The 144179-nt window shown below is 35.3% G+C and overlaps 2 protein-coding genes across 2 annotated transcripts; one reads left to right on the top strand and one right to left on the bottom strand.

The window, feature by feature from the left end:
- Window positions 1-75795: 75795 nt before the first annotated feature.
- Window positions 75796-108259, top strand: LOC124367216 (CBP80/20-dependent translation initiation factor-like). Its single transcript, XM_046823872.1, is given in 9 exon segments — window positions 75796-75910; window positions 90193-90292; window positions 94032-94227; window positions 94515-94713; window positions 95950-96068; window positions 99369-99506; window positions 99508-99516; window positions 101100-101225; window positions 106719-108259. Coding segments are annotated over 9 exon segments (1197 nt in total). The 5' UTR covers window positions 75796-75822; the 3' UTR covers window positions 106941-108259.
- A 7131-nt stretch (window positions 108260-115390) lies between these two features.
- On the bottom strand, window positions 115391-129105 carry LOC124367188 (RUS family member 1-like). The gene is made up of 9 exons (XM_046823839.1): window positions 129101-129105; window positions 128381-128591; window positions 126534-126694; window positions 125448-125643; window positions 122704-122819; window positions 121160-121359; window positions 119302-119561; window positions 117155-117330; window positions 115391-115533 (listed from the first exon to the last, which is right to left on the bottom strand). The coding sequence occupies exons 1-9, from the start codon at window positions 129103-129105 to the stop codon at window positions 115497-115499; spliced, it is 1362 nt and encodes a 453-aa protein (XP_046679795.1). The 3' UTR covers window positions 115391-115496.
- Between the last annotated feature and the right edge of the window lie 15074 nt (window positions 129106-144179).

Raw genomic sequence — 144179 nt, 5'->3', positions numbered from 1 at the left:
AAAAATATCACGTAAAACTTAAAAAAATCAATACTTAAAACGCGTTATGCGGCCAAACCGTTGAGGATAGGGCAAAATGTTACTGGACCTTTTTTTGTAGATCACGCAATTTCCTAAATCCTAATGAACGTTTGTTTCGAGCTACGACCAACCGTTTAGCCGCTATCGAGCCCGAAAGGTACATTTTTATGCGAAAATTTCAAAATAATTTCACTTGATCGCATTTTACGGCCAAACCAATGAAGATAGAGTAAAAGGGTACCCAACCTTTTTTGTAGATAATCTTATTTCCTAAATCAAACATTAGTCTATTTTTGAGCTACGACCAACAGTTTAGCCGCTATCGAGCCCGAAAACAAAAGTTTCACGTAAAAATTTCAAAAAAATTGCACATAATCACGTTTTTCGGCCGAACCACTGGAAGTAGAGCAAAAAGTCACTGGAACTTTTCTGTAGATCGCGCAATTTGCTAATTTGATGGGTCAATCAGATTTGAGCTACGACCTACCGTTCGGCCACTATCAGGCTCGAAACTTTATTTTAAGCAAAAAAATCTCTGGAATGTCAAACATTCCCGCGTTTTGTCGCTTAACCACACGAGATAGGACAAAAAGTCACTGGACCTTTTTTGTAGTTCACTTCATTCCTGACTAACGATTTTTCGTCAGATCGAAGCTAGCTCTAACGGTTCACCCGCTATCAGGCTTACAAGAAATGCCTGCAGGGGTAAAGAATGCGCGATTTTTGAGGAATTTTTTGAGGGGTTTAAAAGTAAAAAAAGTCCTGTTTTCAGACTTTTCCTCCGGGTCATATTGTGAAAGGTACCTGCGTGCCAAATTTCAAGTTTCCAGCACTTCTAGAACTATGTTAGAATTTGTATCTATATATCAGTGAGCGAGTGAGTCAGTCAGTCAGTTTCACATGCGGCTGTATAAGTATTTAGATAACCGTTAGAGATACGAGAAAAAGTGACTGGATCTTTCTTGTCGAAAATTTAATTTTCTCTTTCGATTATGCCATCAGATTTAAGCTACGACCTATAATTTAGGCAGTACAGAGGTTAGGACAAAATACTGCACTGGGCACTTTAAAAATATCACGTAAAACTTAAAAAATCAATACTTAAAACGCGTTATGCGGCCAAACCGTTGAGGATAGGGCAAAATGTTACTGGACCTTTTTTGTAGATCACGCAATTTCCTAAATCCTAATGAACGTTTGTTTCGAGCTACGACCAACCGTTTAGCCGCTATCGAGCCCGAAAGGTACATTTTTATGCGAAAATTTCAAAATAATTTCACTTGATCGCATTTTACGGCCAAACCAATGAAGATAGAGTAAAAGGGTACCCAAACCTTTTTTGTAGATAATCTTATTTCCTAAATCAAACATTCGTCTATTTTTGAGCTACGACCAACAGTTTAGCCGCTATCGAGCCCGAAAACAAAAGTTTCACGTAAAAATTTCAAAAAAATTGCACATAATCACGTTTTTCGGCCGAACCACTGGAAGTAGAAGCAAAAAGTCACTGGAACTTTTCTGTAGATCGCGCAATTTGCTAATTTGATGGGTCAATCAGATTTGAGCTACGACCTACCGTTCGGCCACTATCAGGCTCGAAACTTTATTTTAAGCAAAAAAATCTCTGGAATGTCAAACATTCCCGCGTTTTGTCGCTTAACCACACGAGATAGGACAAAAAGTCACTGGACCTTTTTTGTAGTTCACTTCATTCCTGACTAAACGATTTTTCGTCAGATCGAAGCTAGCTCTAACGGTTCACCCGCTATCAGGCTTACAAGAAATGCCTGCAGGGGTAAAGAATGCGCGATTTTTGAGGAATTTTTTTGAGGGGTTTAAAAGTAAAAAAGTCCTGTTTTCAGACTTTTCCTCCGGGTCATATTGTGAAAGGTACCTGCGTGCCAAATTTCAAGTTTCCAGCACTTCTAGAACTATGTTAGAATTTGTATCTATATATCAGTGAGTGAGTCAGTCAGTCAGTTTCACATGCGGCTGTATAAGTATTTAGATAACCGTTAGAGATACGAGAAAAAGTGACTGGATCTTTCTTGTCGAAAATTTAATTTTTCTCTTTCGATTATGCCATCAGATTTAAGCTACGACCTATAATTTAGGCAGTACAGAGGTTAGGACAAAATACTGCACTGGGCACTTTAAAAAATATCACGTAAAACTTAAAAAATCAATACTTAAAACGCGTTATGCGGCCAAACCGTTGAGGATAGGGCAAAATGTTACTGGACCTTTTTTGTAGATCACGCAATTTCCTAAATCCTAATGAACGTTTGTTTCGAGCTACGACCAACCGTTTAGCCGCTATCGAGCCCGAAAGGTACATTTTTATGCGAAAATTTCAAAATAATTTCACTTGATCGCATTTTACGGCCAAACCAATGAAGATAGAGTAAAAGGGTACCCAACCTTTTTTGTAGATAATCTTATTTCCTAAATCAAACATTAGTCTATTTTTGAGCTACGACCAAACAGTTTAGCCGCTATCGAGCCCGAAAACAAAAGTTTCACGTAAAAATTTCAAAAAAAATTGCACATAATCACGTTTTTCGGCCGAACCACTGGAAGTAGAGCAAAAAGTCACTGGAACTTTTCTGTAGATCGCGCAATTTGCTAATTTGATGGGTCAATCAGATTTGAGCTACGACCTACCGTTCGGCCACTATCAGGCTCGAAACTTTATTTTAAGCAAAAAAATCTCTGGAATGTCAAACATTCCCGCGTTTTGTCGCTTAACCACACGAGATAGGACAAAAAGTCACTGGACCTTTTTTTGTAGTTCACTTCATTCCTGACTAACGATTTTTCGTCAGATCGAAGCTAGCTCTAACGGTTCACCCGCTATCAGGCTTACAAGAAATGCCTGCAGGGGTAAAGAATGCGCGATTTTTGAGGAATTTTTTTGAGGGGTTTAAAAGTAAAAAAGTCCTGTTTTCAGACTTTTCCTCCGGGTCATATTGTGAAAGGTACCTGCGTGCCAAATTTCAAGTTTCCAGCACTTCTAGAACTATGTTAGAATTTGTATCTATATATCAGTGAGTGAGTCAGTCAGTCAGTTTCACATGCGGCTGTATAAGTATTTAGACTCGCCTTAGGCTCGCTGGGGGGCTACGCCCCCAGGCCCCCATTTGGGTATTTGCCAAATTCGGGGGATAAGAATTATTTAGTGATAAGGTAACTGCCAAAGCCAAGCTTGAAAGCTTACAAAGGCTTGGCACAATCTTTTGTAACCGGAGCATTCAGGAGCAGTCCCTCAGCGACCCTCGAGGTGGCTTTAGGACTTCTACCTCTTGATGTTCATATAAAAGCTGAAGCGCGTAAGTCAGCTTATCGGCTGATGGTTGCTGGCTTGTGGAGGAATGGCGCGTCTAAACGCGAGCCATGGCGCCATCACTGAAGCTGTAAACCCAAGCGCTATTCTCGAAATGGTCTCCGACACAATGAGAACGGAGTTCGTATTCAATAAAGCCATTCTCTGTTGACTTCTACTCCAGAGATGAGTGGAAATCACAAGATAAACATCCCAACAATAAGAAAGAGCTTTGTCTGGTACAACGGATGGCTCGCTTATTAAGGGTATAGAACTGGATATGGAGTGTTTAGTCAATCCCCTAGAACTGCCCTTAGGCGGCAGTTTGGGTCGGAACTGCTCCATATTTCAAGCCGAAATCTATGGTATCCTAGCCTGTGCCAACCTAGGCCTCACCAGAAAGGTACCAGGAAATGAACATCTGTATAATGTCAGACAGTCAGGCAGCTCTTAAAGCTCTTGACTCCAACTAGCATTTCATCCAAGCTTGTGTGGGAGTGCTTTAACACTCTCCTGCAAGCTTGGATCACGCAACTGTGTGCGTCTTGGTTGGGTACCGGGCCACACAGGCAAAGGTTGGCAACGAAATGCGCCGACAGGCTTGCCAAAAGCGGAGCAAGCATGCCATACACCGGTCCAGAACCGAGTTGTTGTGGTATAGCAAGTCAGAGCCGCTTATCAAAGTATAAACAAATGGTCCCAGGAAGACACACCGCTTGCGGTGGCAGAGTCACCAAGGACAAGCACTCGGCAAAAGACTGCTTGCCGATTCTAGCTCCGGATTCACCAGATGGCTGATGGGGCTGGGGAGGGATCGGGTTAAGCAAGTGATTGCCTTGATCACTGGACACGGCCACTTCAGGAAACACCTAAAACACTCTAGGTTTACGAAATGAGGACTCGGAGTGTAGACTCTGCAATAAGTCTGAAGAGACTGCCAAAACACACATAATACTGGACTGTGGAGAGACTGGGAGCAAGGAGAAGGGCTCTTTTCGGTGAATAAACAACCAGGCGACGAACCAGATGCTAGTATCGGGGAAAAGCTTCTTAGCCTAATTAAGGGCACGAAGATAGGCTTACCCCTCTAACATCAAAGGGGCACACAATAAGCTCAGGTTTTGACGTGTGAGGATCTAGGAATCCACCCCAAATATCCCAAAGGAAAAAAAAAAAAAAAAAAAAAAATTTAGTGATATGTAAAATTCGGACATTTATGTCATGCCAGGAAATTCCCCAAGGGGGGGTTTTAACGTAACCGGAGGTTAAGACATCAGGGGTTTTATCTGGTCATCCCAGGAACTTTCCAAGGGGGGTTAAGAGATTTGGTGATTGTTAAAATTCGGACATGATGTCATGCCAGGAAATTCCCAGGGGGAGGTTTAAGAGATTTGGTGATTGGTTAAAATTAGGACATGAGGTCATGCCAGGAAATTCCCTAGGGGGGGTTAACGTTACCGGGGGATAAGACACCAGGGGGTTGTCTGGTCATACCAGGGAACTTCCCAGGGGGGGGGGTTAAGAGATTTGGTTATTGGTAAATTTCGGACATGAAGTCATGCCAGGAAATTCCCGGGGGGGTTAACACAGGGGGTTTAATGTACTCAGGAGGTTATCTGGTCATACTAGGAAATCCCGGGGGGGGGTTAATGTTAGCGGGGGTTAATGACACACCCCAGGCCCCCTTTTGGGGTGTTGGTCAAATTCGGGGATAAGCGGAATTCAAAATAGTATTAGACCTATTTTTTTGAATTTTCCAGTTTTAATCAAAGTTTTGACTTTAATGGCATTTTACGGGTTAACCGTTAGAGATGCGACAAAAAGTGACTGGACCTTTCTTGTCGGAAATTTAATTTTATCTTTCGATTCTGGTGTCCGATTTTAGCTACGACGTCTGGTTTAGCCAGTACAGAGCTGTGGAGAAAGGACTGCACTGGTGGGCTATTGTGAATTGTTTTAGTGTAAAATATAACAAAAAACCCAACCCTGAGTCATTATTTTTAAGTTGTTTAGGGGTTTAATTTTGCTCAGAGGTTTATCTTGTCATGCCAGGAAATTCCCGGGGGGGAGATTAATGTTAAAGGGGGTTAAGACATCAGGGGGTTTAATTTAGTCAGGATATTTTCTGGTCATATGAATAAATTCCCGGGGGGGGGGTTAATGTTACAAGGGGTTAATGACACACGTGGGCCTATTTTAGAGGGTGTTGTGTCTGTGAACATAAAAAAACACTCTGTCCCTATCTACTATTTGAAGCTTCACTAACGCTCAGCCAACTCCCGACGTGGAGGGGGGGGGTTTTAGTCACTCGTTAACGTAGTAATACAAGGTCAAGCTGGAACCAGCATGAAGCGCACTAATTATAGTTGAAAAATTTAAAACACCTAAAAGTTATGACGAAGAATTTGTCATTTAGAGCATTTATCAGGCTTACGGAAAGATAAACGATGGAAAGCTGCTGAACCTTTTGTTTAGATCCTATGAATAGCTAGTTACAAAAAAATTTTACATTTAAGCTAGGGCTAACGGTTCGGCCAATATCGAGCCCAGAAGGTCAGTTTTTGAGTGAAATTTTCAACATAATCACGTTTTACGGCTAAACCATGGAAGATAGAGTAAAATGTTATTGGAACTTTTTTGTAGAACACATTGTTTCCTATTAAAATAATATTTTTAATTTGGCCTAAACGTACGGTTTTTTTTCTGCAATGGAGGTCCAGAAAACAATAACTCACGTAAAATATGAAAAAATCGATACCTTAAAACGCGTAATGCGGCCAAACCGTTGAGGATAGGGCAAAATGTTACTAAACCTTTTTTGTAGATCACGCAATTTTACTAAATCCCATTGAAAATTTGTTTTGAGCTACGACCAACCGTTTGGCCGCTATCGAGCCCGAAAGGTAAATTTTTAGGCGAAAATTTCAAAATATTTTTAATGTAATCGCGTTTTTGCGGCCAAACCGATGGAGATATAGCAAAAAGTCACTGGACCTTTTTTGTAGTTCACGTCATTCCTGATTATGAAATTTTTCGTCAGATCGAAGCTAGCTCCAACGGTTTCGCCCCGCTATCGGGCTTCAAAGAAAAGCCTGCAAGGGCAAAAAGGGGTCACTTCGCGAAATTTTTTTGGGGGGGTTTCAAAACTAAAAAATTCCGGTTTTCAGACTTTTCCTGGTGGTTTGAAGATTTCAGCTACGTGTGTGCAAAATTTGGTGTTTCCAGCACTTCTAGAAGTGGGTTTAGAATTTGTTATCGCCTATCAGTGAGTGAGTCAGTCAGTTTACACATGCGGCTGTATATATATAGGACTCGCCTTCGGCTCGCTGGGGGCTACGCCCCCAGGCCCCCATGATGTACGTTTGCAGATTCGGGGATAAGAGACATTTGGTAATTAGTAAAATTCGGATACGAGGTCATGCCAAGAAATTTCCTGGGGGGATTTTAATGTTACACGGGGTTAAGACATCAGTGGGTTATCTGGTTCATACCAGGAACTTCCCAAGGGGGGTGGAGTTAAGAGATTTGGTGATTGGTAAACATTCAGACATGAGGTCATGCCAGGAAAAATTCCTAGGGGGGGTTTAATGTTACCAGGGGGGCGGGTTAACACATCAGGGCGTTTAATTTTACTCAGGAGGTTATCTGGTCATACCAGGAAATCCCCAGGGGGGGGGTAATGTTATCGGGGGTTAATGAAACACACCAGGGCCCCCATTCGGGTGTTGGCCAGATTCGGGGATAAGCGGGAATTCGGAATTATCTTGGACCTATGATATTTAATTTTTCAGTTTGTAATCAAACTTTTGACTTTAATGGCGTTTTACGGGTTAATACCGTTAGAGATACGAGAAAAAGTAACTGGACCTTTCCTGTCGGAAATTTAATTTTAATCTTTCGATTCCGTCGTCAGATTTTAGCTGCGAACTTTGGTTTAGCCAGGAATGAGCTCGGAAGAAAAGTTTTGCACAGGTCAGCTATCGTGAATTGATTTTATTATTAAATCGTAATAAAAATCAGACCTTAAAAGGCAGTATTTTAAGTTGAACAGTTGGTTTAATTTCATCAGGAGATTATCTAGTCAAGCCAGGAAATTCCATGGGGGGGGGTTAATGTTACCGGGGGGTTAAACACAATCAGGGGGTTTAATTTACTCAGGAGGTTATCTGGTCATACCAGGAAATCCTCGGAGGGGGGTTAATGTTACCGGGGGCTAATGACACACCTGTCCCTATTTTAGACGGTGTTGTGTCTGTGAACAAAATAAAAATTTATTCTGTCCCTTTCTACTATTGACGCATAGCTAACGCTCAGCCAACTTATTATGTGGGGTTGTATTCACTCGTTAACCTAGCAAAGCCTGAATCCTGATTGAATTACACAAATATTAGTCACATATAGGCCTAATATATATTTAAAACTCCAAAAATTTCCAATTCACGACAAATATTTTGCTATTTATCGCGTTTTTCAGGCTTATTAAAGTACATACAGCAAAAGGTTACTGAACGTTTTTTGTAGAACACGTGGTTTACTAAAACTTATTAAGTCGCATTTTTTTGAGCTACGACCAACCGTTTAGCCGCTATCAAGCCCGGAATGTAAATTTGTAGGCGAAAATTTCAAATATTTTCACTTAATCGCGTTTTGCGGTCAAACTAATGGAGATATAGTAAAAAGTCACTCAACCCTTTTTGTAGATTCATATTATTTCCTAAATCTAACCTTTGTTTTATTTTGACTTCCGACCAATGGTTTTGCCGCTATCGACCCCAAAAAAAAAAGTTTTCACGTGAAAATTACAAAAAAATTTCACATAAATCACGTTTTTCGGCCAAACCAATGGAGATAAGGGCAAAAAGTCAATTGACCTTTTCTGTAGATCACGTAATTTGCTAATTTGATGGGTCAATCACATTTGAGCTTACGACCTACCGTTCGGCCGCTATCGGGCTCGAAACTTTATTTTAAGCGGAAAAATCTCTTGGAATGTCAAATGTTCGAGCGTTTTGTCGCTTATAAACCATGGAAGATAGAGCAAAATGTCACTGGAACCTTTTTTGTAGTTCATTTCATTCCTGAATATGAATTTTTCGTCAGATCCGAGCTAGCTCTAACGGTTCGCCCGCTATCGGGCTTACAAAAAAGGCCTGCAGGGGTGAAAAAATGCATTAATTTTCTCGAATTTTTTTTGAGGGGTTTAAAGTAAAAAAGCCCGGTTTTCAGACTTTTCCTGTTGGTTACACGACAAAAGGTACCCGCGTGCCAAATTTCAAGTTTCCAGCACTTCTAGAACTATGTTAGAATTTGTATACATCCATCAGTGAGTGAGTGAGTGAGTGGTTTCACATGCGGCTGTATATAATATAGGACTCGCCTTCGGCTCGCTGGGGGCTACGCCCCCAGGCCCCCATGATGTACGTTTGCAGATTCGGGGATAAGAGACATTTGGTAATTAGTAAAATTCGGATACGAGGTCATGCCAAGAAATTTCCTGGGGGGATTTTAATTTTACCACGGGGTTAAGACATCAGTGGGTTATCTGGTCATACCAGGAACTTCCAAGGGGGGTGGAAGTTAAGAAGATTTGGTGATTGGATTGGTAAAATTCTGACATGAGGTCATGCCAGGAAAATTCCTAGGGGGGGTTTAATGTTACCAGGGGGGTTAACACATCAGGGCGTTTAATTTACTCAGGAGGTTATCTGGTCATACCAGGAAATCCCAGGGGGGGGGGTAATGTTATCGGGGGTTAATGAAACACACCAGGCCCCCATTCGGGTGTTGGCCAGATTCGGGGATAAGCGGAATTTCGGAATTATCTTGGACCTATGATATTTAATTTTTCAGTTGTAATCAAACTTTTGACTTTAATGGCGTTTTAACGGGTTAACCGTTAGAGATACGAGAAAAAGTAACTGGACCTTTCCTGTCGGAAATTTAATTTTATCTTTCGATTCCGTCGTCAGATTTTAGCTGCGAACTTTGGTTTAGCCAGGAATGAGCTCGGAAGAAAAGTTTGCACAGGTCAGCTATCGTGAATTGTTTATTATAAACGTAATAAAAACAGACCTTAAAAGGCAAGTATTTTAAGTTGAACAGTTGGTTTTTAATTTCATCAGGAGATTATCTAGTCAAGCCAGGAAATTCCATGGGGGGGGGTTAATGTTACCGGGGGGTTAAACACATCAGGGGGTTTAATTTACTCAGGAGGTTATCTGGTCATACCAGGAAATCCTCGGAGGGGGGTTAATGTTACGGGGGCTAATGACACACCTGTCCCTATTTTAGACGGTGTTGTGTCTGTGAACAAAATAAAAATTTATTCTGTCCCTATCTACTATTGACGCATAGCTAACGCTCAGCCAACTTATTATGTGGGGTTGTATTCACTCGTTAACCTAGCAAAGCCTGAATCCTGATTGAATTACACAAATATTAGTCACATATAGGCCTAATATATATTTAAAACTCCAAAAATTTCCAATTCACGACAAAATATTTTTGCTATTTATCGCGTTTTTCAGGCTTATTAAAGTACATACAGCAAAAGGTTACTGAACGTTTTTTGTAGAACACAGTGGTTTACTAAAACTTAATTAAGTCGCATTTTTTGAGCTACGACCAACCGTTTAGCCGCTATCAAGCCCGGAATGTAAATTTGTAGGCGAAAAATTTCAAAATATATTTCACTTAATCGCGTTTTGCGGTCAAACTAATGGAGATATAGTAAAAAGTCACTCAACCCTTTTTGTAGATCAATATTATTTCCTAAATCTAACCTTTGTTTTATTTTGACTTCCGACCAATGGTTTTTGCCGCTATCGACCCCAAAAAAAAAGTTTTCACGTGAAAATTACAAAAAAATTTCACATAATCACGTTTTTTTCGGCCAAACCAATGGAGATAGGGCAAAAAGTCAATTGACTTTTCTGTAGATCACGTAATTTGCTAATTTGAATGGGTCTATCACATTTGAGCTACGACCTACCGTTCGGCCGCTATCGGGCTCGAAACTTTATTTTAAGCGGAAAAATCTCTGGAATGTCAAATGTTCGAGCGTTTTGTCGCTTAACCATGGAAGATAGAGCAAAATGTCACTGGACCTTTTTTGTAGTTCATTTCATTCCTGATTATGAATTTTTCGTCAGATCCGAGCTAGCTCTAACGGTTCGCCCGCTATCGTGCTTACAAAAAAGGCCTGCAGGGGTGAAAAAATGCATTAATTTTCTCTCGAATTTTTTTGAGGGGTTTAAAAGTAAAAAAAAGCCCGGTTTTCAGACTTTTTCCTGTTGGTTACACGACAAAAGGTACCCGCGTGCCAAATTTCAAGTTTCCAGCACTTCTAGAACTATGTTAGAATTTGTATACATCCATCAGTGAGTGAGTGAGTGAGTGGTTTCACATGCGGCTGTATATAATATAGGACTCGCCTTCGGCTCGCTGGGGGCTACGCCCCCAGGCCCCCATGATGTACGTTTGCAGATTCGGGGATAAAAGACATTTGGTAATTAGTAAAATTCGGATACGAGGTCATGCCAAGAAATTTCCTGGGGGGATTTTAATTTTACACGGGGTTAAGACATCAGTGGGTTATCTGGTCATACCAGGAACTTCCCAAGGGGGGTGGAGTTAAGAGATTTGGTGATTGGTAAAATTCTGACAATGAGGTCATGCAGGAAAATTCCTAGGGGGGGGTTTAATGTTACCAGGGGGGTTAACACATCAGGGCGTTTTAATTTACTCAGGAGGTTATCTGGTCATACCAGGAAATCCCAGGGGGGGGGGTAATGTTATCGGGGGTTAATGAAACACACCAGGCCCCCATTCGGGTGTTGGCCAGATTCGGGGATAAGCGGAATTCGGAATTATCTTGGACCTATGATATTTAATTTTTCAGTGTTGTAATCAAACTTTTTGACTTTAATGGCGTTTTACGGGTTAACCGTTAGAGATACGAGAAAAAGTAACTGGACCTTTCCTGTCGGAAATTTAATTTTATCTTTCGATTCCGTCGTCAGATTTTAGCTGCGAACTTTGGTTTAGCCAGGAATGAGCTCGGAAAAAAGTTTGCACAGGTCAGCTATCGTGAATTGTTTATTATAAACGTAATAAAAACAGACCTTAAAAGGCAGTATTTTAAGTTGAACAGTTGGTTTAATTTCATCAGGAGATTATCTAGTCAAGCCAGGAAATTCCATTGGGGGGGGGGTTTAATGTTACCGGGGGGTTAACACATCAGGGGGTGTTTAATTTACTCAGGAGGTTATCTGGTCATACCAGGAAATCCTCGGAGGGGGTTAATTGGGGGGGGGGGGGTGGGGGGGGGGGGGGGTGGGGGGGGGGGGGGGTGGGGGGGGGGGGGGGTGGGGGGGGGGGGGGGTGGGGGGGGGGGGGGGTGGGGGATATCTATTTTGATATACAGTACCATAACAGCAATAAAAATTGTAAATCCTCTCATAAAGTTACTGTTAGTACTGGTAATTCAAAATAAACTAAACAATCTAATCACAGATATTTTACATCACAACAAGTAAAATATATTTATGAAATATTGAAAATTCCTTTAAATCACCTGATACAATACAATATCAGAAGCTAAAACATAATTAAATATTGAGAAAGTAAACTTAAAATAGTAAAATTAAATTGTTATTTTAAGGATTTCCATCACGTGAAGGGTTAACCACTGCCAATCCCAAATTACGGTACTTATAAAATTCTTCTAAATAATCCAACAGAGCGACAGGTTGTAACTTGCCATTACCTGTATACTAGATCGGAACTGGAACACAACAATTTAGTCATTCCACTTAACAGAGCCAGAACTTCTTGGCACGTTTAGTAAACCGTTTGATGACTGAACATGGAGTTCCAAAGAAGTTAAATATTCCAGATCCGATCTGGTTCCAAAACGTTCTGATGGACCTAGTTCCAGTTTTTTGGCACATCTCTAATTTTAACAGCTATTTTTTGTACTAACAATATTTTGAAGGCATGTGGGGACTTCTTCTCCCATACTTGATCACTTCTTGTGTACAATAATCACTTTTAAGGAAACTCTGTATTTTAAATTTATTTGAACCTGCCGATGGTTAAGCTTATGTCCTTGAGGCATTTGCAATTACGCCCTCTATATCTGAGCAGAACTGACTGTGTAAGCCATGATAAACATTAAAAACAGGATACTGTGATATTAGAAACTCCCTCTTATTTGTTTTAAGTCTCCTCTCTAAACAACAGAAAACATAAATGTTGCGTTGAATGAATGTCAATTGTGTATGGAGTCCCCCAGGAAATCACTCTGGAAACTCTTTTGTTCCTTATATTAATCGTAACTATTTTCCTTTTCAATTCAAGCCTGAACAATACAGTGCACTGATGTGAAGGAAAACAGTATATTTTTGGACATTTGTCATCGTTCAGTGATTTAAAAAATCAGTAACACTACATTTCGAGATCTGCAATTCTGATCTCTTCTTCAGGTAAATAACTAACCTAACACATAATTATAAACTCAGGTTAAAATAAACAAATCATACCAGAGCGTTGTGACAGGCCTAAGTCAGGAATCACATCCACCATGTTGTGTGTCAACTTCACTAACTCTAAAAATTGCACTTAATAAAAAAACTAAACATAATACTAATTATTAAAACTGAACTGCAGAATACAGATTACAATACTTCTGCATTTGTTGACCAAACACCTACGACGAAGAAGAGATCAGATCTCGAAACGTAGTGTTACTGATTTCTTGTATCACTGAACGATGGCAAATGTCCGGAAATATTCCTGTTACCTTCAGGACTGGATTCCACAGTAGTAGGTGAAAATGTCATGAATATTTGAATTTTGTTTTTAATACAACATAAAACGGCAATACTCTTCTTAGTAACAATATAAAAAATTATATAAATCTAAAAAAATCTTTAAGTCAAATTGAGACTACCTCCAAATATTTCTTATAGCTATAATTGCTTGCAGATTTAAATACAAAGGTGAGAAATTTTATTTCATTCTTCTAGTTTTTTAAGAATAGTTTATACTACTTACTGCTCGATGATATTTGTAGAATTCCTTCTCGACCTGAAAAGACGATCACGCAATTAGTTTTTTGAAATTTTTTTTCACTAACACGTCATTAAAATGAGAAATCCGGCCTTTTTGTTGGCCAAATTAACGCATACAGGGTTTTTTTTAGTTACTTCTTGAAAGAAATCTTAAATCTAAAATAGCATTGTTCGTCTGCCGTTTGAAAAATGTACTTTTTGGTTTCCCATATGGACCTATACTTGAATTTTGCTTTTGATAATGTGAATAATTTTAGTTACCATATTGATATATGCAAAATCTCACAACAATGTTAACAACACTCATACTCAGTTAGAATTAACTTTTTGTGTCTCACAGTTGGCAATATCACTAGTGACACTGAAATAATTGGCTGAGTGTTAGCAAAGCCTATTACTTGAGGGGCTGGAAAATCTTCATTTTCTGTCTGCTTATTTGTCTATTTATGTCTGCTCGATATCTCAAAAATAAACTTCTGTACAATTAAGAGCCGGCTGCAGTAAAACAACCAGAGTTATTCCTAATAAAGAACAATATTGTTTAAATGTAGCGTTACAGATTACTTCTTATTTTAAAGACGTTACTAATACACATCAAACTACTTTTTAGTTTTTTGAATGTAGCCTATACTTTTATTAATATTTCTTTAATCACGTAAAAATTTTGAATTTATTACTGAATAATCTATAGAATTATTGAAAAAATCTAAAAATGTGTTTAGATGTGCATTAATTATATCTTTGAAATAAGACAAATCACATAATTCTACAACTGAAAATAAAACCATAAAAAAATGTACGAGGTTTTAACATTGTTCTTATGGAGCTACAATCAACATGGCCCAGTGTACAACCAGCTAACTAACAATATTGACTTTGGATAATCTCGACATAAACTGCAATCTATAAAAACGTTTTTTAGGTGGTGAAACATCACATGAGCCAAGCCACATAAGTACTGCAGTGATACGGTTTCTATGGTGAAATAATGATTCTATGATTGCATTAAAAAGTATTTATTTAATTCCTGAGTTGATATCCACTCCTACACTCACACGTTTTTGTTTCAAGTTTAGTAAGCATATGTTTGAAAGTAAATAATCAGTACATAAAAATTAACAAAGTGTAACACACATTATGAAAAGCTTTTCAGAAAAAGCGACAGAATAAGAAAGAAACATTCCATGTTGAAAAGTTTACTAACTGTTTTTCACTTTTTTCACATTTTACTGAATTCACTCAATTACGATCCAAAATATAAAAAATAAGACAAATTTATCACAAATAAAAAATGTACACAACTTGCACATATTAATTATTAAGAAAAAAAAACCCTACAAATTTCCTATACAAAAAAATTAAGTGAACTTGAAAAAATATATATATTGAAATGAATTCAAAACTTAAAATACAAAAGAAAAAACTTTATATATATATATATATATATAATATATATATATATATATATATATAAAATAATAAATACAAGAAAAACTAAAAATGAAGAGCAAGAAGCAAAGAAACATTCAATCACTCTAACACACCGATTGACCCGATTGACCACATGACCCGCAACAAGCAGCACCACCCCCGTCACCCCCACAGGCCCCCAGCAGCAAGCCCCTGCTATAATAATATTTATTAGAAAAATTCAACTAAGGAATTTACCCTTTGGATTTGGCAGACAGCTCATCTGCCCATCCTCCGGTTTTCCGAGATCTGGGAGGAATCATTGGATCGGATTTCATTCCCTATAAATAAACGAAAAGTAATTAGTTATTCCAACGTACAAGAATAAAATTTTAAATAACGATTATTGCAATTCAGCGGCTAAAAACATGAATCTTGAAACAAACTCAGATAACGAAACAGGAAAAGATTTGAGGAAAGGTTTGTTCAACAACCTAAATTTCCTCAACATGGAATTGTTGGCGGCGAGGACTAAAGCTGGACACTGAGCATTGAGTTTGGGCCAGTAATAAACGTACATTCAAATCCTTTTGGTAATATGCTTATCTGTTATTAGTGTAATAAAGCTACATACTAGAGTCACACGCTCAATGATAAAGTAGTTTACATACTTACAGATAATGTAGAAACTTAAAATTTGGCATGCCTATAGATTTCAAAGTTTCATTGGGGAAAAGTTTTCAATCTTCTCAATTTCAAAATTTATGGGTGGTTTTGGGGAGTCCAAAAATAACTCTCCTTGTAATGGTTAGGAGGTAAATTTTGACCACAAAAAGGTTAGGCATTTGCAAATAGGTTTTCAAAAACATAAAATATTGACAACTTGTAGATCTTACTGAGTCAGCAATGAAAAATATTATAGGCGGGGAGGTTTTGGAGTTATAGTACCATTAAATTACCTGTAAGAAATAGGATAGTAAAATTTCCAAATGCTATCAAAAACTTATAAAATACTCAGCAGAACAGCAAAATCTGCAATGCCGATGTTTTTATTTTTCAAACTCAAAGCTCCAAAAACCTACTATTGAAATTTTAGGAGGGAGGATTTTATTTTTCAACAATTTCTTCGCTCACGAAACTGCTATAAAAACTGAATAAGCACATAGACCCCGAAATACACAACATTTGGCAGACACAATTCCTTATTAGTGTAATTTAAAAAATTTTGAACAGGTGCCAAGAGTCAATCTGTTAGGAGATTGTCCCCCTTTCATTACTAATCATTACATTGAAATTCCACATCACAAGTTTTCCATACACTGGACTTCCCCAGATTCGATTCCATGGATGCCAGTGTGTTGGTAGGTAAGACAGACTTTTTTTGTATGATTATTTCAGTTGATAGTGAATGTATATATTACTTTTTTTTGTAACTGAATAAGATTATTTATAATAACCATTTTTCAAATTTTGATACGTTTAAAAACGATTTAATACACTTGGTTGTACTTTCCTATTCATTACTTATCCATATTACATTGTTATTTACAGCATATTTCATTGATTATGCTACATGGGTTTGTCATAATGATGGATGCTTGCTGGAAGAATAATATTCAAATAATAATTACACTTAGGCTCTAAATTCTAGCTAGTGTTGATAACAGCACACACGGTTTGGTATGATTTGTTTATTTTAGCCTAGATTCTAGTTATGTGTTAGGTTAGTTATCGACATAAGGAACAAGATCACATCGCACAACACAGTATTAATTAATCCAACTTCACCAAGTATTAAATTATATTTTTTCTATGCCAAGGGCAAAGAATAATTTTTTCTCGAGTATCTAAATACCTCTGAAGTTTCGTCTCATAAACATTTTCTTCAAAAATATATTTTGTTTTATTTTTTAGTGTTGTCACTTAATACCATGTACAGTAAGTAATTAATTGTGTTATGGTAGATGACATGTCAAATTGTTAAAAATACCTGACCTAAGTTCAAATGTCAATAATAAATTAATATATATTATATAGATAACACATATTGAATAAAATTTAAACATAAAGCATTAATATAAATTAAATGTAACTCGCATAAATAACATATAGAGATATGATTTAAACATAAAATATTAAAAACTAAGCATTAAATATAAAAACAGGCAGCAAACAGAAAAAATCCCCAACACAATGTAAACAAAGATACACAACTTAAATAATTATTCCAAACTTATTACTTTTCAGTCAAGAATTTATTTACAATTTAGAAACACTTTTCCAGTAAAATAGCCCTTAACTTTTCTTTTAAAAACCTTCAAAAAATTATTTAATTTAACATCATTGGGCAAATTATTACACAAACTAATTCCTCTCTACTCAGACAATTTTCCAAAGGCTCGTGTTTTGTGTAAAGGGTAAATAAGAGTAATATTGTGTCTGGTGGATAATTATGTATATTTGAAAATTAATTTAAATTTGCTGATTTTCTTGATCATAATGAAATGTCTGGTATATATAAATTGATGAAAGAGTAAGCAGTTTTTAAGTGTCTAAAACTATACAGTTTATTTTATGGATTATCTTATTTTGAATTAAGAAACGCTTGTTTACTTCAACTGAATCACCCCAGAATTCAATGCCATACGTTAGGTAGGAATATACTATGCGTAGTAAATTGTTAACTGTGATTTTTTTATCTACTTTTGAACACAGAAAAGAAATCAGATAATATGCCTTACTAAGCTTATTTGATAACAAAAGAACATGCTGTCTCCAAGTAAGACTTCCCATCAATGTGAACTCCCTCAGTAAAGTTGTAGTTTTTTGTTGCGTTAAACGTTACATCAAGGAAGGAGATGTCAGATTTAGAACGATTGCTATAATTAGGGTGAAAAATTACTGTCTGAGTTGCATTCATAATGTCATATATATCTAAGGATTACAAATGACATAGGCCTATATGACATAGGCCAAATTTAGCTTATTATTTCTGCTTAAATTGGATCCCTAGCAAACGTACCTACTGAATTTCAAGTCAACCTAACCCTCGAGTTTGTATAGGACTCTAATTTAACTAAAACCGGATGAGAATCTTAAAAATGGCGCCGAGCAGCAAATTTTCAAAGTGCGGTTCATGTAATAAAAACGTTTCTAAAAATAGTAAAGCACTTTTATGTGCCGGGAATTGCAAGTTTTGGTTCCATATTAGTTGCATTGATATAACTGAAGATGAATATCAGTTATTTGTAGCCCTTAAAGGGAAAGCTGTTTATATCTGTGATAACTGTCGGCTACCGGCATTTTCTAACCTCACGAGATCGAGTCCGACAGAAGTTATCAATCCAAGTGACGATGTACTTACAAGTTCAGAACATTTAAAACTGTTAACGGATCAAATCTTTGAAATCACCGAAAACTATAAAAACCTAAGTGAGCAGTTAGTCAACATCCGAGATGAAAAATGTTCAGTTAAAATCTTCACTTAACTGTCAGGCTGAGGTTATCAGTGATCTAGTTCTAAACAAGTCTGAAAAGATCTCAAATCTTATGCAGATGCTTTAAAAGTGAAACCATTTGGAATCCAGATGGTAGAAACGGTACATGCTGAAAGAAGAAAATGCTTTTATACCACTGAAGAATATTTTAACTGTTGATTTTAATGATCTAAAGAATTTTAATGTTGTTGTAATTTTTAATATACAATTTATGGTTGTAACATTATGACTTAGCTGTATTAACTTGACGAAGCTTATTGTAAATTTATGTTACTTAATAGCCAATAAAGAATCTGAATTTGAATCTGAATAACAGGGACCTACTAGTAAAATTGAATGTGTCATAATGAAAATATGTAACTTTTACGGCATTTTAAAAATAAAATGAGAGGTCCATCTCTTTTTAAATCTTTCTGTCCGTCCTTATGAGCCAATGGTATGGCAGGAACCTCATCAAACAGAATAAAGGTGAGACTCGATACCCTCAGTACATCAGTGGAACTGACTGATAAACGTGCTACGATGACAGACAGGGTTTCTCTAACTAGATCCACAGTTCAACGTCTTACACCACTCGCCTATCAGCGTTTATATTGATATTTTTTTCAAAATCTAGAAAATACAGGCTATACTAAAATATCCTTCACAATCAACTCATTAGACAAAGTACCTTTCTTTGCAGCGTTAACGTTTTCTGAGGTATTTGTTAAGATGATATAATGTTCCTTTTTTTATGGAATGTCGTTTACAATAAGGTTAGTAAACCCTCATAAGAGTGATACAAATTTAATTGAAACTTAAATGTTTTTTTTTATTAAATTTTTTGTAACTAAACAAATTGAGGTACTTACAGAAAATTTCACTGGACTGAAGTTCGCGGAGGGGTTTGAACTCGGAGGGCTGTCCAGAAGGTCATCAGGAGAGCCGATGTCGTCCTCTGCGGTAGGCTGCGGAGCAGCTCTACGTCCTTGCTTTGCCGGCACTTTTCTGCGCAGGAGAAATAATGTCTAGTCCTCTTTTATGGGAGACAAGAAGTGTTACTTTATAGAAATGTTGATGGTGTGAGTAAGAGAACTATTAAAATTATATTAATTCTCCAAAGCATATTTTCAGACTCTTAATAAATGTTAAAAGCAGCCACATAATACGAACAAAAGGGAACAAAATGACAACATGGTTAAAAAAATTCTTACCTTACTGTAAGGCGAAGATAAGAGCTCCTTTTTGTCCATTGTATGTTAACATAGGTTGAGAATTATCTTAAGAGTAGGTTATCTGAAAAATAATAATTTCAAAAATAAACATGGAACACAGATCTGTTCAATGAGTTGTTATAAGGTTCATAGTATCCTGGTGAATGTAACCAGGTAAATTAAAATCTCTCTTTAACGCTCAACATTTCAATATTACAGATTATTGCTAAAAATAAAATAAACTTAATAATGAGTATTGCAAAAAAGGACTCGGAAATCAGTAAATATACTACCGAAGGAAAGAAAGTAGTTGAGTACACTTGGAAGACGTAAGTTTTATAACGATTTGTGAAATATGGTAATAACCAACAAAATAAACATTAAAAGGAATATACTTCTGATTGGATAAATAAGAAGCTGATTAAACCGGCTGACTAATAACATGTACGTGAGGGAATTAAAACAAAATACGACCATTACACTTAGAAGCATGTAATGGAACATTTAAGTGGATCAGAGTTGTAAATTTATTTATATAAATCGAACATGTTTTCAATTAATTTATTAAAACCACTAGTATAAGATAATATTTTAATGAGTAATAATAAAAAATTTGACATGTTAAAAAATATGATATTGACTAGTCTACTGTCAGATAGTGGTGGGAATAACTGGACTAAAATACCTGGTTAGTTCTGTTATTTTAATTCTACCGATAATTCGGTTATTTTACCAGAAACCAGTTAAAGTCAGTCTTAAGACTAAATTTTTCTACAGACTAATAATTTTAATTGATTGAACAGACTTAGCCTCTACTTGAAATTAATCATATTGTATATTCTGATGTTATTTTAAATTAGTATACTGACTAATGATTTTATAACATTAGTTATAATACTAGCCTTTTATATACTACTATTATAGTCGGCTACCTTGATTCTATGGAAAAACCTATCACTGCTTGTATAAAACAGTGAAATGTAACAATGAACTATTCTGACTGAATGGTTAATTTTTAAAATACAATTGGAACCTTTTAAAACAGTTTAAGGCCTGTATGGCAATATTGCCTCAGCAGGAATATGCATTGTTGCTATTCCCTCACTCTATTCCTCCACCCACGGTGCCAAATTTTCTGATCATTTGATATCCTGCTGTGATCACTATTTTCTTAATGCCCATATAATTAATAGCCTAGTGAATTTAACTGCCATAATGGAACTTAATAACTATTAGTAATTTTGTGTTTAAAAACTTCTATTTTTTGATTACTTCTGCTTTTAAATGAATTAGTCAGATATTCATTTGATAAAAACAACTGACTAACAAAAGAAATAACTGATTGGTTAGTCGGTTATAAAAACCACTCAGGTTTCTCATTTACTACTGCCATAAAAAATGCAAAAACGCTCATTATCAAACATTTACTAGTTCCAGGGTTTACCCTACACCAGTTAGCCTATTTAAGTTAAAAAAAAAAAAACACAAGCTTCTCTTACATAAACTGGCATTTTACTAATCAGGGTTGCTACAGGAGTCCAATAATGAAATTCCCTGACTTTTCCCTGATTTCCAGACCAAATTTTTCATTTTTCCCTGACTTTTTTCGACGCAATCCCCAGGGTTTTTGGCAATTAATGGGTGGAAAAAAAGCGGTGTTGAGGCTAACAAGGTGGCAAATATAAAAAAGCAAAAAATAAAGTGAACACAGTTTAATACGTACAAAAAGATTGACTTAAATGGTCTTTTACAACACAGAAGTAAAATATGCGCTGCGTCGTCTGCAGGCTTGGACTCGGCGCGGCGGCAGTAAGTTTATTTGTGTAAAGGGATTTTATATTTTTCCCTGACCAATGTCGAAATTCCCTGACTTTTCCCTGACTTGAGACCGGATTCCCTGACTTTTCCCTGACTTGAGACCGGATTCCTTGACTTTTCCCTGATTTCCAGTCCTGTTTTTTTTTCCCTGACTTCCCTGACCTGTAGCATCCCTGCTAATGGGGTGTGAAGCATGAAAAGTAATATTCAAAATATCACCAACACCAAAGTAATTTTCATTATTCAGTAGCCAAGTTCGGGTAGGGTACGACAAGCGGACTCGGTTTTTTATATCGAAATTGGCAAACGATATTTACTTAATCATAGCCATTGATATAATGAATCGATACTGATTAATTATTTTTAACGATTAATTAAATAATCTATATCAATAGCTGTAAACACTTTCAAAATAATACTCTTAATGTAATATTTCAATTTTATATAAGTAACATTATTTGATTATTAAAAATGACAGTCAATTTTAGAAAACTACACAACATTACTTTGGAACATGTTTTTCATGACTTCAACATATTGGACTAGTGCAGAAAAACCCATTATGTGAAATTTGTGGGAAAGAAACAACTGTAACTGTGAGAGGAGCAAATATGGTCGTCTTCCAGTTTTCCTAATTTTGTTTATAATAATTTGTTTGATCACTGTAAAAATATTAGATTCATATTTTAATTTAAAACATATCATTGTTATTGAGAACTATAGATATTTTTATTTCGATTGATAGTCTAGGATTTGAGATGCGAATATTAGGTATCGATGATTACATTCTTTGATATAAAAAAACCGGGTCCGCTTATCGTACCCTACCCCCAGTTCCAAAATGTTTAAATGGTTATACTTATAGTTAACATGAAGTGAAAAAGGTTAAATCAGATTACAGTGTTCTTTTAAAATACTGCGGTAGGTTAACAGTACTGATACTGGTCATTTTTAAAGCATTTTTAAATTTGCCAATTATGACAAAATACTTTAAAACCTTACCTCAATCTAAATCTAGTAGATATAAAATATTAAACACAACCAAAAACGAGTGTTTAAATTTAGCCTATTCTAGAGTAACGATGAATTAGCTAGTAAAATCATTTAATGAAAATTTCACTTACAAACGTACGATTTTACCAATGTTTTCAACTCGACAATTTACTTTCAGCCAATTTCACTTATTCAATCTTCGCTCTTCAAAAGACCCCTTCAACCTTAAACTTAAATAGTATTTCACGGTGTGATTTGCATTGTTTATTTACGTTCTTGTAATGTTTTGATTCGTCTGTTGCTAAGCAATTTGACAGAAACAGTGACCAACCAGGAGGTGTATACACAGCGCTATACATAGAGATAAACTGGTAAAAGAAGGAACGGCTGTCTATGAATAATAACTACAGAACATCAATTAGTTGCTATGGAATAAGTTCTGGTGAATGTTTACAGTAAAAACAAGATTACCACTTACTCCTCGAGATAATTCTATTATCGAGGAGGCTGTTTTTTTTTATATATTTCATTTTTAACAGGAACCCCATTTTACACAAATATTTAGTAAATAGCACAAGCCTAAGCGCGTTCATTTCTTCTATTCTCGTTATTTTATAGGAATTCTACATTAAGCAAATCAAATCAAATCTTTTTTATTGCGAAGACAATATTTACATTGTATGGCAAACGTCATGGGGTTTTTTTAAAATTTCTAACATTCATACAACAATACACACTCACACATACAATTTTGCAGTTACGCCTCTTTCATCCATCGCCAATGCTACCCACTTAGTACAGCGGAGTCAGTCTTCTAATTGGGCGGTCTCCCAGTCGAATGCCAAAAACTCACCTGCATTATAGAATGCTTGTGACACCAATAGGCGTTTTAGGCGAGTCTTTAACGCCTTAGGCGTTGGGGCATCTTTAATTGAATTGGGCAGTCTGTTGAGGAAATGAACACCCGCCTGCGAGGGCAGGCGTTCATAAACCACCGTTCTGTGTCTCCCAGTTCGGTAGTTAGCACTCCCACGTGTCTCATACATGTGTATGTCTCGGCCTCTGGTTAAGGCACATTTACTCATACAAAAAAAAGTTGTTTCCAAAATGTAGAGGCACAGCAGAGTCAACAGCTGCAATTTCTTGAAAGCTTCCCTGCACGACTCTCTAAATTTGATTTTGGCGATTATTCGAATTGCTTTTTTTTAAGTCTGAATACTCTTTGAAACTGTGTGTTTGCGCAAGCTCCCCAAAGGACCACACCGTAAGCCAGATGGGGGTAAATCAGTCCATAATACGCCGTAATCAGTACCTGACTCGGGCAGTATTTGGCTAAAGATCTCAGAACAAAAAATTCCAGAGCAGACTTTGGCGCAAACATAGTCAATATGCTCATTCCAAGTCAGCCCTCGATCAAGGTGCATTCCTAGGAATTTTGAAGAGCTGACTTCTTCCAGTGTGGAGTCATCTAACAAAATGGCAGGCCCACACTGGTTGCCTGCGGTGCGCAAGGCAAAATTCAAAACGTTGGTTTTTGAAGAGTTTGTTGTAAGATTGAGGGCTGTGAAAGTATTGGACACAGTTGTTGATATCAACATAAACCTGTTGTTCCAACACTTCACTTGATGTTGCATTGAAAAAGAGAGTCGTATCATCGGCAAACTGCACTAATTTTCCATGCAGAAGCGATGATTTAAGATCATTGACGTAAAGCAGGAAAAGCACAGGACTGAGGATGGATCCCTGTGGGACTCCGTAATTCAGTTCTATTTGTTTGGACGACTTGCTAGATATCTGAACAACTTGGGATCTGTGAGTTAAAAACGAACAAAGCCATTTAAGAGGCACGCCTCGAATACCGTGGGACTCAAGTTTGTCAAGCAGTGTACCGTGGTCAACGCAGTCGAATGCTTTGGACAGGTCTAAGAACACACTCATTGAGTGGTTATGACATTCAATCCCCTCTACAATCATATCGACAAGACTCACGACTGCGTCCTGTTGTCGATTTGCCCTTCCTGAATCCAAATTGTTCACTTGAGAGCTGATTGCATTTGTCCAAAAACCGAAGCATTCTTATAAGAAAGAGCTTTTTCAAAAATTTTGCTCAGCACTGGCAAAATTGAGACAGGCCGGTAGTTAGTGATTACTAGTGAATAGTTTACCAATTGAGTTAAAGGTCTCACTAAATGCTTGCAGCATTTTTTTATGAGCCACGGGGACATTAGATTGAGGTCATTTGATTTTTTGGCTGGGAGCTGCTGAATAATTCGGTGAAGCTCATCCTCAACGACAGGAGCCAACGCCATTGACGAAGTGGGGCTCTGTCTTCACGAGGGGCGTACTTGGGGTTCAGATGGCCGAGGACCCTGCCCACCAGCAACGGATGCGAAAAATCCATTGAACTGATTGGCAATCTCTGTTTCGTCCTCCACAAGCCTATCCCCAATTTTAATTTTAATTTCTTTGTGAGCTTTTTGTTTTATTGTTAATGATGCCCCAAATTGTTTTTGAAACGTTTTTGGAAGAGAGAATGGATTTTGAGACATCATATGCTTTTGCGGCTTGGATCACTTTCCTGTATATTTTTTTTATAATTTTTGAAAAAAATTTTGAATTGTTCGCTTGAAGTATTTTTATAAACTTCGGAGAAGAATTTTAGTTTCTCTCTAGAAACTAAAATACCCGTTGTGATCCAGTTGTTTTTTTTAATTTGTGTGCAAACATTGATCGTTTTTGTAGGGCAGCAGATGTTAATGTGGAAATTTAGAGTGTCGTTAAAACAATTTAAATTGCTGCTCTACAGGTTGAAATGAATTTAGAAAATCCCATCTTTCGTTAGAAAGGGAAAATGTTGAGGTGAGCAATGTTTTCTGGCCTTATGTCTCTTACTGTTTTGTTTAATTTTGGGCTCCCTTTTGAATTGTACCCCACTAATGATGGCTTCTTGGCCATAGTGGTCTGAAATAGCTGTATTCACCACAGACACTGCGACACTTGGGTGGTTGGTTATGATGTTGTCGATAGCCGACTTTGTTGTAGCCGTCACTCTCGTCGGAGTTTTGACTAGCAACTCCAGGTCAAATGACCTAAGTAAATCGACTAATCGAATTGTGGAATGGTGAGTGTTATCCAAGGCGTCTATGTTGAGATCCCCCATCACGACAAATTCTTGACGTTGTTTAGTCAGGCATGTCAATAATTTTTCGAATTTAGAAAAAAAGATGTCTTCATTACCACTGGGAGACCTATAAATTCCGATCACGAGTAATTTTGATTGTGTCGTTTGAAGTTTGATCCCGACTGCTTCAAAATCTTTTTCGGTTGATTGTTGGATCGGAAAAGGTGTAGATAACAAATTTTGTTTAAGAAAAAATAGCAACTCCTCCTCCTTTGGAGTGGTTTCGACAAAACCACTCCAAAGCCAATTTGTAATTTGGGATTTTGCACAGTGCGATGTTCTCCATGTTGAAACCACTTTCGGTTACTACAAGCAGATCAGTTTTCAGATACTCGCACATAAGTTGAATTTGGTCCAGTTTGTTGGTTGCAAATTGAGAATTTTGATGAAGCAGTCTGAATTCAGTTTGTTTTTGAGTGTTTGTTTGTTTTAATTGAGTTTTGTTAGTCAATTTTGTCCGCTGTTTCCAAGTGGGGTCCCTAAAAAAACAGCGTTTGATTGAATCCTTTCATCAGATGCATGACGTACATTTGGAGATGAAGATCTTACTGCATCTGCGTAGCTGTCGTGGGGTAGTGTCCAAGGTGTAGTCGGACTGGGTGGCACACAGGGAACCGCAAAGTCAGTAGTCAACCCCGGCGACAGTGTCGGCGGAGACTGCGGCTCCGCGGTGGCGATGCTCGGAGACCCAGCCGGGGCAGCAGATGACGGCAGAGGCAAAGACGGTGGCGGCTGTGTCCGGCCCACAGAGACGGAGCTTGCCCTCCTCAACCCATCCACCACAAGTCGAGCCAGTAGCCGCTTCCCTCCCATTGTCAGATGCTGCCCATGGCGAGTGAAGTGCCGCCTCCCGATGGTGTTTGAAGTCCAGCAATACGGATCCTTTCACATCTGGCACACAACTCCCTGATGTAGTGGTTGACCAGGTTAGTCTGCTTGTTTATGGGGTGGTCGGTGGAGAGGTCGTGGCGATATGGCACCGTCGACACCACGACCTTCGCTGTGGAGGTGCGCACGATGATCTGCTGCTCCAGGTGCTGAAAGATTGGAGATGATTCGCCGGCTCCGACGTCATTCGCTCCGGCAATGAGGACACAGCAGCTTCCGGAAGAGGGGACTGCCCGCCCTCAACCACACCTAACAGGCCGGCCCCAGGCTGCACACCCCGAACACACTCGTCTTCGCGGTGACGAGGGACTGGAAAAGTCCAGCCAAAGAGCGAACATGGCTATCCCCCTCGACAGCCACTGTTGAGAAGACCACTGGCGTAACAGATGTCTCGGTGTTGCGTGTTTTCTGCTTGGGTTGCTTTTTTTTGTCGTTTTTGTTTATTTTTTATTTTGTTCATGCTTTTTCATGTTAGATTTTTTAAAGTAGTTATTTGAGGAGTGATGGTTTCAATTACTTCCGCGGTTTTGCTCAATATGTCATATTTGTTTTGTAATTTTATTGTTTGATTCTTTTTATTCCTGCAAACAGTCCATTGAGTGGAATTTTCCTCTTTCGCCTCTTTACATGTGCAACTGCTTTCTCCCGATTTCAGTACTTCGATCTCCGCTTCCAACACTTCGATGGTGGTTTTGAGGCTATTTACAAGGTCGCGAACCTCAGTGCACTGTTTGTTTTTGCATTCGGATGACCTGCTGCAAGCCTTTCAGTCATTACTTTATATTGTTCTAGATAAAATTTTTAAATTCATGCATTTACAAGTTTTACTTTTTGGTGATTAAAAAATAAAGTTGTGCGTATACGGACGGGTCCCATCGTGACTGACACTGGATCCAGTTTTGATTTATGTATCTTACAACTTTTAAAGGTTTGTATTTCTTTTCAACTCTGTGTTTTATGAACAAAAACCTCAAACATGTAGTCAAACTCAATAAAAATAACCAAATGTGTATTTTTTTCACTAAAATTAACATTTTTCATTTATATGTGTTATTTAGTATGATAGCTAAAACCGTTCCTGTTACGAGAAAGGTAAAGGTACACATTGCACTAAGCAAAAATTAAAAGTTTTTTTTTTGCAATTTTTATTTTTTCAACAGGTCTGGATTTTCTTCTAGTTGTTGTGTTCAGGAAAATGCCCTATTCCGTCATTTCAGACCTGATTGAGTGGTCTGGTTGGTGAATTTCTTAGATCTAATGAAAGTACAGTTTAGTGCAATAATAAAATCCATCAAATCGACTCCACCCATGCTATTAATATACAATTGTATAACTTATGGCATTTCTACGAGGGGTATTAGAAAAATAAGGTTCCCAAGATTTTTTAAAATAGACAGCTCTATATTTCTACTTAGTGTTATACATCAATTTAAAACTTAAAAGTTAAGCTATTTGTTCACGTAATCACCGTTTCTGTCCAAACACTTTTGTAGACGATGCTTCAACTTTTCTGTCCCCATGTTGTATAATTCTGCCACCAATCCTTTTAGGAATCAAGTAACCTCTTCCTTGACTTCATCATCGGTACTGGAGCGTTGGCCACCCAAGTGTTCCTTTAGTTTTGGGAATAAGTGATAATCACTTAAGGCTAGGTCTGGGCTGTAGGGGAGATGGGGTACAATAGCCCAGCCATAATTTGTCAGCAGTTCTTGAGTTTGACGTGAGACATGAGGTCGAGCGTTGTTATGGAGAAGCCTCATATCACTGGACAATGTTCCTCTCCGGCGGTTCTGGATCGCGCTGGAAATCTCAGGAATAAGCAAAGCAAGTTCGTGAATGGTGATTTTCCGATCTTCAAGCAATATTGTCTCAACTTTTTCAACAACTCCATCTGAAACTGAAGGCCGTCCACTTCGGTTTTCATCGTGAATTTCCATGCGACCTTCACTGAATTCTCTACACCATTTCCGAACGTGTTGAACAGATATGCAGTTTTCCCCATAAACTTCGATTAACTGACGATGAATTTCAATAGGTGAAATCGCTTTTGCATTTAAAAAACGTATCACAGCACGAATTTCGCATCTGGCGGTAACAACGATAGGGAGCTCCATCTTCGAAGGCAGCTAGGCCGGCAGTGTTGGACGTAGCGAGGCGCGAGTGGTATGGATAGAGAGAGGGACACCTGATGAGTAATAGAGTGTTGCCAGATTTCTCCCAACATATCGCATTCTGTCTCGGCGGCATAGGGAACCTTATTTTTCTAATACCCCTCGTACTTTAATGTAACGCTCTTGATTTTTACGAGTATTCCATCATTTAGATTTGTCTTTGACACCTCCTGTAATGTAGTTTGATCCATCAACCACACATGGCTGGCATACCATTTTGGTTAAAATATTCCCATCAGTCGTTACAACTTGTTGAAAATATGCTCGTTCTTGTTCTTATCGTATATCTTTGTCAGAATCAAAGGGGGCTTATTAACCCTGTCTACAAGCCTGGATCGTGCCTAAAGCTAATATATCTTATGACTTATGCGACTGGAACAATAAGTATGAGCTACAAAGTTGTAAAACATGTTTACAACGCATAGAAGTTGAATGTGTACGAACAACTACATTACTGTACCAGCACTCAAGCTAAATTGAGAGTTTAACTTGTATTTTTCTTGTATTTCCTGGAGGTTGAAATTCCACCAATGCAAGAAATTCCGGACAATTGTGCATACCATTCTTCAGCTTGTATAGCAGCAAGAGATCGGCCATTTTTCTCGCCAGCAAGGGAGGAAACTGAAGTGTACTCCTCGAGGACACCGTCGGAACCTCACGGCAAAGGTAACGTCAAGTTGTCCCATGATCGTTATTAACCTCAACTGCAGCTGTTCCGAATTGTCTATGTGGTCAGATTGGTATAATACCAAAACAACAGATGCATACTGAAGGACTCGTCTGACTAGAGTTTCAAAGAGTGTAACTAAGAGAATAGCCTGTCGACAGATGTGGGAGATATACTCAGAAATTCCATTCTGAGTGACACCCAATTTGGATTTGTTCCTTCTAAATCCACCACCGATGCTATTGCCCAATTTTCCAAATATGTATTTACTCATCTTAACAATCAGAATCACGTAGCTGGTGTTTTTTGCGACCTCACGAGAGCGTTTGATACAGTTAACCATCTGAAACTCCTTAATAAGCTTGAACTCTACGGCATCAGAGGTTGTCCCCTGCTGTGGTTCAGGTCCTACCTTTCAAATCGTTACCAGAGTGTCCAGGTTACCAACTCCTTTGGTACGGCACAGTCAGATTTCGTTGAGGTCTCCATGGGTGTTCCTCAAGGTTCTATCTTGGGACCTCTTCTCTTTGCCTTATATGTAAACGACTTAAGCTCTTGTGTCCCTGAGGCTCGCGTCACTCAATATGCTGATGACACCACGGTCATTGTTCGGGCAGACTCTTCAATAGCGTTAAATCTTCAATTAAACACTACAATCGAAAAAATGAACTCTTGGTTCATTCGCAACAATTTATTCCTCAATGTTGACAAAACATCCATTCTTCACTTTCGATCTCAGACAGTTTCTAAGGGTTTTATTGCTTTAGACGAGGTTGACATCATTGAGGTTGATTCAGTATGTTTCTTGGGCGTTCATCTGGATGCTGGTTTTTCTTGGCGTCAGCATGTGGAGGCCCTTTGCTCTAAGCTCAACTCGATATTGTTTTTCCTTAAGATGTCTTTCAAATTTTCTGAAGAGTAGTGCACTGAAAATGGTATATGATGGTTACTTTTCCTCTGTGATGTCATATGGCATAATGTCATGGGGAACTGCTTCATCTTCTCTGTTACAAAGAGTATTCAAATTGCAAAAGAGGGCTATTCGTTTAGTGTTTGGGTTGAGGGGCCTGGAGAGCTGTAGGCAAGTGTTTCACCAAGAACGTATACTAACCCTCCCCTCCATTTTTATCTATTCCGTATCAATTTACACTTTTAAACACATTACCGATTTTCCTACCCACAATCATATATATCCCACCAGAAATAAAAATAGTTTAACAGTACCCCACCATAGTAACAATATGTTCCGCAAATCAATAGAATATTTAGGGACCTACAATTTATAACAGATTGCCAGATTATTTAAAAGCCAGCACTTCACTTGCATCTTTTAAAAACAAACTAAAAGACTTTCTTGTGAAAAACTGTTTTTACTCACTCTCTGAATTTTTGTGCCCCACCCAACCTTACAAGTAAAACTATCATTAGTACTGTTTTTCAATATATTTTTAATTTGTAGTTTTACCAGATATAGCAATATTTTTAGTATTTAGTTATTTTATACATATTGACAATTCTCGATACATGTTAATGTTAATGAGAAATAAATGATTTTGATTGATTTTTGATTTGACTCACCCAGGCTGAGATTATGCCTTTATCACTCCCAGATCCTTGCACTTGGTTACTCTTTTTAATGCAATCACATAGATTGTAGTCGAAGATAATTTTATTGGGTGAGTGATTCTTGAATATTTACTACAAAGATAACCTTACATTAGAGTTACTAAACCCGTTCTCCTTTCTCAAGCTCCATCCTCCTACTAACACGCCTTCTCAAGTGCTGCAACAATTATGTTTGCTGACGATGATAACACAATCTCAATGTCACATAAACATTTGTAAACGTTATATGGTAGTGTTTGAAGAATCAATTCGTTCTAGGTAAATGCCTCAAATTAATGATCAAAAAATCAAATAATGAAAGTTAGGTTCAAATTCAAATCGAAATACTGAAAATGAAAACATTATTGTGGAGTCATCATCAATGTTCCTAGGAGTCATAACAGCCAATTAAGCCAATAATAAAGAACTATGTTAAGTTCGTAGGAAGTATATCTATAAGTGGAGTATATCTCCCACATCTGTTGACAGGCTATTCTCTTAGTTGAACTCTTTGAAACTCTAGTTAGATGAGTCCTTTTTTAACTAAGTGCAGCTTGCTTTGAAATTAAAACTTTAACACCTGTAGTCAATTCTGATAATCTTAAGACTGTCTACTATGGCTACCTATTATCTCCTCTGAAGGTATAGGAAGCGATGTCCTGCGAGGACTAGGTGGATTAAAAGACATCTTCAAAGTCATGTTTAGTTTAAACAAAAACCTGCAGGTATATTTTTTCAAATGCATAACCTTCTGACACTATACAGTATTGCCTCATTATATATTTTTGACTCACGTGCATTCAAAAGTGTAACTTAAATCAGTTTAATAGGAATAGGTCTCCCACAATAATTATCAGCTGAGACGTGACATTCTGCACTACCTTATCCACTCTCCTACCATTGTTTGAGTATGGGTCCTATTATTCTGCACACACCTTATCCACTCTCCCACCATTGTTTGAGTGTGGGGCTTATTATTCTGCACTACCTTATCCACTCTCCTACCATTGTTTAAGTGTGGGGCCTATTATTCTGCACACACCTTATCCACTCTCCTACCATTGTTTGAGTGTGGGACCTATTATTCTGCACACAACCTTATCCACTCTCCTACCATTGTTTGAGTGTGGGACCTATTATTCTGCACACACCTTATCCACTCTCCTACCATTGTTTGAGTGTGGGGCCTATTATTCTGCACACACCTTATCCACTCTCCTACCATTATTTGAGTATGGGGCTTATTATTCTGCACTACCTTATCCACTCTCCTACCATTGTTTGAGTATGGGGCCTATTATTCTGCACACACCTTGTCCACTCTCCTACCATTGTTTGAGTGTGGGGCCTATTATTCTGCACACACCTTGTCCACTCTCCTACCATTGTTTGAGTATGGGGCCTATTATTCTGCACACACCTTGTCCACTCTCCTACCATTATTTGAGTGTGGGGCCTATTATTCTGCACACACCTTGTCCACTCTCCTACCATTATTTGAGTGTGGGGCCTATTATTCTGCACACACACCTTGTCCACTCTCCTAACATTGTTTGAGTGTGGGGCCTATTATTCTGCACACACCTTGTCTACTCTCCTACCATTGTTTGAGTGTGGGGCCTATTATTCTGCACACACCTTGTCCACTCTCCTACCATTGTTTGAGTATGGGGCCTATTATTCTGCACACACCTTGTCCACTCTCCTACCAATATTTGAGTATGGGGCCCTATTATTCTGCACTACCTTGTCCACTCTCCTACCATTGTTTGAGTATGGGGCCTATTATTCTGCACACACCTTATCCACTCTCCTACCATTGTTTGAGTGTGGGGCCTATTATTCTGCACACACCTTGTCCACTCTCCTACCATTGTTTGAGTATGGGGCCTATTATTCTGCACACACCTTGTCCACTCTCCTACCATTATTTGAGTATGGGGGCCTATTATTCTGCACACACCTTGTCCACTCTCCTACCATTATTTGAGTGTGGGGCCTATTATTCTGCACACACCTTGTCCACTCTCCTACCATTGTTTGAGTGTGGGGCCTATTATTCTGCACACACCTTGTCCACTCTCCTACCATTGTTTGAGTGTGGGGCCTATTATTCTGCACACACCTTATCCACTCTCCTACCATTGTTTGAGTATGGGGCTTATTATTCTGCACTACCTTATCCACTCTCCTACCATTGTTTGAGTGTGGGGCCTATTATTCTGCACACACCTTATCCACTCTCCTACCATTGTTTGAGTATGGGGCCTATTATTCTGCACACACCTTATCCACTCTCCTACCATTGTTTGAGTATGGGGCCTATTATTCTGCACACACCTTGTCCACTCTCCTACCATTGTTTGAGTATGGGGCCTATTATTCTGCACACACCTTGTCCACTCTCCTACCATTGTTTGAGTATGGGGCCTATTATTCTGCACACACCTTGTCCACTCTCCTACCATTGTTTGAGTATGGGGCTTATTATTCTGCACTACTTTATCCACTCTCCTACCATTGTTTGAGTATGGGGCCTATTATTTCTGCACACACCTTATCCACTCTCCTACCATTGTTTGAGTGTGGGGCCTATTATTCTGCACACACCTTGTCCACTCTCCTACCATTGTTTGAGTATGGGGCCTATTATTCTGCACACACCTTGTCCACTCTCCTACCATTGTTTGAGTATGGGGCCTATTATTCTGCACACACCTTGTCCCACTATCCTACCATTGTTTGAGTATGGGGCCTATTATTCTGCACACACCTTATCCACTCTCCTACCATTGTTTGAGTATGGGGCCTATTATTCTGCACACACCTTGTCCACTCTCCTACCATTGTTTGAGTATGGGGCCTATTATTCTGCACACACCTTGTCCACTCTCCTACATTGTTTGAGTATGGGGCCTATTATTCTGCACACACCTTGTCCACTCTCCTACCATTGTTTGAGTATGGGGCCTATTATTCTGCACACACCTTGTCCACTATCCTACCATTGTTTGAGTATGGGGCCTATTATTCTGCACACACACCTTATCCACTCTCCTACCATTGTTTGAGTATGGGGCCTATTATTCTGCACACACCTTGTCCACTCTCCTACCATTGTTTGAGTATGGGGCCTATTATTCTGCACACACCTTGTCCACTCTCCTACCATTGTTTGAGTATGGGGCCTATTATTCTGCACACACCTTGTCCACTCTCCTACCATTGTTTGAGTATGGGGCCTATTATTCTGCACACACCTTATCCACTCTCCTACCATTGTTTGAGTATGGGGCCTATTATTCTGCACACACCTTGTCCACTCTCCTACCATTATTTGAGTATGGGGCCTATTATTCTGCACACACCTTGTCCACTCTCCTACCATTATTTGAGTGTGGGGCCTATTATTCTGCACACACACCTTGTCCACTCTCCTAACATTGTTTGAGTGTGGGGCCTATTATTCTGCACACACCTTGTCCACTCTCCTACCATTGTTTGAGTGTGGGGCCTATTATTCTGCAACACACCTTGTCCACTCTCCTACCATTGTTTGAGTATGGGGCCTATTATTCTGCACACACCTTGTCCACTCTCCTACCAATATTTGAGTATGGGGCCTATTATTCTGCACTACCTTGTCCACTCTCCTACCATTGTTTGAGTATGGGGCCTATTATTCTGCACACACCTTATCCACTCTCCTACCATTGTTTGAGTGTGGGGCCTATTATTCTGCACACACCTTGTCCACTCTCCTACCATTGTTTGAGTATGGGGCCTATTATTCTGCACACACCTTGTCCACTCTCCTACCATTGTTTGAGTATGGGGCCTATTATTCTGCACACACCTTGTCCACTCTCCTACCATTATTTGAGTGTGGGGCCTATTATTCTGCACACACCTTGTCCACTCTCCTACCATTGTTTGAGTGTGGGGCCTATTATTCTGCACACACCTTGTCCACTCTCCTACCATTGTTTGAGTGTGGGGCCTATTATTCTGCACACACCTTATCCACTCTCCTACCATTGTTTGAGTATGGGGCTTATTATTCTGCACTACCTTATCCACTCTCCTACCATTGTTTGAGTGTAGGGCCTATTATTCTGCACACACCTTATCCACTCTCCTACCATTGTTTGAGTATGGGGCCTATTATTCTGCACACACCTTATCCACTCTCCTACCATTGTTTGAGTATGGGGCCTATTATTCTGCACACACCTTGTCCACTCTCCTACCATTGTTTGAGTATAGGGCCTATTATTCTGCACACACCTTGTCCACTCTCCTACCATTGTTTGAGTATGGGGCCTATTATTCTGCACACACCTTGTCCACTCTCCTACCATTGTTTGAGTATGGGGCTTATTATTCTGCACTACCTTATCCACTCTCCTACCATTGTTTGAGTATGGGGCCTATTATTCTGCACACACCTTATCCACTCTCCTACCATTGTTTGAGTGTGGGACCTATTATTCTGCACACACCTTATCCACTCTCCTACCATTGTTTGAGTGTGGGGCCTATTATTCTGCACACACCTTATCCACTCTCCTACCATTGTTTGAGTGTGGGGCCTATTATTCTGCACACACCTTATCCACTCTCCTACCATTATTTCAGTATGGGGCTTATTATTCTGCACTACCTTATCCACTCTCCTACCATTGTTTGAGTATGGGGCCTATTATTCTGCACACACCCTTGTCCACTCTCCTACCATTGTTTGAGTGTGGGGCCTATTATTCTGCACACACCTTGTCCACTCTCCTACCATTGTTTGAGTATGGGACCTATTATTCTGCACACACCTTGTCCACTCTCCTACCATTATTTGAGTATGGGGCCTATTATTCTGCACACACACCTTGTCCACTCTCCTACCATTATTTGAGTGTGGGGCCTATTATTCTGCACACACCTTGTCCACTCTCCTAACATTGTTTGAGTGTGGGGCCTATTATTCTGCACACACCTTGTCTACTCTCCTACCATTGTTTGAGTGTGGGGCCTATTATTCTGCACACACCTTGTCCACTCTCCTACCATTGTTTGAGTATGGGGCCTATTATTCTGCACACACCTTGTCCACTCTCCTACCAATATTTGAGTATGGGGCCTATTATTCTGCACTACCTTGTCCACTCTCCTACCATTGTTTGAGTATGGGGCCTATTATTCTGCACACACCTTATCCACTCTCCTACCATTGTTTGAGTGTGGGGCCTATTATTCTGCACACACCTTGTCCACTCTCCTACCATTGTTTGAGTATGGGGCCTATTATTCTGCACACACCTTGTCCACTCTCCTACCATTATTTGAGTATGGGGCCTATTATTCTGCACACACCTTGTCCACTCTCCTACCATTATTTGAGTGTGGGGCCTATTATTCTGCACACACCTTGTCCACTCTCCTACCATTGTTTGAGTGTGGGGCCTATTATTCTGCACACACCTTGTCCACTCTCCTACCATTGTTTGAGTGTGGGGCCTATTATTCTGCACACACCTTATCCACTCTCCTACCATTGTTTGAGTATGGGGCTTATTATTCTGCACTACCTTATACACTCTCCTACCATTGTTTGAGTGTGGGGCCTATTATTCTGCACACACCTTATCCACTCTCCTACCATTGTTTGAGTATGGGGCCTATTATTCTGCACACACCTTATCCACTCTCCTACCATTGTTTGAGTATGGGGCCTATTATTCTGCACACACCTTGTCCACTCTCCTACCATTGTTTGAGTATGGGGCCTATTATTCTGCACACACCTTGTCCACTCTCCTACCATTGTTTGAGTATGGGGCCTATTATTCTGCACACACCTTGTCCACTCTCCTACCATTGTTTGAGTATGGGGCTTATTATTCTGCACTACCTTATCCACTCTCCTACCATTGTTTGAGTATGGGGCCTATTATTCTGCACACACCTTATCCACTCTCCTACCATTGTTTGAGTGTGGGGCCTATTATTCTGCACACACCTTGTCCACTCTCCTACCATTGTTTGAGTATGGGGCCTATTATTCTGCACACACCTTGTCCACTATCCTACCATTGTTTGAGTATGGGGCCTATTATTCTGCACACACCTTGTCCACTCTCCTACCATTGTTTGAGTATGGGGCTTATTATTCTGCACTACCTTATCCACTCTCCTACCATTGTTTGAGTATGGGGCCTATTATTCTGCACACACCTTATCCACTCTCCTACCATTGTTTGAGTGTGGGGCCTATTATTCTGCACACACCTTGTCCACTCTCCTACCATTGTTTGAGTATGGGGCCTATTATTCTGCACACACCTTGTCCACTATCCTACCATTGTTTGAGTATGGGGCCTATTATTCTGCACACACCTTGTCCACTCTCCTACCATTGTTTGAGTATGGGGCCTATTATTCTGCACACACCTTGTCCACTCTCCTACCATTGTTTGAGTATGGGGCCTATTATTCTGCACACACCTTGTCCACTCTCCTACCATTGTTTGAGTATGGGGCCTATTATTCTGCACACACCTTGTCCACTCTCCTACCATTGTTTGAGTGTGGGGCCTATTATTCTGCACACACCTTGTCCACTCTCCTACCATTATTTGAGTGTGGGGCCTATTATTCTGCACACACCTTGTCCACTCTCCTACCATTGTTTGAGTGTGGGGCCTATTATTCTGCACACACCTTGTCCACTCTCCTACCATTGTTTGAGTGTGGGGCCTATTATTCTGCACACACCTTATCCACTCTCCTACCATTGTTTGAGTATGGGGCCTATTATTCTGCACACACCTTATCCACTCTCCTACCATTGTTTGAGTATGGGGCCTATTATTCTGCACACACCTTGTCCACTCTCCTACCATTATTTGAGTGTGGGGCCTATTATTCTGCACACACCTTATCCACTCTCCTACCATTGTTTGAGTGTGGGGCCTATTATTCTGCACACACCTTATCCACTCTCCTACCATTATTTGAGTATGGGGCCTATTATTCTGCACACAATTTATCCACTCTCCTACCATTGTTTGAGTATGGGGCCTATTATTCTGCACACACCTTATCCACTGTTCTACCAGTGTTTGAGTGTTCTACATGTTTTTGTTTGTAATTCTCAAAAAAATCAGATAGGTATGCCTTAAACTATGTTATGGGATGACAGTGTTAACAATTCAAATGATTACCTTCGGCAGCCAGAATAATATAGTGTGTAATATTATTGTACAAACAGGTCGTACAATAAAATTGAAAGCTGCCCATAGGCGATAAATTTTATTGCCCAATCCTCTTTATGCAGTGAAATTGAATTGTGTACGGATGATACTGGTGGTTGTACAAGACTGGCTACTTACGTTACTTTTATTGCCTTGCTTTTTTTGTTTCATTATTGCCCACATCATCACTAATAAACACTCATTTGTCCGCAAAGCATTACATTTTTAACAACAACTCTCTTGTTTTTCGGCGTCTGGGAGACTTTACTGATATTTCTCCTTAGGGTCGTCGTACTGTCTTTTTTTGGAACGATTGCCGTAGCTGTGTTCTTGACATCCTACAGAATTGGAAAACCACGATTAGAATGCCAGCAGGGCTACTTCTCTCCCGGTTTCTTGGCCATTAACTGAAGCGATATTGCAAAGTTTTGGAGTAAATATTTTTATTTTTATTTCGTGCAATATATTACGCAACTCATCAATATCTAAAAATGCTCAATATTATTGCACAAACAACTCAAAAGTATATGAACTACGCAACCGTGCTCAATATTTTTAAAAACCGATAGTTTTCATTTAAGAGTTTTACCCATCTGGCCTTGAAAGGCCCAATCTTCTAACTGTTGTGTTCTAATGGGTTACTTAAACAAATAATCTTAATTTTTCATAATAATTCAAATTACTTTCTTAGGTGTTCATTAAGAATTTAATTTATATCCTAATGTCTAAGCTGCACACCGTTATGTTTTAAAAAGGTTCAATAACAACCTATTGATAAACCAAAATCTACGGAACTATTAAATATTTCTGTAAATGTTTGCACATAACTGATACTATCAAGGAGTTTCTTGCTAAGAATGTTTTTCGACCTCAAAGACCAAACGTCTGAGATACTCTGACTTTACAGTCTAATACTAGACAAATAAATCAAATACGATGCAATTTTGTGTTATGGTATGCAACGTAATGTTCAGTAGATACACACGATATCTTGTTCAGGAGTGATTATCTCATATTTCTACATCTAAGAAATAGTTTTTTTCTGTCTTCTCCATTGATCTTTACTACATTTTACTACAACTAATCGCCAGAGAAATAGATTTTTAAGGGGATTCCCTACCGGTACTGAAAAATGACAAATTTTGACAAAAAATTGAAATTAACTTTTATATATATTTTTTAATTCTATGGCTTATAAGAAACCATAAAAACATAACATTTACTATAATATAACTTTTCATCGCTGTGAAAAACGTATTTGAATAGGAGCATGCACACCTACTTTTGGTCTAGTGGGCCAGTGCCAGAACCAGACTGCAGCCATCCTTTTTTAAGTGATAATATAGCAAATATAGCCTTTTATCTTTTTTGTTAGTGGTTTATTAGGCCTACATATGTCTTCAATATATAAATATACCATTCACCGACTACAAGTACCTGGATGGTAAGTTATTTTCATCTATAGCTACTAAATAGCTTGTGTAAACTTCAAACGCTGATTCCCGCAGATTTTAAATTTTAATATTTTTCACACAAAAGTTCTTATAACTTTTGAACTATTAAAGCTAAAGCAATGAAACCTTTACTACATATTATTTATAATGTTGCAAAAATTTTGGTGCATGGATATTACTATATGTCAAACAAAAGTTGATATAAAAAATAAATAAAAATAATATTTATAAAAATGTTTAAAAGTGTTTTTAAAAGCCATAAATTTAAAATGATTTGAGAAATAAACTTGAGCATGCGCAAAAACTTAGAACTTGTCATGTTCTTCAAAAATTAGATAATAAACAATAGTATTGGTTCATTAGTTACTAAGTTATAAAACATTCAAAATCCCATCTATTTTTCTAAAAAATAACTAAAAAATTCCAAAAAGGAGGTAAATATATATACAGTGGCAAACATTATTCTAGGACCAAAGGAACCGAAATAAATATATATTATAATCATTCAACATGTTTTAAAGAAAATCACTGGTTTCAGTAGGGAATCCCCTTAACAAAAGTAAATGTTTTCTTTAAATAATTATTAATCTTGTAGTAGGTAACGCTATAGACAGCATTTTACATTCATAATCGATTTGATATCGCAAGGGTTTGGCACGACTATTCTTTTTTTACCGCGGAAGTGCTCTCTCATAATGTTTTCCAGACCGTATAACATTCGAACTAACTGACATTAGTTTTTTCGGCTTATGTTAGGTGTCCACTAAAGGGTTATATAATAACATACAGTCTTTTCAAGTTCACTTAATACATATTATGTTCACTAATTTTATCACAAAGGACAATGACTGAATCTGAATCTACTTAAATAATATACACGTCTTTCTTTGGGTATTAACCTGCATATATATTCTGATAGATTGGTATAAAAAACTAGAAATATTTTCTACTATCATTTGAAAATTGCATATTTTTCTTTGTAAATCATACAGTTTGTATCGTAAAATTCTAACCTTTGAGTGCCGATAAATTCTATAATGGAAAAGAAAACCCTTAAAATGTTCTCGACTTATCTTTCTTAAAAGATAAGACTTTATTACAAGGTAAATGTCATGCTGCTAAAAAATGTTTTGACACGTTTTGCTTATTAGTGAATTAATTTAAAAAATCAAATTCGTGTTGTTATTTGTATAGTTATCAGGATAACAAAACTTAAACATTACCTGTAGATGAAAATGAAAAAAGGGTACGTTAAACTATAGTGCTCTACGGGTATGTGCCTTGGTCCATTACTGATTTTTAGGAATTTAGGATTGTTAGCAACTTATTTTACAAATTTTATTTATTACGAACTTAATGTAAATTTATCGTAAAATTTAATTAATTTATTCCTAACTCTTGTACTGTAATTATTTTGTAGTTTCTTCGTCAACATTGTTTTATTTTACCTAAAACAGAACTAGGTATGTTTGAAAATTAAAATAATAGGAATGACCTATTGCGATTGTAACTACCTATGTCGTTCGTTTAGAAATTTCAATATTTACATGTTTATCACTTTACCTTTGAACAATATTGGCAACTAGTTGAACCGGCCACGCTTCGCTTTGGCTTGGTTGACGGTTGTGAGAACACGTTACTTAGTTTCACGGTCAAGTAAAGATCAGGAAAAGTTAAAACGTTTTATGTATGAACACGGCGTTTTGCAACGCACCAAAGTTTGCCCTCCGTAGAATTTTATATTTTACTGATAGGTACTATCTCGAGGGATGTTTTTCAAGAAAATGTATCAGAGAAACCCAATTTCGATCATAAAGTGTCTTCTTTCGGCTATTTTCATTTACCTTCCATGTAACCAAATTCGATTTCCTTATGTGCAAACATTCACGGATTTTTACAATGAGGTTGTTTTCATAATAGCGTTTAATAGTATTTTCATTGCATTAGATAGTTTATTGATCATTGGTGCAATCTGAATTTAAAATTAGGCAATGCCGTCTTCTATGCAACCTGCATTACACTACTGATCAAGCACTTTAAAATAAAAATTTTCTAAATTTTAAATGTAAACAAATGTTTCTGCCTCTTTGATGAACTTCAGCTGAAAGTATTAAGAGCTGTTAAGTATCAGTTCGCTTTGTATTATGTGTCGTAGCGCAGTCTGTAGGATCCAATATAAAACACTCTAACATCAACAACGATTTATAATTAAAACATTAATTAAATAAACTATTTAAATTGGACCAAATTTACTCTAGTATGTATGCCTATGTTGCTTCCAGGAACGTGTAGAATCACTGTACAAAATTTCACGATGTTTCGTGCATTGGCTCCAGAGTTATAACGGAACATACAAACAAACATTCGCATTTATATATATATAGATTTACTCCCTCATGACACTATATTCTTTTCAATATTAACAATACAGTGCATCTGTGATAGAAAACGAAAGGCGAATGGTTGGGTTATTAAGTCTAAGAAAATGTTCAATGGTTTTCAGAATTTGTAGACTGCTCAAGGTTTTGTTAAGAAAATGAATGACTTTTCTCACCCGAATTACTCCTTGTGTAAACCATATCGATGTGGTCTGTAGCTAGAAAATTTATTCTGGGAAGTTGTAAGCTCCCAATATACTTTCCAAGAGTAAATTATGTTTAGCACGTTTCTGGCACTGCTCAGACTTCATAAATTATAATTAGTTTTCTGATTCATTTTGTGAATTTCTCTTCTTGATGCGAACCATACCTGTATATACAGGTACATTGTAGTTAGCCGCTAACCGCCTGTATCTTTGATCAACAAATTAACATCTCTTGAACTAGTAAAGCTACAGATACCAAACTTGGACATAGGTAGTAATATATGTATATATGAATTATTATATTATATACGGTATATAAGAAAATGTAAAAAATAATGGCGTGATTTGCTTTAATAAAATTAATAAATGAATAATGAATAAATGAATTTATTTCCAATCAATACAAACATAATTATAAACATTATTATTTTTGGAAATCGACTGACCACTTTTACAAGTAGTGTGGCCAGTTAGTAAATTGAAAAAACAATAAATAGACATTTACGAGAGTCTAGCATCATATATTACTTTGAGCCGCCATTTGGGTATCTACAAACAATATTTATGCAATAATAACATTCAGAAAATAAATTACATACAATAAACAAATACACAAAATAAATAAATTATACACCACAATACATACACAAATATAATTAACAATAAATATCAATACATTACCAATAAACTACGATAAGAAGCAATATATAATATATACATAGACCATGAAACTCTTTACACCTTATGACATCACAGTACTCAAATAGCCAATGTCTTGCTGCAAAGTAAGCCAAATAATTACTTGTTGACAAAATTTTTTTAAATTTGGAATGTTCTTAATGTGTAATGAATATGATTAAAAAAACGTGGTCTCAAATAGAATGGCGAAAAATGGATTTATTTACTTTTGGTAATCTAAAATTATTTCTGGTTACATATCTAGTATAATAATGTATATTATCATTGTCTACATTCCCACTTCTAATAAAAAACAAAATGGGTTAATGAAAATCTTTAATGTAAAATAAAAAAAAAAACAATCAGTATAGTTGTCAAAAATGAAGAAGGTTTCAAATATTTCGAAATTTTATGATGTTTCCAACGGTACTTTTCTTATAGAAATCCATCAACGAATAATTGAGCACGATAACTTTAGAGGTATGCTTGCACAAGCCGGGAACAGTATAGATTTTGTCAGTTGAAAGGTATCAGCTGGTATGCATCAGTTATAAAAAATTTACAAGATGCTAAATACTTGCAATTTTTGTAATAATTCCAACGGTACTTTTTTCTACGAAATCTGTCAACGTCTAAGCGAGTACAAGCACTTTAAAGTATGCTTGCATAAGCCTGGAGCAACAGACATGACACAGTTGAGAGGTATCAGCTGTTTGTTGCTCCCAGCTTGTGCAAGCGTACCCTCCTGTATTCCTGACATGTAAAAGAATGTAAAGTATTCTTGTTAAGCATTTTATTATTATTAGCCATTTTGGTGCGCTAAATTAGACTGAAGTAACTGGAAGATGTATTTGAGTAAAAATAGATTTTCAAATAAATGGTAACTTTGTATTTCAACATACACATTTAGTAATTTGAAACTAACGTACTCATTCTGTATGGTTGTGTTCAATAAAGAACTATTATTACAAAAATATTAAAATGCCTTTCTTCCTTTTTTTGGTTATGAATTTATTTTTTGGTTTGGTTTCTGTGTTTTATTAATTCAGCGCGTTTCTGACGAAGGGTTCTGGTAACTCGAAAATAAAAACAAACACGAACACTGGATTTTCTGTTTTGTTTCAACTTTGAACTAATTGAAAGAGTAAAATATTAAAATTATAGAATTTGAACAAAATTTCCGCGATAGTTCTGGCACGTTTTATTAGTGATGTTTAACCCAAAATAAATTAATTCAAGGTTCAATGCTGCGCTCTGTGTTGATTAAAGTATTCCAACAATGCTCTAATAATTGGAAGAGAGAAGAAGAATGTGGAGAAGTTGAGTAAGCACATCCTGCCACCTAGCGGGGGCCTCCGGAGTCACGCCCACGAGAAGTGCTGCGCCCTCGCGGCAGTGTCGACAACCACCGGCATTCGACATGGGAGTGTGAGGCGAGACAGGCGTTCACCAGCGCTACAATCGTTTTAAATGGCTTTCCGAGGCCGTCACTTCACATTTTCTGGTAAGTGCGGATTGTGCACTTCTAACAACTTGCGCCTAACACGGGAATTATACTTATTTAGACCAGAAGACGGGCATCCACCCGTCATCTGTCGCTCTTGTCTAATTATAGTCGTGATGTCAAAATAACTCTACAAGTCCAGCAGCGGCTCCCTGCGTATTTAATTAATTTTAAAATAGCTTTGAACAATGGGGGGAGGGCGGAGATTCACGATAATGCACATACAAATATTAAAAAAACCTATTAAAATGGGATGTTTTGTGAAAAATCGTCATCTCAGCTGTTTAAAAACACCCTACACCTAGTAAAAAACAATAAGAATCACGCGTTTTATTATTGTAATTTAAAACACTGAAGGAAATAATTTCAAATGTACTTGTTAATAATGAGAGTCCAGTAACTTAAAAAGAAATCAAATGAAATTAATTATTTTAAACCACTGACAACAGATTTCTAATTTACGAACAAACAATCCAATATTAATGAAATTTTATTTTTGTGACAACTGTAATTTAAATTCATTGGCCAAACAAAAACGAAGATAAAAAGAGAGTCAAGGAACATAAAGGATAGAGGAAAAATCGGTCATCGCAAAACATGCACTTCATGCTGGACACTGCTTTTCACAAGTAAAATTATTTAAAGAAATCACGAATTAAAAAATTCCTCGATGCTTACGAAACGATTTTTATGCAGAAGGACCAAAATGATTAAGTAAATAATGAGCCTGGACCTTTCCAAACTTCACTGTTACTGTCTTTAATCAAATTAAATATTAATATTTCCATATACAGTAGACATACTTCCTGGTCTTCAAATTTTATCTCTTTGCATTTTTAATGACGTGTTTTATTTTAGTCTAAATTGTTTGTATTATTACTTTATTTTTATTTCAGTTACGTGGGCCTCATAAAGTGTTCATTTAAAATGAAAGGCCTCACAAAAATAAAACTTCATAATTATTGTTGAGTGTTTGTTCATAAGTTAAGTATTTGATTCCAATAAGAAGAAGCTGGTAGAATGTAGGCCTAGAATCCCTATTATTTTTATGATTGAACACATTACAGAATTGTAAATATTATAAATCTATATATATAAAAAATGAATGTTTGTATGTTTGTCCTTTATGGAATCGTGAACTATTGGACCGATCATGATGAAAATTTGTACGTATATGTATTTTTCCACGGAGAAGGTTTATAAGCTATGCCCATCCCTTTCCCGATTCAGGATTCCGCCCCACTGGTTACAGAAATACCCATAAGAAATGCATTGCAGCAAACATATGTTAACGTCTTTTCAAATTTTTAATCAGCTGTTCTTTGTAAACATATATTACACTTATAGTTTTAAAGCATAGAGTAAGCTTAAGAGAAACGACAAATTTTGTTTAAACTGTTTTTGCAATCACTGTTAAACATAGACTTTACTATCCAGATAATACAATTCAAATTTGACGTAAAAATTCACCTTTAACTGCAATATTTATTTAATATAAACCATGCTCATGCTTGATCAGAAGAGTAATGCAGATATCATAATTACTATCTTACGTTGGCTACAAATATAAAGAATGTTATAAAATCAACCTTAGTTGTTTTTTTTGACAGAAGTATGGTTCTCAAAACTCCGTGTGTACATATTCTCTCGATCGAGACAACAAAGCAAGCTCAATCGTGGCATCGGAGATATAACTAATTTAATCTAAAATTTATTATAGTAAAAAAAAAATTTTACTAAGTAATATAAGGACTTCGGGTTCTTAAGATTTGCGTGCGAAGCCGTGGGTAACAGCTAGATAGAGGCAGGAATATGGTACATACCTTCATAATACGCCCAAGAGGCTCACGATGGAACGACTATCAATTATCTCAGCAATGTTTAGAATGTGATAGAAAAAGAATAAGTGAATATAGTGTACTGTTTTCAACGGGAAATTGCGTGCGAAAGCCGCGGGCAACTTTTGCAAAAAATTATTGAAATGCGCAGCAAAGCGCGCCGGGCCCGCTAGTCTCTCTATAAAAAAATCGTCTTCCCTGCTTACGCCGCTATCACAATGTAAACACAGACTGGCGAGAATGTAAGGTACACTGTGGGGGGGGGGTATTTCGAGAATTTGTTTACCTGTATTGTAAGGAAATGTTTTTAAATCTAAGCATAATGCAATTAATAGAAAATTTGGTTGAGTACGGTACTTAAAGTCGATCAATTGTTTCAAAACGGGCACTTAATAATGAAACTTCTCGACATTTCTGAAAATTCCAGATTCCGGGAATGGTCTTCCTGTAGTCACGTGACAGCTCTCTCTCTCTCCCTTCGGTCCCGTTAAAAATAAATTACTCTATTTTAGGTTTTGTTTCCCAGTCTATCATATTATATATTTCAATGAATCATTGCTCATAAAACGTAAATTAATTAAAAAATTTGCTTCAAATGTGTGACAACGCAGTGCACGTTCATGTTAAGAATTCATGTACAAATCTTAATGTATACAGTATTGAAACATTAGTAGCACATATATGTAGTTTTTGTATAGGCTACATGTAAGTGACATACATTATATTGTATATTATCCACGTTTTTATTTGTTGCTATAGAATTATTATCTACAGTTTTACGGGGTTATTACGGTTTTTACACAACAGTCGTATAGTATTAACAACCAAAACTTTTATTTTAAGATTATTATTTTTAATATAAATAGGCCTATCATATAATTAATATCATGGGTTTTATGTCACGACAAACCATTTTAAAAAACACCAGCAAATATATTTTAATTTAATTTTGATTTTGGTTCAACAGTGCAACATCAATTTATTGGTAAAAACATTATTTCAAGTAAAATCGAACTTGTCCTCTTTGAAGAACCCAACGCAAATTTAATAATTTTAATTTACTACCCAAGTAATTTCATTGTCGAGTATTGCATGATGACAAAATACACACTCTATATGCTCTGAATATTGTAATAATCTTTTCACACTAATAACATAGTTTAAATTGAGTGTTCGTAAAAAATTAATCTTTCGATTTTGTTTGATGTGAAAATTTGTTCAATGTTTACTTCCTTACATTATTACCGCATTATAGACTTGTAGTTGTATCGAACTTTTCGTTACCATACAGAGGTGGGGGATATAGAGAAACACTATTTGTATGGCATGTTGTTAATCACTGTTAAACCATTTAAGGACATAAACGTTTAAGCAAAAATGTTATCAAATTTATGCGTAAGGTATTTAGATTTCTGTTTTGTGAAAATAAAATAGTGTAAACAATATATAATGATTTAGTTGGGGTTTAAAATTCCTAAATGATGGCAGATAGTTAAAATTTAGGTTAGCCAAAAGTGTATTTATGATTAAAAAATTGCGAGTACAGAATTTCATTAGAACAAACACCAATAGTTTTTACTTAGTTCCAATAGAGTTGAAATTACGTTTTAACCAACATTACTGTAATATTAATATTTATGATATAAAATTACATTAATAATATTAACATTTAATAACTTTTATATTAGTATTTTTATCTACACCACTGTTACTTTGATTATCTATTTAGTGTAAGAAATAATAGTCAACAACATAAAACTGTTTTATCAGTTTTCATCAAAAATTATATATATAACAATTCTTAATAGATAAAAAATGTATAGATAAATCAAGATCAATTACACTTTTTTAATTTCAGTTTTTAATTCAATTTTAGTTACTTATGTTACTGTATAAACCCATAAATGATTATCTACAGTTAAATCTTGGATATACGTAATCGTGCATATTGGTAAGGGCTCTAGATTCGTCTGATCCATAACTTTTTGATGGTTTGTATTTATGCTCTCCTGATACTTTTGAACTACGGATATTACAGAGTTGCCCTGCTCTCCTAATACTTTTGAACTACGGATATCACTGAATTGCCCTGTTCTCCTGATACTTTACTATTCATTTAAGGTTGTTGCGTGTTGTCTTTCTGACGTGTTTAATAATGAAAGATAAACAAAAAATAGTTATTCTCTATTAACCAGATTCGAATTTTCCCATAAATCTATACACAACTTTCTGGGACAGCCCTAGCCACAAAAATATTTTAAATGTTAATACTGCCATTATACTAAAGTGATACTCTCCCGCTATCACACCATCCATACCTCATTTACAAACTGATAGAAAGTGGCGAGTGCCTTTCTGACTGGTGCCGTCCTAGCTCATGTGTACGCAGATGCAGACAAGTATACAATATTGGCTGTGGTCCCAAACTCGTCTAGGAGAGCGGCCTCTGCTCTCTTGCTTAACCAGATTTATCGCTCTGACATCAATAATGTCAAGGCTCTGGACGAGAATTCAGGGGTTGAAGGTCCCATTCGTGTCCATCACAAATCACAGGTGCTCCTAGTTTATCTTCGTCCACACGAATGATAAAAGCAAGGAAAAATGAAGAAGTGGTTGTTTTGATAAGAGCTTGTTAAATGTGGAATACTATATGTGTAAAGAAAATATACAGACATTCAGCAGTAGTTTCTGTGCTTTGTTTAAAAATATTTCTTCAGGAGGATAAAGATGAGATTGAACATCAATAATTTCAAGGCTCTGGGTGAGAATTCGAGGGTTGAAGGTCCATCACAAATTGCAGGTGCTCTTAGTTTATCTTCATCCACACGAATGAGAAAAAGCAAAGAACAATGAAGATTGCTTTTGAAATTGATGGTTTTGATTAGCACTCGTTAAATGTGAATACTATTTGTGTAAGGAAAAGATACAGACATTCAGCAGTAGTTTCTATGCTTTGTTTAAAATTACTTCTTCAAGAGGACAAAGAATTGAACAGATTCTTAAAAATATGTTAAGGAGGATTTTAAGGCTTAATTGTTACATTACTGTATTGGGCATTTCATCAAATACTAACGATATTTGGTTGCATTTTCAATAATATCCAAAGTACGAAGTCTTCTTTCTGTTGTGAGTCAGCTTGAACAGGCAGAAGGCACGAGTTCAAAGATTCGAGATAATGAGGAGAACAACCTGTCTGTTGTGATGCACTAAAGTAATAGATGATTTAACTCTGACTCATGAGGGAATGGTGCAATCGCTATGGAAGAGATAAACAGTTGTTTCCTCATTAGTGAAAGCAACTGACTCAATAAAAGGGGTCGGAGAAATGGCAAAACTGTCAGACAACTCATCATCGCATCGCCACCTCGATGGTTTGGCGTCAGACATCTTAAGGTGCCTGCGCGAGCAAGGAGGAAGTCAGATTACTTCGGCATTGATGTTATCGGAAAGGTATTGACAGGTGGTGTACTGAAGGGATCATTAAACAGGGAAATTAATTTAAAAAGTAGTAAAATGAGGGCAGTCAAAATCCTTTGCATCATAATAGTAAGGACGTAGCCAGCGGGGATTCAGGGGGTCCCGACCCTCAAAATTTCCAGAAACGGGTCACGAACTCTTTAAGGTTTAACAAAATGGGGCCTTACTATATACGGGAAAATATCAGTTGTCTGCCCCCCCCTAAAAATTTGTCCTGGTTACGTTCTTGTATAATAGTGAGTTCTCAAAGGGGTTGGACACTTCAAACCTACAATCAACTCCGCAGCTGAGCCTTTAGAATTACTTTGTAATAATTCTTTTAGCCTCAGAGTATGAACAAGTTATTTTGCGTAGTTTACTGCTCAAAAATATCGAGATTTTAGAAATAAATAATCCATTCTGTCTTTAATAAAAGAAAGTCTTTGAAAAGAATATTGGGGTTTAATTATTGAATGTGCAATATTTCAACCTTACCTTAAAAATATTTTAGGAAAGCACCTATGTGTTATTTATGAAGTTTGCTACTTTTTACTGTATTGGAACAGACATTATTTTGTTATGAAATGTGAGTGACTTAAGTTTTCAATGTTATAAAACACTATCCTGATAGGTAAAACCCTGTAATAAGTATAGGTTAATGCATACTTTAAATCTAAATATGGGAAGCGGTATAACACTGTGGTCAGAGCCTGTCCAGGTATTACATTACACACGCAAATTTTTAAGGTTTCCCTGAGCGTTATTCTATATTGAAAAACATGAATGGGGGGTGGGGGGGGGGGGGGGTGGGGGGGGGGGGGGGTGGGGGGGGGGGGGGGTGGGGGGGGGGGGGGGTGGGGGGGGGGGGGGGTGGGGGGGGGGGGGCAGTTCTACACATGTTTCACGGTACACATTATAAAAATAAATACTACAAGTTTACACATATTATTCCGTTCTACACATGTCACGGTACACATTATAAAAAATAATATTACACATATACACATATTATTCCCGTTCTAACACATGTCACGGTACACATTATAAAAAATAATATTACACATTATACACATATTATTCCGTTCTACACATGTCACGGTACACATTATAAAAAATAATATTACACATTTACACATATTATTCCGTTTCTACTAACACATCCCCGGTGCACTTTGGGGCGGCAAAAAGTATACACTGTTCTATTGATTACCTTTATGAACTATATCGTAAACTAAAACACTCCAATTTTAATTTTGCTATATTATATGATTTTAATACATCGAAAAAATTATTTTGTAGAATATTTTTTACGTTGGTTATGTTATAAAAATTATATAGAACATCTTTTATAATGACCACTATATATTTTTCCCTTTCTTAATTTTGTCCGCCTGATGTAGAAATTTCATTTTTAAATATTTTAAAAAAATACTTGCAAAATTCTCTAAATGTGCTTGATGTAGATTTTGCGCAAACGTTTAGGTAGCTAGGCTACTTATTAATGTTGTTTCAAATTGTTTTTGTTCTCTAAAAGTGTATTAAATATAATACTTTATATAGTTGAAAAGTATATATTAAAACTTAGCATATTAAAATAAGCTTTTACTTTATCTTTATAAACCACAGTAAATGTTTACTTGAAATACTTAAATGTGCTAGCAAATTTAAAATTAGTTTTTCGTTTTTATTTTCTATTCTCTAAATTCTTTGGTATAAAATGGAAATCCTTTGTTTCCTGTGTTATAACCATTCTAATGTCCACTCTTCAGTGGTAATTTCCTGACTACTTTTTTTCTAGCTAGATATGTATATTAAAGATATAAAACAAATTTATGTTAGTAAAATGGGGTTTCACGAAAAATAAAAAAGTACATGAAAAAAATAACGTGACTACTATAACATCTCATTTTGCTGAAACTTTATGAAAAAACTAGCCATAGTTACATAAAATATTGAAAAGGTCGTGCATATTTATCTAAAGTATACTAAAGATCCTCAAAATGTTTTAAACATAAATGTAAAAAAGGGAAGAAGCCACATTTTTGAAAAATGTAAATGTTAAATAGAAAACACTGAGGCCTATCAAAATTACAACTATAAATTTAACACACGTTTAAGTGTTCAAAATGGTGTATTTATTTATTTGTTTAGAGGTTATTAAATTGTACACTGAATATGGACGAAACACGAGTGTGTACAAAATAAGATGTTTTAAAGGGGTTTAGTTCCTTATTTTTATATTAATAAAAGATTACATTATTGACAGAATGTACTAGTCATAACGTTTAGGTTACTTGACCATTAATTTACCCTATCTCCCAAATTGAAGTTTTATACACGAGGATAGTAAAATATTAAAAATTTAAAAATATTTTTAGTTGACAGCCTATTGTCAAATATCCCGACTGCTCAAAATTATGTACTTAATATTTCAATCAAATAACGGGATTTTCGCTAAATATATTTAACGAAAGTACTGTAAACCACGCGAAATATTTTGTAAATATTCCAGAAAAGAATAAACTACCAAGGACTACTGTTTATGTACTGTTCATAATTGCTTATCTCTGAACACTAATTGGCATGGAAACATGACAGTAACACTTTAAAGGCACAGTACATAATTACCTCTTTTAGATCTCGCAAATATACGTCCATTTTCTTTGCTTCAAGGGGGGGGGGAAATTTCTGTCAGATGCCTAATGGGCGCCACCCGTCCTATTGCACATATGGGACGATAGATGGGCTAAATCAGTAACCGTTAAGCGGCCCACACACGCTGAGATCTGTTGCGATACATATATCGATACATATATCGATACATATATCGATACAAGGTTTCGTGCAACAGACATCATCGTGTGTGGGGAGCTTGCAATGAAGCGGTTTGCAGTATCAGGCGGTGTCCGATGCCATGTTTTCAGTAGCCTATCCCGCAGACTGCGAAGTTTGGCGACACTAGGGATGTTGCGATATTATCGATATCAATATGTATCGAAATTATCGTTTCGATATTTCCTATATTGATATCGATATAAGTTATCCGATATTATCGTGGTATCGGAAGAAATATACACATATCGGAGTTTTAAAATCATATTGAATAAAAAATTGTAATTATTTATTAATTTGGCTTTATTAGTTTTACAAAAGCAAAACTCAAACCACTTGTTTTGTTTAGTTGTTAAATTCAACGCCATCAAAGAAATTAACTTTGCAGATTAGGTAAAAAGTAACCAGACGACGCTTGGTTCAGTTAGGCGTATATAATATAGTTGCTTTTTATAATGTAATTGTTGTTCTTAAAACCCAATTTAGATTCTTATAGATTTATATTGAAATGTAAAATTGTAATTTTTATTCTTATTTTGACAATTGTTTCTTATTAATTGTGCTTCAAATGGTTCTTAGTTAAAAAATGTTAAATAGAATAATTTTAAGGAATATCTTTTTTTTATCTTTAAATAATGGATTATTTTTTAATGTATGTTGTACTTGTATTAAAAACATTTTTGAAATGAACTCGTAAGTTGTATCTTTGATTATAATAGTTGCACACGGCTTATTTTTTACACACTCTTACAATCAAAGGTTATATACACCAATTTAATCATTCCCCTTCTCTTATTTATCGATATCGGTCGATATTAGGATATCGATATTTGGATTCTATAATATCGGTGTATCGATATCCATGCTTGATATTGATATCGATAACAAATATCGGAAGTAGCCTCATATTGCAACAACCCTAGGCGACACCACGCAACTGATACAAGTTTCAACGTGAATGGCGCGGTATCGCAACGGCTTCCCCTCTTCAGTCAGATTTGCGACGCAGAACTGTTCTGTACTGAATATCGTAGTGTTCGTAATGAGTTCCGAGAAAGGATTTTTGGAGCAGTTTATTAACATATACCATTTACATCCATGTTTGTGGAATACGAAGAGCAATGATTACGCAAACAAGCATATGCGGAATGATGCACACGCAGAGCTGTTGGAGTTCTGTAAAGAGAAGTACCCCACTGCAACCAAAACATTTTGTTCTTAAAAAATTTCAAAAAGTAATATTTTGTACTACAGGAAAAAATACTTGAAAAGTTAAAAACTATGTAGGTACTGCACTGAGTAAGAAAGATAATCTGATTTAAAAAAAACTCATTTGTGATTTAATACTACGTACTCGTATACATAGAATATTTGTGGTATATATCTATAACTTAAAGACTATATAACTATTATATTATAACTATGTAGTTATAATTTACTAATTTAATAATTTTAATTATTATTTACTATAAGGAAGATGATTTCAAGAATAATAAATTCAGAATATAAAAAATATGAGATTTGTATTCATGTAATACAGGGATTGGGAACTTTCTTCAACTTGTATAGCAAGTTAAAGAAACTTAAAAAACGTTTATAGCAAAACTAAATTTCACAATCGAAATATAACTAATCCATTCATATTGTGTATTGTATGTATTGGTATGGCCTTTGATATAAGTGAACATATTTCAATCTTGGCTATCGTGTAAAGTTATGCAGGTCCATTCTTAATCCCTATATTACTGAGTTTATTTATTTCTCTTACCTTTAGATATTCTTCTTTTAACTCCTGAAAAATAGCATCACACGTCTCGGGTATGATTTTCCCCAGAGCCTGAGGTGAGATTCCTGTAGAAAACTTCAGATCTTCATATGTGTTTCCAGTGGCAAGGTATCGTAGTTTTGCAGTTAGGCGTTGTTCTGCAGTTACAGCACCCCTCATAGCAGTGTCAGTTTTTTTTCAATACTGCACTTTACTCTTTGTAACAAATTTAGGAAATTGGTCTCGTCCATTCGTAAATAGTTTTTAAAATCACCAGGTCCATTCAAAGCGAGTTCTCGTAATAAAGCTTTATTAGAAAATCGTTCCTTATCAAGTAGCCATTTTTTGCACCACTTACTTTTAGGACTTCTACTCTTCTTGATAGCTACGCCTACAGCTACACCACAAGCGATCACAACTTCTTCGGGAATATCCATCTTTGCACATCTCTCGCCAGCGCGTTCCACACCACAGTCTCAGTGACACTGCATCAGTGTGAGTGGTCTGCACTTGCCACGATACGTGTTTCATGAACCCTGGGTATCGATACGTATCGCAACAGTTCTCAGCGTGTGTGGGCCGCTTTACTTCTGATACCGTTACTTGGCGATACTGAGTACAAATACTGGATACTTGAAATCAGTATTTCCGTACTGGTAACGTTTTAGATACTGGATATCTAATCAGTATTTCAGTTTTTGTAACGTTTTAAATCTCGATACTTTAAATCGGTATCGAACACAAAGTTTTGTAAACGCTTTGATTTAATTAATAGTATTCAAGAGTGCAACGTTATTAAAAGTTTATAAACATAATTTATTATCACTAAACATTTTATACTTTTTGAGATGTAATTAATGAGTTGTGCGATAAATTGCTTCTTTGAATAGAGTCAAATGGGCTGTTACACTGGGTATTCTTTAAGGTTATGAAAATAAAATTCTATTTTACAAGTAATTTTAATTTTCTTTGCTGCATTTTTTGTATATTAACACAATTTTGTATTGAGAAAAAATTAAATAAGCTCTCATTTGAAGTAAAAACATAAAATATCTAATCATAGTTTACATGATTAAACACTTTTAACTCAATGTATTATTAAACGGTTTAGTTTTCTTTAAAACAATATATTATTACCCAAAAATAATTCAAGAATATCACACTGACACCGGGCTTGATAAGTGATTTAAATTGTGAAGTAACAATATTTTGCAGTTGGAGCGTTATGATCGCGGTATTTATTTTGTAGTTGTCAGCCTCAAATCAGTATTTCAGTACTTGGTATCAGTGAGGATATGAGTACTTCAGGACTAGTAAAGTAATCAGTACGAGAAAATATAAGTATCTAGTAACTTATATTGAGTACTAGATACAAAGTATCTGTCATCAGTATTTTTTGGTTCTCATTAACCGTTACAGAAAAGTAACCGTTACAAAGTACTGATTACTGAAATACCGTCTCACCTCTAGACACGACGTTTTGCACACAAACCGCCAAAGTACTAACTCGTCATCTAAGTAAGGGAAGAGTTCCAGTCCAAATACGGGAAGAATGCCTTTCAACATTCCCTTTGGAAGTCCCAATGTTTAATACCTTAGTCATTCCTATTCAGGCTCTCTGCAGTTTTAAAATGTTACCAAATACTTTTAGTTAGTTTCGCTCTTAAATTTATGGTGCTAATTAAAGTTGACGCCGTTATGAATATTGAAGATTTAATGTAGTTTTATACATCAATAATAAGATATTCCATGTGAAAAGGGACAGGATCATAATTCCTTCCTCTATGTGACAGAAGAAACTGTCGAATCTTCGGTGGTGATAAATAAATTCGATTTATTTGAAAATAAATTTCATTAATATAGTTAAATCAGAGCGTATTCACCTATAGGCGTGTTTATAAACTTCAAATGTTTTAATTTTTGGGTTAAAATAATTTATAAGAGAGAGAGAGAGATGGGGGGAGTTAAGGGATCTATTTCGTACACCCCAGCGGAGTAAGAGTAAAGTAGTGCCGATTTAAACAACATCTAAACGTACGTTGCTGTTTATCGTTAGTCAGTGGTGTATTACAGAAGGAGGATGTCAAAAGTAAGTAGAGCAATTGTCCATCTTTATTTAGTATTAACCCGGTTTTTAATTATATCGACAAATATTTGAGTAGTTATGGTTTTACAAATAAACAATAATATATTGTGTACACTGATTACGTGTTATTGAAATCCCTTTCGGTTCCATTTAGATTAGGTTAGGTTGACTTTTGGACTCTTGAGAGTTAGGGTTCCCAATGAATTTAGCACACTTATACTAACTTAATTATATACAAATAACTGGGATATGATTTACGTTGAGTGTGTTTTAAATAATCGGAGATTGGTTATTATTTACTATGACGGTAAATTACAAGATGTGTGGCAGTACATTTTTATGTTAGCCTACGTATTTTGAGCCGTGGGACTGGCCTAACAATTTTGTATGGGGAATAAAAGTTTCATAATGAAAAATGCATAGTGAGATGATAAAACCATTTGAATTTATTCGAAGGCGACAGACAGTTGTCACTAAAACAAAATATGATATGCTTAGGTTACATTTTAACAACATACGAGTATTTGGCATGTCTAGTTTAGTTGTTTTCGTATCGTAGTGATATTTATTTGTCGATGAATGCAAGAAATATCAGTTTATTTTGGTTTTGTTCACCGAAATAAGATTAATTTGTCCTGGATTTGATTTGCGGGGCCTCAAATTCATATTTCGTTTCAGAACGGAACAGGTTAGCCTAGCCTAATCGTAGTTTTTCAAAGATGTGTACATTGACTGCATCAGGCTAGTATTTTTCCATGTAGGGCCTACAACTGTTACGTTTTGTTTGAGTCCATAATGAGATTGTATGACTTTTCGTAAATTGTTTGAAAGGATTACAACAGTCACAATAGTGAGTAGTACCAAGTTGATCTGTGTTAGTATTAGATTAAAAATGTTCGAAAATCTGTTCACGAATGCCTAAGACACAAAAATGTATAAATTAAGTTAAGTTAATAATTTCCTAGGTACCTGAGAAATCCAAAATTTCGACCGAAACTAATATCTAAGTTTGAATTCGTTTACAGAATGGAATTCTTGAAATATTTTGTCCCCATTATGTGGAAGCCATCTTTCATTCAAGTTCAAAAGATCTTTATTCTGAGGATAACAAAATCTTTAATCTTTAGTTAACAGATGATGTTACCATTGCAGTTTCAACCGAAATATTGCTTTTTTGAATTTCCTAAATTTGATTTATGTTTTCTCTTTCTAACTAACCTGTCTTGGAATGTATTGGATTACGAGAACGGTGGTGTAGAGTTACTGTACATAATTAGCCTATATTCGAGAAATAATTCTTGTATTGGGTCAAACAAACAGGTTTCTTGTACAAAACAAATATGTCCTTTCCTCGTGCATTGAGCATATTCTTGTCCATTTTGTTACAATGGATGTCGTAAACTAACTTAAACTGTCCTTAATCTCATATGAATGTCAGTTAAAAATCCCAACACTGAAAGCTTTCAAATTGAATAAAAACTAGTTACTTAATAATAATTGAATAAAAGTTGGGCATATCCAATGTTCGAAGACAAAGGGCTATAGACATGCAGGGGCAAAGACGGCTGGGTAGCAACAAGTACGATCCAACTGTGTTACCTTGACGGCGCCATATCCGCCTCTCAGTCTCACCCTCACTCAGTTCGCGTCCAGTTCTTGTTTGTGGTTGTGTAGTCAGGGGTACCAACTCCCGCCATTATAAGCAATACACTTTTAACCTTAGTAGTTCTTCTTGTGTTCTGTTGTGGCAGTGAAATAAATGGACCTACTGACTGCACCGTACATTCTTAAATAAATCCAGTTACGAATCAGAGGTTTTTTATTGTTTTCAATAAAAAGTACGTTGTATAAAGGTTATTATATTTCTAACAAAGAATTACATTACAGTACAGGTATTAACAGTGATAAATTGTAAAGTAAATAAGGATAGGGATCTAAAGGACCAAAACTCAGATTTGTTTGTTGATGGACAGGCTATTTCTCAGAAATTTAAAACACGAAGTTACTCGTGTAGTGTCCTATTTTTTATAATAGGCACTTTCTTATTTTTAATTCATATAAGGGTGTATACAATAAAAGTTGTTTACCTCTTGATATCGTTAATTAGAGACTACAGCTGAAGGTCCAGGGCATTCGCCTCGCACACACGGGTGGGTCCGTGAGGACCGAATCCGCCAGGGCCGAATAGTGAAATTTTCCGCCAAGACCGAAAACGAAACTTTCCGTCAGCTCCGAAAATAATCCGCCAAGGTCGAAAAATGGACTTTCCGTCAGCTCCGAATTCTAACGTAAACATTCCTATAACCTCGAATACTTATTCGTAGAGTCCGCCAGCTCCGAAATAAGATATTGTCCGTGAGATCCGAATATGTAATATTCCGTTAACACCGAATCCTATAGGGACGAAAGCAGTTGCAATCCAGTAAGGCCGATAAAACTCAATCGTCCGATAGGGCCGAAACTGAAGCATTCCGTCAGCGCCGAATTATAGCAGGAGCAGTCCGTTAACTCCGAATAAATACGTAACAGTCCGCCAACTCCGAATTGGGATTTTTCCGCCAAGTCCGAATCTGATTCTTTCCGCGAACGTCGAATATTGGACTCGCCCCCAAGCGGAGAGGTATGCGCGCAGTCGGTGAAATGGGAGGAGCTTAGTGGCGAGTCCGCCCAGGCCAGGGGGAATCACAGGGGGTCCCCCAATCACAGTGTTCCGGTTCACGAGCTCCTCATGCAGCGGCATAATCAGGTGATCGCAACCGGCGGAGAGAATGAGTGGTGATGGAGGGGCCCCTCCTAGTGGTGGGAATAATCGAATGAAAATAACTGGTTAGTTCGGTTTATTTTATTTTAACCGATTAGTCGGTTATTTTTGCTGCATCCAGTTAAATTAGTCTATAGACTAATTTTTCTACCGACTAATTTTTCTATAAGTTAACTGGTTGTGAAGACTTAGTCTATATTTGAATTAATCGTTGATTCTGATCGGTTATTTTAAATCAGTCTTTAGATTAGTTTTTCTACCGACTAATTTTTCTATAAGTTAACTGATTGTGCAGACTTAGTCTGTACTTGAATTAGTCGTTGATTCTGATCGGTTATTTTAAATTAGTCTTTAGATTAGTTTTTCTACCGACTAATTTTTCTATAAGTTAACTGGTTGTGAAGACAGTCTATACTTGAATTGCTCGTTTATTATAATAAGTTATTTTTATTACTGAAATATCGTTCTTTAGCGATTAACTTTCGGTTAACTTTGGTGATTCGTAATTAAAATACATTATAATTTTGCAATTTGAACGGTAATTATTTTGTAGTGTTATAAATGATATATGATAATATAACTTTTTAAAATGTTATGACTATAACGTATGCACAGAAAAAAGTAATAATACAATTACAGAATTTCGTTTTCAATTACGGTTCTGCCAGTGCGGGTTTGCTTGGAATTTTTTGATTGTATATTCAGGTCCGAACTCAGACCGGGTTTTCGTACAATTTCTTCCGGAGCCAGTCACACGTCTATATGAAGGGACTGTGTCTGGTGGGGGGACACGACGGGGCCCGACCGAATATCTTTACCATGGCTCGCCAAAGCTAAGTACGGCCGTGAGTAAATTGGCCGCGCCGCGCCGCGTACCTGTCTCAACAGGAATGGTTCATTCCCCCACCACCCCATCCCTAAACTGTGGATAGAATTTAAAAGGTAATCGGTTATTCATTCGACTAAAATAACCGATTAACGACAAAAATAACTGACTGGTTAGTCGGTTATAAAATCCATTCGGTTATCCCATCACTTCGTACAGGTCAGACTGCGGCGGGCTCCGCAACAGGAAGGTTCATTGTTCTCTCGCTCCATTGTAGAGAAGAATGTTATGTGATACATATAAATGACTCAATTAGTCCATCAATGAGTACAATTTGAATGGTATTTATTCTACGTCATAATTATGTTGGAAAAGTGAACAACATTTTAAGAAATAATTTTAAAACTCACATGGAGCTTGAATATTGTATGTACATATTTAGAATAGAATAGAATTCAGAATAGAATATATTTATTTTTCGAAAGTAATTACAATCTATCACAACTAAAATAATCTGGTGCAAAATTATCAAAAAAGATGGTAATAATATTAATTCACATATAGTCTTAAATTTGACTGCAATTAAACTATACAATATCACAAATTATCATAATTAAAAGAATAAAAATACTACAGTATATATAAGTTTAAATGCAACACACATATTCTAGTATATATCCAATATATATTTACTTTCAAAAAACATAGGGCCTCTAAGGCAAAGCCTGTGTAGAGGTTCCTTCTCCAAGATTAAACATTTTGCGCTACAAAGATTTTTATATTTTATTTAACTACATAAATTCCCACTAAATAAATGCATTGTGGCAATATAACTTCAACAAACCTAGCCGCTTAGAATAATGTTTGTTTCTTTACGATATAGATTTAACACAAATTAAACTTGTATATTAATAAGGTGATCAATATTATCTTTTTTTAAAAGCCAAAACTTCAATTTTTTGCAAACAACTTAGCATTTGTACAATTTGCAATGCTTTTCGGAATAATATTAAAAATTCTAGGACCCATAAAACAATAACTTTTTGTAAAAAATGTCAAATTTGGCTTGGGTACTTCCAAACGTTCTTTACACCTTTACACATTTAATAACATCAAGTGTAGTCACATTTTCCTTCATCAATAAGTATAATCCTCATTATCATTATATTTCCACTACAATTATTGTACGTAAAATTTAGTTTTAGGAATTTGTGTTGAGTCTACACAGTCAATTCCTTGGTAATATATGCATCATATTTTCATTAGCACATCAACTTTATAGGCATATAGTTAATCGTTTGTTTACATGTGGCCTGTAGTTAATAGTTAGTTAATCTCATTGTAGTTCTAGTATGGGCCGGGTATTTATAGAATACTAGCTGTTACCCGCGGCTTCGCACGCAATCTTAGAACCAAAGTCCTTATATTACTTAGTAAAAGCAATTATGATGTAGGCTAATATGATGGAAGTCCTATAAAAATTTTAATTTGTAGGCATACATCAGGTAGATATTATTTAAGTTCATGGTAAATAGTATCAGAGTTTAACTCAATTATTATATCATGTTTGGCACATGTGGGAGCATTTCTGGTTCAAATTAATTATGTACATAACGTCACAGCTGAATCTGCCTTGTCATCCCGATCAAGAAAAGACAAATCTCAGATCATACAGGTCTCGGAAACTTACTTCGGTCAAAAAGCGTATATTTCTAGTCCTTGTTATATATTTCAGGTCTAAGATATTTCCAGTACCATAGTTGAGTTTGCCTTGTTGTTCTGACGAAGAAGAAAAAGAATATTATATATATATGTTAGTAATATATTAACATATATTAAAGCATTATTTGATGTTTCAACTGATTTTCCTCAAAAAGGTTGAAAGAAGTTTAACCCTTTTAATTTTATAAAATATTAGGTATACAGTGCTTGGTCAGTAGTGAAATGCAGATAACATAGACAAAAGGTACATTGTAAAAATGCACAATGGCACTGGAAATATCTTAGACTAAAAGAAGATTGCAAGTTCCGAATGTGGAAATTTTTTGACCGAAATAAGTTTTTGACACCTACATCGTAACTTATATTATAAATGCGAAAGTGAGTTTGTTTGTATATTAACATATAGGCCTATTCGTATTCCAAATTATGAAAATCCTCATCTTGGTCTCTGAAGTTGTATTGCAGCAAGGAAATGTATTCAAAGACCTGTTAAATGTAATGTAATGTGTGTAATGTATGTTTTGTGTAAACATAGTTTGCTGACGGTAGATACAATCATAGGTTTAACTATATAGTTTAACCACTATTTTCAATTTGGTTACATTTATAGGCTTGAAAACGTACTGAGAGCTTCATAGTAGCATCACTTATCTCTACATTTTCTGCAACCGCTGTTTAGCACTGAGTAAGAAAATATCCAGATAAGATAATAACAGTTTTTGTGAAAATAAAACTCTAAATTTTAGCAAATGTTAATTTATTCTGTGCTTGGTCAGTACTGTGACGCTAATATAAAGGACAGAGTCACTATCTAACTTACTATAAGCTTAAATAAAGTTGGTTGTAAAACCCATCTTAGTTGTCTTGAGAGAAGCTTTTCCCTGCCCTGTATACATATTTTCTTGATCGGGATAGAAGACAAAATTGTGGAAGAAAAGAATGCTAAGACAACATTAATTTATAATGGCCATATTTAATGTTACGATATTACACTTTTGACAGATTTTCTTTATCGTGGCAACAAGGCATACTACATCGGCGTCGGAAATATAATTCACTCGAACAAGAAGTACTCGTGCACAAATAAAAAGCATACGAAATTGCAAGGCAATCCGTGAGTAACTTCTAGTGATATGATACATTCTATAATAATAATGATTCATTTCAACTTCTCTTTCATGAAGGATACTTCCAGGAAACTATATATTTTTTTACACCTTCATAAATTATATGTTTTGCAATACTACAACCAAAGAAAATTAAATTTACTTTTCATTTTATTAGCGTGTTAGTACTTAAATAGTTTAACCTGTGAATCCGTTTTTATATACTTACCGTGAAAACTTATTATTCGATGCAATTCATCTATTGACATTATTTTGATCAAGTAACAGGATTCGCGGAGGTTGCATAAAAAATGTCTATTCTATGTCTCAGTTCATTCTGAAGATGCACTGTGCACAATCAGACAAACAATCGTACAAAATAGAGTTTGAAACTAAAATTACCTATAATAAAACTCAGTCTTGTATAAATGAAGTTTCATGCAAAATTTTAAACCTTCATATGAAGTCTTTCTTGGCATATCTTCCAGATAATACATTCAAATTTTTGTTCATTAAATTGGGTTTCATATCGGTGTTAAAATCATAAAATTCTACACACTAATTCACTATTAATTTACATATGTGTTGGGATAGTTAGGCTACATGCGTTAATATGTTAATGAGTTTATTTTTGAAATTTATTTATGTTGATACTGTCTCGTTTTTATCACGGTTGCCCAATGTAGTCTAAACATTTAGCCAAATCCCATGGAGTGACATGTACCATAATTTAACTTTAATTAATTTAATTTAGCTTTATGGTACAGTTTTAAGTTTGTAGGTTAGTTCGTTTTCGTGCGGACAGATATACAGACAGACAGACAAACTTACAAATTAAATTTGTTTAATCCCACAAGTTACAGGCCTCGTTAGAGCAGTCAGTGAAATGTGTATTATTATACTCTATTTAACTAACTTTTTGACTTTTTGTTTGTGCACTAATCTATATACACATACAATTTAGAGATATAACGTACCGAAATGGACTCTTTAATTATTGATTTAGTATAATTACACTGAAAAGATACATATACTTATATAATCACTGGTGGTGACTTTTGTACAGTTTATTGATGACAAATCTATAGTTGAACCATTCCTGTTTTGTAAAGATCTCCCTGATACAACAAAAGGACAAGACATTTTTAATTTAGTTGATAAGTTCTTTGAAAATTCCAAAATATTATGGCAGTCCTGTTTAAGTGTCCCATTTATGGGTGGGCACTTCACATGCTTTCTAACGTTAGCAAAACAGAAAAACACAGATATAGTTTATACACATTGTTTCCTACATAGAGAAACTCTGATTGCCATATCTTTGGCTTCTGGAATAAAAGTAGTACTCGACAGGTGTATAAAGTTGACACACACAAAATAGCTTACCCACATTTTTCATATTATTCGTTAGTTCTTCGTAAGTTCCTGTTAGTTCTCACAAAAGTTTCGTTAGTTTAGCAATATTAAAAACTTTACAGCCTTAATTCAATGTGTCACCATAAAAATTAGCCTACCCAGATTAAATAATACGTTTTCAAAATTCATATCGTCAGTCCCTCGTTATTTTTCGTTACTTCAGCAATAATATCTATTTTACAGCCCTAATTTAATGGCTAGGCATACTTCACACCGTGAAAAAGTGGCGAAACAAGATTAATGGGTAATTAGATTGTAGTAACATCGATGCAAAATGCATTCCAGACAACATACATTTTTGGTAGGTTTTGTTACGTTTGTCATTCACCACCTTTGTTTTATATTTAACGAAATATTAAGAACCCTTAAGTTTTCATTTCTGGCAATTTGGCCCACGCAAAATAGCCCATTCACTTACAACTGGTTGGAATCCTTAGTATACGTTAGTTTTGCTATTCCCGAAGTTCTTTATGTTGTTATTGTAACGCCTTTGTTATTATAACATAAACGCTATAAAATTAAAATTAAAATTAAATTAATTGGTTTGAACAAAATATTGCTTGTCATAGAAAATAGGTATTGTGAAATATTATGGTGGCTTGATAATTGAAATATTAAATTGTCCTATTTAAACATTATTGTAGTTGCAATATTAATAAATACATATAACAAATGAGTTTTGGGATATTATTTTATTAAATAATAAACAAACATTATAATCCAAAGGAAGTATCATCTGTAATTTACAATTTTAATGAGCAAAATAATATTTTTGCCCTGAACTATCCTCCCGAAGACTAGACTAAAGTTTGAACAGGCTATTATCATTAAATATGAAAGATTTTTGTTGATAAGTCTGCTTCGGAATTTATTCTTAAAGAAGTTCATGTTAGAAAATGCTGCTTTCAAACATACGTCAACCCATACAAAGTAAGAAGTTTCAAGGCTAGTTTTCTGGATATTTATTAAGACAAAGTAGACGTTTTATCCAAAAGTATTGACATTACACTTTCTCTTTTTGATGTTTAACAAATGTATTTTCTTGGAAATCGATCATTTCTATCTTGAGAGCAACTTTATTACTCCCGAAAATATTTGCACCTTCATTGCTCCATTCATCAACAGAATCCAGAGAGTAAATGTTACTAAGGATGTCGACAACAATCTCAATTTTCTTGAAATCTGTGAATTTGTTTTCAAATTCCTTTTTAAGGTCCTTAATGAACGTTTTGTATTGGCCGACGTCAAGCTTGTTGTCACTACTGATTATTTTTTAATTAGGGAAGTGCAGGCGTTCATTTTCAGGATCAATGTTAAAAAGATTTAGTTTGTGCAAAAAGCTTTTTACTTTTGTCAGGAACTGCCATGCAAGCTTTTCTTTGCCTTTAAGTTAAAGTTCAGATTATTGAATTGTTAAAGAATATCTGATAAGAAAGCAATGGATGTGTTTATTCTTTATTGCCAAGAAAACTTAAGTAGGTGATGGTTGATATCTGATCAATATTGAAAAGAAATGTCTTCGTCTTCTAAAATGGTAAAGAATCGTTGTAAAATGCAGTCTTTGCTTTCAACCTTTTAACCACACATTATTTTGCAACAACAGAACGTCATCTTAAAAGCGTCTACTTCATAAAGAAATATTTTCAATTCACGATGTATTGCACGAAGACAGTTTGTTATTTAAATAATTTCTTGCATTATTCTCTCAAGAATAGGATTGCGTTTGAAGAAAAGCGCAGTATGCTGAATGATATAGTGGTTGGAAAAGAAATTTTCATTACTTTTCCATTGATTTTTAGTAGGTGAACTAGTCGTTTTTGACCCAATAATCGCTGGTGCACCGTCGGTAGTTAGTGATAAAAGCTTTTTAAAATGTAACTCATATTTAACGAAATAATCCATTACCGCTTCGATTATGTATTTCCCTGGGTTTTTCCTATTAACAACAAAATAACTAATAGCTCATCAACAAAAGTTTCTCTAATTTTATCCAAAAAACGTACAAATATAATGAATTGTGCTTCAACAGTAATTTTACAAGAGTCATCCTTAGCCAATATGTAATATTCGGAATTATATAACTATCCTTTCAAATAAAAATGATTTTATTCTACCAAAACATGTGTGTTTTTTTAGTGAATTTGCAGACAATGGAGTTTCAACACCATGTTTTCCGTTATCACTAGAACATTGCCTACATCGGGCATGTGTTCCTTAATTATGTCAGTATCGTTGAATAGTTTCATGTGCTTAGCAAGAGTCCAAGAAATACGTAAAGAAGCCTCTCCACATTCCACCTGCTCAGTCATTGATTTGAGTTGAAGATACGTAGATTGACAGTAAACTTTAGATTTACTAAGATTACTGGCAGGTGTAAATATATCAGCATATTATTTGTGTTTGATCTCATAATGTCGTTTTATAATCCATCTTTTAAATAACGCAACTGTTTTTTGACACTTCAAACACAATGGTACTGCTCTAACACGATTTGGTACCAATACGCGTGAAACAATACAAATCGGTCCATTCTGGCAAAAACTGTTAATTTTCGACTTCCACCTTTCTTGGAATACCTGATGATGAAACAGGTAGTATGTAAACCGTTTGAATGGAAGTACGATAAATATAGCCTATATACAAGTATTTACATGAAAACGTATAATACTTATAAGAAGGTTAGAAAATTAAAGAAAATAATATCGCCTAAGAAATTTCAAATTTTAATTTCTCATGACGTATGGCCTAAAATGAATCCGATATCTAAAGTTTAAAAACATAATGAGTGACCATGTACAAGAAAGCGGGAAGTACTTCCATCTTTTGCTTCACCTGTACTCGACCAAGTTGTAAAAAAGAAACAGTAGAGCACGACTTGAAATTGGCCTTATTCGTTTTTCAACTTCTACAGCGGAAAATAGTGTTAACATTAACCAAGAATGTGAATAATGGAAATCAAGAAGTATTTTGTTTAATATTTTCCAACTTTTACTGGTTGTATTATACTACTATATTTTGCTCAATAAGTTAAAATAAATTAAGTTTCTTTTAAATGTAGTTTTTTTCTTTCACTTACCCAAGAAAATTATATTATTTTAATAAATAATATAATTTTCCTGATTTTTGTTGTATAAGTACGTTTATATCAAGTACTTAAGCTTAATCAATGGCAAAAAGTAATAGGTGTGCCGTTTTTTGTTGTGTGTCGCGAGAAAAAAACCGTTTGGGAAACACTGATCCAGAATAAAAATGGAGGGTTAAGAAACGAGGTTGAAAAAAGTACTGATTGTAACATACCAAGAAAGAGACTTTGCTTATTTATAATCAAAAATCAATTTGATGAAATCACAACTGTGTAAACTTTATTAAATCTGTACACAATCTAATTGCCTTTGATGAAAAACTTGTTCCTTATAACGTCATAGTGACAATATATACCTACATATGGTTATTTAGTGGTATACATGAAAGTACCACTTAAATAAAGTTATAATTAGTTCATCCATCAATTATGAGATGAACAGATCGAACTACGTTATGTGATATTGAGACAAGATATTCCAGGACGTTGATCTCCCAACTACTGTTTTTTTCCGGTCAGGGTGTATCTATTTTCAGAAATGTGATAAGAACCGTGAGAACCCCGGTAGGGGGAGAGATAGTGGCCAGCATACCTACTGATCTAGCTTCCTTTCGAGTTCATCGCCTTTTCCCTCTTTTAAATCAAACTCTTTCCACTAATACTTGATTACTTTGAAAATCAATGAGCCTCTTCTTTTTGTCACACTTCATTCTATTTATCAGACAATTTATTGGACAATATTAGAACTCTGCATGTTGTGTTTAGAGAGCGATGTCTCTCAAGTTTAGAAATAAATAAAGCTGTCTAATACGCATATTTTAACTGTGTTTAACTGTGTACTCTACTGTATGAGACGTATCTGTAATAGCTATTTTATTTCACTTAACGTAAAGTGTAGTAAAATAATCACCTAAATTGAGATGTAATTAGTTTAAAATAACGGTTCCATTGAATTTGTATAAGAATTACTATATAGAAGTACACAATATACGTTATAGTTCACAAAATGGTAAATGGTATAATTTTAATGGTTTAAAAAAGTATACACTCTGCACATGTAATAAATAAAAGTGATATTTAAAGAAATAATGTTGTGATTTTCAAGGTACTTTTTCAACGAATCCATCGACGTAGAAGGGAGCACCACTACTTTAAAGGTACGCTTGCAAAAACCTCGATTAACAAACATCTGATACCCCTCAACTGTGAAAGTGTCTTGGATACTGAAATAATAGCTACCTGGTATGTCTATTCCTGTTTGAAAAAAATACTATACAGCTCCATCATATTACATCATTAATTTTTTTAAATATAAATTACAATGACTACAAGTCTACACTTTTAGACATATTTCTTTGAACAAGGAAATCTTAACATTGACGTCGGATATATAATTCACTGCAGCGAGAAGTGCTCATAAGAAAGCCTAGGAATTTGTGTGCGAAACGCGGGTAACATGAACGAGTTTTAACATGAATTGTAATCGTGCACCTTTAAAAAACCTTACAGCATTTGTGTTTTTTATTAACTACGATATTCCAAATGTTAAACCGTTTAAACGGTTAATAGTTTATCGTAAAGAGGAGTAAAACTAATATTGTTTAAGAATATATTTAAGAATATGTTGCGTTCGAAGTTATTGGTAACTAACTGCTAGTAACAAAAAAATATTATCTCCTGTCGTTCCTGGATCACTATTTGAACGAGTTTTAAAATATGTCGAAAGAAAGAGGTTTACTTATTTCTAACCAAACCTAAACCAACTTGATGTAATTACAACTGTATAAACTTTGTTGAATGTCTACACAAACTAATTCCAATTGACAAAAAACTTGTTCTCTATAACTTCATAGTAATAATATATACATGAAAGTACCATTTTAATAAAGTTACGATTTTTTAATATATGAAGAATGAGAAAAACAGACCAAACTACGTTATGTGATATTAAGGCAATAGATTGCAGGTGGTTCATCCCCCAACTACTGTTTTTGTTTGTGAAGGTAAATCTATTTTCAGAAATATGATGAGGACACACAGTAGCGTAGCCAGAAATATCGTTCGGGGGGGGGGGGTGTCCGAAACCGGGTGATCCGGGGGACGTTTTGTGTGTTATAGTAAATATCAGATTTACGTACAAAAACACGGGTCATTTAGAAAAACTGAAAATAATTAATTTCAGACCTAAGTTTTGGAGTTAGACTTTTTTTATAACCGCCATTGTATCACATTTAAATTGCATTATAACCCAAAAAATTTTGTCACACCAAGAGCCACTCACCCTGTATAGGTATTAGTCGGCGTTCAATTGAAAGATGTAGTATTACAATGATGTAAAACTTTTGATGCATAGACTATGTATTGATTGAGTATATTTGCAAGTCATTTGAAAACTACCATGAAACCAGAGTCATTGATTTCGGCACTTATCGGTGTGATCAAAAAATATTATGAGCCACTAACCCTAAGTCTAGTACAAGATTGATAAACCGAGTACTCTGTTAATTCTGAAAAGAAAACATTATGTATTCCCTCAATGTAGATTTTACAACTTGAGAATGTCCATTTGGTGGAAGAGGCCGTTATTGTGACACGAATGAATAACAAAATTCATGTTTGTCTACATAATAATATTATGCACGGGCTCAGCCTGATGCAATAGATAGGATATGCGGGTCCGCCAATCCGGATATCCCCGCCAGGCCTCGGCAGACCCGACTGAGCGATTGCTGAGACCACTTTGGGGTTGTAAATACGCGTGCGGGCGGCGCGGGCCTGACTGTGACACGACCACAAACCTCGAGGTGCAGAGACTCTGTTCAATGGGCGATGTTACACAATCATCTCCTGCTCGTCCGTGCAGCTGGCCTGCCTCAGTGGCGTACCGAAGGGGGGGGGTCCAGGGGGTCCGGACCCCCCCCCCCAAATTTTAAGACGTATTAAAAAATAAAGCATGGAGCAGGAGAAAAAAGGAGAGTTGTCTTTACTTTTGTCTACATTAAACATTAAATTAATTGATTTATTTAATTGAAGTGACCGTTGTTAAAAATATAATTGTCTTTTCGTTTAAATCATAAAGTATCAAACGATACTTTTGGGCTCGGCCTTTCGGATAGTGTAGTGTTATCACGGTATTTCTATAGGGCGCGGTCACGTGACGTCGCAAAGTAACGTGAACCGTAACAAGGCGAACAGTTTAAATTAGCGACTACTTCGTTCAAATTCGTCTTGAGGACTTAAAATGACTGCTTAGAATTAAGTTACGACGTTGATTTTAGGTGTCAATAAACTGTAGACGTGTATATAATTATCGGAAAAACATTTAAAAAATCACTTTCGGTCGGAAATAAAATACACCTGGAAAACTCTAATGATTAGGTAGAACTTCAACTACTTCGGACTTCAGTTATTGAGGTAAACGTGGTATTTTTGATTGAGTTAGGACGACGATTTTTGTTATCATTAAACTATACAATGTACCTATATAATTATCGAGAAAAAATCACTTCCGGTCGGTAAATACCGAAGAAAACTGTCTACAGAATCAAGTTTTGACGATTTAGGATTTCACTGGTTGAGTGGTTGAGGTAAAAATGGTACTTATAATTTTGTTAGGACGTTTATTTTAGGTATTAATGCAACGTCGACTAATTATCGAGAAAGAAAACAATAAAATCACTTCTGGTCGGAAAATACCGAGGAAAAGCTCTACTGATTTCACTGGTTGAGTCGTTGAGATAAAAGTGGTACTTAGAAGTATGTTTGAACATTGATTTTAGGTATCAATTGAACGCCGACTAATACCTATATAATTAATTATCAAGGAAAAGTTGGAAAAATCACTTCCGGTCGGATAATACACCGGAAAAATCTCTACTGATAAGAAGTTCCGACTACTTTGGATTTCACTGACTGAGGTATTATTTCATTTTCCTTAGTATATTCCGATCGGAAGTGATTATTTTTGTTTTTTTTCTCGGTAAATATATATTTATTAGTCGGCATTGAATTAATATCTGAAATCAATGTCCTAACATAATTATAAGTACCATTTTACCTCAACCACTCAACCAGTGAAATCCAAAATCGTCAAAACTTGAATCTGTAGAGAGCTTTTCTTCTGTATTTACCGACAGAAAGTGATTTTTTTCTCGATAATTATATAGGTAGTCGAGTATTAATGATAACAAAAATCGTCGTCCTAACTCAATCAAAAATACCACGTTTACCTCAATAACTGAAGTCCGAAGTAGTTGAAGTTCTACCTAATCATTAGAGTTTTTCAGGTGTATTTTATTTCCGACCGAAAGTGATTTTTTAAATGTTTTTCCGATAATTATATACTCGTCTACAGTGTAATGATACAAAAAATCGTCATTATAATTCATTCATAAATACCTCAATCAGTGAAATCAAAAGTAGCCGAACTTCTAATCAGTAGAGTTTTTGCGATGCATTTTCCGACCGTTAGTTTGATCTGTACCCGAGCAACACTCGAAAATTGCCCTCCTTTTCTAAAGGGATTTCGACCGTCAGTGGCCCAATGTCCCCGCAGAGGTATTACATTTTCTCCACAGAATATAGTTGTGTCAACTATACGCTTGAGTGAAGCTCTGTTTTGTTCTTTTTCTTTCTTATCCAGTGAATCCAACATCACTTTGGTGCCTTCTATTCGGCCAGAATCGAACTTTGTGGTACTAGAGTTGCTGTGAGAGTTGTATTTGCCTATTACATCTTTCCACTTTCTATAAGGCGTAGTTACTAAAGCTCCATATTTTTGGTATTTACCTTTTACCAGTGAACTCATTGGCAAATAACACACAAAACGTCCCCCGGATCCCCCGGTTTCGGGCCCAAATTTTCGGACCCCCCCCGAACGGAATTTCTGGTTACGCTACTGGCCATTAGCCCTCTCTCATGCACCGCATCGTCCACTCTGGCTGACCGAGTGACACAGATTATAAACACTGAATATTAAAAATAACTTCCGTGAGCATAAATTATTTCATAACTTATGAGAAGGATAACAAGCTTTCACGTTAAATGCCTAATGAAGTGTACTCATTTAATCCAATATATTAATTTTTAACATTATTATTTTTTTACAGCCAAATAGATTTCTACATTTTAATCATTATACAGAATTTAACTGACTATTCCGTTAATTAATTGACTATTTCCTTTAGGGATTTTCTACATATTCAATATTTTGAATCATTGGTATTAATTCCATATTCGACTCCCCTAAAACTATACAGTACATACTTTGGTTAATCCTCACCAGCTCCAAACTTTCTGCGATTATCATGGCTTTATCTGCGAGGGATATTATAAGTACTATTGCTCCAACTAAGACAAGATTGATCTCTACTACTGTATGTATTGCTTTATGTAATATTGTAAATATGGATAGGATTAGTGGGAAACCGCCAAAAGATCAATCTATTTGGTACTTTATTTATTGGTATTAGGTAACAAGTAGCTGGAAAATGCATATAAGCTACAATAATACGTACGATATGATCTTATCTAATCCTAACAAAGTAGTCAGTGTATCACAACTTAATTAACTGGTTTTATGTGTCTTGTAACCTTGGTTGGGTTTTCAATTCTTGAAAAATCGTATATCAAAGTATTGGATATAAAACTTAATTCATTATTTGTAATAGATAAAAGTTGAGAGAGTAACATAATAAAATATGTGCAATCTATGATTGCAAACATGTAATCTTTTTCCCCATTAAAAATATTTTACTGATATCACACTACAATTAACAATTTGTTACGCAAAATACTACGGTTACAGTAAAACCATATTAAATTGTAAATTTTGTAGTGAAAGGAAGATTCAAATGTGGTAATAATTTTAGAAAACCATTCAACTTATGTTTTGTGTTAGTTCGAACTCATTTTTTGTTGCGCCGTTCTATCGTTTATAACTAAGAGGGTGTAGATTTATTATATGTTGGGCCTAATAGATGACAAGGTAAGTTCTTGAACAAACTGAAGATAAAAACCTTCTATAAAGTAATGTTTTCGTCAATATAATACACCTAGAATTCCTTTGTATAATGGTGTATGAGGTTAAAGATGTTTCATCGTAGTATTGAAATTATACGAGTAACTTAAAAATAATTAACATTTGGGTAAATATCAATTACATTAGTTAAGTACTAATCAAACTTTTAATTTAAAAGTAATTCTATAAAATCCAAGAAATAATATAACACAATATACGAAAATAATATTTCCTATTTACTGTTAATTTTACTACATTTTTCTTTAGAAGCAGACATGTTGAAGTTTTTGTACCTATCTTAAATAGCTATCTCATTTCACTTAACGTAAAGTGTAGCGGAGTAGTACCGTTAGAGGGAGGAGTGTGGAGCCAGGCGACTGTAATTTACTGTCGACAGTAGGAGGAGCCAGCAGCCATCGCAAACTTGTATCCCTCCATGACTGCCCCCTCCTCACGATTCGGCGTTGACGGAATGGGCTGTTTTCGACGTTGGCGGAATGGAGCTGATTCGGCTCTGGCGGATTGGTATGAATTCGGAGTTCGCGGACAGTTGAAGATTCTACTTTAAATTTTCCTATAGCACCGATAAATTCTATTATTCGTCCGTCAACATCGAAGAGTTTCTACATCAGTCCGTGAGCTCCGAATTTATTCGACTCTATAGGAATCTTTAATTTTCGCCTCTAAAAGACACATAAGTCCGCCAGGACCGAATAACGAGACAGTCCGCCAACTCCGAATCCTCCTAGATTCCGTGAGTGGCGAAAAGTAGAATCGTCCGTGAGCCTCGAATATTTTATGTCTTAGTCCGGTAGCTCCGAATAATTTGCTCTCCAGTCCGTGAACGTCGAATCATTCGGAGCTGACGGAAAGTATCGTTTTCGGTCTTGGCGGACGAATTCACTATTCGGCCCTGGCGGATTCGGTCCTCACGGACTCCACCCGCACACACGCACCTCCGCCCTCACGAGCGCAGACGGTTGGGGGGGGGGGGTGCCAGCTCGGTACCTGCCATACTCCGTCCATGAGTCACCTTGTGTCCTAGACCTAGTCCTTCAGTAACATACTTTTTTACACGTTGTTTGGTATCATTTTTCTCGTTACGATCTTTACAGCCTATACATACTACTCAGTTTAGAGTAAAATTACAAATAACGTAAATCTGGGTTTGGTTCAGTAAATGGATGCGCGCGCGCGTGAATGTGGGCTTCTTATGCCCAGCGGCATTCCCTACTTGGTGATACTGTAGTCGCTCATCAGTTTGACGGGCGACAAGGCTTCCCGCATGGGGTCCATCTCAAAACTGGCAATCTGCCTAACCATCTGCAAGCACGCGAACCGCACACCTAGCCTCATTTCTCGGTAATTGACTGCGGTAACAATCTGTGAAACAGAGTCTCGAGGTGCTTGCGGACATTCCTTACAGCGTGTGGCAGGCATTGGCTTGTTCAGTCTTGAACTGACATCAGCTGTGGATGTAACTTAATCTTGCATCTGATAAGAAACGATTCCTGGAAGTTGTTCGAGGGAATACCCAGTCGAATTGGTTTAAAGATTACCATTCAAACATCTACCTATCACTACTGAATTGATGAACCTTCTATACCGAAAATCAGTTGATTTGACTTAATCTTGCATCTGATAAGAAACAAATTTCTGGAAGTTGTCGAGGGAAATACCCAGTCGAATTTGGTTTTTGAAATTGATATTCAAACATCTCTGCCAATCACTACCGAAAACTGATGAACCTTCTGTACGGAAAATCAGTCGATGTAACTTTATCTTGCAACTTTCTGATAAGAAAAAATTTTTCTGAATATTGAAGTAGTTGAAAAAATTCGCAGCCGAATTGGTTTTGAGATTGCCATTGAAAAGTCTCTGCCAGTCACTACCGGAAATTGATGAACCTTCTGTATCGAAAATCAGTGATGTAACTTAAATCTTGCATCTGATAAGAAACCATTCCTGAATATCAAAGTAATGGAGGGAAATGCCCAGGCGATTTGATTTTAAGATTAGCGTTTAAACATCTCTGCCAATCACTACTGGAAATTGTTGAATGATGTTTATCGAAAATCAACAGTTGTAATATATAACATCCAATAAATTAATTGCAAATACACTCATAATTGGGTAGAAATGCTGCTGATGTTTGCCGTAATTTTAAAACACCAATTAAAGAGGTGAAATATATTACGATATTCCTCCCTATAAATTACTAATCCGTTAGAATTTGTTCTTTTTATTCAATCGGTTTTGAAACCTTGAGACAGCAAGTTTTCAAAACCGTTTATTTTTGTTATAATTTAACACTAATATTTTAGTCACATCCCTTTAACGTTTTCTGCAAACAGGAAATAATTAAGTTATAAACCTTTGTTATCACAATGCATTTAAAGTAGTATTTCAGGCATTAAATGCTAAATATGCTTGTTTCAGTCATACTCAAATCCATACCAAAGAAAAACTGTTGAAACATAAAAAGACTTTGATTTAATATGTACGAGTATGTTAAAGATGAGTTGAGATAAGAGCATTTTTTTAGTTGTTTGCGGAACATAAATATTCTTGATTTTTCAGGTGCGCGACCCAAGACGACGTTACAGCGCAATGCCGGGCAATGGCAAGGTGAAGCACCCCACCCTGGACATCTATCGGCCGCCCAGTGAGTACAGCCCTGCCCTGCAACGAGGGTTCAGTAAGTCTAAGTCTGTCGTGGATGTGCTGCCTGTAACGTGCATCCCTTGTGCTGCCGCTAGATACTGGAGTCAGCTTGGTCCTGTCACCCGATAGGCGGTCTCGCTCCGACTGCGCATGCGCAGTCGAGTGCTCTACCACCTCGCGCATGCGCAGTCGCGTGCTCCCCATCTCGCGCATGCCCAGTTCACTCCCCCCTCCTCGCTCGCACAGCCCCACAGTTTTTAGGTAGAGATGTGAAATACCGTTATTTGTCAATAACCTATTACCAAAATAACGTGGTTACTTGGTATTACGTTCCAGTAACCTATTACCGTGGTAACATGTTACCAGCTGACCCACGCTCAGTATTAGCATCTTGTTGTTACTGAATTGACGTTATTAAGTTGCAAGTAAACTGAGTCAGACTAAATCTACTAGTGTAGATGTAAAATTTTCACTGTACAATTCAATGCAGATTTTTGAATTATAGTTTATTATACGAAAACTTAACTAACTCACTACAATGTAATATTTAGATTAGTAGGCTACTTTTAAATAGACATCGGGTTTGCTTTCATTTTTTCCAGAAAACAAGTCTACGTCTCTATTTTGATAAATAAGTTTATTTATTTATTATTATTTATTTCTAATTGATATTTTATTCCCTGTCCCTACCGCACCATCCAGCTCACTCCACTACGTTATTGGTATCTCAGTAACGTAATACCAGAAAAGCGTTACCAGAACTGGTCCGTTCCTAGCTTCATTGCTTGCACGATAATAGCCTCGGCACTCAGTAACCAGTTTACTGAGTAACCTAACACTAGAAAGACGTTATGAGAACGCCAAATCATTCACGCTACCTGTTACTGAAATAACATGGTGTTACTGGTAATAGGTTACTCAGTAACCAGATTACTGAGTAACCAATTACCAGAAAGACGTTATGAGAACGCCGCCAAATCCTTCACGCTACCTGTTACTGAAATAACATGGTGTTACTGGTAATAGGTTACCACTGAATAACTATGTTATCGACACGTTATATACCGCCCATCTCTAGTTTGAGGTTTAATGGCCGCCAAGTCCCTAGATAAGCGTGGAGTACACTAGTATTGTCCTGAAAGTCCTTATTTGTTGGAGTAGCCACTGTAACTATTGAATGGAGTTTAGAATATCTATTCCTGCCCCGTCTTTCTTTAAAAGTTTGTGTTTTTTTAGAATAGACAGATATTTATAATAGTTAGTAATTTAGTAAATTCTAACCTGTTGGATGTTGTTTGAACGTTTATTTTTACGAATTTAATGAGCGTCGCTTATTGTGTACATAACTTACTCTAAAATCCTTTAGGTCAAAAATACAATTCGAAGCCTAATAAATTCTCCTGGAAGTGGTCACTAGAAGATGTTCCAACCTCCTGATCCATTTTTCAATAGTTGGACTTATTCTGTCAAAAAGTGTGTTGCCTCGATTAAGAAATTATATGAATATGTCCTTGTTGTCCTGATCAAGAAAGTACATGTGCGTTGGTCTGAAACGATTACTTTGTTCAAAAAGCGTCTACTTTCAGACGCTGTAATCTATTTCCGTCCCAAGGTATTTCCGGTCTTGTTATTCCACTGAGAAGATAAAAACACATGTCTCCCGCATAACAAACACAGCTATGGGGAATAATTGTGTCAAATTACCTTTCTAGGATATTTGAACAAAAAAAATATAGTTCTTGTAGCGGGTGCGATTTCAAAACCGTATGGTTTTTGTTGATCTTCATTGACAATCTTGTATTTACATGTTGTAACCATAAGACGCTAGTGTGTCAAATTAAATCCTTTCTTGGACATCGGGAAGTTGAAAAACAAAAATATAGTTATTCTAGGGGTGGCAACCCCATTTTAACCCCTATGAATGTAGGCATACATGTACCAAATTACATATTTCTGAGAATTTGGAAAGTTGGATAATTAATTACGAATGAGTGAGTGCTCTGTTTTTATATGTAGACATTTGTGCGTATTTTTGTTTGTCGCCACTTAGGCCTATAACGAAGTTTTTTTTGAAATATTTTTACAATGAAACATTTTCAATTAATTATGCAATGGTTTAATTAAAACTACATGTTTTAAAATGTGTAGTGATATTTAATGTTTATAATGCCAGATACATTAGTGATGTATATGTATTTAGTGACATATTGTTTGGAATTAGTTAGTTTTGTTATATCAGTAGTATTTTATGCTACTTTAATGTTATTGTTGTGGATAAATCTACATTTTTTATTCATCTTGAGCACTAGTATTTATCTTGTTAAAAATTAAATATCCAAAGAAATGTTCAAACTGCAATGGCAATATTTAAATGTAAACCTAGTTTTTAGGCGACGCGGCAGGTTTCATTACTATGCTGTAGATTTCAGTTTATTCTTTGACTGGATTTTATTTTCCACAGCGAAGTAAAAAAATCTTAAAAGTTTTAAATTGTATGCTTTAGCGCGGTGTAAACAGGAATACTTAAAAGATTAGAAATTAAAATGTGAAATAGTTTCTTAATTCCGAGAAATATTAATAACGTATTTGGATATTGACAGCAGAGAATAATGAATGGGCCTTCCGGTTCAGTCGAAGAAGGGGGTGGAATGTGTAGCAACTGAAATATGAAATAGTATTAATTTATTCTCTTGGGAATTACATGTGTACTCAATATCTAGGTAACAGTTCAAGATACCAAAAACATTCTTATTACAAAAGTTAGTACATTTTATAAACAATCGAGAACATTTTTAGTTTTTCTTCATAGTTCATAATTATATAACGGAGTTTTGATTTCTAAAAGTTTAAACCGTTGCCATATTGGAACGAAATGTTATACCAAGCAGGTCAGTGAAATTTGCCGAGGTATTTATCAAGTTTGTACCAAGTTTCAAATTGTTTGGAATTTTGGGACAGTTATCGTATCCACAAGCCGATATACAGTGTGTCCTTTAATTCTCTGGACAAATGTATAGCCTACCACGTTATTGCTCAGGTCAAGACAAACATATTTCACAATATGAACATGGGTCTCAGATACTTAGATTTCCAACTGTCTGTATGTGTTTTTTATAAAAAAGTAATATCTTAAAAAGCATTAAATTAAATTACGCCAAATTTGACACAAATTGTTTGATAACAAGGCCAGTTACTGAAAAGAATAGAATGAAATTATCTTAAGTATTTTTTTTTAATGGCGGCCTTCAAAACTTTTAAAATTTGAACATCTTAAAACTAGCAATATTTTTTTAAGAATTGCATAAATTAAGAGGCGGTTAGAAGATTTTATCACAAATCTAATGACACCAAAATTATTTAAATCGAATAATAAATAACCGATGTAGAGCAGATTTACTGTGACAAGACATGGCCCACGTTGAGGTTCTCAGCGAATATCCAACAATACAAAAACTGAATAAATGGCAGCGCTCAAAGTTTTTAAGATATTCTTAGTTTAAAAGTTTTAATGGCCGCCATTTAGAAAATACTAAAAATAATTTCATGATATACTTTTTCAGTAACTGGCCTTGTTATTATACACATTTGAGCCAAACTTGGTATAATGTAATTTATTATTTTTTAGGATATTGTTTTTTTTTAAAGACATATACAAACAGACTATGAGAAACTAAGCATTAGAGACCCATGTTCATATAGTGAGATATGTTTTTCTTAACCTGAGCAATAACGTGGTATACCTTTTTTCAGAGAGTTACGGGACAATCTGTATATAATTTTCAATAAAGATTAAATCGCAAAAAGTAACTGCTCCGTTGGGACTCGAACCCGGGTCTCTCGCTTGCTGTGCGAGCATGCTATTTACAAAATTTCGAACTTGGGTTTTAAGCTCTGGCGACCATTTTCAGTGAAGTTATGCAGAAATGTTCATAAATGCAACTATGATGACAATAAATTGCAGTAGGCTAATTTTGTATACTAAATCATTCTGAATAGTTTATTATACAAGTATTGTATTATCTTCAATACCAAACCGCTAATCTTATTTGATCAAGAACCTCGCATTCCAGCAAGAAGTTTCCAATCCAACTGAGGGTCATGTTTGTTTGAACGAGGTCGCCTGGGCTGACATCTGCTCTATGTAGGCCTACTCTCGGCTAATTCGACACCAGATGGTGAGATGTTTGTTTTAACATCCGAGAAATGTGCGGTAAGGGCGAGAACCTCATTTGCTTATCTTTTACAAGAGAGTCCAGTCGTCCTATCTGTATCCTGGACTCCTTCCACAAAGTGGTTATTTATCTACTGCTTGATAACGGGTAGTAAATTGATAATGGTGTTGTGGTAAATATTATATTTATTTTTATCATTGTGTTATTCAACATGTTATCATTTTAATAATGTTCAGTGAAAAGTGGACAAAATTGAACATTTATTTTTGTTTACTTCAAACAACGTCCTCGATCGCCGTATTTCTAAATAATAATAAGGAAACACAGAGCAGCAGTTGAAATGTGAAGGAAATCAGTGTTTACAAATTGGAAACTAGGTTTGGACCTAGAATTCACTTTGATGGCTGGATTTTAGAATCATACTAGATTTTAAAGTGGGGCATATTAACACATGTAGCCTAACTACGGAAACACATACATCATATTTTGGTGACTTGGTGTGTTGTCTTTTGTTATACACTGTTACACTGTAGGCAGGCCTACGTTGCAGTAGTTTCATATCACTAGTCAAAATCACTTTCTATAGAGCTGCGATGAAGACGAACCCTAGAAGTGGCAATGCTAAACTTCTACTACAGTGGCAAGCTCTTTTTGGCCGCTTTGCAGACTATTTTTCAAAAACCTACCAAAAATATATTTTTTCCCTCTAACGTAGTCATGTTGCATACTGATTTCTCCAGAAATAGTTATACTTTTATATTATGGCAAAATAATATGATTGCTTAAAACCTGAATTGGACTTATTGTGTAGAAAACCAAAAAGATTTACATTTAACAAACTAAAATTGTAACTTTGACACTTTGTAAAATAATAAACACATAATTACAGAACATTCATTATATACAAAAGTTATAAAAAATAGTTACCTACAATGACAAAAGGTAAAATTTATAAGTAAAATTATAAAAATTAAAAAAAATTTGCTAAAGAGCAAAAAAAGTGATTTTGTTGAAACTGGTAAAAACCAACCTAAATGCTGTAGAATCTTTGCATACTAAATGTTACTTTCAAGAGAAAGAGTTTTTCTATAGATGTACCATCAGTTTATTTCAGTAATTTATTATTTTATTTTTTGTTTGTGACCAAACTTGAAAATGAAATTTGTTGCCAGGAAACATTGAATAAACAAACTAACCAAAGATTGTAAAAACAATGCAACGATTTATTGAATCGTTTTATTATTCAAGGTTTATTGAATCATCTTGTTTAAAATTTCACTAGCTGAGCGAAACCTTGGGATTCAAACTCGCGATTCTTCAACATTTCGGGTAGAGCTGAGATTCATCCCTGTCCTGGGAATGCTCATTCCTGTCCACTTCCCACACCGGGCTCGACTTCCTGTAGTCATCTGATCCCACGGCCTTGTCCCCCGCTGCAAGAGATAAGCCTACCGCTTGGTTGCCAATACCTTGTTGCTCTTTTCTTGGACCACTGAGTTCAGCTATTTTCGGGTCTTCCGGCCTCTAAAATGTCTATAACGCTGAACGAGTACCCTAGCATTCAATAATGTACGGGTATTTTCAAATAACCATATAACTTGTTTAATAAAATAAAAAAATAAACAAAATAAAACGATAAAAATCTGTCTAGGCGCTCACTTTTTCGGAGACCTACATACTTACAGCTTTTGACCCTCGAACTGGCAGTAATTTTTCCACAAATGGCAGGCCGGTTTTAGTTGTTTTGTACTTTAAAGAGTTTGTAAAAAATACATTAAAAACATGTTATGTGTAAAAAATTATTGTTTTCAGGAAAATATGGAAGTAATTGTGGTATAAACACATTATGAAAAATTTACACCACAAAAAACTACTACGGTTTTTTTTGGTTTTTAAATTTTTTTTTAAATGGTGGGATTCCACCTTGTAAAGTGTGATAGTATTATAAATATTAGAATCTGAAACAGCCAATTTATTCTTCATTTTACCTAGTTTTAGAACATGTACAATGGTATCTAGGTACCCTTGAAGAATATATGTATTGTAAAATCCACAAATAGTAGATACACTAACTGTGCACTATGGTTACGATTATTTTCAAAACTGTACAAAAGATATAATTCTTACACTAAATTTCTCAAAAATATACCAAACTTTAGAGATATTTATACACTACAAAACAATAAATACATTAATAACCTATTTATAATTTTTATACTGAATATTTAAAAAATTACCAATATTTAGTATAGCCTAAAATAAAGCTATAACGAGCTGTAAACCAACATTATAAACCATAACCGTGATATATCTTTAATTTTCAAAATGGATTTCAAGATTTATAATGTCACTGCGATAATACCGTTACCAAAGCAGCAAAACAAATTCCACCATTGAAATCGGCAATTCTTTCTGTTTGAAATGGTGTATAAATAATGGTAGTAGTATGATTTATGAACTATATAAACTGTAAAAACAAATGCGTGTCATATCGACATTATTGCCTGTTCGAGGGTTAAATTCATTGGTGTTTTTTTTTCTCTGGATATTTTAATCTTTTAGGTTTTACTGATTTAAAAACTTGAATCTTTCAAAGGCATTTCATGTTTAAACATTTTTTTTTCACAAAACATGGTTTGCTTTTGGGTTTCAAGCTGCATTTGTAGTGGATTGGATGCCAAAATTTCATTCAGATTGCATTGAATTTCCTTAGGGAAAATATAAATGTTTCTGATCACTTCATGTGAAAATCTACTTTTTTCTATGCAGGGAAATTATTAAAGAACAATAAATTTAACGTTAAAAATAATTTACAAACCCAACATCGATGTTACCACCAACTCAAATTTGTTACTACAACAGCGCTGAAAGTTAAAAAGTTTTAAGGACGTGAATGTTAGGGTTGCTAGTACAGAAACATTTATAAAACAATGGCCTTCCCATCAACAGTGGCGATGGGACTAAAATCTTTTTTGACAGATAAGTTTATAAATTTTATTCCTCTTGAAAATCTACCAAGCACGCTTTACGGAAAGTTCGAAGAATGCGTTTTGAAGCGGACGACTTTCCCTCTTCGCCGTGTTTGGCAGAAATGGAAAGTGGCGTCGACTGCATTAGGTTATCGAAGCGAAGATGAAACAACAGGTCGTGAGTATTGCAACCGCTCCGAGCAGTGCTGTACTTAGAAAAATGTATGGGGGGGGGCTTTGATTTTCTTTCACGGGGGGGGGATGGGCAGTGGACTGATTGTTATGCTGACGACTCATTGCTAGAGATGGGCTAAATCAGTACAAAACTGTAACCGTTACTTCTGATACCGTTACTCGGCGGTACTGAGTACAAATACTGGATACTTGAAATCAGTATTTGTGTACTGGTAACGTTTTAAATACTAGATACTCTAAATCAGTATTTCTTAAATTGTAACGCTTTGAATACCAGATACTCCAAATCAGTAGCAATATTTTGCAATTGAAGCGTTATGATCGCGGTATTTATTTTGTATTTGTCAGCCTCAAATCAGTATTTGAATATTCGGTATCATTGAGGATATGAGTACTTCAAGACTAGTAAAGTAATCATACGAGAAAATATCTGTATCTTATAACTATATGGAGTACTAGATAAAAAGTATCTGTCATCATTATTTTTGTTTCTCAGTAACCGTTACAGAAAAGTAACCGTTACAAAGTACTGATTACTGAAATACCGTCTCACCTCTAGTTGAGGGGTTATTGAATACATATTATGTTGTGATTGGAATAAGGTTTCGTTAAATCTTTCGAGTTAATTAGGGAGCTCGTTAAGATCTGTTATTGTCTGCGACTTATTCAAATTATTTCATTCAGTATCCTCCACAAGTTATTGAAGCATATCCAAGCACTGAGAATAACAATTCAATAACATGTATACTCGATATTTATACACCCATTGTGTGTGTGTTTTTCTCCTTCACATGAAAATTATAATTTACAATTCATTATATAAGCAATAGGAAACGTGTTAAATATATCAATTTAAAATTAATAAATTTGTTTAATTAAGAAAAAATATTTGGACAGTGAAGTCATTTTGATTCTTAGATTAGAATAACACGCTTTAACCCTCGAACTGGCAGTCATTTTGAGTGTTTTGTACCCGTACTGTCAATATGTTGTAAAAAATGTATTTTTACTATTAATCTATAAATGCTATTTGTAATACAGTATTATTCAGGAAAGTGTGAAGAAAATCATGGTACCTATACAAATTTTACATAAACCATACAAGAATATACTACACAATGTTATTAAGTGGTGGGACTGCCCCAGGTAAAGTGTGATAATGTTACAAATATTAGAATCTTAAATAGATCATTTAGTCTTTATTTTATCTAGATTCAGAAAATAAATAATAGTATCCAGGTTCTCGTGAAGAAAAATGATAAAAATTATTGTAAAACCCACAATAATTAGTACTCGAAAGGACAAATTTTGTATGGTGGGTACAAATATTTTCAAAATATACAACAAATACAATTCTTATACTACATTTTTCCAAAATATACCAAACTAGACAAAAATATGCACTACGAAACAAATAATAAATAATTCATTAACACTATAAATCAATTAATAACTAATTTCAAAGTTTTTGAAAAGTGGTGAAACGTACCTAAATTTGTTACTGTGGATTCGATTATTTTCAAAATTAATAAAATAAATTAATGTTTACACCAAATATTAATAATAAAAAATACAATAATAATAAATGATTTATTTCCCCCAAAATAATAAACTGAATATTACAAAAAATATTGCCAGTGCTTAAAAATAAATAATACTATGACATAACGTATTTACAATAGCAGTAAATAACACATACAAAAAAAGTTTTCTACTTATTTTATTTGTAATTTATGTATTTAGAGTAATAAAATGTAAAATATAGGTTACATACTTTTAGGTTTTTCTTTCTTTTTTTAAACTAATAATTAGGCCAATAAATTGTAACAGGCAAAAATACCAAAATATAGCAAAGTTTAGCATAGTATAGCCACAAACATAGCTATAAACCATATCCATGATATATCATCAATTTTAAAAATAACTAAATGAAGGCGATCTTTAAGGCAAGTTCTATGACGTCACTGTGACATCACTGTTGCCAAAGTAGCAAAACAAATTTCACCATTGAAGTCAGCAATTTTCTCTGTTTGAAATGGTATATAAATCGTGGTGGTAGTTATATCGACATTATAATGTCGATTGCCTGTTCTAGCGTTGGACGACTTTTAAAAATCGTGTCGTCTGTTTGAGAACTCTATAGAAAGGTCCTTGACAGTAGAACCTTGGTAATGGGTTCCTCTTTGTACAAGGATGACCTGTATGGATGTAGGGATAAAATGTTACGGGGCAGCAGAGTTGTATGTAACTCAGTAAAGAATGTTATGTCGGGACCTTCGATATTCCGCTGTTTTGGTTAATTATAAAAAAAAATAGTTCAGAAATGAAATGGGTTAAAGAATTGAAATTCTGCATTGAACTGGAGTGACGCCTGTTACGCATGTGATGTGGCATGAGGTAGGCTGAGTTCGGACCCAAAGTTGCTACAGTAACTAAGCAGCGTGTAGCAGGAACTACCAAGGTAGTCTGGAATCTCCTCTCGCCGTTTCAGCGGTGGCCGCGCAAGGTGTTGGCGGAATGGAGGGGTCAACAGCCCGGTGACCTAGTCAGCGGCGTGCGTCGGTGTTTACTAATAATTAACTGGGGGACACTCCTGCACTCTTTTCGCGACTGTTAGGTAGCAGACTCGGCTCTCACCCGTCGCATCGTGTCTCCGATTTCTTTTCCCAGTCGTCAAGCTGTCAAACTTGAAATTCAATGATTTGAGAAGAATTCGGATTTTGAATGGCATTTTATTATAAGTGGGTTTCCACAATTTTTGTCAACGATCAAAATTTATTGTGACACAGCAATGTTTAATACATCCATCATTGCTACCGCATACAGATTTTGGCATTCCCTTCCAGGTAGGGTTAAGGTGGTGTAATCGATTTTGGGTTGAGTATTTTGTTTTACATTTTACTGTCATAATCTTTCAAGGTATCGTTCTTGAGAGCAATAAGAAAAAATTGTTGTATCACTTCACAAAGAATTATAGACATCTGAATTAGTCATTTCGGGCTATTTTATAATCAGGCATAATAATTGAAAACTGCTGATGATCAAGATTTCCAATGTTTACAGTAAGTATGTGATGTATGAGCTGAGGGATTGATATAATTTTTATTTTGAAAAATACGAGTTAAATTTGTCAGCTATGTATAAAATATTAACGAAAAAATATTAATTATATATTTTTAAGAATTAAAAATATGTTACTCCTTTTGGGAGAATGATATCTACAATTTGGTGTTGTTTAATTTTTTAAACAGTATTCATATAGAATCTGTGTTGATTTAAAAAAAGACTCCTAGCGCATTCGTATTTTCATTATGCTTCCTACCACGCTGGAAAGGACTGGAAAGCCGGCTACGGTTTAGTTCACCTTTGAAAAATCTCTTTTTAGATAGGATGACCGCGGCTGCCGAGACCGATATGGGTGTTTAAGCGGGCGTAATGGGCGTAATGAATGGCTGAGTTAATGGGTTAAATTTGTGTGTGTGGTGTGTGTGTGTAATATATGTTATTGTACAAAGTAATATTTAGTTTGAGTTATTTAAAAGCAGTAGCCAGATTTAAGTTGATTGATTTTTTTGACTGGAGTTATGTGTTTTGTCGTTCGTTTCTTTCTTGGGGTTAAATGTAAGAAAAAGATTCATATGGTCCTAATTTCGCTGCTATACTCGTGTACAAGTATAGAAATTATTCCTTAATTCGACCTGAGACTATAATATTTGTATGCACCTTCTGACTTCGCGTCTTTCTCAGCGTGTTCCAAAACAACATGAACCTCGTTTGGAACATAGGTGCAGTAATATGATGGGTTTGGTCGAATGCCTGTATTGAGTCAGACGAATATAACCTATTGACACTGTACCAGGTACGTGTGGGCCACACTGAGATATTTGTTTAACCATTACACATTTAAAATAGACACAGTTATGTGTTTCCTTGAACGAGTGTTGTTTAAAGGTCTATAGAAAGATGTTTAATTGGATATGGTCTGTAATTTTCCATTTTAAATTACCCAGAGAAGAACATTGTGTTTTAACTAATTTGTAACACGTATTAGAGTCGAATGTTCGTAAACCACATATGAAGTTGACAGTCTCCCAAATATTGGAAAAGTCTATTTCTTGCAGCTGTAAACTTACCCTTGCGCTTTTTTGATCCATATAAAAATATTCATGGAAGAAGTGTTCTGTTATATTATAAATTACGATTTTTTTCTATTCGGAATCATCTTGTTCCATTTTAAATGTTTGCTATTTAGAACAATTCGAGTTTTTAAAAACATTATTTACAATAACAATTAATAATAAGGGGGGGGGGGGGTGCAGAATAGGAATTGCATGGAATTTCTAACAAATATATTTGGTGCAAATGTATGTCCCACCGTCCAATCTAGTAGAAAGAAAATATATGTATTGCCTACATAAGCTGTACATTGCCAATTGTTTTCATATTTACAGTTAAATGTACAATCTAATAAAGGTATGTACCTAATCTTTTACTGGAATACGTTGTGATAGATAAAGTGTTATAGTTAGCATTATTGGTTAAACTTTTATACACAAAGGAGATTTATTTATTATGATTTGGTTCCATGAAAAAGTGTGGTAACTGAATGATACTGGAATGGTTATGTGTATTTAGTTTTTAATTTTTTAGACTGCTAGAATGACAAAGTTCAATTCTGAGGGAAATCTTAACCGATATTAATTAGCTCTTTGTAATTATAATCCTGCTGTAAAGTACGTGGAGCTTATGATTCCATAAAGGAAAATAATTTTTAGTCCTCGTGCGGAATGAAAGTTATTTTCGTTGGCTGAAAGCGAATTCTTTCTCAATCACGGCGCAACCTTGAGCTCGGCGCAGAACTTTCCAGGTGAAAGCTTGGTCTTCTGCCGGAAGATACAAGATACAGACTGTTGCTTTCGTTATCAGAACTCTGCACTCCTCTTATCACTTACCTTGATATTCCTGAAATGCGGTCTAGTAGATTCGCCTTGTCTTCTACCGGAAGATACTAGATACAGGTTGCCCCTTTCTTTATCAGAACTATGCTTTCCTCTTATCACTTATGTTGAGATTCCTGGACTTATCTAGAAACACTTGTCTGTGGTTTATACTACGTTTTCCACAGGTTGATCTGTTGACATAAGAGGTTGAAAGATCCTCGAAATCAAAATGACGATGTCCCTTACCTTTTTGGGAGAAACTTCAATTGAATCAATTTTACTGTTTCTAGATAATTTTATTAATTTAATAGTAGTTTGAGGAGTCAGGAACCCCGAAGCAGAATATAAATTGCAGATTTATGGATAGAGGCGTTTGCAAGCATAGCGTAAAGTTTAGGTAACTGGTAATTGTTTATGCGGTCGCTGCATTCCATTTGCTTGGCCCCGATGCCCAGCGAACAATTAAATACTGTAGAGTGTGGATGAATTGCCAAAGTGTGTAGGTTTATGGAGAGCTTGTAGTAATAGCTAATAACTAAATAAAGATAAGTTATTAACTAGCTAAGGAAGAGGTGGTTTTTGTGGTTCTAGCTCTTCCCTTACAACAAATTAGCGTCACTAGAATTAACCATTGACAAAAATTTGAAATTCACTGACGTGATCGCTGTTAACATTCAAAAGATTATGGAGATTGAACTTTGATTCTATTGAATCTCTTCTACCAGTAATCTTATCTCTATATCATATTACTGGGTATAAATTAATAATAATCCCCCTATAGGCTTTATTCTGTTTGTACTTACGATCATTGCTAAGTTATAAATTGGAACATGTTTAGATTAGAGTTACCATAATCAGTGGCGGATTTTCCATTAAGTCTGGGGAGGGGTCTGGGAGTGTAGGATTCTACGGTGGTCCTTTGCTTAAAAATTAAAAAAAAAAACCAAAACCCATCTTAAATACAATTTTAACCCTTTTTATAGAATAACGTTTACTGGTTTACGGAAAAAAAAAAGAATATGTATATTCGAAAATACTTGGGGAAGGGCCATGACTTCTATACCTTCCCCCTTTTAAATCCACCACTGACCAAGGTCTGTTTTTGTATAGAATATATGTGGTCTTATATTTTTAAGGCTCAAATCCAACGCTATAACGTAGGTAATAATTATAAGGTTATTTAGTTGGTCATAACCAGACAAATTGCAATTCTCAAATCAACCACCACCCGATTGGGCCTAAATATATGACTGTAATTCAGTTGGGGTGGCAAAGGAAGGCTTGCGCTGTCCTATAAATCATTTTCTAACCTTGAAAAATCAATAATATCTCTTAAATTCCTCCATGCGACGTAAGTACACAATTTAATACACTACTCACAGATTAGACACAGGGACCCCAGAATACAGCACGCATGCTGCAGAGGAAACTTTAGAAATCCTCCACGGATCATTGAGTGTTCCTCTCTGAAACAGAAAGTGGTCGGGAAAGGCAATAATTATTGCGCGGCGTACGTCGGTCACTGGTCGAGGAGGCTGTACAGGTGGTTCCTGTTCTGGTTGATCGCCTCAGACAACCAGTTGTGTCTCGGCGAGCAGCGGCACTGGTGGGCGAGATTATCTCTGTTCGTGTATGACTGCTTGATAAGTGATGCTACCTCTGCTCTACACCCCTGCTATCTCTGACTGCCTGATAAGTGCTAACCTAACCTGTGCTCTACATCCCTGATACATCTGACTGCCTGATAAGTAACGCTACCTCTGCTCTCCACCCTGATACCTCTGACTGCCTGATAAGTGACGCTATCTCTGCTCTACACCCCTGCTACCTCTGACTGCCTGATAAGTGACTCTACCTCTGCTCTACACCCCTGCTACCTCTGACTTCCTGATAAGTGACGCTACCTGTGCTCTACATCCCTGATACCCCTGACTGCCTAAGTGACTCTACCTCTGCTCTCCACCCCTGATACCTCCGACTGCCCGATAAGTGACGCTACCTCTGCTCTACACCCCTGATACCTCTGACTGCTTGCCGTAGGTGTTCGCCTGGAAGGCGCTCAGAACGGGATGGCCGCCACTCAGAGGTCGCTCAATGTCCATGCCCCCGAGTTCACCATGAACAAGATCCATTCCTCCAGGTAAGTTTGGAGATAGTGACTCAAGTTATAAGAAGTTAACTGTATCAACATTTGTTCAACATTGTAGGTAATAACCATGCAACAAATCGCCATAATCAACACTGGCTTGAAGTAAATAAAATATTTAAAAAAAAACTGTTTTGTTTGTATTTTTTATATTATGATTTATAATTTTTCACATGTTTATTCATATCTATCGTAACTTGATTTTGGTTCCGAATGTTCGTTGATCGTGGTGGTTGATTAATCAAAATAACTGAAGCTATGTAATAAATACTCCATTTTAATTGATCCGTATGTAAAAATTGCGTAATTGATATCTTAAAAGATTAATTTTCTAGGTTATTTCCACATTTCGTATGGTACCCTATATTATGTCATACGTAAAATAAGTTGTCACTAGTAATTTTGACGTGAGGTAGTAGTCTAACTTAACGGAATCCACTGATGGATTGAGCAATATATGGGTGGCCTAGAATGCCATAAACAAACTGCCAAGGCCGACCTACTCAGCTGTTCGAGCGCTTACGCGTCAGCTGATCGTCAAATGAAAAGTTAGGTTAGGTTCACATTGTTGTGCAGGTTGCCCGTCCTCGCACTCACAGTATCTATCCAGTTGGTAAGTTTGTACTCGTCCTATCGTTTAATTGAAGTTTTAGCCATACAGAACCTCAATTAATTAAATATAAGTTACAGAATATAATTATTTCAAAATTTAAATACATCGATTTTATTCATATTTTATAACAATTGCAGAAAGAAGTATCAATTCTCCAACTGCCACAAAACCACCTTGTCAGGGGTAAAATATAACGGAATTTTACACTTTAAGTGAAAATATTAAATACCATAAATCCTTCTTTTCCTTCAGATTATGTTGAGAAAATTTTAAATGGCTGCAACTTTTTCCTGTTAGTCCTTAAAAATAAGATTAACATTTGTCTCATACAGTTATCTATTCAATATTAGGACTATCCAAGGTTTTCTCCATTGATATCAAGGGAACAGAGATGATTAAAAGAATTAGAGACCAATTTCCTTAGTGCCACTATATTCAGAATATTGGGAAAAAAAATATTTTGGAGCTCATTTATTGGAACAATTATCTACCAATTAAACAACATGATTTTATCTCAGAAAAATGGAAATATTGCACTCGCTTTGCTCATCAAGCACATGACAATACTGAGACTGGAAACTTTATCAGCTGTTTTTCTGGAACTCCCAAATAACCTGGTCAGTACCTGAGATGTGGGAGAAAAAGGTCAAAGATAGTTTGAAGCTATCACACTGGGCAAGAGTAAATCAGTAAATGTTACAATTTTAGTGATCATGTACCATATATTGTTAAAAGCTGTAATCACCAGCAGTTAAATGACAGAGGTACTAATAATCAATAACTTTATCATAATGGCCTAATCGTCAATTTCAATTTCGAGCCTTGGGAGTTTTACAATATTCTGGACTCCTAATCTAATCTATTGGGGTTTTATCTTGTCTCTGTCCTGCTTATATTAATGGTTTATTTAATTATTGTATTTTGACAACATGCTCGATGATATAGAAAAATACTTTATGTAATACTTATGTTTATAATAATTATTAGAAGGAAACTGAATGTACTATACATTTTTATTTATATCAGAGTTTGCTACTGCTATCCTCCAAACGGAAACAGCCTCTCAAGGGAGGATATAAATATACTTCAGAACTCAGCGATAAGATTGATTTTTAATTTAAAACGCTTAACCATGTATCTTCCTTTCAAGAGACTGCTAAAATGCTGTCCATGGAAATGGTGTGCAGAATGCTGACAATTTGCATGATTCATAAAGCTCTTATTCTTAAAGAGCCATAGAACTTTTAAGTGAGAGGCTCTTATACTGGGTAGAGCTCTCAAAACGCATAATTTGGGAGCATAATTTGGGAGAATCGTAATCTCCATTTTCCCAAAGTGAAACTTAAGGAGGAAGGGTTTTTCACACTGGCCCCAAATTGTTCAATGACCTCCCGTTGCAAGTCAAAAGTGTTCTTATGAAAACTAAAAAAAAAGTTGAGAGATACACTCGCAATAAATTACATGTATTAAGTAGGAATAATGTAATTTGTTATTCGTTTTTTCTCATTATTATACTGTAAACAATTTCTTTATGTTTTAGGTTAAGTTTATATGTATTTATTTGTAATTTGCAGGACTACAGTTGATTTGAAAATCAATTGGAAGTTGAAATATTTCCTGTGTAAAAATATATATTCCTACTACATATGTTGGCTAAATAAAGGCATTGTTTTATATTTTTGTATTATTTAAATAAAAACAATAATATAGGTGCTTATATCTTTATCATATTTCTTTATTGTCACCAATGATAGTCAAAAGCAATTGGGTCACAATTAATTATGATTTGGAGAAAAGTGTTCTCAATAAAAGAAGTGTTGTCCTACAACATTTTTATTGTAAACTATCGCTTTGTTTAAAGTTCATTATTGTAACAATTGTTTAGCTAGGATAGCAGATAACCTTTTGGATTCAGAGTTTTAGGGGTTGTGACCATCTACATCATCATGGCATTTGTGGTAATACACAAATATGTGGTAGTCGTACCTCTTTGTTTTGTTAATTCAAGTTGAGAACATTTAGATAGTGTAGAGCAGCAATTTCTAATAATTGTAAAATCTTTATACAGGAGTTAAATGATTTTGTATTAAAGTATAATAATAAAAATACAACAAATTCATTCAATTCAAACACGGAAGGCCATATTGTACGAATAATCTGCAAATAACATAAACATGTTTTCTAATAAAATTATCTAAACTAGACCTATTTTATGCGTAAAAATACAGTACGTTTACGTATTAGAAATTAATTAATTACAATATAAATGTTTTAAATTTTAAACATTTTGAATTTATTTTGTATAAACTGGAACAAGTGTTATATTAATTTACAAATCTGTTCTCCACAACATACAAATTAACAAATGTCACTAAAGTTTGCCAAGATCTATTGCACTACAGTCAACAATTAATTAAGATTACCTAATTAATTATAAAAAATTGTATTTAGAAGTATTTGAACATTTCAAATTATTATGGTTATTTGAAATTTCTCCATAGAAAAATAATTTTTAAAGTGCCTGCAAATGACATTTTGCAGTTTAAATTTTCAAAATTTAAGTGAGAGTTGTGAAGTTGAAGATGGGATTTATATTTTCTTATCAGCTGAATTAATTAGATCAGTGCCAAGTTATTTGTTTTACTTGCACAACAAGCATCCAAAATTTGAAGATGAGAGTAGGTACCAACAATGTATTTTCAATTCTATTTTGAAATAATGATGCTAGTAGTATCTATACCAATGCTGTCATAAAAAAATATAAATTTAAGTAATGTGGTAAAATTAGTTCTACACATTAAAACTACTTCTAAAATTATAGATATAACAGCAATCCAACTTGTTTAAAAAACAACAGTTTAATCTTTACTTGGAATTGGGCGAATAGGATTGATTTAAATGTAGATTTATTCTATAACCTCTGGTGTAGTGTGCTCTTCAGTCAGTTTCATACCACCACTTCCCTCCCCCCCCCCCCCCACAACAAAGCCAAGTCCTAGTTACGCCATTGGTTACAACACTCAATAAGATAATAATACTTTATACATTATTCTCTTATTGTATCTTCATTTTCCATTATAAGTGAAATATTTTGGGTATATGAATTTTGGAAATTTTCAGATCCACTTCAAACATGATGATGAACGGATATGGTATGATGGGTCATCAAGGATATGGTGGGAAAGCTCCCATGATGCATCAGGGTAAGGCGGCACCACCGATGATGAATCCCTTGCAAATGTCCAAGTCCAGTGGGAATGTGTTACATGCCGTGCAGCCCCAGCCAGCTGCTGTGGTCCCCAACACCGTCCAGCAGGTCAGTTGTAGGTGTAGAGTTGTTGGTACGCAGTGTTGATGTTGATGTAGATCCACCTTTCCATCCCAACATCTCTACATTTCCATTAAGTGATATACCGCTCCAGGACATCTACAGGGTTAGTCAGACACATCGGTTTTTGCTGTACCCTGTGTAGATTCAACTACGAGAAGTTAGAACCAGTAGAAGTTATTCAACTCGTAGAAGTTAGAAACCAGCCAGAAGTATACCTTTCTTATGGGGGCCTCATAACAATGTATATTTTTTTCATTCCGTAACTGTTCCAGATGCAGCCCCGAGCAGTCCACTTCCAGGAGACTGTCATGGCTGTTCATGCACCACACAAGCCCTCCGGCTCCAGCTTGAAGAGGTCTAAGAGCCTCAGTGCCACAGACACTCTGAGGACTTCGCCTATCATGGGTAACTACTCAGACCTCGGTAGCTTCTCCGCCGAGGTCCAACAAGACATTCAACAGGCCATCAAGGGTATGTCACTTGATCAGAAGTAAAATTATGAATATAACATTGCATACAGTTGTTGATCAAAATAGTTTTTAGCACATTTATTTTGCTTGAGAACCGGCTATAGTAAAATAACCGTGAGATTTTCTTCATAACAATAATGTTAAGCCTTATGCAATTTTACACTCATATTCTTTGTCATAAAATTATGTGTATATTTTTTGTGGATTATTTAGAAAATTATCCCAATCTTTGTTATTTTCATCATTTTTATATTTCAAAAGTATATAGTGTACAAAAATTAAAAGCGTTTAGGTGCATATTAATTATATGTTTAAAATGAGACATCTCCCAAAAGGCTTTGATAAAAAATAAGGGTATAAACTGCATTAACACTATTCTTATAGAGAAAAACATCAAGGTCATTTTACTAAAACTCTGCTCTTAAATTAAAGAACGACGAGAAAGGGGTTGTTTAGCAGAGATGATTACAGCAAAGAGCACTTAAAAAGGTTAATCTGGTATGAAATGGCAGATGTTCAAAGTATAACCCCTTTTAAAATATGGTACATCTTGAGCAAAGTTTATGTAATTTTTTTATCCCTTTGTAGACCATCTTCCGCTGGATCTGAAGAGTCACTAACTACCTTTAAAACTATTTCTTAAGTCCAGTATTCATTTACTAAGTTTAACTTTCACAACTTTAGCCAAAGCAAGAATATTAAACCATCTTGAACAGGACCTAATGTTTCAAATGTTGTAAATGTTTCAAACTTTGAACCACCGTAATTTTTTAAAGAATGAACCTTTTGAGGTCAGATTTGCGGCATTGTACTCTATTAATAAAGAGCTTTAATTTGATGGCCTATGCTCTCGTTTAAGATTTATTTCTGACTCCTTGCGGGCCATCCCCCTGGCATGACAAAAAATGGTAGTTTCTTCAAAAAGTAGATTTATAGGTGGAGTAATCATGGAGTAAACCTGTAATCATTTGGGAGTTATCAAGCTTATGCGGCACTTTGTTAACAGTATGTTTATTTACTGTATAGACAAATTAAATATGCTCAGGCGGAAAAATAAAACATTTAATATTACAGGTCTGTAAATGTACTTTGATGAAACATTTAGAGTATAACAGCTTCCAACTGATACCAAATATGTATATACAGTACTAGTTTAAGATATCTTATATTGCTGTGCATAGATAAAGAGATTTCTTTAGGTAAATATTACTGAAAAATATTTATTTTTTGTTTGTAGACCCCAACGAGATGTCGGCTCGCTCATTGATGACGCTCGCCAAGCTGATTGTTGAGCGAGCGACGAGTGATAGACGCTACGCTGAATGTGCTGCGAAAATTTGTATTAGTATCATTGAAGTAAGTGTTAAACGTACTTTACTGCAGGAATATATCATTAATAAACATATTTAACTTTGAGCTTGAATGATTTCCATCGCAGGTTCTGAAGAATGTTCAACGAAGATTTTCTGTACCATGCTGAAGTACATCTTACAGCAATCTATCTCATCTTAAAAGTAAAACTTTGAGAAGCTAAAAAGCAGCACAAATTTGGTTTCATGTAAATGAATTAACATTAAACACTAATAAAACAAAGTAGATTATTTTGAAACTTAGTAATAAGGAAAATGACATCTTCAGTAAATTTTTATGAATTCATCTGGATACAAAATTAACCTGAACTCCACATGTGAACGAAGTAAATGTTGAACTATCAACAGTTTTTTATGTATTTTATAAAATTGAACCCCTAATTCAAGCCAAGTATTTAAGAACTATTAATTTTGGTCTTTTTTAACATATGGAATAATTTTATCGGGACATTCCGCTCATGTATTAGAAATTCTTGTAAAACAGAATAAGGCAGAAGGTATTTTAGCAGGGGCAGCCATTGTGAATTACTATAGAGCTCTGTTCAAGGAAAATGTATGCATTAAACAGTTTTTAATTTTACAAAATTACATATGGATAGTTTTATATCTAAAAAGATATGCAGTCACAAAACTAGCTCAAAAAACATTTTAATGAATCTTAATGTAAACTTTCAAAATCAGTCCTGATTCTTACGTAGAATTCTATAAGATTCTTTAATAAACTTCCTGAACCAGCTAAGCTGACTCAACAAGTAGAGTTAGGAAAGTTTTACACAATTAGCCTGTTGAATTTAGTTTAACCCGAACTTTAACCTAGTAATTATGTGTTAGGTTAGTTATTTATTTACCTGAAGAAGAGATCAGATTGTAGATCTCGAAACGTAGTGCTACTGATTTTTTTGTACTACTGAACGATGGCAAATATCCGGAAAATCCTGTTTCCTTCACAATCCTTCCATTGTCAAAAACAAATTTAAACAAAAAATATCTAAATAATTTTTTAATCTGTATTTTTGCAGGTTAATATAAGAAAGATTAGATATTAGTATTAATTAGAATTAAAATAAAAATTATTTACTAAATACTTAGTAAATATGTATTTTTAGTCTTTTTGTATATAATTTTAATAGTTGAAGAAGCTTTTTCATGCAAATGATAGCTCAATGGCTAATAAAGTTAGTGATTAAAGTCAACAGTGATCATTATCCTTCAGAAAAATCACTGATCACTAATATATTATTTGATGCATTTTCCGTTCTAAACTTGAGACAATCTTTTAATGAGCCACTTTTCATTTGTATTCTACAAACGCACAATTAATTACTTTAACAAATCGTTCCTTAAAAAAATTTTATATGAATATTTTCTGTGCTAAAAAAAACGCTTAAACATTGAGAAAAATAAACAGAAATTTAAAAAATCATGCCTTGATTATTTTTTAACATTTTTAAAAAGAGCCCTTAAAGACACACTAAACAAATCCCACATGTAAAAAAACCAATAACATAAAAACTCACTACCTGTTTGTATCAATTTATCTTCAATAAAACAAAAGTTTTAGTGTTTTTCCAAAAGAACCATGTTCACTTTTTCGCATATACTTAACGACTGGCCATTTTAGTTATCACCTGTTGTAGTAGTTCAGCTATATATGTGTTATATGACATGTTTTACACAATATTCACATATGTTGGATAGATATAAAATAAACTTTAACATTCAGACATTTCGAACATATTTATCAAAACGTCCGGAAACAGGATTTTGAGAATGGTTATCTGGATGTTGACACCAAAGTGGTTAAAATAATTTTATTAATCACTTCTTAAAGTTCAATTTATTGTTAGAGGGTCAGTTAAATAGAAACAGGAGTAATTTTAACTGCTATTATTTTGAGCAAAGCAGACAGTGACATAATATAATAATAATAATATTTATTGTCATATTAAGTTTTTGCACTCATCGACAAAGTCACTTTACAGCCAGTAGCCAAGTCAATAAATAAATACATGTTTACATACTAAAATATAAGTCATATGTAAACACATCCATAAAATATATAAACAATTATCCTTAGTTAGCTTTAGATATAATTATAAATTAATATGGGATACAGCAAAACATTCATCTACAGAATAAAAAGGATTGTTTAGAAGCCAATTATAAAATTTACTGGAAAACACTTTTTTAGGGTATATATTTATTACATTACGTAATTTGTTTTAAATTTTTAGTGAAACAACCTGGTGACTATTAATGGTTTTATTTAGTCTGCAGAAATTGATTGTACAGTAGTAAGCCTACTTGCGTTACTCCTAGTATTGTAGCTATGATCAGCATACTTAATATTGTTAGGGTATTGAAAAGTATACAAAACTAAGTCATATATGTATAAGTTGAAAATAGTATGAATTTTTTAAGTTTATAAATAAAGGTTTACAATGTTCCAAAAAACTAACACCACATATGAACCTGATTGATTTTTTTTTGTAAAATTAATATTTCATATGAATCAAGCAGAGGGTTAAGTGCTGTCAGTGCAATCATTATCTAATGCTATTTGAGTCACCAGATATTACATCAACAATGCAATATTGTCTACATTTTTAACAAAGAATTAATCTAACCTTGTGAAATGTATCTAAACCACAGTACCACAAGAAATAAGGAAAAAAGACATTGCCACTGCACACAAAATTGTTTATTAGTTATTAGGATCAATTTTAAAAAATTTTGGTTTTCACTGACCTAATTTTGTTCAATCTTTGAGAAACCAAATTCCTTGTGATGGTGGAATTTGCACTACGTGATGTTTTAGTTCTACTTAGTAATTTCATTCATGAAAATCAACTCATAACTGTCTCCTACACTTAAATCTCTTTATTACAGTACTGTGTTCTATGGTTTATAATATTACAGTTTTTAATGTAGGCTTGACACAGTGTATAATTTCCAAAATTTGCACAGTTTTATTCCCCTTGATACTTCAAAAATTAGGATCCGTGCAATCCGATATTTATGTATAATCGTTACCATTGGCTGTACGGAATACCAAATAAGCTAAGCAATGAGAGGTCTGAATCTTTTTCCTCCTCATTTCTCTTACCAACATCACTGCACAGTTTCTCACTCAAAGAAAAGTCCTCAACTTCATTATCATCATAGAATAATACAAATTAACCAACATCCCTCGAGGATTAATGTTACTACTCGTAATGTTTTACTGAAAATTATGATTATATAAAATCACATTAATAACAGAATGTGTGTTATCAATTTGTTACAGAATGAGAAGAAAGAAACTTTCTTAGAATCGCTGTTAAACACGTGTCAGCTCTCATATCAGGAGAGAGACAAGGTGTTGCGTTCTACAGCTACTGGAAGTCGGTCGGTACCGGCAGTACATGACCTTCCTGAACGAAATGTATGTACAAGTAAGTATCCCTCCACATTCATAACAGGAGAGTGGGTAAGAGGAGTTTGGAGAGTGAAACGTTCGGTTTATATGTTGTATGAGAGGTTGTATACAGCATCATTAGACTTCATTGAGTTTATCTCTGAATATTAAAAATTATTCAAAAGTTTGTTGTATTAATAGTTAAGACATTTAATTTGTTGTATTGTATTCAGTCTCAAAATATTGCAAATTATGTGTAGTGGTTTTAAACGGAATTTTATTATCACACACACAGATTTGTTCTGTAAATATATTTCCATGTGCAACACAAGTAAAGGATATTGTGAATAAGCTAGTATATATGAAAATTACAAATGGAGTAAATATAATTTATATTCACGTTCAAGATCGGTTGCAGTAATGAACCAAAAGTTGTACTAAAACACTGACACTTAATATTTTTATTGAATATCATAACAACATTATCATTGCCATGCGATAGGAGTCCAAAAATTCTGTAGTGTACAAATATATTTCTCTTAGATATGAATACAAGGTCTGTCAGAAAAGTATTCGACATGCATTTATATCTTCTTGCCTGAGCAGCCTCTGTGAGTATGAGTGTAACAAACTGAAAGTCGTAGTTTCTGACTGATCACCTTGGGTCGTGCACAACATGTGTTTATTTCTCACGTGTTTTTTTTCTGTTAGTCGAATTTGTATACTGATAAGAATGACAGAAAAAATAGATCAACAAATTTGCATCAAGTTTTGATTCAATCTCAACAAGAGTTGTATGGAAATGATAGAAATTATAGAGAAGGCCTTTTGGAGGAAATATAAGGCCTTTATATAGTTTTGGAGAAAACGTGAGCACAACACAAATAAGAACGATAGAGGTGGTTCAAAAAAGGCTACACATCTGTTGACAATGACCCTCGTTCTGGCCGAACTGTACTGACAACAACACTGGAAACATCGAGCGTGTGTTGCCTGCGATTGAATGTGATCGTCGATTGATAGTTCATGAACTAGAAAAAGATCTCGGAGCACCAAATATTACTGAAATTTTGAATATGATTTTAGGAATGACTTGCTTGTGTGCAAAATTCATTCTGAAATTGCTCACAACTGAGCAGAAAAAACTTTAGGGTGATATCACTCTGAACAATTTGAAAATGGTCAGTGATGATGAAAATGTCCTTAAGAAGATTATTACAGCCTCCATTCAGTCCCAACATAGCTCCCTGTGACTTTTGGATGTTCCCAAAATTGAAAATGGCGCTCTTAGGAAAGCGGTTTAACGACATTGAAACGATTTGAAGTATGTGACGCGCAATCTGAAGGCCATTCCAAAATCTAAATTTGAGGATTGCTTTAAGATTTGGAAGCACCGCTGGGACCGTGTGGTTCAATCAAATGGGGACTATTTGGAAGGAAGCCACCGCCCGGATGACGAAGAATAACACCAGTACGAAGATATGAACACAGGTGGATACTTTACGGACAACCTTGTACTCGTATACCTTTCTGATTTTGTCTATTGCGATTTCATTGACACCTAGTTTATAGTTTTACTTGGCCTTGAAAGTTATACGAATATGACTTGTTCTGTTACAGCTGAAAAGGAGCCAACTCCAATTGAAAACTCAGTATGATGGTGTACCGCCACAAATTATGTTGTTGACTCTACTCTCCAAATGTTTCATTGACTGTCTGCAAGCCAAACCTCTCTCTAAAATAGAGGTAAGACAATATTTGTCGTGGAAACCAAGGCCATCTAGAACTGGACGTGAACAGTCCTCGTTCCAGCTGCCTTTAGAATCCATACCTTGCATTATTTGATTTTAATAGCCAATGGCAACAGAAGTGAATGTAAATATATTCATATAGTATATGTAATAAGTTAGTATCCATTTCAAAAAGCCTTAATATGCGTAAATGTAAAATTTTTTTTGTTTTATAACCACTATACAGGGTGGTTATAACACCCTTTTATACAGGGTGTCCCACAAGTAACCCAACAAACTACTTAGGTAGTTTCTCCTTAAATTAGAATAAAAGATTAGCAAAGATCAACAATTAAAATGTATTGTTTTTACAAAGAACGTTCATTTAATAAACAGATATTGCATTTTCTGTTTTATTTTTCGTGTGGGTTGATTTCATTAAACATTAATTCTTTTAACTTTGTGTTTGTTTATTATTAGCCTATTTTACATTATTCTCTTAGGAAGTAAATTATCTAGAAGTTTTGGTTAAAAAGTTTGTGTGTTTATTATCCATTTAATGAAGTTAATGTACTTCAAATCTAAACAAAGCATGTCTTTAGAGACCAAAATTTGCAAATGTTATCTGATATCTCAGATATGGGTGGTCTAACAGGTTGGGATGTATTTTATTCAATTTTTCAGTTCATTTTACATAAAATCCAATAAATTTAACAACTATCTTCACACTATAAAATCATCAGTTTCGCTTTATTTCCGTCCTTTCTTACAAAATGGGTGAAATCTTTCGCTAGACGTAGCTCACTAAACAAAGCACTTTCGGACATATGTTTATATGAACCTTTTTAATGAGAGGAAACCACCTGAGAAGTTTGTCAGGTTACTCGTGGGACACCCTGTATATAATACAAATATATAAAATGTTAATTATTAGTATGATTTGTTTATAATTTTTAGTTGTTATTTAATAGTTTAACGCATTACAGTTTGATTTTTTAAACTCCTTTATGGTACTTTTAGGTTTAATTCAATTTGTAAATAATTGAGTATCGAAATTCCAATGTATCTTAATCTGATAACTTTTTGGAGTTCAGATTTATAGTGCAGTAATAGATATGCAAGTAATAGATAGTGCAGTAATTGATAACAATTACCGAATTGACTGCCCTTAAAAGAAGGTAATATGAAACAGAGTGTGAAATACAAAAATTAAAAGAACAAGTTGGGGAAACTTGCTCTCAAACCCCAAATCCCCACAAAATGACATCACATCTAAGTCAGAAAAAATAACTGCTCTAAATTTAATGTATCAAAAAAAATCTCCAAAAACAAAAAAGAAGACTCAGTTCAGTGTAGCATTGCAAGTTGCCAAATGCAAGGAGGCTGCAACACTCCAAGGACAGGACTCAAGAAAACAACCAGGGCGACAAGCCTCTGAAACGAGTCCTCTGACGACACCAACATCAGCAATGCCTGGCCTTAAAATAACTTCACCTTCCACATCTTCCCATAAGATCTCAAGATCACCACCAGCTTTAGCAAAAATCAGAAAAGAAGGAGAAAGTATCGAGGAGTTCTTCAACCGTCACATTGATGAGTACAAGGACAATATTAACATTTATAAAGACAATGTAAAAAAATACGGCAAACCCTCTGTATTATGTGAAACTGCCTCCTCATATATGCCTAACCAGTCTCCTACACAACCAGGACCTCAGACTCAAACCTCTTCACAGGATGCGACCCACCAACTTGACTCTTTTTTAGAAAAAACCAAAATCAAGTTCCACAAGGACATTAGCTGAGCGAAATTAGCAACAGCACAAGAACTAAAAAATAAATCAAAATCCCCAAAATATAAATTCTTCCAAACCTAGGAATAAGCACCAGAAACTTATGATTGCACACCAAAATATTGACGGCCTTCAGAACAAAACCGACAGACTTGCTCATTTTCTCCACAACAACAAACCAGACTTACTAATACTTACTGAGCATGGCTTAAACAACGAAAAGCTGGAGAGCACTAGAATCCTTGGCTACAGACTTATAGGCAGCTTTAATAGACAACAGCACAGAAAAGGTGGAGTGGCTGTCTTTGCAAACTTAAACCTTAAAATTAAAATTACAGTAATATCCTTATCAGGAACCACATCAGAACTTATATGTGAAACCATCCTTCTAAAAACTGAGATGAAACAAGGATTCTTGCACCTTTTAGGTTTATACAGGCCACCTAGTAGCAACTTGGAAGAAGCATTAGATATTTTATCATCTGAATTGGACAAAATAACATCTTTTTAAAAACCCGGTACTCGTAATAGGGGATGTCAATGTAGACAACCTGGTGGCAAGCAACGACAGAAGAAACTTGGACGATATGATTCACGGCTATGGACTGAGCAGACTTCACCTACCCCCTACAAGAATAACCAGTCACAGCAAGAACTTCTATAGATTTCATATGCACAAACATTAACGAAACTGAAATATCAACCAGAGTGCTAAAAAACAGGCCTCTCAGATCACATGCCCAGTTATGCTTTATCTCTACAAACATGACAAGCCCCACGCAGACACAATCATACAAAAGACAATTTAACACAAGAAACCGTAGAAGAACTGAGGTATAATCTACAAGCACAGGACTGGTCACAAGTTATGCTCACAGACAATGTGGATGCTGCTTATAAAGCGTTTCATGGGATCCTCCAATCTGCAATGAACATAGCCTGCCCTCTCAAAAATAGTAAAACATAAAAGAAATCCCACCAAGAATATATGGGATGATGAAAGCCAGGCGCTAAAAAATGCATACTTAGAAGCACTAAATCGAGAACACATTACGGGCCATCCTGACGACAAAAAAGAAACAGCCCAAAGGAAAAAATCCTACGATTTAAAACTAAAAACACTAAGAAAACAGCTTAACTCCTCCTACATTGAAAGATCTGACAACAAATCAAAAGCCATGTGGAAAGTGATTAATAATGAAAGAAAAGAGAGATCAGAAAAAACTCAACTTGAAACGCTTAAACATACAGGACTACGCATCAGACTCTCCAATAGACATTGCCAATTACTTAAATAGCTTCTTTGCTACAATTGCTGACAGAACACTTGATACCAAAGGAAATGAACAACGAAACAACACACACAATAGAACCAAATTACATACCCCAAATACCAAGACTAATTTTCCAGGAGACAAATGAAATAGAAGTCGGAGACATCATAGACACCTTAAAATCAAAAACATCAACAGGAGACGATGAAATATCTTCTAAATTGGTCAAACAATGCAAACATGAAATTATCACTCCACTAACAACTATTATAAACAAATCACTTTTACAAGGGACTTTTCCCAGCGGGTTGAAACTCGCAAAAATGTATCCAAAATATAAGACTGGAGCAACTGACGAAGCCACCAGTTATCGGCCAATCTCACTTATCTCCACTTTTTCCAAAATCCTGGAGCGAGTAGTGCTAACTAGACTACTGGACCATCTCAAACAGCACCACCTTCTTACTCGAGACAACATGGTTTTGTAAAAGACAGATCTACAGCAACAGCACTGGTCCAACTAATTGAAAACCATCATTGATAAATTGGAAGCAGGATATATAGCCACAAGTATACTTTTGGACTTTACCCAAGGCCTTCGATTGTCTAGACCACAAGCTCATTACAAAAAAACTGCAAACTCTGGGAATCATTGGACAAAGAAATAGACTGGTTCAAGAGCTACCTCAGCAATAGGACACAGATTGTGGAAAGGAAATTACTTACACTACACACAACACAGTCAAAAAAGTAAAATCTGAACCACTACCAGTAAGCAGAGGAGTGCCGCAAGGCTCTGTTCTTGGACCTGTCTTGTATATCCTTCTGACTAGCGACTTTCCAGAATACCTTCAAAACCATTGTGAAATGGTAATGTACGCTGATGATACAGCCCTTATTGTAGCAAACAAAAAACAAAGATCAACTAGAACATTGACTCCTTTGTAGCTTTCAATATGGCTAAACAATATTGCAACCTAAATGATTTTGGTTTTAAAATGAATCAAAAACCCAACAACTAATTTTTAACAGCTACTCAAAATAACTATCATGGTCTCCCAGAAGTAACTACAATAGAATTCGGAAAATATTTAGGACTCACCTTGGACCGAAATTTATCTTGGGAACCACACATCAACCAGCTCTGTCAAAAACTAAATAGCAGTCTTTACGCAATAAGGAGAATTGCACAAATCAGCAACACTGATGTAGCTATGACAGCATACTACTCGTTGTTTGAATCTCACTTGAGATACGGCCTGATAGCCTGGGGAGGCACGACAATCTCAAATCTCCAAAGGGTGCTGGTTCTACAAAAAAGGACAATTAGAGCTCTAAAAGGACTAGGACCACTTGACACATGCCGAACAGCCTTCAAAAGAACTGAGAATTCTGACTGTAGTAGGACTCTACATCCAAGAGACAATCCTCTATACAATCAAATCAGGGCAAGCAAGGACTGGAGACAGACACTCCTATAAAACCAGACACAGGAGCAACTTTCTCCTAAATCAACATCATCTCAGCTTATTTGAGAGGAAACCTTCTTATCGAGGAGCAATGTTCTTCAACATTCTACCTGAATCCCTAAGAAGACTGCCAGAAAAGAACTTCAAAAGCCTCCTTGAGAAAACTGGCTACTGGAGCGACGACCAATTTACACAATCCAAGAATTTGTTCAATGTAGAACACACAATTTTTGACAAACAATAACTCATACACCCAATTGTAACATAAACATGACTTTTGCCCTGTTCTCCAAGAATATGTGCAATAAAGAATATTCTATTCTATTCTATTCTATTCTATTCTATTCTAATAAAATCTCTTTCGCCCGAGTATTTTTCACAACGTAGTAGTTGCAGCATTCTAGAATCAATAAATGTTGAATCAAGAATAGTTTAACAATCATCAAATATTTTGTCTTTGTCACTGTCTCTCTCTCTCTCACTAAAGACTGATGAATAAAGATTTTTATCTTTATAAAGATATTAAACTCTATCTTGATTAAAAACTCACATCTGACATGATGCCATGACATATTTCTTTATGAATAACTAACAGCTATAACATATTTGTTTATGAATAACTAACAGCTATAACATATTTGTTTATGAATAACTAACAGATATAACATATTTGTTTATAAATAACTAACAGCTATAACATGTTTGTTTATGAATAACTAACAGCTATAACATATTTGTTTACGAATAACTAACAGCTGTTAAAAAGCTACAAAACATCGGACATTATAAAGTGGCAGTGAAAACGACAAAATCTATACTGCAAAAATGTCCAACTCTTCACAAATCCAACACACCAATATTCCTAGGACTTGATCGATTACATTATGGTGCTTGGTCTAATTAATAAAGTCTGATCATACGGATACAGGATAGTACTCCACTAAACGAATACTAACACTAATTTAATTTTCAGATCGAGGCTATATTCTTCATCCTCACGTCGATCGGTAAAGATTTGGAACACGACCTACCGAAAATGATGAGTCAAGTGTTTTTCAACATAAGGGACGTGTTCATGACGCCAGCGTCGGCGGGCCCGATTAAGAGCACCCTGCTGCAGCTGATCGAGCTCCGAGCGTCCAAGTGGCAGATGCCCGCGTCCGCTGTCATGTACTATTACCCGGGCTCGCGTTGACGCAGGACACCGGGTCCACCACACCGTTACCGTCTCTCGGTTGTACAATACTTTCCACTACAACCCGCGACCTATCTTTCTGTTGAAACTAACTCGTTTAGTTACTAGTCAACTGTTAATATTCAGATGTTTAGGTGTTAATAGAATTTTTATATAACTAATTATTTATATGTATATATTGTTCTCTGTTAAGCACAGCAACGTGCTTGTGTAAGACTGCTTATTGGTTAGTTAGTAAGGTGACTAGCAATAAAGGAGATGAGTTTTAGTTTGTTTTTAAGAGGATACCAACATGATAATATTAGTATTACGTTTTTAATACGTACAATTTTAAAATTTGTTATTGAAAACGTAATAAAATCAGGGAATATCTTACCAACATAATGTTTTTATAAAGGTACTTCGACTAATAATACTCTTATTATAAGTATTGTACGCTTTAATGAAGTCGTAGTTGTATTCAGCATTGTATCGAATTTAATTACGTTTTTAATACGTACTGTTTTCAAATTTGTTATTAAAAACGTAATCAAATCAGGGAATATCTTACCAACATAATGTTTTTATAAAGGTACATTTGACTAATAATACTCTCGTTATAAGAATCGTACTCGTAGTTGTAATCCACCATTGTATCGAATTTAATAACGTAAAACATTGTTTTTATCCTCTTCTGTTTAAATGGATATTTGAGGTGAAATATGTTATTTGATAATCTTTGATACTCTTCTTAAGGTTTGTGATGTACTGTAACTGTTAACTTAGATAATTTCTTAAATAACATTAACCATAACGTAGCAAGAACGTTTCACAATTAATTTAAGATTGTTTTCGTTGTGGTCCCTAAGAAAGTTGAACAGAAATATTCTTGACATTCCCCAATTGTTTACCCGTATATGATAAAAACTTTGATTTGGTAAGTTCGACGGTGTAATTTGTAAGAAGTCTTACGAAATACCCTTGAAGTGTAATAATCCCCCTCTTGAAGAATTTTAACAGTTTTGGTGTAATTCGTTTGTACTGCGTGTTTTTTAAAACCAGATTTTCTACTCGTGAATTGTTTTTAATCTAAGTGTTTGTTAGTGTACGTCGTCGAGGATGGGTAGAGGTGGCCGATACTGATTATTATTATTATAAACATCAAGTTCCACAAACCTGTGCCATTAACAGTGCCTTTCCTACGTTACTCAAGTTGTGAACGGAGTGCGGTCAGAACCGACAACTTCACAAGGGACAATGTGCCAAAGCTTTGGCCAAAGCTACTCCAGCGTTGTTTTGTATTATGAAATGTTCATTTTGAATAACATGTTTATTATTAATTCTTGCGTTTTACTTTATTCCTTGTTTACTCTCTGCTACATCCATTGAACCATTTCCCCTTTTGTGTACACAGTTTACTTATACCCTAATTGTTAATTATAAGAACCTGGATTTTTTATCAAAAGAACTATAAAACGTTAATTTTGGTGCCAATGTTTTTCCTTGAAAAGTAACTGTTTCAATAAAAAAGTAATTTAAAAACAGTCTAGTATATTTTTAATGTGGTAATTATGTAAAATAAAATAGTAAAAATATTTCTTCATATTAAACATTGTTTTATTTTATAAAAACAGCTTCTTTGTTTAAAAACTTTTTTACTATGATGGATGGTTTGAAAAAAAAAATCAAGATTTTGGAAATTTGTTTTAGCTATATGTTTGTTGTAACTGTTTAAAACTAATCCATTAGTAATTTTGAAAAATAGTTCAAACTAATTAAAAATTATCAATAAAACAAAATTTATTCTAAATTTATTGCTGGAATATTAATGTTTAGTTTGTTTCCTGTTAGCAAGGAATAAAATAAATATTATGGCTATAAAACACAACAAAGAAATGCTCAAATAAACAGAGTAAAAAAACACACCATAAGAATTAAAAACATATCAACTATATTGTCATCCAAATGTTTATTAACTCTTTGAGGACAAAATTTTTTTAAAGTCATATTTCTGTGTCAATAAGTTGTGTTAGATCTGAGTGAAAAATATGCCCAAATGAGTAATTTAATGAAATTTACAAATAATTCACAACATGATTTATAGTAACCATTTTTTTACTAAAATTTTGGAACTTTATCTACTGATATTTAAGTGTAGTAGATGGGTAACTTTTATGCTTCTTTTTATTGATAGTGTATTATTAATATAGTTAATTTACAACAACAACAAAATGTTTTTATTTTAATTTACAGGTTTTTCTCATAGTAGCATGGCAACCAAAAATACTTTTTACTGCGAGAAAACACTTTCTAAGAATAATTGAAAAACAGTAACATGCAAAATTGTATTTCAATTGGACAAAATAAAAAAAAAGTTGCAACTGCAGCACTTAATTACTCCTATTTAAATTACAGATAAAGAACGTTCATTTTTTCTTTCGCTACTACATATTTTATTAAAAATTCCGTGATTGTGAAATGACGATTTTCACGGATTTCTTTGATTTTCACCACCGGTCACAAGACTAGGCTGACCATTGCGTTGTTTATCGTGAACACTGGTTTGTCCATTCTAAAAATCAATGCACTAATGCCTCACTCGACTGTCACTCACTATCTCTTGACCAGTTTACATCACAAATCTGACAATACATGTCTGGTTTTTTTTCCAATAAAAACCTTATCACAGATCGTACTTCATAACTGAAGGGATTTTAGATAACTAGAGGCAGAGATAACTACCGAACTGGTAGACATAGAACGGTGGTTTATGAACGCTTGCCTTCACAGACAGGTGTTCATTTCGTCAATAAGTTACCAGATTCAATTAAAAACACTCCAACTCTCCAAGTGGTAAAAACTCGTTTGAAACGCTTTTTAGTGTCACAAACATTTTATAATGTTGATGAGTTTTTTGCTTATCATTGGGAGACCACCAATTAAAAAGACTGACAAAATTCGTCGCTGGAAGTGGGAATAATTGGTGAATGAATTGATGTAGGTATGTTTGCGGAATTGTATGTTTGAATGAGATTTCTTGTGGTGTGTTTGACAAAAATTTTAACAAGTAAAAAGTAAAAACTTGCCATGCGTTATATAATGTTCCGGCAATAAAAATTTGATTTGATTTTAAATTGCAGTGCTCATCTTATACTCCACCGTATACAAAGTACAATAGGCACGATGCACAATACTACGGAACACTCTGACGCCAAGATGACGGCACTAATGTCACCCATTGCCATACCATGCCAAAACGTTTATTACTTTCTGGACAGCCCTTGTAAATGCTTTTTCAAAAACGTCCTTTCAAATTACCACTTGTAAGGATTTACAGAAACATTTACGGTAAACAAGCTGGAAGAAAGGTTATTTTCTACCGAATATTACACTGCTTTCTGTCATACAGATGAAAGCTATAATTGGTTAAAAATGACGTATTTTGTGACTTCCATCTTTTTCATCAGCGCAGCTTTCAAAATAAATTTGGAAAACTATTACGGTCATTATATTGCATCCATTGACATGAAATATATAGATTAGAATCTCCTGAATCAATTGGTAGCAATAACATTGTGATATTGTCTAAACTAACAAAGCAATTAAATAATTAGCCAAAGACATCTCAGATGTCTTCCCACAGTTCTAGGGTTAAAAATCTTACTCTCCAATCACAAGGGCCTTTGTTGTTTCAACTGTCAATTAAACAATTATAGTTTATAGTAAAAGAAGGATTATCCTAACTTGGATATGGATGATTAATTATAAAATGAATATCAATATATTTTTTATAACATTATTTTTTATCAGACATTAATGTATTACCAACTGATTAGCTACCCTTGTGTTTGATAAAAATTATAAATCATTTGACAAATATAAGAATAGGATTTTCAACAAAGGTTTTGGATTCAAATCGTAATCAAGAATTCTGGAAATCAGCCGAACATTATGAATAAAATTAAACCACAGTCGCCTAAATGCACATTAAATGCATTTCAGAATTTTTTCATCACTGGCAGTTACCAGCGGTTTCGCACCTGTATGAGCACTTCTGGTTCGAGTGAATTATATTTCCAACACCAATGTTGAGTTTCCCTCCTTCCCATAATCAAGAAAATATGTTAAAAAGTGTATATTTATTGTCTTTGTAACTTACTTCGGTTTTAGTATTTTTTGTTCAAAAGCTGATTTTGCCTCTCTCCCAATCAAGAAAATATATTATATACATACATACACAGCTCTGAGAAGCCTACTTTTGTCAAAAGACAGCTTAGATAGGTTTCATAAGTCTTTAAATGTATAGTAAAAGTTATACTACATTTTCTCATATCTGCACTGCTAGCAGTTACCCGCTGCTTTGCATGCAAATTTTCTTTTTTTTTCCTTCCTGAGGGAAAAGGACCGTTCATCCCCCGCACTTAGTCCTAAAAGTAACTTTGCGCCTCCCTTACTTTAATTTTGTGCCCTCAAAGTCCGAGGCTTTTGCAAAAACCAATCAGATTTGAGGGCTCCTGTTCTCTCATATCCTTGGGGCTGAGGAAATATGCTCCCAGGTATCTTTTCCGAGTTTCTAAGATGGCAGGACAATCTAACCAAATGTGCTCTGGTGATTCCTCCTCTTCTCCACAGAGTCAACACTCGTTAGTCTGGCTAAGGCCTACCTTCATAAGATGCTTCCTTAGGGGGCCATGTCCTGTCAACATCCATAATATTAGTCTTATATCCTCCTTATTCTGATCTAAGAGAGCTGTCCACCCTTTAACATAATGATAGATAAACAAACAATTTGGATAGTCTTAATCTTGAGGCTCTACTCCAATTATTGTCTTATCCTCTTTTTCCAATCTTTGACCAGAGCTTTAATGTTGGAGAAGGCTATCCCGCAACCTGGCTCAGGCCCCACCATTGTGGATTCCACTTTCTTTTTGGCGAGAATGTCTGCTTTTTCATTTCCATGAATGCCTTCATGACCCGTAACCCACCGAGTGTTACTCTGTTATTCATTGCCAGCTCTGCTAGAGCATTCTTACATTCCCAGACCGCTTCAATGCAGCCTGACTATCAGAAAGTATTAAATATTTTAATCCTTTTGTCCTCATATGTATGAGTCTTCTGGAACATGAGTATTGCCATGACCTCCGCCTGAAAAAAAAACCGTGGCATGTCTTTTCTTAGGGGAACAACCATGTCAACTCCTTGTCCGTGTATTCCGTATCCTGCCCTAGAGTCAAGGCGTGAACCATCAGTGTAAAACTTCAGGACTCCTTTTGTAGGGTAGGCCTCCTTTTTTAATCCATTTCTCTCTAATTCTGATAGAGACCGTATATGGGTTGTCAAAGGAGTATTTCTTAACCATTGCGTCTGACACTTTGGTCAGCATTTCAGCCTCAGGAAATACTTGCAATATCTTCATGTGGTCTTCTAAGGAGGTAGCATTTATTACCTTTGTTCCTAGAAGCTTCATTGCACTTAGAGCGGCTGTTCTCACCACCTCCTGCCCCAGAGGAGTGTATCCCAGGATCACTTCAATTTATAGTGTTGGGCAGGAGCTCATGGCTCCCGTGATGCTTAAGCAAGCTAGCCTTTGAAGACTCTGTAGCCTTTTAGCAGCTGTTGTTTGTTCTACTTTCGGCCACCACACTAAGGCAGCATATGTGATCATTGGTTTTATTATGGTTTCGTAAATCCAATATATCATTTTGGGTTTAAGTCCCCATTTAAATCCAAAAAGTCTCTTACAGGCCCCAAAGACCATGGTCGCTTTAGATATCCTGTTTTCAATATGGGAGTTCCAAGTGAGCTTTTCATCCAGGATTAAACCCAGGTATTTCACTTCTTTTGTTTGGTTGATGCTGATTCCCCCAGAACAGGTTGTGTAAGCTGGAACTTTCTCTTCCTGGTAAAAGGTAATCATACTTGTTTTAGACGGGTTGATCCGTAGACCTTCCCCATGACACCAGTTGCTTATGAGGTTTAGTTCTTTTTGAATTGGGCATTCCAGCGTGCCTTTGTTTTTTTCCTTTGATCATAAGCACAAGGTTGTCCGCATAACATAGTAGCCTTGTTCCCCTCTTCTCTGCTTTGCTTAGATCATCCACCACCATCGCCCACAGGAGAGGAGACAAAACTCCCCCGTGGGGGGAGCCTTTCTGGGCCGTGATTGCGGCAGATTCGTCTCCTTACTTTGATTTTACTCTTGTCTGCTTTTTTAGGAGGGTTACTATCCATTTGACTACATCTGGGGGAAACTCCAAAACGTTCCATTGCAGTCTCCATGGATTGATATGCTACTTGGTCGAAAGCTCCTTCAATGTCCATAAAGACGCTGACTAGGGCTTCCTTTTTTCGAAGGTGTTTTCCACCTCTCCCACTAAGCTGAGGAGAGCGGTGGGAGTTGATTTACCTTCTATGTAGGCGTGTTGTGTGGGACTAAGTGCTTCATCGTGATCTGGTAATAGTACGTTCCTTATATCTCTGTTTATTATTTTTTCCATAATTTTTCAACATGAAGGAGGTTAGGCTTATGGGTCTGTACGAGTTGGGATTAGTTGGATCCCTGTCTTTTTTCCGTACAAAACACCACCAGCGCTGTCCTCCAGTTTTTTGTATGTATCCTAAGGCGAAACTGCTTCTAAACAGAATGCTAAGAGTATTTAATAGTATGTCCAGCCCCTGTTGAAGAAGGGCTGGGAAAACTCCATCTGCCCCAGGAGATTTAAATGGCTTGAACGATCTTATAGCCCATTTAATTCTTTCATGTGTAAATAGTCTGTTAGACCGCTGTCTGGCTTTAGCAACCTCCCGGCTGGACCCCCCCTCGATTAGAGAATAAATATCCTCATTTCGAGTCAAGTGACCCCCTTGGGAAGTGCATCTCCAGAAGCAGTTCTAAGGTCTCCTTTCTGTTCACTGTTAGATCACCGTTGGCCTTTACTAAGGTCCATATAGGGTTAGTGTGATCAGTTTGGAGAGTTTTTTAAAGCCTGGTAGGCTGTTAATGTTTTTGCAAAAATTTCTCCAGATTCTTCTTTTATTTATTCTAAGTTCTTTCTTATATTCGTTTTGGGTGTGTAGATAAGGGAGCCAAATGTCTGTCCTTTTTGCCCATTTTAGTAGTTTCCTAGTTTTATTTCTTAGTGTTTCCAACCTCCCAGTCCACCACGGCACGTCTTTCTTCAGCCTGAGAGAGCAGTTGTTCTCGTAGGCCTTTATTATAGCTTTTTCTACTAATTGTGCAGACCTTTCTAAGTCAAATTCATTTTTCTGGAAGGGTTCTATTTCTTCCAACTCTTCGGCTAGGGACACTCGGTATCCCTTCCAGTTGGTAGATTTAGGAACCGTGTGGGTCACGGTTTTTTCCCCTATCTCCTCTATGTCGAACCTAATAGGGCAGTGGTCTGATAGTGACGCCTCCTCTGAGATGTGCCACCTTACAGTGTTTATGTTTTTGAGTAAGTGAGTTTATGTTTCCACTAGTTCTGTGGATAGGGTTATGTCTAGGACTTCTTTCCTAGTTCTAGTAATAAAGGTTGGACTTGACCCTCTATTTTCTAAAACTAAATCATTGCTAAACATAAACTGTAGAAGTTCCTCACCTCTTGGGTTTATGTTTGTGCTTCCCCAGTAGGTATGGTGAGCATTGCAGTCACAGCCGAGAATGAGGGGCCGAACCTCTGTCTCTGCAGCTCTGCAATAGTCTTTCTATCTCTTTTGGTGGGCAGCTTGTTGACGGGTTGGGGAAACAGGCTGAGGCTATAGTAACCTCTTTCACCCCTTGCAGTGATGCTACTTTCACTTGTTATAAGATCTGTAATAGGAAAAGCTGTTATTAGTTTTGAAATTAGAATACATGTTCTGGGGGTTTTCAATTGATATCTCATATATGAGATTACCTACCTGAGTCGTCAATCCTCTGATGCAACCTCTATTGATCCAAGGTTCCTGGATTAGGGCGATATCCAGGCCTGTTGAGATAAACCTCCTTTCCAAGATGTCCGTTGCGCCCTTTGCATGGCGAAGGTTTATCTCTGTATTAGGCACATACTTACGCTTTTTTTCCACCTCCCCTGGTGGTCCATCCCCATCCCTCCTTTTGGATTGTTTGAAGACGCTGTTCCCTTTTCTTCCTCGGGCTCAGACGGATGGTCCTTTTAGAGAGAGTCCCCTCTTCAATAAGAGAAAACATTGCACGCAATTTAGTAGGTGTTGCACATTATTAAGACCACTGCTGTTTATAGTGTATTTTATTTCCGACACATATTTTGAGTCTGCCCTGTTGCCACAATCAAGAAAATACGTCAAAAAGTTTATAATTATGAACAAATCAGAACTGCGATGGGTCCATGTAAAATTTAAGTACAATCGGTTGAGTAGTTTATGCAAGAAACAAAACAAACAAACAAAGGCACTTTCGCTTTTATAATATTATGGGATGAAGGGAAACCGTTGAGTAAAATCAAAGAAAGACGTTAAGGAAAATCAACAATTTATTGACAGAAAGTACGAGAGTTGATGACAAGTTACTTGTTTTTCGCAGACTCTCTGAGATCCGAATCCCTCCATTCTCCTCTCCACTCATCCACCTCCAGGCTGTGGCTTTCTGTACTCCACCCTAGGATCGGAGACAAAGATAGGAATCGTAAACAGTTTATGTATAGTTTATAAATAAACTCTACATTAATTTTAACAGATGGTGGCATTAAAAGTGGAGATGTGATTGGGAAGGACTGTATACACTTCAAGAACATAAAAATTTAATATAATCATTGAAGCAAATAAAATAAATAAATTAACTAACAGTGTTATTTTTAGTTTTGATTGGTAATAGAACAACATGTGCAGGCGGAGGATTTCCTCAATCTGTAAATATTTCTTGTACAAGTTTCTTCTCTGATCGTGGGTACATATTGTCGTGAATGTGTTAGATTCAAAATAAAGTACCCTGGACAGGTAGTTGACATAAAAAGTGAGAGGGAGATTTCAATTGGAAAAAATATCTAAAATTTAAGGTCAGTAAGTGACCAATTCTGGACAGTTAAGACACAATGCAATGCCATATGTTCATTTAAAATATACCGGGTGAGTTTTTTAAAGTGATCCAATAGCTAACTTTTTAATTACACAACTTAGCACCACACTTTAAATTTGGAACTTGCTCAATTTTAAGTTCCACTCAGGAATACACTTTCAAACTTTTTGAAGATGGCCGCCATTTTCCAATATGGCAGCTAACTTTAAAATCTTTTATGGAACACCCTGTATTTTATGTTGTTTTTAGATTCTACTCAACAAAATAAGACATTTTTGCTTTTGAGAGTTTTTAAATATCTCTAATGGTTCAGGAGCTACGTGGACTGGAACTTTTCATAATTTTTTCCCATATGGCGGCCATCTTCAAAAAATTTGAAAGTGTATCCCTGAGTGAAACTTAAAATTGAACAAGTTCCAAATTTAAAGTGTGGTGCTAAGTCGTGTAATTAAAAAGTTAGCTATTGGATCATTTTAAAAAACTCACCTGGTATATACAGGGTGTCCCAGAACTCTCTACCAACCTTTACAGATTTTATTCCGGAACTAAATACAAACAAAAATATTGTATGTAAACTTTGAAATACTCAATAAATACCCATAGGGCGGCCATTTTGTATTTTTAACTATTATTTCTCTAACTATGGTACCATATGTTTCTGACTAGGTGACTGTTAAAGCAAAACACAAAATTTAATAATGTTTCATCGTTATTCACTAATTGCCGTTTTCTAAGAATTGAGAAAGTTGACTTGCAGACACATACACGACGAAAATCCCCACAAGTAAACGATGGCGACTGAGTGATACCAACACTACAGATATTCTCGCCTTGGGAGAATTACCAACTGCTGGAAAGCAAATTCCCCACCGGTGAGCACAATGGAAAATATTTAAATCGATTCTAGGAACTTTTTTAATCTACCTCATTTAACTACCTAATTAATGGAATAAATGGTAACATATATAAAGGTTTTTACTTTTTACAAAAATATGATCAGGAGGAAATATTGATTTATATTTTTACACATTTTACCCCACAACAAAGTTACTACAGCTGACAATTTTCTTTCTTTAAAATTCCTCCTAGGCCGTAAACAGTCACTTAAGCTAAGGATGCATTAATCAAGCTGTGGTGACAAAGTTTCACTTAGACAGTGCCAATAATACCTAGGAAAACTTCTACGAACTTAATATTTATTTACCTTGGGTTTTCAAGCCATCGAAGAATTTGAGAAAACTCTTTATCGATGATGTCTTCAACGATTGTGACAGCTTCCAGAGGCTGTTTACCTTTGTCTGGTGAGGAGGAGATTGTTCTAGCCCAACCTCGTTCTATCCTTTTCAGAACAGTGCTTTGGTGTAAATGCGTCAAAATGTTCTAGAAAAAACAACAGTGACAACAAGGTTTAATCGTTTGAAAACCACAAGCAAAAAAGTATAAAGTAAACCAAAAAATACCTCTAAAATTTTCGGAAAAGTTTTAGATCTGGAAAACAAATGTATATAACTTTTGTATGAACTTTTACCAGTTCCTTATGATGTCTGAAAACATTTTTTAGAACATTGATTTGAAAAATCCCATTATTCCTTCAATACAGTTCGAGGACTTTAGCTGCATGCGTGACCTTGAGTGTGTGGTGATAGGCAGGAGGGTGAGGGGTAGCATTATACGCTGCGTCCCGAAAACATTCCCTGTGAATCATGGGTAAAACCCTCCTTTCAGGAATCGTACTGGCCCAAATAACTTATCACACTCGCTACAATCAGTCTTTTTTGTGACAGTGCTGATGGTAGTGGAATTAAATAATAAGAGAATACCAAGTAATAGCAATAATAGGACTTATCCTTGTTTTGTATTGCATTTGTATGTATTTACCTTGACCAACATCATTTGTCTGATGTACTTATGTACTTTATATAGTTACGTTGTCACATGTATGCAATATTGTAATTGTTTCACACAATAAAGAATATTATTATTATTATTTTCAGTTGTTATAGTGTTGTTTAACATGTTTTTGAAAAATAACGTATTCGTCAATACTAATCTGCAAATCGAAAATCGTGAGTTTAAAGTCGTTAAAGAGATTGTTGCGCCTTCATCTCAGCAGCAAGCACGTAAACGCAACACGCCACACAGATAGCGTTTATTTGTTGAAAGGGTAGTATTTGGGCCCTACGAGCACAGCTAAATTCCTCCAACTGTACTTGGTAGTACTTTCAGAATTAGAATGCCTGTTTCAAAAAAGGAATTGAGGTAAGGAATTGATATCATCATTAGTAATGATAAAGAATAGGATAACGAGTTTATTAATGATTACTTGGAAGGAGAGTAGCACTCAAATAACCATTGCAGACCAACTCCATTTTATGTCTGCAGTTAATTAATTAATTGGCTGTACTGGTGGCCATCTTGTCTGTAGTCCATAAGAACAGTGTTAAACCTCGGTAACTTTTACAACTTAATTTTTAGATGTAGGATTATGGAAGAATTCTCATTTTAAAGATTCATTAATATGCATCGAAACGATTTTTAGTTTTGTTTAATATTTTTATAGGTTACTCAGAAAAAAATCGTAAACTTCTTTTGTACTTAATTGCTCAAAAAAACAATTTTTAACTGCTTGGATGCTTATTAACTATATTTATAAAATGAGAAATTTCCCATAACGCTGTGATAAAAAATAAGGGCATAGAAGTGCGTAGGGTTTAACATTATTCTTACGGGAAAAAGACTCAAGGTCGTTTGACTACAGACAGCTCTTATGCTTGTAATATTTTTTGTGTTCTGCTTATAACACATAAAAATTAATACAAAATGAACAAAAATAAAAATGCTGTGCTGATAATTTAGGGTTCTGTCCATTTTTAATAAAAAAAACATAAAATGAATAGTTTGTGAACAGTACAAAAGCAGTACTAAATTCTGCAATAGCATTGTAACTTTTGCTTATAATACTAGTACAGTTTTACAGAAATCTCCTTATATAGACGTCCTGATGGCCTACACCAAAAGGGATGCGTTTAAATTTATGATCGATAAAAGAAGTATATATATAAAGGTTGTAACTGAAATACACCGACAAACTTCAAAAGGTTGTTTCTGGGGTCAAAACAAACCAACAAGTTTCCAAAAATGTATGTCCTAAAATGCATAATTTTTTGTCTGTTTGTGATTTTTAACATTAAAATGCCTTTATAAACAACCATTAAAGGTAGAAAGTTAAAATTTTCAACATATGCTAATCTAGTAAAGATTGTCAATTTTTTTTAAATTGAACACATTATTAAAAGCTAAAATACTGTGTTGCATTACGTTGATCAAATTTACTTAGGGAAAAACCCTTACCAGGGTGATATTATCTATGTGGCAGATCGCAATGGCAAGCAGCACACTGTGGAAGTACGCCTGTATGAAGTCCTGCGTACTTGCGGCAGGATTGAACATGACAAAGATCGTGCGAGACTTGACGTGTGGTAACAGCAGGTAAGTTCGGTTCCTGAACATGTCGGCCATCACGACCAGTTCCTCGCTGCCGATCTTCCCCGACTCCACCAGCTGCCGCAGAGAGTAGCCCAGCCTGACCTTGAACCCACACAGGTCTTTGTCTGCAACAGAAGGGTTACTAAACGTGTAGTTTTCTCGTATCAGTCAGTAAGAGTTTTCAACTGTCAAGTTTTATCTAAAGTCAAAACTCGTCATTTATAACAAATTACAGTTTGTTAACCTTCTAACTGACAACTGCCGTATATAAGGCAGTAAGAAGACGTTTCGGAAATCGCTTATTATTTGTTATATATTCCTTTAGTTTTCCTGAAAATAGTGATGCATAATGAGTCATTTTGCACTAAGTTCAAAAATTGCTAAAAAAAGTAAACATTTTTTAAGTAAAAGAGGTAAAACTATATTTTATATATATATATATATATATATATATATATATATATATATATATAGTTCACACATTCATGATGATATAGTGCAAAATCAAAAACATTCTTATCAAGAATAGTAATTTTTTGAATGAAAGAAAATGTTAATGAAGATAGATAATTCATTATTATTATTTGGAATATTCTGAAAAACAATGGTATATAATAAGTCATATATACAGTGAATTTCCAGTGTTGAACAAATGGCTGAAAATGCATTCTTAGTGGATTTTGCACTAAAGTTCAAAAAGTGCTAAAAAAATTTAAAACTTTTTAAGTAAAGCCACTAAAACTATATATATATTTTGGGTAAGGATACAATTGTGCTTTTTTATTATATTTTGGAATTATTATAAATCTTTCATACATATATGATAAGATAGTGTAAAGTTATAAAGTATTCAAAAAAAATTCATATCTAGCGCATTCAAAGACAGAAATCTTTTTTGAAAATAGGAAAATATTAGCGAATATAATTTTTTATTGATATTTGGAATATTCTGAAAACAATTATATATAATAAGTTGTATATCTGAAGAATTTTGAGAGGTATATAAAAGTTTAATGTAATTCTTACAAATGGCTAAAAATAAGGTGCCAATACAGGAGCAGACACGCCAGCTCGAGGGTTAAAGTAGAATGAACGTAAATTGACCTTGAAAGGTAGTGTAATGTTAAAACATAAAACATATTCCATAGATTTAGATACTTTTCACAAGTTCTTATCACATAATCAGTCCAGTAAATTTTAATGTCAATGATCAGTCCTACACGTTTTACCTTGACAGATTTAATGTACCATTCATTTTTTCAGCTCACTGAATGATCTTGTCTCAATATATATATTCTATTACAGATTCCTACACTTCACCAAGTTAACAAATTTATTCGGCGTATCAATGAAATTCATAGTTAGTACGGAATATTGACATCATTTACATAATATCCAAATATAACGCAGCTATGGTGAGAAGGGTTGATCCCAGTTCAAATCAGCTAAACTCAACATAAAAAAAAAACAAAGAGTAGTGGACCAAGTACGGAATCTTTTTGGATCTCTTCAAAAGGACTTTGACTCCAAATCCCAGGATTTAAAACACTGAGTGCAGTGTCCGCTTAGTGAAGCGGAAGGTGAAATGGAGCTGATCTAAACATTTTCAAGGAACCTTCTGGCACTCAATTTCGTTACCAGCTCCCGATCAGGTGATCTTCAACGATTTACAAGGTTTTCGTATTAGATTTCCAATTTAAAAACAAGAGTGAAGGACGTTTACCTCTGTAAGATATCCCGACGACACAGGACTCCCACCGGTTGACCTCTTTAGGACTGTACGCCAAGTCCGTGAGGAGATAGCTGCGGATGTAACGGTTCAGCCGTTCCCCGTTGAACGTGACCAGATTGAGAGATTTGACAGCCATGTAGTTGGAAAGCAGGTGGAGTAACGTGACCGATGTGAACAGGGTCCATATCATCCTACAACAATTATGTTTCATTTACAAGTCCTTCATGTTTAGATTCATAAACTGAGTTTTGACCTACTCAGAGTTAATTAGAATTAAGTACATTATTGCGTAGAAGCCCTGTTACGAAGTTCCGGAAAATCTACATCCAATCCTGCAAATAAATTTAAATTTAATGTTTCCAACTCCCGATGAATCGAGAACGGATGAATCTTGTTACGGGTCAACCATGTTGAGCCAATATAATAAAAAAATTAATAAACTATTCGAACAACATCTACTTATTATTTAAATAATGAAATTATATAAATTAATCTATTTATATTTATAATACATACACTTGTATAAAGGGTGTTCGGTAAAAACTGTTGCAATACTTTGGGATTTTGCTCTATACATAAAAATGAGCAAAAAAGTTCATATGAAGGTGTCCAAAAAACTTTAGTTTTTTGTCAATCTGTCTGTATGTGTTTGTCATCAAGAAATTATATCTTTTGAACCAGTAAGATAAAGTTATGAAACTTGAGGATTGTATTAACCTATGGTAGAAAGAACTTTTTGAAAATAAAATATTAATAAAATCCGTCTACCTGTTTCAAAATGGTGGACATTTAAATTCCATCAAAATAACTCAATACCGACTAACTTTACTAAACACCCTGTATATAATATGAATTCAAAATTTATACACTTGACAAATAAATTTATTTATGACTACAGGCACGTTCTATACTTAATGGGCGAATGAATATAAAGGGTGTCTAAAAATTCTGAAAGACAAATATTAAAATTGCACCGAGTAGTTTTTTTAAGCTATAACACATTTATGAGATCTTAAAACTCAACAATTTCCCAGGAGAAGATCCTTGAGAACCTTTTGGAGGTTATTTTATACTTCTTAAATAACCCAGTGAGTCAGCATCCCTCCCCAAAATAATTTTCTACATACGCCACTGGTTAGCATAAAATTATAAAATATGTTAAAATTTGTTATTGAAACAACATATCTCTATTATTATTAGTAATAAAGTTGGACTAATACAGGAATATTTTATTAACTCAAATAACAAAAAAATAACTCAGAATAACCGTTTAATTCGTTGGATGTAATAATAATGTAAACTTAAAAGAGTTGTATTTTTTTAATCGGTTATAGATTTTTAGGTGTTTTGATAAACCCTTCATTGACCCCAATAAATTCCTATTAATTTATGTCTGTATTCCTGTACAAACATATAATCCGTCACGCAGCCCTTACAAATAATCATAATTACACAAATAAATCAAGCGGAATGCTAAAGTCGCTGCAATAGTGACAGTATGAAACAGGTGATACTCCCCCTAGAGAATGTCGTACATTTTATCCTCAGTGTAAGAGAGCATCGCCATCCCGATAGAGGAAGCCACCAAGTTGACGCAAGTCTCCTGGCTGCCATCTTTGGCCGAGACGTCCCCGTTGTTGCCCCGTAACGCCTGGCACACTCAAGTCTTTAGTTTACACAGATCTGGTGACAAATCTGCAACTAAACCATTGAATCATATGACACGAAGACGACAAAAATAAAAATGTAACAGCGTGAAAACTAATTCTTTTTTTTCCAATACGTTATTGAATTTTCAAAACTTAGTGATACCTAGGTTACAGGTTTTTAGTGTGTGATAATTCTACCTAACAGCAATCTACATGTTGAGTTTAGCTCCAGTTCACCTTCGTTTTATTGCAGCGTCGGGAATCATCCGTTAGGACGAACATGACTCCAGATTCCTGGAGTCAAGTCTGAGACAGCATCAGATACCAGAAGCTGCAATTAAAGGAAAATGAATTGGAGCTAAACTCAACTTCAAATTTAATGAATTCTTCCTACCATAGCTACGTTATGTGTAGCAATCCACAGTCAGGGCTGCATTAGCATTTTTTCCTTGACTAATCAAAGTCCAAGTTTTAGGAATGCATAGAAACACCTGAATTTGTTGTGGACTATAAGACAAATAATTTAGTTATAAATACATTACTAAGTTTTATAATTTATTAGATAAAGATAAACATTTGAAGACCGAGTTGTCAGCTCTTTGTGTTTATGTTGTAACAAATATTTTGTATTTTACATTAAACTAACAACTAAATAATAATAATAATAAACAACTAATAACTGAATAATTTTCTTGCGACCAGCTTAAATTAATGACCAAAATCAAAATATTGTACTGTTTGTGGAAACACCGATAAAAAGCACATAAAACATGAAAGGGACTAACGCAAAACCACCTAATGTGGCAAACTTTTATAATCATCAATTGCCAAATTACAATTGTTTGAGATTTACATGGTTTAAAAACTGCTTTTTTTTATCCTGTGAGACCCGTTTGTATACTTCTATAACCACTCCCTCATTTCTGCCACTAAATTTGTTAATCTAACGATTGAGTTAAAAATTACTTTAATTCTAATTTTAATTGCTCAAGTTGGATATTTAAATTTTTATTTGTAAAAAACAATTAATTACAGTACTTTTCCAAATATTTTGTTTAATTATCCGACACTAAGTATATTTACTGTAACTGACTTCTAGGTTTACCGGTTCACAACTTGTCAGACCATTACTAACACAATTATTATCTTGAGATGCTTCAGACTTGATGTGGAAAGACATCTCAATTAGGTGATGTTCAACTGGAACTATTTTGACACGGTGTGAACGAGATAACGTAGCTGATAGCCATGAAACCAGTCGTAAGAACTAAGAATACTTAGTAATTGTTGTTCTCAACTTAAAAAATACAAATTTAAATTTTGCAAAGTTTCTTTAACCTCTTGTGTACGTTAAATCTGTGAATTAATATACATAATAAATCATTATAGAAGTATCTAGATTGATAGGTGAATCATCATTATTAAATTTAAAATAAACTTAAAATTAATAAAGCAACTAGATTTTTAAAAACTAATGGCTTGGTCTAATAGTCAGCATCTGCTGAAACTCGTAATACACCTACCTATACAGAGACCAGATATTTATAAGCTTTTAGGCAATTTTTGATTAAAAATAGACTTTTAATAAATTTTCCTACAAAATTTCTCAGTAAATCTGTGCATAAGAGTTGTATAATTTGTCTGGTATGGCTGTGAATAAGGTTAAGTATTTGATATAAACGTAAAAAATCAATTAAAAATTTGTTTTTTTTTTTAATCGAATCATTAATTAATCAATAAAGTCAAACAAATAGGTGTCTATATAGTTTGGAATCCTTGTTAAACTTACATTGTTTCGGTTTCGTTGACACTAATAACCCCTTCTTAGAATTATCAACTTAAGTCCAAGAACAGGACGCTGAAAAACTCAGTGTTGCGTAGCTGGCAGAACGATGGAATATTTTGGATGTACATAAAGAGGGATAGAGATATTTAGGATGAGATAGAAATTATTGAAGTTGTAATTTGATAATTATCATCAGACGGACATGATTGGTGTTTGAATTTAACATTTAGGGTTGTTAAGAGATGGATGGAGTTGGTCTTGTGATATTTAGGATGAGAAATACATGATTGGAGTTGGAATTTGATATTTAGAATTGGCAAGAAAGGGATGGAGTTGGCATGTGATATTTACAATGTAGAAGAGATGGAAGGAGTAGGCATATGATATTTACAATGTAGAAGAGATGGAAAAGGAGTAGGCATATGATATTTACAATGTAGAAGAGATGGAAGGAGTAGGCATATGATAAGTGAGATGGCTAGAAATGGCATATTTAGGATGGGAAAGAGACGAATGAAGTGGATATATAATATTTAGCATGGGAAATACATGATTGGAGATGGAATTTGATATTTAGAGTATTAGTAAGAGAGGGGTGGTGTTGGCATATGATATTATAGTGAATAACAGATGGATGGAGTTCGCAAGTGATATTTAGTGTGGATAAGAGATTAATGGTGTCGGTACATGATATTTAGGATGGGTAAAAAAGCATGGAGTCTGCTACCTTAGATAATAATCTAAGGAGTATATCGTGTTAAATTGACATTACAATAATTCTTCACATTAATTATCTCATACATGATATTTTGACGTTCAACCATAACCTGAAACATGAACGCACATGATGCTGGGTGATGGAAGCCCGTGATGCACCTCCTGCCACTCCCACAATGCCTTTCATGCTGGTGGTCAAGCAGAGGATCTGCATGGAATGTTTGGAAAATATCGGGAGTAGAAGAAGCTCAAGGCACATCGCCGCATCGTTTAGGAAATCCGCGAATAGTCTCCACTTTTTTGAGTCCGTATCCAAAGCATGTCTGAAAAAGTTTGCTATCATCAATTATAGCCTATTTAATATTTACATACAATATTTGATTTTTGAACACGTTGATTTGATGTAAAACAATGAAGGCTGATTTCTTTTTAAAAACCAGATTAGGATTAGGTACTTATTTAAACAAAACAAACTTACATAATCCAAATTAAACTTAAAAAATGTATTTATTTGACCTTAAATCACATTATTTCATGTCACAATAAAAAAAATTGATCTTAAGTTAATATTTTAGAGCACCAAACACGTATTTATACAGAGCTGACATTCTCACATATTATTCCATTGTTTGAACTCAAATTACGCAAAATTTCAACTCAGTTCAGATCGGAAGTTTTTACACAACATAATTCTAAACATACCTCCTAGAGACATCAGTTCTTTGGGTGTAGAGAATTGAAACACATCAATGCAGTCACAGGATGGTTTTAAAAAGTTAATATAGAATGAACCAATAATAAAAAACCCCACCCCTGCTTCCTGATTTGCTACCATCCTACTAGTATTGTGGCCTTTATCATTAAATTCAGTTTTATAGTAATTAATATTATTTTATTAAGGGGAATTTTTTTAAGATAATGTGCACAAAGTTGACTTAAGACCTGTTTCTTGTGATTTTTTACTTATATGAGTCACAAGTTTATGATATGATTTGTTTATTTTGACCTAGATTGCACTAGGAAGACATCAGATTGTATATCTCATAACATAGTGATGTTGGTTTTTTTTATAATTGTGAACAGTAAGGAAAAAACTGTTACCTTTGCAAACATTCCATCATCAACAAACAAACTAAAAAGGAAAGAGTTATCCATTATCTGTTATCTATCTACTGTTAATGCAATTTTTTTTGTTACAAAATAAAAAGATTACCCTTTCCACCAGGCAAACACAATTCTGCCGATCATGCCGATGCCGTCCTTCAAAACCCAGGTGAGCGTAGCACTGAGAGCAGTGGCTGTCGCGTCTCCGACACCTACACTCTTCATGATGGCATGAGTTGTCAGGATACCGGATATTGTACTGCAGAATGCCTGCGAAACACAACAACGCAGATCGTGGTTTATGGATTATGTTTTACTACAATAAAGCACTAAATACATATTAAACTCCAGTTGATGGTGTCGGACTCTTGCGTGATCAAATCCAAACTGGTTTGGGATTGCTATCCCTTGCCAGAATCAACAATTTGACCGTTTGTTGGGTTCCTGGTAATGACAGGATTCCTGGGAACAAAAGAGCTGATGCCCTGGCCAACCGGGGATCAGTGACAATTATGACAGGCCCTCAACCATTCTGCGGCGTTCCAAGGTGTGAATCCTCTAGGGCTGTCTCGAAATGGATTCGTGCGGAGCATGAGAGAAGGTGGAGGTTGCATCCGGGCTTGAGAATGAGTAGAATGGTATTACAGCACCTTCCTCCAGGGTGGCTTCAGACCTTCTCTCATTAAATTGATCAATGTCTTCTCAGGTTATTAATAATAATAATAATATTTATTGTCATATTAAGTTTATGCACTCATCGACAAAGTCACTTTACAGCCAGTAGCCAAGTCAATAAATAAATACATGTTTAAATACTAAAATATAAGTCATATGTAAACACATCCATGAAATATAAACAATTATCCTTAGTTAGTTTTAGATATAATTATAAATTAATATAGGATACAGCAAAAAATTCATCTACAGAATAAAAAGGATTGTTTAAAAGCCAATTATAAAATTTGTTGCAAAACACTTTTTTAGGGTGTATATAAATTAAATTACATAATTTGTTGTAAATTTTAGTGAAACAACCTGGTGACTATTAATGGTTTTATTTAGTCTGCAGAAATTGATTGTAGTATTGGTCTCATTACGGGGCATGGTCACCTGAGGAAGCATCTTCACAGAGTCGGCATCCTTCAGGAGGATCCGCTCTGTAGAAGGTGTAATGAGCAGGATGAAACTGCTGAGCACCTGCTCTTTGATTGCCCTGCAATAGCAAGGGAGTGATATGCAATCTTTGGTAGTTTGGACAGGGGTGGTGAATCTTCCCAGAAGGACCTGATAGGTTGTTTACGGCGGTTTGTGGAACTGCTGAAATTGTAGACTGGTGGGCCTCACGTGTGTGTTTCCGGGGTGTGCAAAAAAGCACTTGAGGCTTAAGTGCATGGCAGTAGGCCGCCCCAAGAGAGAAAAAACAAAAAAAAAACTCCAAGTTCCACTGTGTGATAATTTGAGTTGATGTTGATTCACCCGTTAAAATACCATAGTCCAATGTAAACATTTTTATAAATATTGAAGACACGGTTTTTTCTAAGAGAGGGCACAATAACGTCCTGGCCTCTGATGAGGGGCAGTTGGCATTACAACAAATATTTTCAAAAAACTACAAAAAGAAAACCTTTAAGAGAGAAATCAATAAAACTTGGCATAATTGTTTTATACAAAAGAAACAAATGTACCATGTTTCAATTGATTCTTAGACGATGAGTGATGAAAATTATTTTTTTGTGGTTGATTTGGAGTGAAGTGACCCCAAGATACTAATGTCTCGACACTCCACAAACAGTGCAAAGGTGCTTTTAGTACAAAATGCAATATGAGGTTTTTCATCTTCTCGCCCTACGTGAACAGAAAGAAAAAAAGCTGGCCATATCTGTTTCCACTTAAAATTAGTCTAGTTACCATATTGTAAGTTTTCTTTACTTGCTAAGCTTAAGTCGTGTATCTCACCTGAACTGTATCCCATATCTGATATCGGCAGTAATCTTCCCGAACACTCTCTGGGTAGCCTTGAGGAAGAAATACTTCTACAAAAAAGTTCACCAAAGAATTGTAAAGCGATCGCTGAGGTGGTGTCACCAACCCATTACTCAGCTGAACCAACGAGCTGTCACCTTCTGTAAAATAATTTGGAGGTAGATTTGAAATATAATTTTTGTCTCTTTAAAGATTGTATTTCGATGACGGATAATTTGAAAGGATAGTAGGATTTTGGAAAATTTTTATCGTTATATGTTACAAAAAGCATTTTTAAGCCCTGATAAACTATAAATATATACTACACAACAAATTATTAACATGTTAGACATTTTGGTGTTTTCCCAAATAATCAATTGATCTAGGGGACGGGGGAACTTGTGTTTCTGAGTGGGGGTATAACAAACTAAGGGGGAAGGTGGCTGCAGTGTAATAAGCAGCCACCAACACAATCGAATCATCTATATTCATGACCATCTAAAAATCTCAAAACAAAATGTAGGACCAAATTATTTATTTGGTATTTCAAATAACAATATAGTTTCTGCTGATTTTATATCTATAATATATTAATGATAAAAAAAATATCTATATTTATAAAATGTTAATAAAAAAACAATAATATTTACTTGCCTTTTACTGTTTTCAAGGATAAACATGTCTGTTTCCTTGTGACACAAAGAACACACTTACATCATTGTTCTTGCCACCATCAGTCAATAACCAAACACAATTTTAATTTGAATCAATTAATTTTTGAGCGATAACATCAAACTCAATTACGTTTTAGGCTTTTTAAATCGTAAATTATAGTGAAGCTATACATTAACACGTTAGCTGCCATGGAGGTCAGATCTGACCGGCAGTAAACTAGCCCTAAATGCCACGCTCATATTACTGCCCAACCCCGAAATTGCCAAGTTTCTAAAATTATTTTATTCATTAACTCGAATTGTTTTTGTTAGTTAAAATTCATTTTCTGTCAAAACTGCATTGAAATCTCTTGAATATAATGCAATTTGAGCGTCGGCCATATCTGGCCGGCACAACATTTTTCGTTGTGATTTTTCATTAAAAATAACACTGCCGCCCAGATCTGGCCGGCACTATATTGCTCACTGTTGCGACTATTTTGTGCGCCGATGTTGGTATCAGTTAGGGCTGCCGTCTGCCACTGTCAGCGCTGTCAGCCACTGTCCTGCGCAGTAACCATTGCTCGTCCGTGCATTCCACTGCGTTCCCGCCATAGTGTATTGTATCTTCTAATAACCTATTGTGCGTGCGTAATCTTTTCTTTTAACCTAGTTTGAACGAAACTAAACTTGTGTAAACGATTTCATTATGAGTAGTAGAGACGTAAATGAAGAACAAATTCAAAGACTTTTGGACTGTCCAATGTCCAGTGAACCAGACCCTCAACATGAAATTGAGGAAAACATAGGTTCAAGTGTTGACGACACGGATGAAGATCCGGACTTTTTGCCAAGTGAATCGGATCATGACAGTAGTGATGATGAAGGCGAGGCTACAATGGAAATAGAGACAAATGATATGAACGGTGGCGATTCTGGTGAAAATGACGGAGAAGTGATGAATGGATGAATGGACTGAATTTAAAGGTAGGCAACAAGAATTTCTTTTCACTTCTACTTTTGAGTACCATTTAAATATGGCCAATGATGCTAAACCTGTAGACTATTACTTAGCTTTCATTACTGACGACATTATACAAATGATGGTCGTAGAGACTAATAGAAATGCCAGTAAAGTATTGCGAGAAAAACGAGGTTGAACCGAAGTAGTAGACTTAATAAATGGGCTCCCACAGATGATGTAGAAATGTGGAAGTTTATTGGTATCCTCATATGGATGGGCTTGTCTAATCATCCCCGCATAACAGACTACTGGTCTGGCAACATTTTGTATAAGAATACTGTTGCTTCTCAAGTTATGAGCCGAAACCGTTTCCAGCTAATGCTACGCTTTTGGCATTTTAACGATCATGCTGCTGAGGAACGTGATGGGCGTATCGCAAAGATTTTGCCCCTAATTTCTAAGATGAACGACATTTTTTTGAAACAAGAAAAATCTGCTGGCCAAGATCTCGTAATAGACGAGAGCATGATTCCCTTTAGGGGCAGACTGTCATTTCGACAGTACATACCCAACAAGGCCCACAAATATGGCCTAAAGATTTTTCAAACTTTGTGACCAGCAAGGGTATACCTATTGTATAAAAGTTTACATGGGTAAAGGGACCATCCAGAATGAAAATAATGAATTAGTTTCAACCTCAGTGGTCATGGAACTCATGGAACATAACTTGGATAAGGGACACATCTTATATGTAGATAATTACTACACATCAGTGCAACTTGCCAAAAATCTTTTAGCTAGAAGAACCCACCTTGTTGGTACTGTGAGAGCAAACAGGAAAGGTCTCCCTGCCGATGTTATGAAGGCACAAATAAAAAAAGGAGAAATGAAAGCCCTTGAAAATGAAGATGGTATTGTAGTTACCAAATGGAAGGACAAGAGAGAAGTGCGAATGTTGTCCACCAAACATGAAGTAGAGTACGTTCTCACAGGAAAAATAGACAAAAAAGGCAATGACATTTTTAAGCCATTAGTGATAGTTGAGTACAACAAGGGAAAGATGGGCATCGATGTGTCTGACCAACTCTCATCTTATAGCACTGGTGTTCGAAAGTCAAGAAGATGGTACCATAAAGCAGCAGAAGAAATAGTTCTTGGAACCGCTGTTGTAAACTCTTGGCTGGCCTACACTAATGCTGTGAAAGCAAGACCTACAGCAGGCGGACATCAGAAAAAGCACTGCATGTCAATTACAACTTTTAAAGAAAATCTTTGTGTTTCACTTATGGGTCTAGATAATAACACTATTACTCCTGTAAAAAGGTACAGGGCACCATTATCTGACTATATCTCAAAACTTTACTGGAGAGGGAAAGGGTAGACACAGGGTCAGAAGGTACTGCAAAATGTGTTACAAAAAAGCTGTACAAGTAAGTGGACGTGATGTGGCCAAGAAACTGGGCAAAGTGAACACATTTTGTGAGCAGTGTCCTGAGAAGCCATACTTATGTAAAGACTGTTTTCGTGAAGTTCACAAATAACATGTTTTATAACAAAGTGTCATGTAATTATTATCAATATTGCAAATTTTTACAATTTTATTTTATTTCACAACTAAATATTTTACAAGGAAATGTACTTTATTGAAAAAAATGATAGTTAGGTTTAATATGTCTGATTTATGTAAAAAATTAAACCAAACATTTGTAAATCATTGGCTGTACCTTTATTCAATCCTTGAACAATCACTCCATCACGTAAAATGTGTTTCTAACAAGAATTTAATTCATTTTGTAAGTATCAAAATGATCGATATTACGTAATAAATACTGCCGGCCATTTCTGGCCGACACATACCATGACAACAAGTCAATATTTGAGTATTAATTTCCCGCGCTAAAGTAAGTAGACACAACAACGGGAGTCGTTTTGTAGGTAAATAGCGATATTCAAGATCGCTAGAAGTTCAACAAATTGACTGTAGACCGCAGCACATAGTAAAAAAAACATAACCTAACATAACCCTGCTTTTTGATGTTGCCGGTCAGATATGGCTGACAGAAAGTCTTACCATTATATACGGTGCGGCCGGCCAGATCTGACCTACATGGCATTTGAGAGAAGTTTCAAAAATACCTTTGGCAGCTAACGTGTTAATATGTTAAAGAAATGTTATTTGTTTCAGATTACATTAAATGACTAAACTTATTTTAAATTATATCTGAGCAGCTTAGTACTTACAATTTCTGGTACTTTGGGATTATACAGACCACACCCAGACATGAATCGTTATTTGACATTTTGGTTCTACTGATTACTAGATTAGCGTAGAACAATATTTCGTCAATATAAAACAGGAATTGTCTTATCGCAAACCCCTCCCCATCCTCAGACAGAGGTCAAAGTAGAGCGGTCTAGTGGATAACGTGATTGCAGAGTCTCGCCGCCCGTTTCAGCTGGTGCGTCGCTTTGTTGTACTTCCGTGTTTTACCCCTACATTTCTCCATACACAAAAATTCAACAAAAACAAACATTACCAAACAAAAACTAAACTCTTTATTGATAAAAACACACAAAACTTGTTTTTATTCTTGATCACACTCCGCCACCCAAAATGTGAGTGCCTCCGGCCATCATGCCTGCGGTGCTGCCCCGCGCTGATGTCAACGAAAGAAAAACATCCCTCGAGATAGTACCTATCAGTAAAATATCAAATTCTAGAGGGGCTGATCAGAAATATATATTGAATTGTAATGGAAAGGCACTGCCGAAAAACGGGTTTTTACATGTTAGCGACAATCGGGACTATTTTTTTCAGTGAAATTACATTAACCTGTGTTAGTATGTAAAAAATAACGGCGATCGGAGCAGTAGTCGGCTGATCTTAAGATTTACTACCTATATGTTTTAAAATTAAAATATGAATTTAATATTTACAGTGATCAAACAACTTATTATAACAAAAAATTAGAAAAACTGAAGACAACCATATTTGCTCCTATCACAGTTACAGTTGTTTATTTCCCACAAATTTCACATAATGGGGTTTTCAGTATGAGTCCAACATGTTGAAGCCACAAAAACAATATATTTTATTTATGTCTTATGTCTTTCAAAGCAATGTCCTGTAGTTTTTTAAAACTGCCATTTTTAATAATTAAAATTACTTATGTAAAATTGAAATATTACCCTACGTGTATTATTTTTAAAGTGTTTACAGCTGTTATATAGACTATTTAAGTTAATAGTTCAAAATAATTAATCAGTATCGATTAATATATCAATATATCGATGGTTATGATCAAGTAATATCGTTTGCCAATTTTTTATATAAAAGACCGTGTCCGCTTATCGTACCCTACCCCAAAACTGACCAATTTAAACCTTAAAATAGATGGTTACTTACTTGGATTTTCTGACATAAACGCTGCTGTGTCCATTAATGCCGTATTTTTCTCGATAAATTATTGTTTGTGGCATATTTACAATTGAATATTGATTGAACATTAAATTCGTGATAACATATAGACCAGAATGAAAATGTATAAATCATAAAATATTCCAAAACTGGTGTATGTTATATTAATAAATTTATTATTTACTTATGACTTATGAGTATTTTAAAACCAAAATAAAATTAAGAATCAAATTATTGTTGTTTACAGTGCTGTTCTAATCTAATCAAAATCCACTCAACTCGACGTCAACACTTACACATTGACATTGACAGACGATTGGTTGAATTTGACAGTTGTCGTTGGAATATAATCTATGTGCTGCATACTATGTTTATCGTTAAAAATGTAAAACTACAATATTTTGTATTTAAAAGCTATTGAAAAATACAGCGATCTATTGTATTATTTATATTCTTCACTATGAGAATCTATCCTAGGGATGCAAATTGAAACTAATTAACGCTAAACAGAAGGAAGAGCTATCAAATAAAATACATTAGAAAAACAGGAAATATATTGTAATGTTTGTAATTTTTTGTTACAATTATGCTCAATGTTTTAAATACCAATCACAGACACTATTCAAAGGCAGAGCCAGGATTTTCACCAATAAAGCATATCTGTGATTATATCATTAGCTTATCACCAAACTGCCCAAGCCTGGGGCTGTAGAACGCCCTCAAGATACAGGAAAGGGCAATAGAAATTTCTGAAAATAAAAGTCCTGAAAAATATTTTTAGGTTACTTTGAATTCCCAGTTTAAATTTAATTGAAAACAAATTATGGCAATTTTTTTTAATCCCCATCCTTTGAACTCCTTAATCATAATACACATCATGTCCGTTGCTAGAGAATATATATTTTATCATTTTAATTTTTGTTTTAATAAAAAAACATACCCATTGTATGGTGAGTGGACAAAAATTAATCGACTGAATATACCACAATAACTTGCTGTGCCGTCGGACCTCGAAAATTTTCACAGTTCCATTTGAAATGAAACATCACCAGACCCAGTAGTTCTGAAAGTAGTAGTAGGAAGCAATTAGTTCTCACATTTTAAAATACTGACTGCGGATAGTTTCCAAATAGTTGTATTCCAGCTATTCAAGGAATAGTCGTAGTTCAAAATACATCGCATGACTTATTCACTAAGAATAATTTTTATATTTTTCAAAATTGGAGTGTTAGTTAATAAATTCAAAGATAACTGCTGTATTTTATGGAGACCTTTTTTTTAAATTACAATCGAGATTGAAATAAAAAAGCCCAAATAATACTATTCTATATTTGAAAAATTAGTTAACTATTTAGAAAATTTATTGCACATATTGGATAGAATCACGATAGAAATACAAGAACAACATTACGTTTACATCACATGATTTCATAAATATTTTCAAAATATTTCAATACTTTTCTTACGTTCATAAATAAATTAACATTGAATTTTCTCTAATAAATACACGGGATGAATAGGTGAGTCAGTGATCCAGACGGCCTGAGACTTCGGACTTTTTAATTTTTGATCTGAGTTTAGAGATAGCGCACGTTTAAATTCTGTATGTGAATTACTTTTAATCAGTGGCGTCGATCCGACTCTTATTCTATTTTAATAAGATCCTAACATAGTTTAGTGGCTCATAAGGACGGGTAGAATAAGGCTGAAAAGGACAGACCCTCTTTTTTCTAAAAAGAGAAATGTCAGACATATTAAAACTTCAATAGGGCTACTTTATATAAATATTTTAAATTTTGGATGTTGAAAACTATTATATTTTTCACTCGCTTTTGTGAATGTACTTATTGTGTATAATGTTAACCATCTAGTTTATAATCATGATTGTTGTTTACAAAGATAATTCCATATAAAAGCAATATTTACATTAAATTGATTTTTAATAAATTGTTAGTGTCAGTCACTCCGATCGCATTACTATAGTACAGCCTCCTCCAAATCGTATCAGCTGATTTTCAACTTGCACGTATAAGTCAAAAATTGTCAAAATACTTCACTTCTATTTTAGGTTATAATTGGTTATGGTTTGTTGTGCAATGACTATACAAGAGTAAATAATTGTGTATAATTGTAATGAGTTTCAGTTTAATTATCTGTTATGAGATGGCGTTTTTCAATACCGAAATTACAACTGAAATTATTTTATTTTCTGTTGATGCAAATATTTAGTATTATACTAGTGAAAAGTTACAACAAAATTGGAAGATATATAAATTGTTTACAGGTTAGTTTTTCTTGTTCTGTGTAATAATAATATCGAAGTATTTTATAATGTACATTAAAAAAATTGTTTGTTTAAAAAGTATCTTATGAAAATATGAAATAAAGAACATTATTTGTAGCCTGATTTTTGTGAATACTGATCGTAATTAATTTTGGATAGTCCAAAGTAGGCCTAATTACATTATTTTCAGTTCATTCAAGTTTGATGTGAAGTAGACTAACTTAAAAAGAATAAAAGGTGTCAAGGATTATGGTCAGGGTCAATTTTTATTGCTACAATATGGAGAGAGTAAATAGCACATTCACTGCTACACAATGGGCCATGTGAATAAAAACTAGTATAAGCAAATACTAGGGATTTCTTAAGTAAATGCTACGTTTTGTGTGAATAAACACACTAGCACTTGCTAGGGGTTAGTAAGTTCTAGAGTTTTCCCGGACGAGTAGTAAATGCTTAAAAAAAATGGTGTGAATAAAACTTTTGAAGTAGATTGTTCTGTAGCATATGCTTCAATATTTTCAAGCCTGGTCTGGGGCATGCTAGACTTTTTCCTAGCATTTACTACCTGTCTGCTCAGTCCCACAGTTTGTTGTTGATCATGGCTGAGTTTATGCCTATTCGTCAACGTAAATATTTATTCTGTTCGCTCTGAAATAAACGAACGTAATTGTAAAGAAACTGTTAAGGTTTAACAGTGAGAGTGTTGATTTCCTTGCGGCACAGTTTCTTGAAGAAAGTGATTACTCGTGGCGGTGGTATTTGCAGAAGACAGCAAATGGAAATATTTCTGAGGTTTGTGGGTGATCCTGTCTTTTCAGTCTGGTGCAGCTCAAGATGTGGGTGTACATCGTACTACTGCCAACAAGACTATAAGGTACGTGATGAGTAGAGTAGTTGAACAATCACACAATTGGATTACGGTTTCCAACTACAGCTGAAGATATGGACCGAGGCTAAAGTTTTGTGGCAGAGACATTTTCGTTTGCCGTCTGTAATTGGTGCCCTTGATTGTACTCAAATTAAGATACAAAAGCCTGGCTGCACGGTGATGAGTATATTTGGTAGAAAAGGATATCCTAAGTATAAATGTCACAGGCAACATGCAATGCATTGGAACAGTTTACAAGTATTAGTGCAGAGTGGCCCGGGCAGTGTTCACGACGGCAGAGTGTGGAGGAATAGTCATGTCAGAGACATTGTGTCACAGTATTGATGGAGCAGTTTGTCTTTTAGGAGATTCAGGATACGGTTTATCGCCGTGGTTGATTACACCGTTCAAGCCTCCACGAACGCATCAAGAACGAGAGTTCAATCTAATCCATGCTAGAGAAAGGGTTATAATAGAAAGATGTTTTGGCCAATTAAAAAGGAGATTCCCAATCCTGGGAAACTGTGTTAGAGTTGCATTAAAACAACATTCCACAAGTGGTAGTCAGTTGCGCTGTGCTACACAACATTGCCAAGCATCTAAAGGATGACTTTGAGTATGGGGGATCTTGATAGCGTCCCAAATGAAGAATGACCAACCTGGGGTGGTTCGTTATGAAAATCCCGACACAACACATTAAGAGGCAAAGACAAGCGTGCCAATATGATGGCGTATTTGAATATTCAGTGAGGAAATTGTTTTTTGTTAAATTGAACTTAGTAACGTTTTCATGTTTTTCTCACGCAAGCACCTACTTGCACACAATTTTGTATATATATATTATTTTTTTTGGGTATGGGTTTTGTTTATTTACTGAATAAAATCATCTTATTTTATATACTAGTTTTTATTTCACACATTACTGATTTATTTCAAATTACAAGTTTGATCACAATGGTAAGAATTATAATCCTAAGAATTACAATCCAAAGGAAAATACAACTTTATGCAGCTTACAATGTGAATAGAGCATGGCAATCATCAACAGTTACATCAGTTTCAGTAAGACTTTTCAATGGTTTGCTTCTTCATGGTTTCCAACAATATAGTTTCCTTCTCCAGTTTGATCTTATTCAGTTTGTATTGTTGCAAACAAAACAATCCTTTGCAACTGCGGTGTGGACAGGTCTTTAGTTTCATCTGCTTCATGATTCGACACTCATTTTTTCACTTTTTCTAGTCTTATTTTTGTGGTGGTCGGCATCAGATTTAGTTTTCATCGTCTTCTTTGTTTCTTGGCTCTTCGGTTCTTCATTTTTATTTGGTTTCCCTTCAGTTTTCTGTATTCGGCAAACTTTCTTGGATGTCGTCACTGGTTGGTTGCTGAACTGGGGGCCCGGCACTTGTTGCCAACTGAAATATTACCCGGGATTTTATGGAAAACTGGGTTTATCATTCTTCTATCAACTCCAAGAATGTTTTCTCCACGGTATGTAGTTTTATTTTCCTGTTTCCCGTCACTTTTACGTCAGTCTTCTTCTTGACGGTAGACTTCACATTGTTCAATGCTTTTATTAGTTGGCCTACAGTAACTTGTTTCCCACCAATGCACCACAGTAGTCAGAACGTAAGGTTTCCCAAGCTTCTTTCTTAGCATTCATCACAGCAGGGGTTTTTGATTTGCTAAGTAATACACTGTGATCCGAAAGGAGACGTACAAAACAGAGCGCGATAAATTTGTTCTATTTTATTAAAATCATTATTGTCAGATTCTTCTGATGATGAATACATCTTGGTGAATACGTGGTTTGAAACAGAGTGAAAGAGGGATATGCCACCGATGTGGAGTAGACTGAAAGGTAGTGGAGGGGAGAAACGTGTCGTGACAGGAACGTTTTTCCGGAATTCTACTAGACTTGCCCTAGTATTTTCTACAAATCTTTATTCACACTGATTTGACCAAATACTTACTAGAACCTAGCATATGCTAGTTAGAAAGTGCTCGTTTTTATTCACTTGTCATTAATATCCTCATTTCATCATAAAGCTTTTTTTTTTCCTTCTGAGGGAAGAGGACACTTTTGTCCCCGCACTTCCCTTACTTTTATTTGTGCCCTCAAAAACCGAGGCTTTTGAAAAAACCAATCAGATTCAAGGGCTCCTGTTCTCTAATGTCCTTGGGGCTGAGGAGATATGCTCCCAAGTATCTTTTCCTAGTCTCTACGATGGCAGGACAATCCAACCAAATGTGCTCTGCTGGACTCCTCCTCTTCTCCACAGAGTCTACATTCGCTGCTCCGACTAAGGCCCACCTTCAAAAGGTGCTTCCTCAGAGGGCCATGTCCTGTCAACATTCCTAATATCAGTGGTATAAGAACTAATATCATAAAGCCTTGCTTAGAACTCTCAATGGCCATAAAAGTGTTTTGATCTTATGTAAAACAATTTCTCATTTTGTTAGTTGTTGATAGTAGGGCTCCATTATAATAAGCATTCACCACCACAATTGAACTCATCAATATTCATGTCCATCTAAAAATACTGAAAACAAAATATCAAACCAAACTATGTAATAGGTATTGCACACATAATAATATAGTTCCATTACAGATGGCAGTATTAGTGTCATTAACAGGTTATTCGGTGGTAACCTATTACTGGAACACTGGTATTTCAGTAATAGCTGAGCTGAATGATTTGGTGTTCTTGTAACGACTTTTTAGTTTTAGGTTACTCGATAACCAGTAACAGCGACGGCTATTTCATACATGCAATGAGGCTAGGAATGGGAAATATTACACTGTGGAATGGTATTATGCGATATAAGTAGGTTTAGATTCAGATAATTCTTTATTCATAGGTATTACAGTCAATACGTTGAATAGTGTAATTAACTTAAGTATTCAACATTTCTTAAAATTAGGCTAATTTTACTTTATTGCATTTATAATTCCTTAAAAGAGTATAATACTTTGATTATTAGGTAATCCTTAAGTATTTTTTTAAACTTATTGAATGATTGGTTCAGCCTTAATATGTTTCTGGAATTTTTGTTAAAAAATTTAATTCCTGCATACTGAGGTTTCTTGCAAAAAAATGCCGAATGATGAGTGAGAATGGCAAAATCTTTACTTTGTCTGGTGTTATACTTGTGAAAATCACTATTAAATATTTGATCATTACTATAAATATTTGTTTTAAAGATACAATTACTTCGTAAACATAAAGGCCATAAACTGTAAGAATGTTTAATTTTGAAAAGTGTTCTTTAACTGAGATTTTTGGTTTCAGGTTCTGAATAATTCTAATAGACTTTTTTTGCATTTTTAGAATATAATCAAGATTTTTTTTGGCTAGTTGCACCATATAAGGAGATTCCAAAACTGATAATTGAATGAATGTAAGAAAAATATACGATTTTCAGTGTATTATGGATCACATAGGTGTCTTAATTTGCTCAATGCATAAACACCAGATGATATTTTTGACATAACCTTCTGGACATGTGCGTCCCAGCTGAGGCTATGGTCCAGTTTCAAACCTAGAAAGTTTGTTTCATTTACTTGATTAATTTCAAAATCACCTGTACAGATTTTTGGATCAGATTTATTTTTAATGTTTCTTTTTGAAAGGAGATGAGATTAGTCTTTTCAAGACTTAGCAATAAGTTATTTTTGGTAAAGTACTGTGAAAGGTGTGTTAATATTTTATGCAATTTAATTTCTATATCATTCCAGGGACTTAGATTTGGTTATCTTATGTTACTGATAGTACAAAGTTGAAAGATAACCTTTATAAGCGCTCATGTGATCTGAGCTTGAAATTAGGTATTATCTCGAGGGATGTTTTTATTTTTTTGGCGCAAGTGAGGGTTAAATTCGTATCGGTGGCCATGACTGTTCTCTACCTCAGGTTTGGTCAGGTCGTTGATTTATGACCACTTCCTCTCCTTCCCTCCTGGGGAGGGAGATGAATGTGTTTGAAGAGTACACCTCACTAGGGGGTATGGAATAATTCCAAATTTTGAATACTGTAGATAGCCCTAATTCAAAGTAATACATTAAACTGCTGAATTTCAAATAAGTCGGATAGTTCTTCAAGATATCATAATCTTTAATTTATTTGTTTTTATTTTAACCTTACTTTAGATATTTAAAAGTACACATATATGGCAGGTTGAATGTTGTCTGTTTTCCAATGTAAACTCCTATTCCAGGAGGTTAGTTCAAGGGAGGACGATAATGCCTTGGACGATGTAACCACTGACAAGAGCAGGTATGCCATGGTTCACGGGCCAGTGAAAGCGCTCGGGAACACTATTCCCAGTCTCCACGTTCCGCACACAAGTGGAGTCGTCCAGAAATTGACCACAAGTGAGTTGGTCATGACGAGAAACTCCTCTGGGTTTGGGGGGGGGGGGTGGGGGGGGGGGGGGGTGGGGGGGGGGGGGGGTGGGGGGGGGGGGGGGTGGGGGGGGGGGGGGGTGGGGGGGGGGGGGGGTGGGGGGAAAGACGTTTGGAAGTACCCCAGTTAAAATTAGTAATTTTGACAAAAATGTATTGTTTTTTTGGGGTCCTAGAATATTTGTCCGAAAACCATTGCACAAAGTGCAGTCGTAAAGTTGTGGCTCTTGCAAAAAATTATGGTAACCACCATTTTATATAACAAGTTTAATTTTTTTTATTTTACATCTAAAACGAAAATTTATTTTAAACCGTACTAGGTTCGTTGAATTGAATGGCCACAATTGCATTTTTAGAGGGATTTTTATGTGTTTTAATAAAACATTATTTCTTGCCCAACATTATTAATATTGGAAAAGGAACCTCTAAACATGCTTTGCATTTATGGCCTTATGCTTTTGTTATAGTCAAAATAAATATGTATTACATATTACATTAAGTGTATTGCATTTAAATTTGTATACAGCTTTTTAATTTTTAACGATATTTGTGATATTGTTAAATAGTTTAATTGCAATATCCATTCCAAGAATAATCGTAAATGAAGGTGTCACCATCTGTTTTCGATACGTTTTGACTAGATTTATTTTAGTTGCCATGGAATTTAACACATTCACGACGTAGGTGGATAACTACCTTCGTAATTAAGTGGCGTGTTGATATCGGTTAAAATCTGTCAGAAATGCGTATTTTGTTTTTTTCTGCTTAAATCACTCGACAGCAGTTATAAAATATGTGCAAAAACTATCAAAACGTAAATTAAACCATTTTTTGATGAACTTTTATACATATATGTGCGTGTACCACGTGTGGTACACGACGCGCTGAACTAATAAGACATTAATCTACCGCGTCTCGTGTACCCCAGTGGTACATGTGTTTGCTTCTAACCTGCGTCTAGCTAGACATTTAGCGAGCATCGTTTGGCGCGCTTTTGTCTTCTTCTGTCAGTCTGCTTCGTTAATTTGTAGAGTTACCACTGCTAGTGACTGGGTGTGTGTTGAATTGAAAGTTATTTTGTGGTGTGTTCGTAGTGAAATTGTAATTAAAATGGACGAACAAGAGATCGATGATGCTCTTGAAGGCCACAGTGATAGTGAACTTACTGATTTTTCTGTGTCGGGGAGCGAATACTTACCATCTGAAGCAGATAGTGAGGATTAAAATGCAGACGGTAATGATGACGGAACTTGATTGCAAATGAAGTAAGTCATGCATTAAATATCGAAGAAAAATGTAATTGTTACTTCAGATGACGTAAGCCTTCAGAATGCAGTTCTTTATTTCTCACAAAATATAAGCTTAAGTGATGAATTAGGTTTAAATATTTATGAAAATAATACAAGATCAGAATTAGAAAGAACCTTATCAGGAAAATAATGAAACCGCCAATGGCAATGTGGCCCGAAACTGATGATGGGCCAAATGGTGAAACTGAAACAAGTACCGGTTATGATGACGATGGTAATGAGTGGGATGACATTAAAGAGTACTGTTAGACAATTTCCTATACTGACAATGAAGGGTTAGTATATGATTTTGACATATCAAATTCCTGTAACAGTATTAGAGCAGTTTTTAACAGACGATATTATTAACCTCATCGTAGAAGAAACAAACCGATATGCCCGGCAAGATATTTCAAACAATATCCCCAAACAGAGGTCTTTTATGAGGCAGTGGATTGACATGTACTAGTGGAGAAATAAAACAATTTTCTAGGGATTTTGATTGTGGATGGGGATGTGCCCTTTGCCTCAAATAAGGTTTTACTGGTTCAAATGACACCATGTTTAAAAATGACTTCATAAAAAAGGCTATGAAGAGAGAGCGGTTTGAAATGCTTCTTCGATGTCTTCATTTTCATAATAATGAAGAAGCAGTAGGGTGAAGAACCCAGGATGAAAAAGCTCCAAAATCTGCAGGTCATGTTAAATGATAGATTCAAAGCTGTCAGGATTCCAGGTGGAAACTGTAGTTATAGATGAGACCATGGTCCCGTGGAGAGGCAGGCTTAATTTCCGGCAGTACTTGCCGGACAAATCACACAAATATGGTGTGAAAATATACAAGCTTTGTTCTCCTGGATGGCTATACCTGCAAGTTCAAAAAATATACGTAGGTAAAAGGTGACATTACATCTGGAAAAGGCCACAAACAAAAAATAATGCTGCATCTTATTCATGATTTCTTTAGGCCAACGGCGCCGTTTTGCTGTACGCTGATAATTATTACAACAGCGTCGAGTTAGCTGAGGCCTTGCTTAAAGAAAAACTTACCTTTGTGGTACCTTGAGAAAGGATTTGAAGTCCAATCCGAAAGACTGTTATAAGCAAGAAATTGAAAAAAGGGTGAAGTGTATGCGCAGGAGAACAAACAAGGTGTAAAAGTAATCAGCTGGGTCGACAAGAGGCGAGTAAAACTTGATAAGTACTCGACCTGAGGATGGGGACAACTTATTGCCCAGTAAAAAAACCAATAGAAATAACGAACCAATCATGAAAACCTAGCTGTGTTTTAGCTTACAATGATGCCAAAAAGGGGCGTTAGACGTATCAGACCAAATGAGTTTCGTATTATAGCCCATTGAGAAAAACATCTAAATGGTTACAAGAAGGTTGCACTAGAGTTATTGCTGGGTACATGTGTTGGTGAACGCCTTTGTGGTATTCAACAGTGTTAGGGAAAAGGAAAGCTAAATGGGATATGCTAAAATTCCGATCTGTTTTGGCAAGAAAGCTTGTAGAGGAAAACAGTAACTGTAATCCTGCTTCTAACCAACTCTCAACACCTCCGATTTCAGGTAATCTTATTTATAACTAGTTGTATTTCATTTAAATTATATAATCTGAATCCGTATTGTTTTAGGAAAACAGATCAAATAGTTTACACGTAAATTAGGCCTCAAAGTCTGTACAAACAATTTTTAATTATAAGCTTCTTGAAACATTTGACTTTAACCATATTTTCAACATTTAATGTGCTGTTTTCAGCAAGACGATTACCCTACTCAAAAACACGAATTAGTTAAGAGAGATGGCCTTGCTAAGCAATCCAAGAAAAAACGATGTTTACCTTGCTATGAGTCTCTAGTTGCCTGTCATGGAACACAACAGAAGCCAGAAAACGTATGCAAGAGAGTT

Source organism: Homalodisca vitripennis, chromosome 8 (assembly GCF_021130785.1).
Source record: "Homalodisca vitripennis isolate AUS2020 chromosome 8, UT_GWSS_2.1, whole genome shotgun sequence".
NCBI lineage: Eukaryota > Metazoa > Arthropoda > Insecta > Hemiptera > Cicadellidae > Homalodisca > Homalodisca vitripennis.
The sequence above is the reverse complement of the archived record's forward strand: the minus strand, read 5'-3'. Positions and strand labels throughout refer to the sequence as shown.

Coding starts and splice junctions, on each gene's coding strand:
- LOC124367188 (XM_046823839.1), bottom strand. Junction 122,820..125,447: donor CTTCCATCACCCAGCATCAT/GTGCGTTCATGT, acceptor TGAGTGTGCCAG/GCGTTACGGGGCAACAACGG. Junction 121,360..122,703: donor TCTTACACTGAGGATAAAAT/GTACGACATTCT, acceptor TAATTGTTGTAG/GATGATATGGACCCTGTTCA.